Here is a 144179-nt window from a genome sequence, read left to right as displayed (position 1 = left end):
CGCGGAGAAGGATCTGGGGGTTCCGGTCAACGGCAAGCTTAACATGAGCCAACCATGTGCCCTGGCAGCCAAGAGGGCCAACCGTGTCCTGGGATGCATCAAGCACAGTATTGCCAGATGCTCAAAGGATGTGATAGTTCTGCTCTCTCTGCATTGGTGTGGCCTCACCTGGAGCACTGTGTGCAGTTCTGGGTGCCTCAGTCAAAGAAAAGATATTAAGCTACTGGAGAGTGTCCAGAAGAGGGCTACAAAGTTGGTGAAGGGTTTGGAGGGGAAACCATATGAGGAGCAGCTGAAGTCACTTAGTTTCTTCAGCCTGGAGAAGAGGAGACTAGGGGGAGACCTCATCATGGTCTACAGCTTCCTCACAAGGGGAGGAGGAGGGGTAAGTGCCGAACTCTTCTCATTAGAGACCAATGACAGAACTTGAGGGAATTGCAAGATGTGCTATGGGAGGTTTAGATTGGACATTAGGAAAAGGTTCTTCACACAGAGGGTGGTGGAGCACAGGAACAGGCTCCCCAGGAAGGTAGTCATGGCCCCAAGCCTGACAGTATTCAAGGAGAGACTGGACAATGTCCTCAGACACATGGTGTGAACTGTGGAGATGTAATATGCAGGGACAGGAGTTGGACTTGATGATCGTTGTGGGTCCCTTCCAACTCAGGACATTCTATGTTTCTATGATTGAAGATAGCCAACTGCACTCATCATTTGGGGTCAAGGAGCCAGAGGAAAGTGTGAGTGATTACATAGGATTTGCTGCAGGAGAGTAGGAGGCGGGGAAACAAGATGCTAGAATCCTCTTAGCAGTCGTGTATAAAACTGAGCCTAAATATCAACTGGGTCTTCACACTACCTTCAGCTTTAAACCATGGTGAGCTTCACTGTAGTAGTACAGTACTGAGAATGTAGTATGTGCAGTTATGTCAGTGTAATTATTCTGTTGCATAAAGCCGTCATGTAGATACAGCATATAATACTAAAAGCTTTGAGGTAGGCAGGTCTTCCATAAGCCCAACAAAGAAACCACGCAAGAAGCGTTTGTGAAAAACAGTGAAGTAGAGGGAATACTGGAGATAAACAATAACCACTACATTTTTACTTGCCAACTTGTGGATGGGTTTCTATTAGATGTAGATTTGTTACTGAACTAGCCAGGCCCAAAGGAATTTCAAGGCCACCTTGGAAAGCTGAAAGCAGGATCTGCTGTGGAAGTAAAAGAGTTGAGCAGCTGCAAGGCAGCAACACGACGTAAATCAACAGACCTATCAGCAGTGAGACTGAGGTGTGTGGACAGATCGTGAACATAGATGATATCCAATCAGTTAATGCATACTTGGAGCGTGGACGCGTGATCAGGAAATAACTGCATATATAAAGAGGTTTGTTTCTGTAGTAAATCGGCTTTGTGTAATTCACATTGAATCGGAATGCTGAGTCCTTTATTTGCTCCAACAGATGATGACCCTGATGTGATACTCTGAATGGCGTCTCAGTAGGATTGGGGAAAAGCCTGGAATGGCCCGGCATGAGGCGGTTGAGCTGGACTGAAGACTGGATGGAGGTGTACAGATGCCCCAGGGATAGTTTCGTTGACAGATCACCAGAAAAGGTGAGTGGCTGGGGGCAGGAGGAGGGAAGAGTGAAGTTATGGGGCAAAACGTATCCTCTAAAGAACAAGCCGTAGTTAAGCTCCTCCTGCATGTTCTCTCAGAGAGGACTTAAATATAAAGAAAGTAATATACGTAGATTGTCAGTTTGGTGTAGAACTAACGGCTACCTGGGAGAAACCAATAAGGCTTTTAAACGTGAACTTTGGGACGATATAGGGCAGAAATTATGGGATAAGGTCAGCAATGGAGATAAAGAAGCTAAATCATTAGTTACTACATGAAAGCTTATAATTACTACCTTAAAAGATTTTAAGGCTGAACGATCTGCTGCTGCTGAAATTTTTGCAGCGTTGCAGCCTGATAAGAAACTTGAAAATGTCTGTGAAGCTTACCCAGTTAGTGTCTTTGATACCCCCCCTACTCCATCCCCTGCAGTGCCTTGGGTGCCCCCGATGGCTCAGCAGTCCAGGGCAGAGGGAGGAAAAATGCTGACTAATGATTCTCCAGCACTGTTCCAGTCCGCGTTATCTGATGACTCGGATGAAGATGAGGTTTTGCAGCATTTTCTTGAAAAGTTAAAAGGAAAAAAGAGTATGTGTATGTGTTGCCCCGGGATCAGATAAAACCATGAAAGACTCAACCAAAATTAGACCTATGCATTGTAACAGCTATGGATCATTTAGGACGGAACAATGGGGATTCGTTGAAAGAGGCAGGTATCCTCTAGCTCTTGGAAGAGATACTAATTGGCACACCACAATTACAGGAGTGATTAGTTTCTGAAATCCTGAGGTAGTCAATAGACCTTGCATGTCAAACTATGATAAAGGTGCCTGAAACCAACAAAGCAGCTACATTATTTACAACTATTAATCAGGGTCCCAATGAGAATTACATATAATTTATTGACCATTTTCAAGAGGCCATCAATAAGCAGGTTGAAAACTTAGAAGCTAAGGAAGCGCTGGTGTTGAAATTAGCAGCAGAGAATGCTAATGTTTGCTATCAACATGTTATCTGCGAGATTTACAGTACATATTACGTGCTTCTGTGTATTGCCTCTCTGAAAGTCAAGCAGCTTGTCAGGAATGTGAGTTAATTGTTTTACTGGTTGTTGTTGTAGTTGTTTCTTTATGATATTGTTCATGTGGGTGCACTGTGGGCCTTCTCCCCACTTTTCCCACTCATGCTGCAAGCAGCCCTGTGCTTCCCCCCGCTCCCTCCCTCTTCTCAAGGTTTTTACTTACAAGATGGGGTCAGAAATGACTGTTTTCAGTGTTGTTCCTAAGAAATCGATATTGGGAGGTGTTTTAGAACATAGGAAAGCACTCAGAAGTATGAGGAAGGAAGATGTTGTTAAATATTGAAATCAGTGTTGGCTGCTGTGTCAGATGAATGGGAATAGTGGCTGACGGATAGAACCTTGAAGTATAATACTTTGTTGCAATTAATGTTTTTAAGGCAAGAAGAGCAGGACAAAATAAATCACTACAAGAGATCATTAGATCATTACAGACAGTTTTGAGGCGCAGAAATGACCTTACAACCCTTGAGGTTATAAGGAAGGTATGTATTTATTTATGACGCCAGACACACGGGGAATCATTTCACCTAATACGTGTGTAAAATTACAGTAGCTGTGAGCTTGGTTAAATGCAGTAAAGTGTTACATATTCATGAAAGTTTTAGGAATGCCTATACATATTCATAACCTGTCCCCAAGAAGGCGGTTCTTATTACAATGAGTTCTGGGAGACCATTTCCATAGTCTACACTTCCGGCTCCTCCTGGTTGCAGCTGCGCGGTGATCATGAACCCAGATCCTCTTTGTCTGTACACGTTCACCTTTGGTCCAGTGTGATGAGTTGGTTAGGTCTCAGACTGCTGATTTGGTTAAAACTGACGTATCTCCTGTCCTGTGCCCAAGTTTCTGTTATCTAGTTCACCCAAGGATGCACCCAAGGATTATTATCTTTGCAAGGCGTTAGTGAACTCCTGTTTCTTGTACAATAAGTTACACAGAGTTAAGCAAAGCTAAGCAATAATGATGTGGGTTAAAGGGTTAGCTTTAGTGATGTGGGGTAGGGTTAGTTCTTTAAGTGTTAATTAGTTAATTGTTAATTCCCTGTATCAATCCCCCCTTTTCTAAGAGGTTAGTAAATTATTTTAGTAATGTGATGATTCTTTATCTATGTTTTCTTTGGCCACAGGTAAGAAGACTACTTCCACCTGAGAAAACCCATCTCTATCCTTAAACAGTTTTTTTAATGTTAATGCAAGAGTCAGGCTCCCGGTGTTTGTCTGCTGCGCTGTTGAGCTCTTTTGGGGCAGCTGACAACCATATGGTTGGTGCTCCGGCAGAAACGGCATCTTCTGGACTGCGATGGGAGCTGGCATTCTTGGGCGTGGTGACCCCACTCACTGCAGCTGTAGCATTTGTCTTCTCTTTTGGGTTTCTTCTTGCTGAGGTACTAAGTGCCACCCAGGCCAACCACCCAGAAGGACCAAAGGGACCAAAAGGTTACCCAGAAGGTCCAGAAGGACCAAAACATCTCAAGGTGGACATAACCTAATTTCTTTGATAGAAATTAGGTTAATTACTATAAATTTAAAGCTCTCTCCTGCAGAAGTGGGCAATGTAATATATATATACTCTGATTGTTTTGATTTCAAAGCACCAATTTAAAGCGTCCCCCCATGGTTTTATTCAGATCTTGCTCATGCCAATTTTAGTCCCACCCATGTGCTAAGGTTATGACTGTAAGAAACACCATTTTCCAGGTTGTGCCTGGGTTACCCTTCATGGTGCTTTACAGGCTTTCTTCACTCTAGAATGATGGATCCAGGCATTCCATTCTTTAATCTTGATAGCAGTGAAGGATGTCAGGAGGACTTGAAATGGACCTTCCTATTGTGGTTCCAAAGTCTTTTTTTGCAAGAGACTTCACATATACATAATCTCCCAACTGGATGTTATGTATTGGCCCATCCAGACCCCTACTCTGAGTTCCAAACACGGTTCCCAGTTTTGTTAAGTTGTTTACCCAATACTACCATGTAAGAAGTCATAATTTCATGCCCTTCTTGTGCAGACATCCCCTTCTGCACACTACAGGGTATCCCATAAAGGATTTCAAAATGATTTAACCCTTCCTTTGCCCTTGGCCTTGTTCATATGCAAGAGGGCCAAAGGCCAAGACTGAGCCCCAATTTTACAATTTGTTGTTTAATTAGATGATTCATTTCATTTTTTTTTTTTTTATCCTGGCCACTGGATTAAGAATGATAAGGGGTATGTAGTTGCCAGTCTATTCCCAAGTGCTGACTGATTTGCTGTACAACTTTTGAAATAAAATGTGGCCCTTTATCAGAGGATATATCAGCTGGAACACCAAACCTTGGTATTATTTCTTGTACTAATGTTTTAGTTACCTCCCAAGCTTTTCCTGTTCTGGTAGGGAGTGCTTCTGGCCAACCTGAAAAGGTATCAGTTAGTACCAACAAATATCAGCACCCCCCTTTTCTTGGGAGTTCCAAAAAATCAATTTGCCATTATTACCCAGGTCCATTTCCTTTCCCATTTTGACCCATTTCTGGCTTAGGTGTATTCTTAGGATTAGTCTGGAGGCAAAGATCGCACTGCTGTGTCACCTGTCTTACAGTAGTATACAAATTTCTAGCTACTGTTTTTGATCAAATGTTTATATAATGCTTCTGCTACTAAAGGCCAAACTAAATAGGGGGTAAGAATAAGTTTTCCCTTGTGGGGTGTGAGCCCACCCTTCCTCATTATATGATTCCTCTAAATCTGTAATAAGTTTCCAGTCTTCCTTAGTATATTCTGGTTTACCTTCTAAAATAACCTGCCCGTGGGGGACTAGAGCAGTTTTACTTACTTTTACCTTTTGCTTAGGCACCAGTTTTGCCTCTCTGTCCACCAGCTCATTTCCTTTTTCCAATTCTGAGCTCACTTTCTGGTGCGCCTTGATATGCATGATTTCCACCTTCTTAGGAAGTTGAGCTGCCAATATTTCTTCTGCATGTTTGATATGTTTTCCTTGAGAGTTCAAGAGTCCTTTCTCTTTCCAAATTGTTCCGTGCGCATGCACGACCCTGAAAGCATACTTAGAGTCCATATGAAAGTTCATAGTTTTACTTTCAGCTAGTTCCAGAGCACAAGTAAGGGGATTATTTCTGCCTTTTGTGCTGAAGTACTTCTAGGCAGAGGTCCAGATTCCATCACTTCATGACTAGTAGTTATAGCATAATCAGCATGCCTTTCACTGTTCAGGATATTGCTGCTTTCGTCCATAAAGCATTTCTCAGTGTTCTCCATAGGATTGTCCTTTAGATCTGGTTGGCTGGAGTATGTTGTTTCGATGGTTTCCAGGCAATTATGATGAACTGGTTTTCCAATATTACCACTGAGGAAAGAAGCTGGATTGATAATGTTAGTGATGATGATTTAGCCTGATATTTGAGAAATCTTTGTGGGGAAAGCCAATGTCCCCCTTTTTCTTTTAGAACTGTAGACACTGTGTGGGATACTAGCACAGTCATTTTCTGACCCATGATAAATTTCCTGGCCTCCTGTATGTTCAGTACCACTGTTGCAACTGCCTGCAGGCATCCAGGCCACCCTTTTGCAGTTGCATCTAATTGTTTTGAGAAACAGGCCACTGCTCGTTGGTATGGGCCAAGATCCTGTGCCAGTATACCCAAGGCTATTCCCTGCTTCTTGTGAGAGAACAGAAAAAATGGTTTACTCACATCTGGGAGTCCTAAAGCAGGTGCTGTCATCAAAGCCTTACCAAGTTCTTCTAAGGCTCATGTAGCTCCTTTATTCCATTGCAGGTGTTTCTGATCTGTGGCTGCTAGTACATACAATGGCTTGACAAACAATCCATAATTATAAATCCACAACCGACACCAAACTGTCATGCCCAAAAAGGGTCCGTAATTCTTTTACAGTTTGAGGCTTTGGAGTTTGGCATATAGCTTCCTTTCGAGCCTGTCCCAGGGTCCTCTGCCCTGCACTAATTTCATAGCCCAAATAAGTTACTTGTTGCTGTATCATCTGGGCTTTCTTCTGTGATACCCGGTATCCTTGGAGCCCCAAAAAGTTCAATAAACTTACAGTTCAGGTTATGCATGTCTTCTGTGTTCTGGTAGCAATCAAAATGTCATCCACATATTGTTGCATCTGTCCTTCATCAGATGGGGCTTCCCAAGATTCAAGATCTTTAGTGAGCTGATTTCTAAATATTGTCGGGCTGTTTTTAAATCCTTGTGGCAACACCGTCCATGTGAGCTGGGTTTTACATAAATATTGTCTGGCTGGCTTCACGGAGAGAGAGGCAAAAAGGCATCTTTTAAATCTAAAACAGTAAATCAAATCAAATTAGAGTTAATACAGTCAGAAGTGTGTATGGGTTTGTTACCACTGGGTAGAGGACCTTTTTTATTCTGTTTATAACCCGATTTGTATTAATTTCTCTATTACTGGCCAAATTCGTTCCCTGTCCTCCCTTTTCAAAGGGTATTGTTTTATCCTTACCAGCTTTTCTCCTTTGATTTTTACCTCGACAGGTACAGCATTTTTGCCCTTCCAGGTACATCAGTAGTCTATATCCTGGGATACACTTGGTTCAAGACGACTTAATTAATCTTGCCTTCTGTGGAAACAGCTGCTAAAAGCAAGCCCATTATTTTCATGTACTGCTGATCATTTACCTCCAGAGTAATTTTTTTCTTTTTCAAATCTGATTACTGCATCCATTTGTTCCAACAAATTTCTCCCAAAAAGGTTTTGAGGAATTGGACATATATAGAAATTTATCCATACCTACTTGTTTACACAATTTGTATTTCAAAGGTTCATGAAAATATGCCCTTTCACTTTGGCCAGTGGCTCCCTTTACCTACTATGTGATTGTTACTTATTGTCAATCCACCAAAAATTCCACTTGTTTCTGTTCATTCCAGGTTCCCATCAGTCTTTTTCAAAACTTGCTACTGTCTGTTTCTCTCTCTGCCTACTTCTTCTGTACCTTCCCCAACATTCATTTTCCCAATATACATTGATCTCTCTCTAAAGGCTTTCAAAGCTTTCCAACCTCTTCAGCTCGATAATTTATCCTTTCAACAATCTTCCTTTTCCCTGTTACTGAATACTCTCCAAGCTTCATCTAACAACATTTCCAAATTTCTTCTTTCTGTTGCCCTCAGTTTCTATAACTTTTCTAGGGGAACTCGCACCATTTCGGGTGTCAGGCTACCCTAAGAGGCATACGGCTTGTCCGCCCCCTCCTCCTTCCCCCTCTGCCGCTTCTAGCAGCATTTTTTTTTTTTTTCTATGTTCTTCCTCTCCTTGCTGCAGTTTAGGCACAGGCAAGGCCACGCAGACAGGGGAGGTCAAGTTTATCTTACAGCTTGGCACAGGCTTGTAATTTATGTTACAACACAGGCCTGGGATATTTCGCTTTCTTGCTTTTCCATTTAATTCCAGTCATAATACACTTCATATGTAATTCCAGTTAGCTCAGTGATAGTTATGTTCCTCAGTCCCATTTACCTTTTGCAGATGTCAGAAAAACAACATATTAAACATAAGCCCATTATTTCTATTTTCCTAAATCGAATTCAGTTTATATTCTAGCCACTTTCAAACCACTCTTAAATACAACCTCCCAAGCTCACATCCATCATAACGTTTAGTTTGTTCTTTTTCCATATCTCCAACTAGCACATCAATTCAATACGGATCAGAGTTTAACAACTGAAATCCTTTCCTGGTCTCAAAATTATTAGATAACAATAAAAGCAAATTATCTTAAAGTACCATATCTCATCCTATTTTCCAAGTTCTGCAGAAAAACATTTAATTACCACTAACTGATATAAACCCACATTCAAACCACAAGTGAATACAATATTGTTTCAAACTTTCTTTTATCAGGTTTCCCCACTAAGTTACTCTAATGTGTAAGGATGCATCCTAAGAAGAGCAAGATGGTATTTTAGTATTTTAACAGAACAGGTTCCCATTTTGTTATTATGTCCCTTATTTCAAAGGGTGAAAAACATATCTGCATATACTTTCTTACATCATGCGCACTGTAATTTTAAATCATATGTCACGTGACTTAAATCAAGGTGTTTTAAGCTCATCTTCTGCTTTATATAAAGCATACTACCATAAACAGCAATTACTGTTATTAACACACACACAGCTCACTCAGACACGGCTGGTTGGTTTTATGATTTATGAGTTACTTTGCGATGTAGAATGGAATGCCTGGGCACTTACAAAAGAAAACACGCAGTTATAGACCAATTATTCCTTTTTCACTATTATCTTTTTCAGCAGCTGCAAAAAGAGAGATTTCTGCATTACCCTTCACTCTTTCTAAGATTAGTCATTAGCAAAAGTCCATCCTGGCTCTTGGAATCGAGACACAGAAGTCTCAGAGTTACTTTATCTACCCCCAAGATCGCTAGCGGCTGCGGCTGACCCACAAAGAGACAGGAACTCCCCCTCGGGTACCTTTCCCGTTGCGGAAACTCTGGCCACGTGTGAGACGTTTCTCCACGCCTTACTGGCTCGCCACCAAATGCAATTAAATGGAATTAAATGCAATTTTATTACAACATACCTTATCTGCTATCATGGCTGGAGGTCTTTTGTCTGCTCCTGCAATGAACAGCGGGGACTGGAGATCTTTCCAGAAAAAATCTTCGGGCCGTGCCTAAGACAGCCCTTCGCAATTATTCAAAAAGGCAAGCAGAACGCCCTCCTGCCTGGCTCGCCAAAATGAGGCGTGGAAATGACCTTACAACCCTTGAGGTTATAAGGAAGATATGTATTTATTTATGACGCCAGACACACAGGGAATCATTTCACCTAATAGTTGTGTAAAAATACAGTAGCCGTGAGCTTAGTTAAATGCAGTGAAGTGTTACATATTCATGAAAGTTTTAGAAACACCTATACATATTCATAACCTGTCCCCAAAAAGGCTGTTTTTATTACAGTGAGTTCTGGGAGACCATTTTCATAGTCTCCACTTCCGGCTCCTCCTGGTTGCAGCTGCTCAGTGATCGTGAACCCGGGTCTTTGTCTGTACACGTTCACCTTTGGTTCAGTGTGATGAGTTGCTTAGGTCTCAGACTGCTGACTTGGTTAAAACTGGCATATTTCCTGTCCTGTGCCCGAATTTCTGTTATCTAGTTCACCCAAGGATGCACCCAAGGGTTATTATCTTTGCAAAGCATCAGTGAAGTCCTGTTTCTTGTACAATAAGTTACACAGAGTCAAGCAAGGCTAGGCAATAGCAATATGGATCAAAGGATTAGCTTTAGTGATGTGGGGTAGGGTTAGTTCTTTAAGTGTAAGTGTTAATTGTTAGTTCTTTAAGTGTTAATTAGTTAATTGTTAATTTCCTTTATCAGTTTTACAGGCGGAAAGGTTTGAACTTCAACAATCTGAGAGAGAATTAACTGATAACACACAGGTCAGAAAACTTGCTGAAGTCTGCAAGATGCTTTCCTCATTAACTTGTTTTCTTTGTGGGTGTCTGTTTAACCATGATGCAGTTTTGGTAGGTCTTTGTTATATGGTATGATAAGTTCACAGACTCTTAAGTAATGAGAATCCATGGTCTCAAAATGTGTGTTGTGTGATAATACAGAAGATCATGAGTAATTTAGTTCTTTATTGCATGCATGTGATGATAAGATTGTGTCTAATAGCTGTTAATTTTCTTTCTAGCATGCTAGCTTTATTCCAACATCCAGACTTGTGCAAGTCTGTCATAGGATGTGTCTCATCTTGGTGTACTAAATTATGCTCTTTTGTAATCACACCAAGTAAGGAATCCTGGTTTTGGGATAACAGTTGTATCACCCCAGATGAGACACTAATAAAAGCCTTGCACAGTCCAGCTTGCTAGGGCGGCGGGGGGGCAGGTCCCAATTGGGTTCCAGCGTGCACTGACCTGTTTTGTCAGGGAGACCCAGTGGTACCTCTGCCTGACTGAGCAGTAAGCAGCTCAAAGGTGCAATGCAAAAATGGAGATATTGTTTTGAACAAGTGTAACTGTGATCTATCCGCATATTTGAACTTGTTGTTTGGTTTGCATATCTGAGCTCAGTATTTTTATTAGCATATATTTATATATGGTACCAAAAGAATTTTGTTTGGGGAGATAATTACAAAATGAGAACCATTCCACTACTAAAATACCACCTTGCTCCCCTCTAGGATGCATCCTTACACATTAGAGTAATTGCTCATATTGTTATCTAAGAATTTTGAGACCAGAAAAGAATTTAAGTTGTTAAACTTTCATTCACATTGAATTTGTGTTTGTTGGAGGTATGGGAAAGAAAAGTAAATGCTATTGTGGATGTGAACATGGTATTGTATGAGGTTGTATTTAAAAGGTGCTAGAATATGAACTGATTTGGATCTAGGAAAATGGAATAATGGATTGATGTTTAATATGCTGGTTTTTGACATCTTTTAATTTTAAAAGGTAAATGGAACTAAAGAATGTAACTATTGCTGAGCTACTTGGGATTGCATATTAAGTGTATTATGGTTGGAATGAAATGGGAAAACAAAAAAGCAAAATATCCCAGGCCTGTGTTTGAACATAAATTTAAGGCCTGTGTCAAGCTGCAAGATAAACTCAGCTCATTGTAACTGAGGAGTTTGCCAGAGCCTCCTACTTCATACCAGCGATTATGCCACCTGCGTGGCCTTGGCTGTATCTAAACTGCAGCAAGAAGAGAAAGAAAAAAAAAAAAAAACAAACCACAATTGGAGAAACCTGGCTGCCCGGTTTTAAAGCGGTGAAAGGGGGCGTTTGTCTGTTTGCCTTCCCCCCCACTGCAATGATGTTGTAATACTGAATGGAGCAGTCTGAGGGTGAAATTTAAAGGCATTCCTAGCAGATCCATAGTTCTAATGAAACTGGGAAATTAAACCAGAAATAGACTTATTGTGGTAACTAGTTGTGAAAGACTTCTTAGTAAATTCACCGTGATAGTTTTTGAGATCATGGGAAAGAAAGAAAGACCATTTTTTGAGACCAATGGAATGCCAAATTTGGAACAAAGTTTTACCATATGAATTCTTCTAGTTGCCAGAAAGCCCTATACCTCTCTTGGGTCAAGATTTGTTAAGTAAATTGTAAGCTCAAATAACGTGTTCTGAGAATTCTGTTTAGTTGCATGGCCTACAAGAAGCTGCTTGGATGGTGCAGATCTGCTTGCTGCAAGTGAGAAATCTCCAAGGAAATTTCGGATGCTGTATTTCCACTAGTATGGACAACCAAAGCATCGGTAAAGCAAACACTACACTGATAGAACTGAAACAGGACTTCAATCCGGTAAGGGAAAACAATATCCAATAAATATGACAACCAAAATGGAATTAGAGACTTGGATGAATAAATTTATGAAAACCCTACAGGCTGACTGCATTCAATTGGATTTGCAGATTTGTCTGTTTATAGCTACAACACAGAAACAACCTGTGGCTAGTATGACACAGTATGATGAGATTGCTAACAGACTGATATACTGATAGTTACTCTGATCAAGAAAACGTAGGGAATGAATTTAAGTCTTAATAGGCCATGATCCTTTTGTCATATATGCACCATTTGTGAAATTTATTTTTGATTTTTTTTTTATTTTGCAGTTTATGTCCCTGTAAATTGCACTAGCCGATATTCTTAACAGCACAGCTTTTGGCATGCCTACATGTAAATTGCTGCAGAACCTGCAAGTCTTTAACATCATGTCACAGACCATATTTGTATTTGGTCTGATCCTACATACTTGCACAGGTTTTGTTGATGATTCTGGGAAGTCTCATAAAGCTGTAGTGGTTTGGCGTGAAGATAACAATTGGCATCATTCTGTAAAAATTATTGAAGGTTCAACCCAATTAGCAGAACTTGGCACAGCTTTAAATTACTTAGAGCTTTTTAAGGAGGAACCTTTAAATTTGATTTGTGTTTCTGAGTACGTAGTGAAGGTCTAATGCACGTATCTGATTATCTGATTCCGAACTGTTTTTCTTTTAATTAAAAAAAACCAATTTAAAAACAAGTGTTAAAAAAACAGTTTTTAAAATAAAACAAAGCAACATACTAAAAGGGGGAAGTGATTGCACTACTCCTTATGACAGACTGAGCAAAGCATTATATGTTTTGAACTTTTTACGCCTCCTCCAAGGGTTTGATATTCCACCTATGATTCGCCATGGAACAAGTTTAAAAGGCCATCTGACAGACCTTAGGGAAAATCGGTGTCAGGTCAAAGTGCGCAATGGTGTTACTGGTGAATGGGAAGTTCCTTTCCAATGAATAACTTGGGAAAAAGGTTATGCTGGTGTCATTACAGGCCAAGGATCGAAGTGGATTCCTGTGAAATGGGTCAAGCCATGGCTGAATAAAGACAACAAAGATTCAACAGATGCAGATGGACAGGAGGGAGATAAGTTGTGAGGACTGTTTCAGATGTAAACCATGGATCCTAATTCAGTGTTATAGATGCTCACAGATCTGGTGGTCTAGAAGTCTATTAGCAAGCAGGTGGTGTACCTTCTGTGGAGAATGGCAATTTGAGGAAACAGCAGGAGACCCAAAAGGGAGATATTACGCGTAGATAATCAATGCAAAGCTGAGGTAAAATTATGGGATGTTCCTACCATAGTATTTACTGCACTCTTTCTCCCTGATCTAGCAGCTGGTAAAGCTTTAGGAGACATATCAAAGTTAAGCTGTTGGTCTTTTACATAGGTTAACCTAACTTCTGAGATACTAATTCAACTAATAGTACATGTTGATGGTATTAGGCATGCTACTCTACAAAATTGCGCAGTTATAGATCTTTTACTTTTAACACTAGGTTATGGTTGTGGAGAATTCAAGAGAATGTATTTTATGAACTTGTCTGATCATTCTGAATCTATTCATAGTACTTTAGACAAACTAAAACAGCACATTAATAAGATTGTCATAGTAGAATTAGGGTTTGACAAATGGCTTAAAAGCTTGGGAATAGGTGGGTGGTGGTTTGATCTTATTAAATAAGGCTTAACTGCATTATATGTAATTGTAATTATGTTGTTAATCATGTGTTATATGTTGCAGTGTATTTCAAAGATGATTTAGCGTGCTGTAAACAAGGCCTGGCTGGTTCAAGAACAAAAACGGGGAATTGTGGATGGGTTTCTGTTAGATGGAGATTTGTTATTGAACTAGCCAGGCCCAAAGGAATTTCCAGGTCACCTTGGCAACCTGAAAACAGGATCTGCTGTGGAAGTAAAACAGTTCAGCAGCTACAAGGCAGCAACATGATGTAAATCAACAGACCTGTCAGCAGTGAGTTCAGGCATGTGGACAGCTCGTGAACATAGATGATATCCAATCAGTTAATGCATGCTTAGAGCGTGGATGTGTGATCAGGAAATAACTGCATATATGAAGAGGCTTATTTCTGTAATAAAGTGGCTTTGCGTGATTCACATTGAATTGGAATGCTGAGTCCTTTATTTGCTCCAACAGAAACTTTCAGGTTACATAAGGATATTCGGCTATCTTGATACTTCTGTACTTTCATCCTCTCACACACAATTCAGAAGATACACTTTACAGTTTTATCACATTAATTTCCTACCAATGCTATCTTTCCTAATCCAAGCTGGTCACATCTCAAAGTCTGCTAGGTATCCTAGGAACGTGGGTTTCTCTGGACAGCCATTTCTGATGCATACACTGCTTCAACATTTCATGTGAAGACATCAGGACCTATGACAAAAATAAGAGTAAAAGGAGCAAGAATAAGCAGAATTCAAAGGAGACTTAGGTTTTCTGGGATTACCCAGGCAACCACCATTGTTTCAGTAACTGAGGACAGGTTCATCTCACCTAACTTTTTCTAAAGTGGGACAATCACCTCCCTTGATTGGCTAATTATGCTGTACTTGATGCACTCCAGGAGATGGTTGGCCCTTTTGGCTACTGGGGCCCACTGTTAACTCATATTCAACTTCCCAGATCTCTTTCCACGGAGCTGCTCTCCAGCCTCTCATCCCCCGGTTTGTATGTATAACCAGGATTACTCCATCCCAGGTGGAGAATTTGGTGCTTGCTCTTTTTAAATTTCATACAGTTGGTGATCGCCCAGCTCTCTAGTCTACTCAGATCTCTCTGTAAGGCCTCTCTACCCTCAAGGGAGTTCATAGCTCCTCCTAATTTAGTATCATGGGCAAACTGACTTAATGTGCATTCAATTTCTGTGTATCCAGATAATTTATAAAAACATTAAAGAGAATTGGCCCTGAAATTGAGTGCTACAGAATACCAGGCTGCCAGCCTAATGTAACCCCATCTACTATAAACCCATCAGTCAATTGTTCACCCATCATATTATGGACTTGTCTAGCTGTGTGCTAGACATTTTGTCCAGAAGGATACTGTGAAAGGCAATATCAAAATCTTTGCTAAAATAAAAAAAAAATCCACATCTACTAGCTTCCCTTGGTCAACTATTGATAGATGGGTGACCTTGTCATAAAATGAAATTAAGCTAGTTAAACAGGACTTTCTCCTCATGAACCCATGCTATAACCAATGACTGTGTTGTCTCTCAAGTGCTTTTCAGTAACTCCCAGGATAATCTTCTCCATAATTTTACCAGGCACTGAAGTGAGAATGACAGGCCTGAAATTACCAGTCTTCCTTCTTACCCTTCTTGAAAAGAGAGACAAGATTTGTCAGCTTCCAGTACACTGGGAGCTCTCCAGACTTCCAAGACCATTGAAAGATAATGGAGAGGGGGTCCCACAATAACATCGACCAGCTCTTTCAGTACCCTGGGATGAATTCTATCAGGCTCCATAGATTTATGCACATCCAGCTGGAGCAGCAGGTCTCAGACAAGTTCATCCCTCCAGTCATGGTCTTTCAACACAAGGCTCTGGGGATCCCAGGGCTCATCATCGGTGTTAGAGGCAAAGGCGGCAATAAGTGTCTCTGCTTTGTCTACGTTCCTATTTGTGAGGTAACCAAACTCATCAAGTAATGGACTAATGTTATCTATGATTCTTCTTTTGCTGTTAACATATTTTGAAAAGCTCCTTTTGTTGTCCTTCACAGTGCTGGCCAGCTTGAACTCTAATTGAGCTTTGGCTGCATGAATTTTCTCCCTGCAGTGGCAAACAGTACCTCTGTAGTTCTCCTGTGTCACCTGTCCTTGCTTCTAATGTCCATACACTTTCCTTTTCCATCTAAGATCTAGAAGAAGATCCCTGCTCAGCCAAGCCAGCCTTCTGCCCTGCTTGCTTGACTTCCAACACTTCAGAATTGCCTGCTCCTGCACTCTTAAGAGATGGCTCTTAAAAAGTGACCAGCATTCATGGACCCCAATACCTTCAAAAGCAAATTCTCAGGGTGTTGGAGCGATAAAGGACTCAGCATTCTGATTCAATGTGAATCACACAAAGCCATTTATTACAGAAACAAGCCTCCTTATATACGCAACTATTCTCTAATCACGCGTCCACGCTCCAAGCATGGATTCGCTAAATGAGTTTCATGGGCAGTCCACACGCTGGAGCCGCACCAATGATACGTCCGACGACTCATGCCATGCTGAGGCCCTGTTAATGAAGAAACGCCCCTCTTTCTCACAGCAGATTCTGTTCTCAGCTTCTCGAAGTGGCCTTGAAATTCCTTTGGGCCTGACTAATTCAACAACATATCTCCATCTAACGAAACCCCTCCACAATTCCCCCTTTTGTTCTTGAATTAGTCAGGCCCCTTAAACAGCATGCTGAATCGTCTTTGAAATACACTGCAACATAGAACACGTGATTAACAACATAATTACAATTACATATAATGTAGCTAAACCTTACTTAATAGGATCAAACAACTACCCACTCATTCCAAAACTTATAAGCTATATGTCAAACCTTAACTTTACTATGGCAATCTTATTAATGTACTGTTCTAGTTTGCCTAAAGCACTTATTAATAGATTCAGAATAATCAAACAAGTTAATACAGCACAACCATAATCCTAATGTTAAAAGTAGAACATTTATAACTGCGTGATTTTGTAGGAATGTCTCATAATTTTACCTCATTTTTGCATTGACTATCTAAGAGTAATATCACCCTTTTGGCTCTCCTGCTGATTGTTCAAATTGCCATTCTCCAAAGAAGGTGCACCACCTGCTTGCTAATAGACTTCTAGACCACCAGGTCTCTGAGCATCTATAACACTGAATTAGGATCCATGGTTTACATCTGAAACAGTCCTCACAACTTATCTCCCTCCTGTCCATCTGCATCCATTGAATCTTTGTTGTCTTTATTCAGCCATGGCTTGATCCATTTCGCAGGAATCCACTTCAATCCTTGGCCTGTAATGATACAAACATAACCTTTTCCCCAGGTTATCAACTGATGTGTTTTTTTCCATTGACTAGTGATTTGACCATAACTAATGCAGGTTCTTTCTGATTTAGCATGGTTTTGGGTCATACTTGCAAAGTATTTCATCACATACAATGCTTTTGACAATTGGTTTTGTGGTGTTTCCCCTACTTCCCCCCTTTTTTTAAAAACAAACAAACAAAGTTCGGAATCAGATATGTGCGTTGGATCTTGAATATGTACTCAAAATCACAAATCAAATTTAGAGGTTCCTCCTTAAAAAGCTCTAAGTAATTTAAAGCTGTGCCAAGTTCTGCTAATTGGGTTGAACCTTCAATAATTTTTACAGAATGATGCCAATCGTTATCTTCACACCAAACCACTACAGCTTTATGAGACTTCCCAGAACCATCAACAAAAACTGTGCAAGTATGTAGGATCAGACCAAATACAAGTATGGCCTATGACCTGATGTTAAAGACTTGCAGGTTCTGCAGCAATTTACATTTAGGCATGCCAAAAGCTGTGGTGTTAAGAAAACCAGCTAGTGCAATTTACAAAGACATAGATTGCAAACAAAAAAAAAAAAATCAGAATTAAATTTCACAACTGGTACATATATGACAAAAGGATCATGGCCTATTAAGACTTAAATTCATTCCCTGCATTTTCTGGATCACAGTGACAATTGGTATATAACAGTTGGTATATCAATGTGCTAGCAATCTCATCATACTGTCCCACAATAGCCACAGGTTGTTTCATAGACAAATCTGCAAGTCCAATCGAATTCAGTCGGCCTGTAAGGTTTTCATAAATTTATTCCTCAAAGTTTCTAACTCCATTTTGGCTGTCATATTGTCGAGGGTTAGGATTGCGGGGTGACAATCAAACCCTGGCAGATGTATTGTTAACCTCCTCTCCCCCCCACTTCCCCCTCTTTCCCCTCCCTCTCCCCCCTTCCCACTCAGGACAGGTGATCGGGAGGGAAAGAAGGACAGAGAGAAGAGAGTTGGAAAAGTTAAAGATGTTTTACTAACGCTACTAATAAGAATAGAGAAAATAATACAAAATATACAAAACCAATCTTGTAAGTCTCAGCAACTGCAGAGCCGGCACCAAAGTCCTGGATGTCCATCCGTGCTTATCAATAAGCTTGCATTCCATTGCTAGGTTTAACCAAAACGTGTTGGGTTCTCCAGGAAAATGCAGCTAATATGAAGGCTTTAGCTGACAGGCAAAAATTCACTAAAAGAGAAACTTGTTTTTTAACAAAACCAGGACACATATTTATTGGATATTGTTTTCCCTTACCGGATAGAAGTCCTGTTTCAGATCTATCAGTGTAGTATTTGCTTTATCAAAATATTGGCTGTTAATACTAGTGGAAATACAGCATTTGAAATTTCCTTGGAGATTTCTTGCTTGCAGCAAGCAGATCTGCACCATCCAAGTAGTTTCTTGTAGGACATGCAACTAAATAGAGTTCTCAGAAAACGTTATTTGAGCTTACAATTTACTTAACAAATCTTGACCCAAGAGAGGTATAGGACGTTCTGGCAACTACAAGAATTCATGTATTATAACTTTGTTCCAAATTTGGCATTCTATTGGTCTCAAAAAACAACCTTTCTTTAATTCTCTCCCATGAGCTCTGTCAAGGGTTAAGATTGTGGGGTGACAATCAAACCCTGGCAGATGTATTGTTAACCTCCTCTCCCCCCCACTTCCCCCTTTTTCCCCTCCCTCTCCCCCCTTCCCACTCAGGACAGGCGATTGGGAGGGAAAGAAGGACAGAGAGAAGAGAGTTGGAAAAGTTAAAGATGTTTTACTAACGCTACTAATAAGAATAGAGAAAATAATACAAAATATACAAAACCAATCTTGTAAGTCTCAGCAACTGCAGAGCCGGCACCAAAGTCCTGGATTAGACTCTGTAGCCAACTTGGAGCTGAATTCAGTCTCTCACTAGGCCTCAGTTCGCAGCGACGACCAGCAAGGTCCTCTTCTAATGTCGGCCATGAGGAAAAAGGGAAAAGGAAAAAAAGAAAAGGGACGAGATCCTTGTGATCTCCCACTTTTATATGAAGTATTCACGTGAATGGAATGTTATACACAGTTGGTCAGTTCCTTGGTCACCAGTTTCTCGTTGCCCCTCTCGCGAGATGTCCATCCATGCTTATCAATAAGTTTGCATTCCATTGCTAGGTTTAACCAAAACATGTGTTGGGTTCTCCAGGAAAATGCAGCTAACATGAAGGCTTTAGCTGACAGGCAAAATTCACTAAAAGAGAAACTTGTTTTTTAACAAAACCAGGACAACCTCAAAAACTAGCATGGTGAATTTACTAAGAAGTCTCTTACAACCAGTTACCACAGAATAAGTCTATTAAAAAACAAAAATTTTTTTGTTTAATTTCCCAGCTTCATTAGAACTATGGACCCACTGGAAATGTCTTTAAATTTCAACCCTCAGACTCCTTGATGCAGTATTACCGTTCTCTAGCAGTAACATTGCTGGGGGGGGGATAAAACCTCCCTCTCGCCCCCATCTGAGATGGCAGGATCTCCAGCCCAGCATGAAAACAAATCAGTTCGAACTCCATATCAAACCAGCCTGGGTCCACTCCACACCCAAATCAGTACCAGTCTTACCCAGAGAAGCACTGAGCACTCTGACCTCCCCAAAGCTGACCAGTGTGAAAAGACTGACTTCAGCAAGGAGGTAAAATTATGAGCTCTTTCCCCAGATGTGTCAAAACCTAGGAAACAAGACAGAAGCAAAAAGAAACACCACCAACAGCCCCTGATTCAAAGCTGAGAAGCAACACAGTGCCACAACAAGGATGGATGACAATAGTCCAGGAAAAAAAAAAGAGCGGGGGGAGTAAAGCCCCCCTTTCTCCGCTTAGCAGCGGGAAAACAGGTTTTTCCTTCTTTTTTTTTTCTTCTTTCTCTTCTTGCTGCAGTTCAGATATAGCCAAGGCCACGCAGCTGGCGTAATCGCTGTTACGAAGTGGGAGGCTCTGGCAAACTCCTCGGTTACAATGAGCTGAGTTTTATACACCATTCCAATTAGCTCAACAGTTGTTACATTCCTCAGCCCCATTTACCTTTCACAATTTACAGATGTCAAAAGACAGTATATTAAACATCAATCCATTATTCCATTTTCCTAGATCCAAATCAGTTCACATTCCAGCAACTTTTAAATACAACTTCATACAATACCAAGTTGTCGAGGGTTAAGATTGCGGGGTGACAATCAAACCCTGGCAGATGTATTGTTAACCTCCTCTCCCCCCCCACTTCCCCCTTTTGCCCCTCCCTCTCCCCCCTTCCCACTCAGGACAGGCGATTGGGAGGGAAAGAAGGACAGAGAGAAGAGAGTTGGAAAAGTTAAAGATGTTTTACTAATGCTACTGATAAGAATAGAGAAAATAACACAAAATATACAAAACCAATCCTGAAAGTCTCAGCAACTGCAGAGCCAGCACCCAAAGTCCTGGATTAGACTCTGTAGCCAACCGGAGCTGGATTCAGTCTGTCACTAGGCCTCAGTTCGCAGGGATGACCAGCAAGGTCCTCTCCTAATGTCAGCCATGAGGAAAAAAGGGAAAAGAGACGAGATCCTCATGATCTCCCACTTTTATATGAAGTATTCATGTGAATGGAATGTTATACACCGTTGGTCAGTCTCTCGATCACCAGTTTCTCGTTGCCCCTCTCGCGAGATGTCCATCCGTGCTTATCAATAAGCTTGCATTCCATTGCTAGGTTTAACCAAAACATGTGTTGGGTTCTCCAGGAAAATGCAGCTAATATGAAGGCTTTAGCTGACAGGCAAATTCACTAAAAGAGAAACTTGTTTTTAACAAAACCAGGACACAAGTTCACATACATCATAGCATTTAGGTGTTTGTTTGTTTCTTTTTTTTTTTTTTTCAATGCAAAGTAGAGTTTAACAATTTAAATTCTTTTCTGGTCTCAAAATTACTAGATGACAATATAAGCAATTACTCTAATGTGCAAGGATGCATCCTAAGTGGGAGCAAGGTGGAATTTTAGCAGTGAAATTTTAGCAGTGGAACTGGTTCCCATTTTAATTATCTCCCCAAACAAAATTCTTTTGGTACCAAATACAAATATGCAAATTAAAATACTGAGCTCAGATATGAAAACCAAATGCCAAGTTCAAATATGCAGATGGATCACAGCTACACTAATTTAAGCAAGTTGTACCGGGCAAGGTTTCTATTAGTTTCTCATCTGGTGCGCTACAACTGTTATCCCAAAACCAGGGTTCTTTAATTGGTGTGCATATAAAAGAGCCAAATCCAGCACATCGAGATGAGACACAGCCTATCACAGAGTTGTGCAAGTCTGGATACCAAAATAAAGCTAGTGTGCTAGAAAGAAAAATAACAGCTACTACACACAAAATTTTACCATCACATTTACGCAGTAAAGAACTAAATTACTCATGATCTTCTGTATTATCACAAAATGCACATTTTGAGTCAACGGATTCTCATGATTTAACAGACTGTGAACTTATCGTACCATATAACAAAGACCTACTAAAATTGCAACATGCTTAAACAGATACACACAAAGAAAACATGTTAATAAGGAAAGTATCTTGCAGACTTTAACAAGTTTTCTGATCTGTGTGTTATCAGTTAATTCTCTCTCAGCTTGTTGAAGTTCAAATCGCCCCGCCTGTAAAACTGTCTGAAAAGATTTAATGATTTCTTGTCAGAGTGCTTTCCTATGTTTTAAAACACTTCCCAATGCTGATTTTTTAGGAACACAACTGAAAACAATCATTCCTGACCCCATCTTGCAAGTAAAAACTTTGAGAAGAGGGAGGGAGGGGGGGAAGCACAGGGCTGCTTGCAGCATGAGTGGGAAGAGCGGGAAGAAGGTTTTATGGCGCACTTAAAAACAACTAGTAAAACAATTAACTCACATTCCTGACAAGCTGCTTGATTTTCAGAGATACAGTACAGAGGAGCACATAATATGTACTGTAAAACTCGCAAATAACATGCTGATAGCAAACTTTAGCATTCTCTACTGCTAATTTCAACACCAGTGCTTCCTTAACTTCTAAGTTTTCAACCTGCTTATTGATGGCCTCTTGAAGGTGGTCAATAAATTGCATGTAATTCTCATTGGGACCCTGATTAATAGTTGCAAATGATTTGGCTGCTTTGTCAGTTTCAGGCACCTCTCTCATAGCTTGATATTGCTGACTGTTGGATTCACTCGCTAATAGCTGATCTGATCTTTCACACAGTTCTTTTGCCCAGTTCTTATCCGGCGACTCCTTCTGCTCTCTCATGGAAGTTGGAGGATGAAAAGGCAGTAAAAGCAGATATAAATTGGTAAAAGGACTTGTCTACGACTTCAGCATTCTCAGCTTTCACAGGTTCTTTGGGCAAGTTGTCTGATTCCAGTCCTTTGGACTTGCTGTTCTCATCAGGGTTGGGTAATAGTGTAGGAGGACTCCCGCTCGGCATTTTTCCTCCCCTCGCCTCGGACTGCTGAGCTATTGGGGGTGCCAAAAGCACAGCAGGGCATGGAGTAGAGAAGGTATCTAAGACATAAACCGGGTAAGCTTCGCAATTATTTTTAGAGTTCTTATCAGGCTGCAATGCTGCAAAAATTCCGGTAATCACAGCTTGTTCGGCCTTAAATTCTTTTAAGGTGGAAATTATAAGCTTCCATGTAGTCGCTAATGATTTAGCTTCTTTATCTCCATTGCTAACCTTATCCCATAATTTCTGCCCTATATTGTCCCAAAGTTCAATTTTAAAAACTTTCTCAGCTTCTGTCGGGTAGCCGTTAGTTCTACACCGAACCAACATTCTACGTATGTTACTTTCTTCATATTTAAGTCCTCTCATAGAAAGAATATGCAGGAGGAGCTTAACTATGACTTCTTCCTCTGAGGATATATTCTGCCCCATAACTTCACTCTTCCCTCCTCCTGCTCCCAGCCGCTCACCTTTTCCGGGGAGTTCTTCAACAAATTTATCTGCGGAACGTCCGTATGCCTCCGCCTGGTTCTCAGTCCAGCTGATCCACCTCCAGCTGGGCCGCTCCAGGCTTTTCCCCGATCGCAGTGAGACGCCGTTCAGAGTATCACGTCAGGGTCACCATTTGTTGGAGCGATAAAGGACTCAGCATTCCGATTCAAAGTGAATCACGCAAAGCCATTTATTACAGAAACAAGCCTCCTTATATACGCAACTATTCTCTAATCACACGTCCATGCTCCAAGCATGGATTCGCTAAATGAGTATCACGGGCAGTCCACATGCTGGAGCCCCACCGATGATAGGTCTGACGACTCACGCCATGCTGAGGCCCTGTTAATGAAGAAACGCCCCTCTTTCTCACAGCAGATTCTGTTCTCAGCTTCTCAAAGTGGCCTTGAGATTCCTTTGGGCCTGACTAATTCAACAACATATCTCCATCTAACGAAACCCCTCCACACCAGGGGACCTTACTAACTACCTCCTTCAGCAGTCCAAAGTCTGCTTTCCCCATATCCAGGATTGAAGTTTTGCTGGCAGTTTTTCCCTATCGCAAACGATTTGAAACTCAGTTAATTTGTGGTCACTGTGACCAAGACAGCCGCCAATCACCATTTCGCCCACAAGTCCCTCTTTGTTTGCAAATGAGAAATTTAGTAGGGGACAAGTCCTAGTCGGCTCCCTTAGTACCTGCACCAAGAAATTATCTTCAACATGCTTCAGGAATTTCCTGGACCTGTTTCTGTCTACTGTATGATATTCCCAGTTGATATCTGGCAAGTTAAAATCACCCAAGGGCAGTTGATCTAGAGATATCCCTCAATTCCGTGTGGAATAATTATTTGGTGGTCTGGCTGCCCTGGCTGGGCAGTCAATTTCATATTCCCAAAACATCTACTTTATTTGCCTTCCCCTTCATCCTTACCCAGAGGGTCTCAGCCATGTTATCACCAACTGCAAATGTCATACAATCCAACCCCTCTTTTATGTACAGCACCACCTCCTCCCCACCTTGCCTGCTCTGACTATCCCTTTTAAAGAGCCTATAACTGTCCATCATGGCACCCCAGTCACAGAATCACAGGACTTACCCCACCAGGTTTTGCTTATGCCAATGATGTTATAGCTCTGGGACTAGGCCAAAACTTCTAGCTCATCTTGTTTATTTCTCATGCTGCATGCATTAGTATAGACACATTTCAAATGCACTCCAGTGTACTCAGAACATCATAGAGCAGACTGAAGTACCTCGATAGCACACCATCTCTCAAACATTGGTGTGCTGTCCCATGGCTTATCACTAGTGAGTCTGATTTTATCCCTTTTCCCCTTCAAATCTACTTTAAAGCTCTTTCAATGAGCCCTGATAACACTTGTGCAAAGATACTTTTCCCCCTTTGAGACAGGTGTACCCCATCTGTTGCTAGCAGGCCTAGTGTTGTGTAGATTGACCCATGATCAAAAAAACCCAAAAGTCTGTTGGTGACACAATCTCTGTAGTTATCCTTAACAATGACTGTTGTATCTAGAGAGTAAGCATTCTGCAGTAGCAAAGCCTTACTTAGATGTGAAGTCCCCTACAAAAAAAAAAAAAAAAGTGATTTCTGAATGTGGAAACCTTTTACACAGCAGTACATATTACTGTGAGCCTGTTACCATACTGTTGTCATTAGCACTTTAAAGAATGAATCCTGTCTGCAATTGCTAACCTAAAGACAAGTAAATCCTTTCAGTTTTAGGTCATTCTGACCAAGATGAGTGATAGAGGGAAACTAACATTTTAAGGGTTAACTAACCACATAATGAGTGCCTACTAACGAACTAACACTTTAAGGCTTAGCCACACAGTAAGTGCTTAGTTTAGAGCTTTACGTAAACAATTATGTTAAGAAAAACAGAACCCCATTGAATGCCAAGATAAGAAGTTTTACTGCACCTAGCTGTAAACTTGAGGAGACAAGATAACGAAGATTTACAGCAAAAGGGGGCGCCAGTCTGGTTTCAATCGACTTGGCAGCTTGGGTTCCAGTCAATTCAACATAATGAGCGAAAGGTAAAAAGTTCACTGTGACGAAGCTGAAGGAGCCTTCATCCAAAGACCCCCAAAGACCCCTCCTCAAGACCACCAGATGGCACTGCGCAGGCATAACAGGGAGGGGTCAAGGAGGAGACTATGGAAATGATTACCTGGGACTCATTTTAATAAGAAGCGGGAAAGGTTATGAATATGTATAGGCGTTCCTGGGGTCATTATGAATATGTAACACCTTACTGTATTTAAACACACCTCATATTGTTAGAAGTTGCGCATGAATGGTGGAACGATCCCCCTTGCGCCCGACGTCAAAATAAACATACCTGCTTTATAACCTTGTGAGTTGTAAAGTTTTATGACTTTATAGGTTGTAAAGTTGTTTCCGCGTGTCAGTGAGTGACTTGCAAAACACCTAAACACCAACTACAGACACTACTGACCTTGCAGTTTTAGACCTTTTGAGGCCTGCACAATTAGCTGAGTCTTGCTTCAACACATATCTCAAGGCTGTTGGATACAGGGTCCTTTAGCTGAACACTGGTCATTATATGCTAAAAGGATTATGTAATGCAATATGCAAATGTGTAACCAATTGGCTCTTTAGGGTGTGAACGTAGTGATAAGATTTTGTATATAAAGCCTTTTACTTTTTCTTGCTGGTATGCTGGCTTTATTCCAGCATCCAGTCTTGCGCAACTCTTTAATAAACACAGTATCTCTGTGTGCTAAATTTGACTCATTTGTATGCACAGTGGGTGAAGAACCATGGTTTTGGGACAACAATAGTATTCTATTCTTTGCATTGAATCTCCATAACTAAGTCTATAAATCATAGTTAATGACACATAACATGGCTCAAAGCTTGCCTTATCTTTCCAAGACCACCATGAGATTGGCACATTACCTGAAGACCTGCATCACTCCAAGATCATGATTTCAGACATCTAAATGCTATGGTGATAGATACCAGTATAAGAAACAAATGACAACTGCATTCCTACAGTATGATATGAATGTTACCACACAAGTAAGACTCATGTGGACAACCACTTTCATCCCAACTGACCTGCCAGCACGATGAATAATATTAACAGACATTAGGATTATTGCTGAAGTGCAAAAACCATTTACTTAACCTTACTGTCCTATGATATATTAAATAGACAAATACAAGTGTGGAGTAGAAGAGTATTGAAATGCAATAGTCTTGAATATTTACTTCAATTAACAAAGTACTTGCAAAGCACAGGAGTAAAAATACAGTAAAATACAGAGAAAAGAAGGGTATTCCACAATATACAACATCCAAAGCAAAATACAAGGAGGGTGAAGGTGTTAGAAACAAAGACGTTAACAAAACACTCTTAATTTGTGTATTCTGTGTTTTAAGCTATTAATATTAATGTAATCAACTTATGCAGCTACTGCATTAAAGATATTGATGGCAGCATGCTTAAAACTGATTTAGCTTAATTTGGTTTTAAATTAAATCACCTTTAAAACACTTCAAAATTTATTCAGGAATTACAGAATTCAGGAATACAAAAGGATGTACAAAAGTTAATCACTGCCCCCCTGAACAGTGTCACCATCAGACTGAACAGTAAAAAGAGGAAACTATTTAAATATTTGAACAGAAAACCTTTTCTCAAATAAAGTGTTTATTATTATTTTTTTTAAATCAGACCACACACACAGTGTATTTATTATTATAAATAAACTTGCCTGCTTTAAACTTCTAAGTTGTTATCTCTTCCAGACTGCCCAGGGCACCCTTTTTAGGCTGAAATTTCTTAACACAAATAGTTTAACAAAACAGGAGCATATACTGACTTATGGAATTATTTTGTCAGGAAAATAATGTCATCACTGGTCTGGGACAATGAATAAAGCAGAGATGCTCACACAAGTAAAGTCAGGATACAGATTTAGATGTAAAGCATTCTAAAGATTTTAAGTAGACTATTCTTGGAACTGTCCCCCATGTCCATCGTCCTGCCCCCCACCCCTCCCACCTCCCAGAAGATGTAGTCAAATTATGCAATTAATATGTAATTTACAGTCTCTTTCCCTCCTCTACTCCTCCCTCACTCCAGTGACTTTCTGCTTGAAGCATAATAGGAGAATGGAACCATCTGTGCAATATCCTTCCAAAATTGCTGAAGTCTCAATACTCAGTACTGCTACCAGATAGAGTAGCTACTTGAACCTGACTTTCCAAAAGAATTAGACATAATTACATTGCATTAGCTATTTGCAAAATTTGCCTAGACACTATATACATGCAAATAAGTTTACTCTTAATAACAGAAAAATAAGATTACCAGACATTTACAGGAGAGGAAAAAGTTACCAGAGTAGCTAAAGCTTTACTTACACTATGGCTTATCTCATCATAACTTATTTACCCTTTCAACTTTAAGATCCAGTCAGTTTTTTGTCTCCCTCCTATTATTTTTTTGTTACATGAACACACAAAAGTGAGATTGAATACAGGCTTCATTCACAGCTACCAACACCACCAAAGAAAACAACTTATTTAGCACCAGACAGTAAAGGTAGAATGAAAGGAATGAGAGATTTTTCAAATATGAAAAATGTGAATGCAGCTGCTAGTAAATTCCCTAGTATTTAGAGAAGTGATTAAAATACTATTTAACACATTCACTTGATGAATAAAAGAGTAAAATAGTATTAGTACTGTCCTGGTTTTGTTAAAAACAAGACCTGTTCTCTTTTAGTGATTTTTCTTTCAGCTAAGTTCTTCTAGGTGGCTGTACCTCCTATTTTCTGCTAAACTTGCATCTTCATCCTCCAGCTGCTTACTTTTCTTTACACAATCTTCTAAGAGAATTTCCTTTCTTCTCTTAGTTGCTTGCACCCAATTAACATCGTCATCAAACAGATCCTTGTCATCTCCGGCTTCTGCTTCCATTTGCTGGGAAGTAGCTTTTGAAACTTTCTCACCAATCTTTCTCTTCCACTCAAAAGAAGCCATTTGGAGAACCAGAGAAAGACATATTTTCAATAGTTCGGTAGTTTAGGTTTTAAGTATGTAGAAGAAAAAAAAAGCAACTCGCTTATCTTGATTCTAAAACAAAAGTATGTAACAGACTGTCACCCACCCACCCAATTTCTGCCCATCAACTTCACTTAGGCAATTATAATTGAGTGTAGCTAGAAGATATTATCAAGCAGAAACATCCCCCCAAAAAAACAAAATCCCACACCACAAAAACAAAAAAAACCAAAAACCACACCACACACACACAAAAACCACACACACAAACCAATAAACAAAACCAAAACAAACACACACCCCAAAAAGAAACAAACAAAAAACCCACAAACAAACAAAAAACCCCAAATAAACAAAAAAACACAACACAAAAAAACCCCACAAACAATTAAACAAACAAACCCACACCACAGAGCTCTGACACACCAGAAAGCCTTGTAACATTGAAGCCAACACACCAGAAACCAGACAAAAGGAAAAAGGAAACAACTCAGTCCAAGGTGAGCAACCCATCACAGGCATGGCCACTATCCCAAACCACTATGAGGTGCAACAGCCATGCAAACCTCCTACTGCACAGACCTAAATGCCTTCAGCCTGGCTGCCTGTGGGGAAACTTCTCCGCACAGGTGCTCCTCAGCCAGCATCCCCTGGACGGGTGTCTCTGGCGGGGCACAGCCTGCCGTTCACCCCGGCTGGGAACAAGGCCCAGCAGAACCAACAGGGAGGTGGCAGAAAACAAGCAGCCAGGCAGGCTGAGGGAGACTGCATCCTGCATTTCCTTTGGCCCCAACCTACCCCAAGCTCCCTGCAACCCCCTCACAGACTGAGCCTTGAAAAGGGGCCTACAATGAGAAACTGTTACCTACTGCTCTCTGCCAGGCTGGAAGGCCCATGTGACCTTTGCCTTCCAACAGGAAGGAAATGAAAAGGAAGAGTGGTAGCAACAGAAAAGGCAAGGGAGCAAAGAAGAGCAGGAAGAAGGAGACCTCCCCATCCACCTAGCGGAAGTGGCAGGGCCCACCATCTCTCAGGGCACTAGAGACAATTCACTGCCATCTGCCCCAGGGGACATGGCGGGAGGTGTAGGCGCAGTGTAGTCATTACCACTTAAAAGAATGAATCCTGTCAGCAATTTCTAACCTAAAGATATGTAAATCCTATCAGTTTTAGGTCAGTATGCTGTCCTGGTTTAACCAGAGCTAGCAATACAACCACCATAGCCCGCTAACTCATCCCCCCTGCCCCCCCGCCAACCCCCAATAGGGGAGAGAATCAAAAGGGAAGGGAGAAATTTGGATTGAGATAAACACAGTTTAATAAAATAACAAAATACTAATACGCTACTAGCAAATATATATATATAAAACAGAAATAAAAGATACTCAGAGAGAGAGAGAGATGCCTCACACCTGTGGGCAGAGCACTCAGAATGTCCTTGGCTCTCAGACCAGAGCAATGAAAAACATTAACTCTGTGCTGGGGTGCTATCTCTTGTTCTCAAACTAAGTCCAAATAATGATCGCGCTAGCTATGGAAAAGAAAGGTTTCTAACTGCATGAAGAAAATTAACCCATTTTCAGTCAAACCAGCACATATGCTCATCTAAGAAAGAGTGACTTGCAAAACACCTAATCAGAGACTACTGACCCTGCAGCTTTAGAAACTCTGAGGTCCGCACAATTAGTTGAGTCTTGTTTAACACATATCGTGAGACTGTTGGATAGTGCCCTTTTGCTGAACGTTGCTCATTATACGAACCATCCATGGTTCATATAATGCACTTGCAAAAGTGCAAGATACTATTATAGATAAGGCGAGTCACCATAAGGCAGTGCAAGAGGGGGCTTTCCCAGTGTTCCTTCCAGCTCAAATTCCATTTTGCTGTAAGAGGGTTTATAGAATCTAAGGGAAAACAGCCAGTCAGTTACTAGGCTAGCAGTTGGTGGCACCCAGCCTGCCTAGCTGGGAATTCTGCAATAATTTTAGTTGTCATATTGCTGCTTATTCTAAAATTATAATTAGTTGGTTTTAAATATATTAGGTTGGTGCAAAAGTAATTGCAGTTTTTGCATTGTTGAAATTTGCTGTTTGATATTGGAATACATTCTTAAATAAATGTGGTTATGTTATATATAATTTTAATGTGCTTTTCTCACTTTATGTTTTTTTTTTGCTACTGACTTATTGCTTCCTATTTATTTTATATTTATATTTATTTTAGACTATGGAAATGATGTTGGACAAAAAGCACATTTGAGCAATTTTCTTATGCGTGTTCAAAATGGGTCATAAAGCAGCGGAGACAACTCGCAACATCAACAATGCATTCAGCCCAGGAACTGCTAAAGAACATACAGTGTAGTGGTGGTTCAACAAGTTTTGCAAAGGAGACGAGCCTTGAAGATGAGGAGCATAGTGGTTGGTCATCATAAGTTGGCAACAACGAATTGAGAGCAATCATCGAAGCTGATCCTCTTACAGCTACACAAGAAGTTGCCAAAGAATTCAACATTGACTGTTCTACAGTCGTTTGGCATTTGAAGTAAATTGGAAAGGTGAAAAAGTTCAAGAAGTGGGTGCCTAATGAGCTGACCGAAAATAAAAAAATAATTGTCATTTTGAAGTGTCATCTTCTCTTATTCTATGCAACAACAGCAAACCATTTCTCAATCGGATTGTGACATGTGACAAAAAGTAGATTTTATACAATAACTGGTGACAACCAGCTCAGTGGTTGGATTGAGAAGAACCTCCAAAGCACTTACCAAAGCCAAACTTGCACCCACAAAAGGTCATGGTTGCTGTTTGGTGGTCTGCTGCCAGTCTGATCCAGTACAGCTTTCTGAATCCCAAGTAGCAAGTGATAGGACAAGAGGAAATGGCCTCAAGTTGTGCCAGGGGAGGTTTAGATATTAGGAAAAAATTCTTCACGGAAAGGGTTGCCAGGCATTGGAACAGGCTGCCCAGGGAAGTGGTTGACTAACCATCCCTGGAGGTGTTTAAAAGGCATTTAGATGAGTTTCTTAGGGACACAGTCTAGTGCTAGATTTAGCTTAGGTTATGGTTGGACTTGATGATCCTGAGGGTCTCTTCCAACTGAAATGATTCTATGATTCTATGAAACCATTATATCTGAGAAGGATGCTCAGCAAATCAATGAGATACATCGAAATCTACGACACCTGCAGTTGGAATTAGTCAACAGAAAGGGTCATTTCTTCTCCATGACAATGGCCGACTGCATGTCACACAACCAATGCTTCAGAAGTGGAACAAATTTGGCTACAAAGTTTTTCCTCATCCGCCATATTCACCTGACCTCTCTCCAACCTACTACCACTTCTTCAAGCATCTTGACAACTTTTTGCAGGGAAAACACTTCCACAACCAGCAGGATGCAGAAAATGCTTTCCAAGAGTTTGTCAAATCCCAAAGCACGTATTTTTGCACTACAGGAATGAAGAAACTTATTTCTCATTGGCAAAAATGTCTTGATTGTAATGATTCCTATTTTGATTAATAAAGATGTCTGAGCCTAGTTATAATGATTTAAAATTCACAGTCCAAAACCACAATTACTTTTGCATCAACCCAATAAGTTTGTCTATTAATTTATAACATATATAACACTAGAAGACAGCATGCAAAGTTTTAAACAAGATGGCTTAGTTTTATGTTTACTTAGTTTTAAGTTTTGAGAGTTTAAAAAGTTGTAGTTATAAACAAACATTTGGGCCATTCAGCTTTGTCAAAAAACAAAATGACCCACAACACAGGAAGTAGGCACATCTTTGAGAAAGAACAGAACTTTATATCTTACAATAGTAATCAACTGGTAAAATTTTTTTTTCCAACTTAGAACAACCATGAAAGTAGTTTTTAAATATTGCACCACCAAAATAAAATTTTTATTGATTACCTAGTCGGTTATACTGCACATGGACCATGAGGTTTATACATGAAAAAATTACAATGTAAAGGCAAGATAATTCAACATACTCCAACTAGAGTAAGCTTGGGAGCATAGAGTAACATACTTGATCAATTTGTATATTTGCATAAGCTGCCTCCTTACAACCCTTGGAGATTTCTCTAAGTTTAGTTTTGTTTCACAGCCTATTGGCAGATACTAGTGTGATGCTAAAAAAAGTCTGTAAGATCAGTAGGAATATCTGCAGAAAGCAGTTTCAACAGCAAGATCTACAAAGCACAAAAGTTACACAACACAACAGCTTGTCAGTCCCCCTTCAAATAGCTTGTCAGTCCCCCTTTCTCCCTCCCCCACACTATATCAAAAAACCAAACAAACAAACCCAAAAAACCCCACAAAGAAACAAACAAAAAACAAACCCCGACTCTTTTCCATCAGGAAACTTTTGGCCATCAAAACTGATTTATCATACCAATAAAATTTACTTTATTTAAAACTATGCATACAGTACACTCTGGCCAGAAATTTACTTTAACTTCCAGACATCAAGACAAAGTAAAAGCCATGGTTGCCTTAATGCACAAGAGGGCCAAAAAAGTATATAAAAATTAAAAGCTATTTGCACCTTGACACCTTGCATTTGTGGTCAGCATTAAAAATTTGCAAACCAGAAGCAGATATCATTTGCAAATATTTAGTTTGACATATGCGAGAGACCATTTCAGTGATCCCAAACCACTTCCAGATGAGGAACTACTGCAATAAAAAAAAAAAAAACACAAAACAAAACACAAAAACTATGCATTTGTTATATTGTACAAGTGCAATATTTAACAATTTCAAAATAAAAGGGTAACGAAAATGAGTATACCAATTTATTCAGTACATCAGAACCAATTCTTACAAGGCTAAAAAATAACCAACTTAAGTAGGATTTGCAGTTGGTCCCTCATGTTGACATCTCAGTCTCAGGAGTTTAAACCCAAAGCTTTATTTAAGAAAAATCTTCCACTTTGAGATACAGTAATACAACTTTGCGTTACAGGGACTGTGTGTGACACTCGAGGATAAAAACTTGAAGCTCTAACTTGTACCTACATACTAGGCAGACCACACCAGTGCCCAGTTCAGAACGCAGCTACAGTAGCTTCAGGAGTTAAGCAGCTTTATGTTTCTTCAAATTCTGTGCTGTGCATATTCATGAACTTCTGAACTGAAACCAGCTGGCCTGGATTAGACTGTTCTTAAAGCTGTAGCTAGCAGTTTTCAACTAGTCATTGACTAGAACCCCCATTAATTTTACAAGTCTAGGTTTCACTACTCATATTAATACCTTGATTTCCAGTCCCTAACTGGGAGAACAATCTTTGAAACTGAGGTCATGAAGGTTTTTTTTAAGAGAATGCTCATGCTTGAATGCAAAACTAAATGTTTTATGACATACAGTTTATTCTTTAATGTTTACATCTATTACTGCTAGATGGAAATGGAACTGTGAATAATTACATCAAATTTATGAGAGATTATATGTTTTTGTGCAAGTATTAGTTGTGATTTTAACATTTAAGGTTCAATTTTCTTCCTAAAACACTGCAAAAACCATAAACGCAGAAGGATTTATGTCATTTGTAATGGCAATCTACTGCTGAAAATTTTTTTAATATTAATAGTCAAGTTGTCATGATCAGTTTTAAATGTTCAACTGAAAAGTTGAACTACTAATGTCACAATTTAAATGGCAGAGTTCACTATAAAGGTGACTTGGGAAAACCTAAACCTATATATGTAGTTTCAACTGCAAAGTGAATCCTATATATTATAATATATTATAAGCTAGCATACAATATAAACAGCTGTATCAAAGTTTTAACATATATTTTAAAAACGGTAAATTTTAGATTCTGGGATAGCATGCAAGAGCCCTTAGGGCTGTGCTCTTAACCACATGCACATGTTTATAAGGAACAGGATTCTCAGCCTGCAGTAGTGATAGGGAGCTGCTATGCTGCTACCGCACTAAGGTATGAGCTAGCGAATCTGCACAGATCAGGGACCTGCTGACAGTTCTTCACAGAGTAACATTTTGTTTCAGCCCACAGGGTGCCAAGTCTTCTTGGCATTAAGTCTCTTACCACTGTTGTGGCCTCAATTGTTCTACTTACAGCCCACAGAATTTCACCCTTAGTGCATTACAGAGCACCTACATGCATTTTTCACCTGGTTGGATTTGCATGCATTTCATCAAATTTAGCCATTATTACATTATAATTCATTAAACTATTTATCATTTACTATCAAATAAGGGGGAGGAATCACAGCAGTTTTAACACATTATTGTTAGATGTTGAGAATTCTGATCAACTGAGGCACAATTGTAGATGGTGACCAACAAGTCATACTTCAGTCATTTGAACTAGTAAGTGTACATTTACTTACAGTGAATCAGATGTATTACTAGCGAAAAAAATCAAGAAGGTCCATGTAACTTGAAGTCTAATATGCAATCACTGTAAAGTGTGAATACTGCCCCAAGGGCATATGACTTCCTGTACCTGTACAATGGTATTGTACAGCAAACAATCAGAATTCACTCCAGGTTCAAAATAATATACATAGCTGCTCATAATCATTCCAATCCCTCTGCAAATTGCATTCTGTGGCTAGTTTTTTCAGCGCCTTTGTTAATTTAACTGGATTATAACTGGAAGCATCTGACTATGATTTAGGCATGCTTATTACTGTAAAAGAAATAAGTCCATCTTCAAAATTATTGTGCAAGTATTTTAATAAGATTTGCACACATCTCAAAGAATTCTATCGTATGACTCCCTGGTCTTGGAGTTAAGTCAGCTTTAGAAGAGTCAAGCGAAGAGGTCACTGATGGGGTAAGGGATATATCTGCAGATTTTCCTTGTGCATCAGCATCTGAATCTTTCTGAAAGGATCTACAGTTGCTCACAGAACCTGATCTCCGTGGAGTTGCAGTCCCAGATTTTGCTTCAGTAATTTCATCTGGGGGGCAAGTGGAGAGAGGAGGAAAATTAGTTATAAGTATCAAATCAGTCATAGGAACAGCAAACATCTCACACTTCTAATTTTATTTTTTAAAACTGGATTAATACATAAACAGCTTTTGCAAACTATATATAGTTGATACAAAATAAAAATTTATATATATAGAAACACAAAATCAAATGTCCTTATGCAAATTATTCTTGTGCTCTGAACTGTGCTCCAGGACTATCTGATCTAGTTTAGACCAGCACTCACCATATTTTTCATGAACTAGTTTCAGCACCTAATAGTTCAATTGATTTAGTTTAAACTTAAACCGGAAACAGGATAGCATCATAAGGTTAAGTCAAATAACAGTTCAAACATTTTGTAGATGCTTTTGGTAGCATAGAGTTTATTTTATTATATTTGTTTTCTTTCTTGTTGGTTATTTATACTTTGCTATTTGTATTTTTATTATAATTCATTGATGCATTAATTGCTAGCATCTACATTAATTTATCCTTCATTTTTGGTAGTTTTTCCCCTTAATATGCATTTGGGCTGCAGCAGTTTACTTCTAAGATGGAAGTATTTTCTCCTCATACTGAAGGTACTGTTCTGCTGAAATCTCTTTATTCTTACTTTAAATACTCAACATTAGTTTTGATACCTGCCATCAGAAAAAGTTATTTCCAGGATAAATTAGTGAACATAGGAGAGGTTGCCTTTTCACATCAAAGCTACTTTAAACTATAGTTCAGTAAGAGGAAAAAAGAACAGTTAGCTGTGGCAGAGGAAAAGTCAAATCAGCTTCACTATTGGAAGAGAGATGCCAAGTCCATGCCCTTGGGTTGTATTTCCTCAAGAGTTGAGGCCAGAACTGCAGCAGGCTGCCCTCTCCCAGCTGCATGGCTTTAAGCAGTCATCTCCCCTCCAAAAGGGATGGCGTTTGTCCTGTACTGCAGTAGGTCAGTACAGGAAAGTGATTCATCCCCTGTATCAAATACTACTAGATCTAAACAAGCACTTGTCAGAAGGAACAAGGCAAGAACTGCAGTGGCAAGTCAGATCAGGTTAAACTGTCACAAGACACAGCCTTATCCATCCTATACTGTAATATCTATCCTATAGTGTAATCCAGCCATATTCCAGTAAATCCTTTTTCCATGCCACATGTTTTCCTAGGGATTTCATGTACTCCATTGGCTGTAGGTAATTCTGCTTTAGTCTACTATGCCCTTAAAAAAGCATTATGGCCAATCTATATTAGCTCCCCCATTTTCAGGAAGGTATCCAACTTGGAGTTTGTGTTGGTTTTGGTTGGGATAGACTTAATTTTCTTCATAGAAGCTTGTATGGGGCTATGTTTTGGATTTGTGCTGAAAACAATTTTGGTAATATAGGGATGTTTTAGTTATTGCCAAGCACTGCTTGCACAGAGTCAAGGCCTTTTCTGCTTCTCACGCCACCTAACCAGTAAGTAGACTGGAGGTACACAAGAATTTGGGAGGGGACACAGACAGGACAGCTGACCCCAACTGACCAAAGGGATATTTCATACCATGTAATGTCATGTTCAGCAATATAAAGCTGTGAGAAGAAAAAGGAAGGGAGAAACATTCACAGTTATGGCATTTTGTCTTCCCAAGTAACCATTATGCATGACTGAGACCTGCTTTCCTGGAGATGGCTGAACATCTGCCTGCCGATGGGAAGTAGTGAATGAATTCCTTGTTTTGCTTTGCTTCGTGCGCAGTTTCTGCTTTACCTATTAAACTACCTTCATCTCAACCTACAAATTTTCTCACTTTTACCCTTCTGATTCTCTCCCTCATCCCACCGGAGGGGAGTGAACAAGCAGTTGTGTGGTGCACAGTTGCCAACTGGGGTTAAACCACAACAGTCCTTTTTGGCATCCAACATGGGGCATAAAGGGTTCAAGATAATGACAGATTTTATTGGAATGTGTTAGATCAAATTGACAGTTGTTATTGTTGTTTAGCTATTAATGGACAGGCTCCTGTGGTTGCCATGGGGCTTGCTTGGCTTACTATAAATTAGAGTCTTGTGCTCGTTAGTGGCCTCTTCTTGCTTTTGCTGCTTATTATCATACTCTGCTGTGCTTGGAAACATTTCTATAACAGCAATAGCCATGCACCTGGGCTGGCAGATGGCCAAGGCATTGCTGCTGTTCTGTCTGGAATGCCAGGGTGAACTCAAGTCAAAGGGACTGTGACTTGTGGATGAGTAGATGTGGGAGCGGGACACCCCAAAGCATCTGTGGCCATAGATAAGTCCACACCAGAGCAGGTACATCTTGAAGCATCTGTGGCCATGGTTATGTCTGTTCCACAGTAGGTATACCTCTGAAGGGATTGTGGCCAAAGGATAAGTCCACGCTGGAGAAGATACACCTCGAAGCATCTGTGGCTGTGCATGAGGTCATGTTGAAGCATGTGGCCATGGATAAGCCCACAGCAGAGCAGGTACTCACATTGGAGCAGGTTTACTTCTGAAGGGACTGTGGTTGTGGGTAAGGCCACACTGGAGCAAGTATACCACTGAAGGCATTGGGGTCCATGGATTAGGCCATGCTGGAACAGGTGCACCTCAAAGCGACTGTGGCTGTGGATAAGTCTACACTGCAGCAGATATACCCCTAAATAGACTGTGGCTCATAGATAAGGCTCCACTTGGAGTAGGTACACCCTTAAGGGACTGCAATCTCTGGATAAATCCAAGCCAGAGCAGGGGCAAGGGGTAGAGTTCATTGCAATGTTAAAACCTATGGTTTGGCCCAAAGGGACCAGGGGTGGAGACTGTAATGAAAATACCTTTAAGTTATTGTAACCTATGATTTGAGTTGCATGTTATAGGAATTACTATAGTAGGAACCACCTGAACCAATGGAGGACGAGCCTTAAAAGAAGCAGTGCAAGTACAGTAGTGTGCCGATCTGAGCTGGCTTTGGTGCCCAATAACTCCATGCATCACATCACCTCTCCCATCCTGAGTGATCACCATAACAAATGGAGTCCAAAGTCATGGACTCAGTGGACGTTTGTGGATATTTGACAGACATTTCACAGGGATGGTTCATAGACCAAGGGAATTATATTTGGGTATTATATCAAAGGATGGGAATGGGGATCGTGAGTAATAACAATGCATTGGATAGTGTGGGAACCAAGCATGACATAAATGGTATGGAACAAGGGGTGGAGAATGTGCTGGTTTTGTCTGGGATAGAGTTAATATCCTTCAGAGTAGCTAGTATGGGGCTTATGTTTTGGATTTGTGCTGAAAACAGTGTTGATAATGCAGGAATGTTTTCATTATTGCTGAGCAGTGCTTACACAGAGTCAAGGCCTTTTCTGCTTCTCACACCACCCCACAAGCGAGTAGGATGGGGGTGCACAAGAACTTGGGAGGGGATATTAAATTATTTGGTATACTGGTCCTTACAGAACTTATTTAGAAGTTGCTTGTATAGAAAAATAAATTAGATGAAGAAACACAGAATATCGCTTTGTATGAGATATACGGGAAATTAACCAGCACATAGTGGTTCTTTACCCAGTAGTGCCTGATTCCTCCCCATAAGAATTCTGTGAGGTTATGGAGGGAGAAAAATAGAGGGGCCAAAGCCCAATTAGAGATGGGCCTGGCTACCGTTGTAAAAGGCAACAAGAAATGTTTCTATAAAAATATTAGCAACTTAGCCCAAATTAGCCCCTCACCTTGAAAAAGCCTCCGAGAGGGCAGTGACGCATCGCTGCCCATCAAGCACTGGGAGGGGCAACCAGCTTCTGACGCAGGTGAGTACCAGCCACACTGTGCTGCAGCAGCGGGTGTGATAGCTTGTGCAGTAGGGTACAGAGGTTGTCACTCCTTGCTTGTTAGACACTCTCACCTATTGTCAGTGTCCCAGACCGCTGCCGATCATGGTCTCCTCCAAAAAGAGAGCTTGTCACAAAAAGACTGCGGCAACTCAGAGGCCCTGCCCCGAACCGTGGCTGTTCAGGTGTCTGACTGCAGGGAGTGCCAGAGCCTGCTGCCAGGGAAGGGAGGGTAGCATTCTACCTACGTGAAGTGTCAGCAGGTGCAAGATCTGCTCAGTATGGTTGTGAAACTTAAGGAGGAGGTTGAGACACTGAGGTCCATCAGGGAGTGTGAAAAGGAGATCAACTGGTGTGCCACTCAGAAAGGCCCCAGTGGGATACCCCCCAAAAGGTGATGGACTCCCTGCCCTGTCAGGTAGAGGGGGAAGAACCAAGACAGCCCCTGCCCTGTCGCTGTTAGGCAGAGGTAGGGTGTGGGAGATTTGAGGGATTTTCTTGAGGTTGTTGTGTGGATGGGTTTCTATTAGATGCAGATTTATTTCTGAACTCGCCAAAGGAATCTCAAAGCCAGCTCAAAGGCTGAAAAACAGCACCTGCTGTGGGAGTGAGGCCTCAGGGCCTCAACAAGATGCAAATCAACAGACCTATTAGCAGTGAGACTCGGGCACGTGGGCAGCTTGTGAACATGGACAATATCCAATCAGCTAATGCATGCTTGGAGCGTGGACGTGTGATCAGGAAATAACTGCATATATAAGGAGGCTTGTTTTGGAATAAATGGCCTCGCTTGAATTCATATTGAATTGTGTGGAGTCCATGAGTTTTCATCCTCGCAAGTGGTGACCCCGACGTGATCCGTAAGGAGAATTTACGGAAGGCGGACGACTGCTGCGGGGAGCGAGCCCCAGCTGGAAGGGCTCGGCTGGACCATGACCGGGACGTAGTCTGCGGGCTGCGTGACTCCTGATTGATCGCTAGAGAAGAAACAAAGGAGGGATAAAGGATCCGATATCGTTGCAACGGACACCCAAAGAGGTAAGAAGCTGGGGGCGAGAGGAGATATGGCAGAATATTTTTAAAGAAGAAGAAGAAATACTGCGGCTCCTCTTGCATATTCTCTCTAAGAGAGGGGTGAAGTATGAGGAGAGTAACCTCAAAAGACTATTAATTTGGTGCAGAGGCAATGGGTTTCCTGCTGATCTGTTAGGAGCTTTTCAAATAGAGACTTGGGAAAAAGTGGGAACGGTGTTGTGTAAGGCAATTAGTCGCTGTGAAAAATATATTCTCGGCCTTGTAAACGCCTGGAAACTGATAATTACTACAGTGAAGTAATTAAAATCTGAAAAGACTGTTATGAGCATTAGTGACTCAAAACTTAAACTTGAACTTTGGGACAATATAGGGCAGAAATTATGGGATAAAGTCAGCAATGGAGATAAAGAACCTAAATCATTAGTGACTACATGGAAGCTTATAATCACTACCTTAAAAGACCTTAAGGCTGAACGGTCTGCTGCTACTGGAGTTTTTGTAGCCTGATAAGAATCCTGAAAGTCGTTGTGAAGTTTACTCGGTTCGTGTCTTTGATACCTTCTCTACTCCATCCTCTGCTGTGCTTTCAGCACCCGATTGTTCAGCAGTCTGGGGCGGGGGGAGGAAAAATGCCGAGCGGGTGTCCTCCTACTCAATTACCCAACCCTGATGAGAACAGCAAGTCCAAAGGATTGGAATCAGACAACTTGCCCAAAGAACCTGTGAAAGCTGAGAATGCTAAAGTCATAGATAAGTCCTTTTACCAATTTGTATCTGCTTTTACTGCCTTTTAATCCTCCAACTTCCATGAGAGAGCAGAAGGAGTCGCCGGATAAGAACTGGGCAAAAGAACTGTGTGAAAGATCAGATCAGCTATTAGCGAGTGAATCCAACAGTCAGCAATGTGGTCACGCTGATCGTGTCAGGAAAGGGGTCTGCGCTTGGGAACTCAGGTTATATGAATAATTATGATGCTAGAAAGTATTGGCGAGAATGTGCACTGTTCCGAACCCCCCTGTTACTAATGATTCTCCAGCACCGTTCAAGTCTGTGTTATCTGATGACTCGGAAGAGGATGACGGTTTGCAGAATTTTCTTGAAAAGTTAAAGGAGTATGTGTACGAGTAGCCCCGAGATCAGATAAGAACCATGAAAAACTCAAGCAAAATTAGACCTATGCAATGTAACAGCTATAGATAATTTAGGACAGAACGATGGGGATTCGTTGAAAGGGGCAGGTATTCCCCAACTCTTGGAACAGACACTAATTGACACACCACAATTAGAGGCGCGATTAGTTTCTGAAATCCTGAGGTAGCCAGCAGACCTTGCATATCAAGTTATGAGAGAGGTGCGTGAAACCAACAAAGCAGCCAAATCATTTGCAACTATTAATCAGGGTCCCAATGAGAATTACATGCAATTTATTGACCACCTTCAAGAGGTCATCAATAAACAGGTTGAAAACTTAGAAGTTAAGGAAGCACTGGCGTTGAAATTAGCAGTAGAGAATGCTAATGTTTGCTATCAGCATGTTATCTGCGAGTTTTACAGTACATATTATGTGCTCCTGTGTACTGCCACTCTGAAAATCAAGCAGCTTGTCAGGAATGTGAGTTAATTGTTTTACTAGTTGTTTTTAAGTGCACTGTAAACCCTTCTCCCCGCTTTTCCCACTCACGCTGCAAGCAGCCCTGTGCTTCCCCCCCTCCCTCCCTCTTCTCAAGGTTTATACTTGCAAGATGGGGTCAGGAATGATTGTTTTCAGTTGCGTTCCTAAAAAAAAAATCGGTATTGGGAGGTGTTTTAAAACATAGGAAAGCACTCTGACAAGAAATAATTTCAGACAGTTTTACAGGCGGGGCGATTTGAACTTCAACAAGCTGAGAGAGAATTAACTGATAACACACAGGTCAGAAAACTTGTTAAAGTCTGCAAGATGCTTTCCTTATTAACCTGTTTTCTTTGTGGGTATCTGTTTAAGCATGTTGCAATTTTGGTAGGTCTTTGTTATATGGTATGATAAGTTCACAGTCTGTTAAATCATGAGAATCCGTTGACTCAAAATGTGCATTTTGTGATAATACAGAAGATTATGAGTAATTTAGTTCTTTACTAAGTGAATGTGATGGCAAAATTTTGTGTGTAGTAGCTGTTATTTTTCTTTCTAACACGCTAGTTTTATTCCAGTATCCAGACTTGCACAACTCTGTGATAGGCTGTGTCTCATCTCGATGTGCTGGATTTGTCTCTTTTGTATGCACACCAAGTAAAAAATCCTGGTTTTGGGATAACAGTTGTAGTGCACGAGATGAGACGCTAATAAAAACCTTGCCCGGTCCAGCTTGCTGCGGTCGCAGGGGGGGCGGGTGCCGGTTGGGCTCCAGCACGCACTGACCTGTTTTGTCAGGGAGACCCAGTGGCAATGCTACCTGGCTGAGCAGTAAGCAGTTCAAAGGTGCAATGCAAAAATTGAGAGATTGTCTTAAATTAGTGTAACTGTGATCCATCTGCATATTTGAACTTGGTATTTGGTTTTCATATCTGAGCTCAGTATTATAATTTGCATATTTCTATTTGGTACCAAAATAATTTTGTTTGGGGAGATAATTACAAAATGGGAACCGGTTCCACTGCTAAAATTCCACCTTGCTCCCCCTTAGGATGCATCCTTGTGCATTAGAGTAATTGCTTATGTTGTCATCTAGTAATTTTGAGACCAGAAAAGAATTTAAATTGTTAAACTCTGCTTTGCATTGAAAAAAAAAAAACACACAACCAAAAAACAACAAAAAAGAAAACACCAAGAAAACCCGCAACCAACCACCTAAATGCTATGATGGATGTGAACTTGCTATTGTATGAGGTTGTATTTAAAAGTTGCTAGAATATGAACTGATTTGGAATCTAGGAAAATGGAATAATGCATTGATGCTTAATATACTGTTTTTTGACAACTGTAAATTGTAAAAGGTAAATGGGGCTGAGGAGTGTGGCAACTCTTGAGCTGGCTGGAATTGTGTATGAAGTGTGTTATGGTTGGGGTGAAATGGCAGAACAAAAAAGCAAAATATCCCAGGCCTGTGCCTGAACATGGATTTCGGGCCTGTGTGAAGCTGCCAGATAAACTCAGGTCATTGCAATCGAGGAGTTTGCCAGAGCCTCCCACTTTGTACCAGCGATTACACCAGCTGCGTGGCCTTGGCTATATCTGAACTGCAGCAAGAAGAGAAAGAAGAAAAAAAAAAAAGGAAAAACCTGTTTTCCCGCTGCTAAGCGGAGAAAGGGGGGCTTTACTCCCCCCCTCTGTCTTTTTTTTTTTCCTGGACTGTTGTCATCCATTCTTGTTGTGGCACTGTGTTGCTTCTCAGCTTTGAATCAGGGGCTGTTGGTGGTGTTTCTTTTTGCTTCTGTCTTGTTTCCTAGGTTTTGACACATCTGGGGAAAGAGCTCATAATTTTACCTCCTTGCTGAAGTCAGTCTTTTCACACTGGTCAGCTTTGGGGAGGTCAGAGTGCTCAGTGCTTCTCTGGGTCAGACTGGTACTGATTTGGGTGTGGAGTGGACCCAGGCTGGTTTGATATGGAGTTCGAACTGATTTGTTTTCATGCTGGGCTGGAGATCCTGCCATCTCAGATGGGGGTGAGAGGAAGCTTTTATTCCCCCCTCAGCAATGTTACTGCTAGAGAACTGTAATACTACATCAAGGAGTGTGAGGGTTGAAATTTAAAGGCATTGCCAGGGGATCCATAGTTCTAATGAAGCTGGGAAATGAAACAAAAATGTTTTGTTTTTTTTTTTTTTTTTATACTTATTCTGTGGTAACTGGTTGTAAGAGACTTCTTAGTAAATTCACCATGTTAGTTTTTGAGGTCATGGGAGAGAAATAAAGAAAGGGTGTTTTTTGCGACCAATGGAATGCCAAATTTGGAACAAAGTTTTAATACATGACTTCTTGTAGTTGCCAGAAGGTCCTATACCTCTCTTGGGTCAGGATTTGTTAAGTAAATTGTAAGCTCAAATAACGTTTTCTGATAATTCTGTTTAGTTGCATGTCCCACAAGAAGCTGCTTGGATGGCGCAGATCTGCTTGCTGCAAGTGAGAAATCTCCAAGGAAATTTCAAATGCTGTATTTTCACTAGTATGGGCAACCAAAGCATCGGTAAAGCAAACACTACACTGATAGAACTGAAACAGGACTTCGATCCGGTAAGGGAAAACAATATCCAATAAATATGACAGCCAAAATGGAGTTAGAAACTTTGATGAATAAATTTATGACCACCTTACAGGCTGACTGCATTTGATTTGACATGCAGATTTGTCTATTTATAGCTACAACATAGAAACAACCTGTGGTTTTTGTGGGACAGTATGATGAGATTGCTAACAGACTGATATACTGATTGTTACTCTGATCAAGAAATGCAGGCAATTCATTAAAGTCTTAATAGGCTATGATTCTTTTGTCATACATGTACCATTTGTGAAATTTAATTTTGATTTTTATTTGCAATCTACATCCTTGTAAATTGCACTAGCTGATTTTCTTAATAGCACAGCTTTTGGCATGCCTAAATGCAAATTGATGCAGAACCTGCAAGTCTTTGACATCAGGTCACAGACCATACTTGAATTTGATCCTACATACTTGCACAGTTTTTGTTGATGGTTCTGGGAAGTCTCATAAAGCTGTAGTGGTCTGGAATGAAGATAACAATTGGCATCATTCTGTAAAAATTATTGAAGGTTCAACCCAATTAGCGGAACTTGGCGCAGCTTTACATTACTTAGAGCTTTTTAAGGAGGAACCTCTAAATTTGGTTTGTGCTTCTGAGTACGTAGTCAAGATCCAACACACGTATCTGATTCTGAACTGGTTTGGTTTTGTTTTTGTGTTGTTTTTTTTTTTTTTTAACAGAAAGGGGGGAGAAGTAGGGAAAACACCACAAAACCAATTGTCAAAAGCATTGTATGTGATGAATCACTTATATCTAAGTGGTGCAGCTGAAATTTGCCCTGTGATGGAACACTTTGCAAGTACGACCCAAAACCATGCTAAATCAGAAAGAACCTACATTAGTTATGATCAGATCACTAGGTAATGGTAAATGGAAAAGGCCACATCAATTGATAACCTGGGGAAAAGGTTATGTTTGTCTCATTACAGGCCAAGGATTGAAGTGGATTCCCAGGAAATGGGTTAAGCCACGGCTGAATAAAGACAACAAAGACTTAACAGATGCAGACGGACAGGAGGGAGATAAGTTGTGAGGACTGCTTCAGATGTAAACCATGGATCCTAATTCAGTGTTATAGATGCTCACAGACCTGGTGGTCTAGAAGCCCATTAGCAAGCAGGTGGTGTACCTTCTGTGGAGAATGGCAATTTGAGGAAACAGCAGGAGAGCCAAAAGTGCGATAGTACACTTAGATAGTCAATGCAAAAATGAGGTAAAATTATGAGACATTCCTACCATAGTATCTACTGCACTCTTTCTCCCTAGTCTAGTAGCTGGTAAAGCTTTAGGAGACATATCAAAGTTAAGCTATTAGTCTTTTTAACAGGCTAATCTAACTTCTGAGATACTAACTCAGTTAATAGTAGATGTTGATGGTATTAGGCATGTTACACTTCAAAATCATGTTGCTATGGATTTTTGTTGTTTTTGTAAGGACATGGTTGTGATGAATTTAAGAGAAAGATATTGTATTAACTTGTTTAATCATTCTTTTCATAGTATTTTAGACAAACTAAACCAGCACGTTAATAAGATTGTTATAGTAGAATTAGGGTTTGACAAATGGTGGGTAGTTTTTTGATCTTATTATGTAAGGCTTAGCTACATTATATGTAACTGTAATCATTGTTGTTAATCATATGTTGTATGCTGCAGTGTATTTCAAAGATGATTCCACGCGTTATAAACAACGCCTGGTTGGTTCAAAAACATAAAGGGGTAATTGTGGGAGATTTGAGGGATTTTCTTGAGGTTGTTGTGTGGATGGGTTTCTATTAGATGGAGATTTATTTCTGAACTAGTCAAAGGAATCTCAAGGCCAGCTCAAAGGCTGAAAAACAGCACCTGCTGTGGGAGTGAGGCCTCAGGGCCTCAACAAGATGTAAATTAACCAGACCTATTAGCAGTGAGACTCGGGCACGTGGACAGCTCCTGATCATGGACAATATCCAATCAGCTAATGCATGCTTTGAGCGTGGACGCGTGATCGATCAGGAAATAACTGCATATATAAGGACGCTTGTTTTGGAATAAATAAATGGCATCGCTGAAATTCATATTGAATTGTGTGGAGTCCATGAGCTTTCACCCTCGCAGTAGGGGACCGAAAAGATGACGAGGGTTGGAAGCAAGTTCCAGTTCAGAGTCACAGGCAACCCCCCTCCCTACCTGCTTTGTTTTCCCAGGTGCCCCTCTATAATAAGTATGAGGCCCTGGATCTTGAAGAAGAGGTGGGTGAGGAGGTGGTGCGAGGTCTGCCTACAAAGTCACATAGAAAGAGGCAGTTGACCCCACGCCTCAAGACCGCCTCAGATAAGAAAGAAAGAAGGGTAATTGTAGTAGGCAGTTCCCTTCTGAGAGGGACAGAGGGCCCAATATGCAGAGTTGACCCTCATCACAGGGAAGTTTGTAGTCTAGCCGGAGCCCGGATTAGGGATATCACCAGGACACTCCTCAACCTGTTGCACCCAACAGACTACTACCCACTGCTGATCTTCCAGACAGATGGAGAGGAAGCTGCATCCCGCAGTCTGACGGGAATGAAGAAAGATTTCAAGGTCTTGGGACGGATGGTGAAACAGTCTGGGGCTCAAGTGATTTTCTCTTCCTTCCTTTCATTTTTGGGTGATGACATAGGATGGAATAGAAAAATCCAATCAATAAATGATTGGTGACAAGACTGGTGTTACAGGCAGGGCTTTGGATTCTTTGATAACGGCTGGTTTTACAAGACACCAGTTCAGTGATACACGAGAAAGGTTATTCTCGCAATTCTCGCAGGGGCAAAAGGATGCTGGGACAGGAATTAGCAGGGTTCATTTGGAGAGCTTTAAACTAGACTCGAAGGGGGATGGGGTTGTAGCTGGGCTTGCATCAATGGGGCATCACTCTAGAGTTGATGAAGACTGGGAGGCCTCCCATCCCCCTAGGGTGAAATCTGGGTGCTCAGCTCACTCCCTGAAATGCCTGTACACCAATGCAGGCAGCATGGGGAATAAGCAGGAGGAGTTAGAAATCTGTGTTAGGGCAGGAGATTATGACCTGTGGCAATTACAGAGACATGGTGGGACAGCTCACATGACTGGAATGTGGTCATGGATAGCTATGTCCTTTTCAGGAAAGACAGGCCAGCCAGGTGTGGTGGTGGAGTTGCTCTTTACGTGAGAGAGCAACTACAGTGTATTGAGTACTGTCCAGGCATGGATGAAGAGCAAGTTGAGAGTCTGTGGGTGAGAATAAACGGGCAGGCTGGCAGGGGTGATACTGTTCTGGGTGTCTATTACAGGCCACCAGATCAGGATGGAGAAGTTGATGAGGTCTTCTAGAGGCAGCTGAGAGTGGCCTCACAGTCACAGGCTCTGGTTGTCGTGGGGGATTTTAAATACCCTGATGTTTGCTGGAAGGACTACTCAGCCAGCCAGCCACAGTCTAGAAGGTTCCTCCAGAGCACTGACAATAACTTTCTGACGCAAATGGTGGAGGAGCCAACTAGGAGAGGTGCACTACTTGTCGGAAAACAAAATGTGGCAAAGCAAGATGTGCAGTTCCAGCCATCTGGATGATAAAGGAAGATCAATACTAACATGACCATCTGAACGGTCGAAGACATGATACTAACATAATAATATATAACAGGCAGACAGATATATAAATAAATATATAAATATATATAAAAATATATAAAATATATATATGAATATATAAAATATATAAAAGGCTTGGACAGATTACTTTGAAGTACGTTTCTCATAATTGTAAAAAGTTATAGCCCAGACTCACGACAATTGTATCTTGGGCCGGATAACCGCCCCCAAGTGCATGGGATGTGTGAATGTCCTTGGACCTGGTCTGTGAATGAGTGGAAATACAAGTGAGACAAACATCACATGAGTTTAGTGTGTTCTTAATAACAATTAGTGGAAAAACACCTTTTGTAAACATCTTAGTCCATGTCCGTACCTGTAAATCCTAGAAATTCTCAATGGTGAATAAAGAAGGTGGCCTAGGTCTAGGTCAGCTCTCTGCTTGGCCAGGCTCTGCGCTCCTTCCTGAACAAGATCTCTGCCTCTGTGTGAATTTCTGTCTGCATCCTGGTATGCGTTGATCCTAATCGCCGAAAATGGTGCCCCATGTGAGTGTGTGACCCCTGGAGGCTCTTCATCGAGCAGTTTGTTTGCGGTGACCACGCAATCCGACAGGTGAGTAAATTTTATTTGTGGCCACATTAATCCCTATGGTATAGATAGGGACAAGCAGTCCTTGTTGAACGAGAGAGCTGCGGGATTGCGTTAGTATGGGGCAGGTCGCTTCTCAGGAACATAAATTGTATTTGCAGGTTTTATTGCAGCTAGTACGTTCTTCTGAGTATCATATTTCTGAGAAGCAGATAGCTTCGCTCCTGGTATGGGTGAAAGAAAATTGTGTTTTGGTTTCTGAGTGAGGGGATGTTTGACAGTAAAATTTCGAGACAAGTCGAGGAACAGCTACAAAAGAATTCAGTTCCCAATAGTTTACATATTACTTGGAGATTTGTGTACTCTGCACTATCGCAGTTGCAGTCGGCAGAGCACATTCTGCAAGGGCAAACAGGGGAGGATGGACAGAAAAACACAAATGAGCAGGTTGCTAATTATTTGAGTCTTGACAGCACTCATCCTTTTGAGTCAGACTCTGTAGATCTCAAAAAAGAGTCAGTTTTATATCCATCATTAATGCCATCACAGATAAGGCTGGAATTTGTGTGGAGCTGGGTCAGGAGTCTAAAACTCTGCCCTCAGTACCTCTTTTGCCTGATTTTAATGATGCTTATACAGCACACAGTAACCCCTTCATGACTAAGACAGCAGAACACAAAGGGGTGATGCAAAATGCCGTGAAAAGACTATGGAGCATGGTGATTTTTCTTTCGCCTTTCCAGTTACTTACAAACCATAACAACCACCAGAACATGACGGAATACCTGCTTCTGTGTATTGCCTTTCTGAAAATCAAGTAGCTTGTCAGGAATGTGAGTTAATTGTTTTATTGGTTGTTGTTACAATTGTTTCTTTGTGATATTGTTTGTATAAGTGCACTGTAAGCCTTCTCCCCACTTTTCCCACTCGCGCCACAAGCCGCCCCGTGCTTCCCCCTCCTCCCTCCCTCTTCTCATGGTTTTTACTTAAGAGATGGGGTCAGGAATGACTGTTTTCAGTCATGTTCCTAAGAAATTGGTATTGGGAGGTGTTTTAGAACATAGGAAAGCACTTGGACATATGAAGAAATATGAAGAAATATGAAGAAATATTGTAATTAATGGTGGCTGCTGTATAAGTTCGATGATTGGGAAAAGTGTTCAGAGAATAGAACCTTGAAGTATAACACTTTGTTGTTTCTAAAGCGAGAAGAGCAGGACAAAAATAAAACTCTACAAGAGATCATTGAATCATTTCAGACAATTTTACAGGCAGAACGGTTTGAACTTCAACAAGCTGGGAGAGAATTAACTGATAACACACAAGTCATAGAAAACTTGCTGAACTCTGCGAGATACTTTTCCTTATTAACCTGTTTTCTTTGTAGGTATCTGCTTAAGCGTATTACAATTTAATAGGTCTTTGTTATATGGTACAGTAAGTTCATAGACTGTTAAATCATGAGAATCTATGGACTCAAAATGTGCGTTTTGTGATAATACAGAAGATCGTGAGTAATTCAGTTCTTTACTGCGTGAATGTGATAAGATTTTGTGTGTGACAGCTGTTACTTTTCTTTCTAGCATGCTAGCTTTATTCCAATATCCAGACTTGCGCAACTCTGTGATAGGCTGTGTCTCATCTCGATGTGCTGGATTTGGCTCTTTTGTATGCACACCAAGTAAAGAATCCTGGTTTTGGGATAACAGTTATAGCGCACCAGATGAGACACTAATAAAAACCTTGCCCAGGCCAGCTTGCTGCGGTCGCAGGGGGGGCGGGTGCCGATTGGGCTCCACCGCGCACTGACCTGTTTTGTCAGGAAGACCCAGCGGCACCTCTACCTGGCTGAGCAGTAAGCAGTTCAAAGGTGCAATGCTAAAATCAAGATATTGTCTTGAATTAATGTAACTGTGATCCATCTGCATATTCGAACTTGTTGTTTGGTTTGCATATCTGAGTTCAGCATTTTAATTTGCATATTTATATTTGGTACCAAAAGAACTTTGTTTGGGGAGATAATTACAAAATGGGAACCGGTTCCGCTACTAAAATATCACCCTGCTCCCCCTTAGGATACATCCTTCTAGATCAGAGTAATTGCTCTTATTGTTATTTAATAATTTGGAGACCAGAAAAGAATTTAAGTAGTTAAACTCTGATTCGCAGAGAATTTATGTGTTTGTTGGAGGTATGGGAAAGAAAACTACATGCTATGATGGATGTGAACTCAGAGGAGGTTGTATTTAAAAGTTGCTAAAATATGACCTGATTTGGATCTAGGAAAATTGAAGTAATCGATTGAGAGTTAATATGCTGTTTATTGACATCTGCAAGACATTACAAACGGTAAATGGGGCTGAGGAATGTAACTATTGCTCAGCTAATTAGAATTGCATATAGAGTGTATTATGGCTGGAATGAAATGGGAAAATAAAAAAGCAAAATATCCCAGGCCTGTGCTGTACTGTTTCAACATAAATTTCAGGCCTGTGTCAAGCTGCAAGATAAACTCAGCTCCCTGGGCGCTCCCACTTAGCACCAGCAATTAACGCCACCTGCGTGGCCTTGCCTGTATCTAAACTGCAACAAGAACAAAAAAAAAAAAAAAAGAAAAACCTGGCTACCCGATTTTAAAGCAGTGAAAGGGGGTTTTCTCTCCCCCCCACCGCAGCAATGTTGTAATACTGAATAGAACAATCTGAGAGTGAAATTTAAAGGCATCACTAGCAGATCTGTAGTTCTAATGAAACTGGGAAATTAAACCAAAAATTTGTTAATAGACTTATTCTGTGGTAACTAGTTGTAAAAGACTTCTTAGTAAATTCACCGTGATAGTTTTTGCGATTGTGGGAAAGAAAGATCATTTTTTGAAACCAATGGAATGCTAAATTTGAACAAAGTTTTAACAGCTGAATTCTTGTATTTGCCAGAAAGCCCTATACCTCTTTTGGGTCAAGATTTGTTAAGTAAATTGTAATCTCAAATAATGTTTTCTGATAATTCTGTTTAGTTGCATGTCCCACAAGAAGCTGCTTGGATGGTGCAGATCTGCTTGCTGCAAGTGAGAAATCTCCAAGGAAATTTCGGATGCTGTATTTCCACTAGTATGGGCAACCAAAGCATCGGTAAAGCAAACACTACACTGATAGAACTGAAACAGGACTTTGATCCGGTAAGGGAAAACAATATCCAATAAATATGACAGCCAAAATGGAGTTAGAAACTTTGAGGAATAAATTTATGACAACCTTACAAGCTAACTGCAGTCGATTGGACTTGCAGATTTGTCTATTTATAGCTACAACATAGAAACAACCTGTGGCTATTGCAGGACAGTATGATGAGAATACAGACTGATATAATCGGAATGGATTTTTTTTGCCCAATTCTTTTCGTAAAACTATTACTGAGCCCCCGGAATTGATTGTTACTCTGATCAAAAAAGGCAGAGAATGGATTCAGACTTTAGTAGGCCGTGATCCATCTGTCATATATGTACCTTTTGTGAAAGCAGATTTTGATTTCTTTTTATTCACAATCTCTGTCCTTGCAAATTGCGCTAGCTGATTTTCTTAACAGTGTTAGTAACAGAATCAACTTTACAAGATGTTTCCTTCCATGTTCCCTTCTGGAACAGGTCAGGATGGGCCTTCGCTGGCTATACCCTGGATATCGCCGGATCTGTTACAGTTGGATTAATATTAAGATAGCAACCAGCCCTGTAACCATAGAATTCTTGTATTCAGTAACCAAACTCTATTCTTAAAGCTGACATAGATTTATGGTATATTCTTATGAGGCAGGTAACTGTAACCGAGCCTTATTCTTAAGGAGGATATAGATTTACGATATCTTCTTTTGAAGTTGGTACCTTAGAAAATAACTGATAAACATAGCATCTTTTAGATAGGAAGTTTGTGTTAGAATAGGTGTGGAATATGCTAATGGTTGTCAGGGGTTGTAATGAATACGTATGTAACTAACTTGTATAATAAGGTGTAGTCTGAATCAGCTGTTCGAAGCCAGCTTTGGGTGCGAACCCCTGGTTTCCCAGCGCTGAAATAAAGCACCGCATATAAATACGCCCGTGGTTATGTGTCCTGATTGCTAACAACAGCATAGCTTTTAGCATGCCTAAATGTAAATTGCTTCAAAATCTGCATGTCTTTGATATCAGACCACAGACCGTACTTGTTTTCGGTCCTATCCCAAATGCTCGCACAGTTTTTGTTGATGGTTCACGGAAGTCTCATAAAGCTGTAGTGGTCTGGCATGAAGATAACGATTGGCATCATTCTGATAAAATTTTGAAGGCTCAACCCAATTAGTGGAACTTGGTGCAGTTTTGCATGCCTTAGAGCTTTTTAGGGAGGAACCTCTAAATTTGGTTTGTGATTCTGAGTATGTATTCAAGGTCCTACAGCGCATCCCCTCCACTTTTCTTAAAGAAATCTCACAACAGCAACTTTTTGATATGTTTGCATCACAGCTTCACAAACACCCACTGTTTGTTACTCATATACAGCCTCATACAACTTTATCAGGTCCCATAACTGAAGGTAATGCAGTTGCGGATTCTTATACTGTAACTATAGTCCGCTTCCAGTCTGCCAGGGGTTCACATGCTTTCTTCCATCAGAATGCTGCTGCCTTAAAAAAGGTGTTTGGTCTCACTCTTGAGCAAGCGGAGAGACATAGTGCAGTGCGCTCTTGCCCGGAATGTCAAGGTCTGATTACAAGCTCGCCCTCCCTTGGAGTTAACCCTCGCGGACTCTCAGCTAATGACATTTGGCAGTCTGATGTTACACGTTTCATCTTTTGGCCATTTGAAATATGTACATGTTTCTATAGATACTTTTTCAGGTATGCTTTGTGCATCTGCACATAAAAGTGAGAAAAGCAGAGATGTTCAGTGTCACTGGAGCCGCTGTTTTGCTATGCTGGGAGTACCACAACAGATTAAAACTGACAACAGTCCTGGATACACTGCTAGATCCACGCAATTTTTTTTACAGCAATGGGGTGTTTCACATGTCACAGGTATTCCACATTCTCCCACTGGACAGGTTATTATTGACAGGTGCGTTCCACACTGAAACGGATGTTATTAAAACAAAAAAGGGGGAATATGATGCCTCAAGAACAATTAGACAATGCAACATATACTTTAAATTTTCTGAATCGTACTATGCCTCCCTCCTCTATCGCAGCAGTGGAAAAACACTTCCATGTTTCAGATTCACTATCTCAGAGACCAAAGGTTTTATACCGGGATCCCCTGCACAACAGTCAGTGGCAAGGGCCTGTAGAGTTAATCACCTGGGGAAGGGGGTATGCTTGTGTTCTGCTTCCAACAGGACCAAAGTGGCTTCCTGCGAAATATGTTAAACGTTTCTACGAGTTGGACAAACATGATGCACGACCTAATGCCAGAGATAAAGCATCTGTCCCTGCAGCAGAGGGCAACAAAGAAACAGAAGAGACCAAAGGAAGAGGCACTAGCATATCAGAATGATACAGATTTACATTATTTGGACTGGGGACTAACTGGCGAAAAAACTTTCAATGCGTTTGTTTTCCTTATTAGTATGGCTAACCAGCTTTCTCCAATATTTGTTAATAATGGTAATTGTTGTAATTTGTATTATTCTGTTCTATTGTAGGCTGATTTGCAACAAGAAAATGACACATAAGGTATGATGAGCCACAGTGGGCATTCAAACTCACCAACAGAATGCCCCCTTTTGACTTTGGAGGCAAGAGGTGACTGCACCACCACTCCAAAGGAGTTTGTCAGATGACTGTGGTCACAGGCTGGATTGTGAGGCAGTTACACATTCCCCTGAAATCTGGAGCTTTCAATGAGGAGGTTGACAGCTCTTTAGCACCTTCTGTGCCCCACTGTGCCTGTCCCCACATATATACGCCTAGAATGGTATCAAGGTGTTGTCAATCAGATTCACCTCTACCAACTGATGGGTCAGGAGGGGTGGAACCCTCGGACAATTGACAGGGTCCTTAACAAAGGAGGTGCTCAGACTAGCTGAGAAGCTTCTGGACTATGTTGTAATGCCCACAGCCACATCTGGCCAAACGATGAAACGGGGTTCCCACCAAAGACACCCTTTGAGTGGTCTTCTCGGAGCTACAGGTCTGTGAAGTGGAGACCTTTCCTTAGACAGGAACACCGTCTAAGGAAACTTCCTGGGATTAATGACACCTCACTTCTTTATTTGAGTGAGTGAGTATTTATTGTGAGTACCCTGAAGTAAAAGGCCTCTAGTTTTGTTTCTTTTCTTCTTGCAAGACTGCTTGAAGGAAAAGGGGCCCAAGAGAGCTGGATTGCATTCAGAGATTGCTTCTTCCATGCTCAGGATCAGAGCATCCCCACACGTAGGAAGTCGAGGAAGGGAGCCAGAAGGCCTGCGTGGTTGAATAGGGATCTGTTGGGTATGCTCAAGCAGAAGAGGCGAGTTTACAGGTCATGGAAGCAGGGACTGGCCACTTGGGAGGAATATAAGGCTGCTGTTAGAGGATGCAGGAAGGCAGCTAGGGTAGCCAAGGCCTCCTTAGAATTACAGCTGGCGAGAGGGGTCAAGGACAGCAAGAAGAACTTTTTCAAATACATAGCAGATAAAACTAATACCAGAGGCAATGTAGGCCCACTGATGAATGAGGTGGGTGCCCTGGTGGCAGAAGACACAGAGAAGGCAGAATTGCTGAATGCCGCCTTTGTCTCTGTCTACTCCGCTGGAGGATGTCCTGGGGAACCCTGTACCCCTGAGACCCCGGATGAAGCCAGGTCAATGGAGGAGTTTGCTTTAGTCGATGAGGACTGGGTTAGGGAACAATTAAGTAGTCTGGACGTCCATAAATCCATGGGTCCAGATGGGATGCATCCGCGGGTGCTGAGGGAGCTGGCTGAAGTCATTGCTAGACCGCTATCCATCATTTTTGCCAAGTCTTGGGAAACGGGAGAGGTGCCCGAGGATTGGAGGAAAGCAAATGTCACTCCAGTCTTTAAAAAGGGCAAGAAGGAGGACCCGGGTAATTATAGACCGGTCAGCCTCACCTCTGTCCCTGGGAAAGTAATGGAACAGCTTATCCTTGGTGCCATCTCAAGGCACATCAGGGATAAGAGGGTCATTAGGGGCAGTCAGCATGGCTTTACCAAGGGTAAGTCATGCTTGACCAACCTCATAGCCTTTTATGAGAATGTAACAAGGTGGATGGATGATGGCAGAGCGGTGGATGTGGTCTACCTTGACTTCACTAAAGCCTTTGACACAGTCCCTCACAGCATCCTCACAGCTAAATTGAGGAGGTGTGGTCTCGACAATAGAGTAGTGAGGTGGGTTGCAAACTGGCTTAAAGAGAGAAGCCAGAGAGTGGTGGTCAATGGTGCGGAGTCCAGTTGGAGGCCAGTATCTAGTGGAGTGCCTCAGGGGTCAGTACTGGGGCCAATATTATTCAATATATTCATTAATGATTTAGACGAGGGAATTGAGTGTACTATCAGCAAGTTTGCTGATGACACTAAGCTGGGAGGAGTGGCTGACACGCCAGAAGGCTGTGCTGCCATCCAGCGGGACCTGGACAGGCTGGAGAGTTGGGCGGGGGATAATCTGATGGAATTTAACAAGGGAAAGTGTAGAGTCCTGCATCTGGGCAGGAACAATCCCAAGTTCCAGTATAGGTTGGGGCATGACCTATTAGAGAGCAGTGTAGGGGAAAGGGACCTGGGGGTCCTGGTGGACAACAGGATGACCATGAGCCAGCACTGTGCCCTTGTGGCCAGGAAGGCTAATGGCATCCTTGGGTGTATTACAAGGGGGGTGGTCAGTAGATCGAGAGAGGTCCTCCTTCCCCTCTACTCCGCCCTGGTGAGACCCCATCTGGAATATTGTGTTCAGTTCTGGGCCCCTCAGTTCAAGAAGGACAGGGAACTGCTGGAGAGGGTCCAGCGTAGGGCAACAAAGATGATTAAGGGAGTGGAGCATCTCCCTTATGAAGAAAGGCTGAGGGAGCTGGGGCTCTTTAGTTTGGAGAAGAGGAGACTGAGGGGTGACCTTATTAATGTTTATAAATATATAAAGGGTGAGTGCCATGAGGATGGAGTCAGGCTCTTCTCAGTGGCAAACAATGATAGGACAAGGGGCAATGGGATCAAGCTGGAACACAAGAGGTTCCACTTAAATTTGAGAAAGAACTTCTTCTCAGTGAGGGTAACAGAGCACTGGAACAGGCTGCCCAGGGAGGTTGTGGAGTCTCCTTCCCTGGAGACATTCAAAGCCCGCCTGGACACATTCCTGTGCGACCTCACCTAGGCGTTCCTGCTCCAGCAGGGGGATTGGACTAGATGATCTTTTGAGGTCCCTTCCAATCCCAAACATACTGTGATACTGTGATACTGTGAAGTCTGCCTCGGTTGATGAGGACTGAGTTAGGGAGCAATTAAGTAATCTGGACATCCATAAATCCATGGGTCCGGATGGGATGCACCCGCGGGTGCTGAGGGAGCTGGCTGAAGTCATTGCCAGACCACTCTCCATCATCTTTGCCAAGTCTTGGGTAATGGGAGAGGTACCTGAGGACTGGAGGAAAGCAAATGTTACTCCAGTCTTCAAAAAGGGCAAGAAGGAGGACCCAGGTAACTATAGAGGAGTCAGCCTCACCTCCATCCCTGGGAAACTGATTAAACGACTTATCCTTGGTGCCTTCTCAAGGCATATCATGGATAAGAGGGTCATGAAGGGCAGTCAACATGGCTTCACCAAGAGGAAGTCAAGCTTGACCAACCTCATAGCCTTTTATGAGGACGTAACGAGGTGGACAGATGATGGCAGAGCAGTGGATGTGGTCTACCTTGACTTGAGTAAAGCATTTGACACAGTCTCCCACAGCATCCTCACAGCCAAACTGAGGAAGTGAGGTCTGGACGATTGGGTACTGAGATGGACTGGGAACCGGCTGAAGGAAAGAGGCCAGAGAGTCATGGTCAATGGGGCGGAGTCTAGTTGGAGGCCTGTATCTAGTGGAGTGCCTCAAGGGTCAGTATTGGGACCAGTACTATTCAATATATTCATCGGTGACTTGGATGACAGAACAGAGGGCACTGTCAGCAAGTTTGCTGATGACACAAAGCTGGGAGGAGTGGCTGACATCCCAGAAGGCTGTGCTGCCATCCAGTGAGACCTGGACAGGCTTGAGAGTTGGGTGGGAAAAAATTTAATGAAATATAACAAGGGAAAGTCTTGCATCTGGGTAGGAACAACCCCAGGTTCCAGTATAAATTGGGGAATGACCTATTAGAGAGCAGTGTAGAGGAAAGGGACCTGGGAGTCCTGGTGGACAACAGGATGACCATGAGCCAGCACTGTGCCCTTGTGGCCAAGAAGGTCAATGGCATCCTGGGGTTGTATTAGAAGGGGGGTGGTTAGTAGGTCGAGAGAGGTTCTCCTTCCCCTCTGCTCTGTCCTGGTGAGACCGCATGTGGAATATTGTGTCCAGTTCTGGGCCCCTCAGTTCAAGAAGGACAGGGAACTGCTGGAGAGAGTCCAGCGCAGGGCAACAAAGATGATTAAGGGAGTGGAGCATCTCCCTTACGAGGAAAGGCTAAGAAAGCTGGGTCTCTTTAGTTTGGAGGAGACTGAGGGGTTACCTCATTAATGTTTATAAATATATAAAGGGTGAGTGTCATCGTTAGTAACAGAAATCAATTTTACAAGATGTTCCCTTCTGGAACAGGTGCAAAAACTGATTCATCCTTTGCATATCGTGTTTTACCTAATAAGGGATTTGAGTATACTCTTATCTTATCAACCTAGTATTTATCTTAGTCCAAATATGCCTAGAATGAGAAGAAGTATATACAGTATCTCTGGAAATTGAACAAGTCAGCAGTTATGCAATTATAGAGTAGTGTGCATGTGCAGTACCCAAAGGTGAAAAGGACAGAAGCGATGAAGACTACTTACTTCATCCTGAAGACCTTCTGAAAGACCACCAGAGGACACTGCGCATGATCAAAGTAGTTCCAAGGTGTTGCAATTGATGTTGCAATAAATGTTGAGTAACTATTACATATCCTAATGATCCTAATGAATATATGAATATGTATGTGAATGGACTGTATAAATACTGTGCAACTTAAACTGACCGCTGAAGCCAGCTTTGGGTGCGAACCCCTGGTTTCCCAGCGCTGAAATAAAGCACCGCATATAACTACGTCCGTGGTTATCTGTCCTGATTGCTAACATCATAAGGATGGAGCCAGGCTCTTCTCAGTGACAACCAATGATAAGACAATGGGTAATGGGTTCAAACTGGAATACAAGGGGTTCCACTTAAATTTAAGAAGAAACTTCTTCTCAGTGAGAGTAACAGAACACTGGAACAGGCTGCCCAGGGGCATTGTGGAGTCTCCTTCTCTGGAGACATTCAAAACCCACCTGGACACATTCCTGTGTAGCCTCATCTAGGTGTTCCTGCTCCAGCGGGGGGACTGGACTAGATGATCTCTTGAGGTCCCTTCCAATCCCTAACATTCTGTGATTCTGTGAAGAGGAGGGCTAAGGGATGCAGGGGGAAACATAGTGACAGAAGATGAGGGAAAGGCTGAGGTACTAAATGCCTTTTTCGCCTCAGTCTTTAATAGAACAGTTGTGCTCCAGGTACCCAGTCCCCTGAGCCAGAAGACAGGGATGGGGAGCAGAACAAAGCCCAAATAATTCAAGGGGAAATGGTTGGTGACCTGCTATACCACTTGGACACCCACAAGTCTATGGAGCCAGACAGAATACACCCAAGGGTGGTGAGGGAGCTGACAGAGGTGATCACTAAACCACTTTCCATTATCTATCAGCAATCTTGGTTAACTGGGGAGGTTCCGGTTGACTGGATGCTGGCTAACATGATGCCCATCTACAAGAAGGGCCGTGTAAGAGTCGGTCTAAAGATGAAGCAGTATTTGCCTGAACATCGCCATCAGGAACTGAGAGAACTGAGGTCCTGACAGAAAGAACGCATGGACAATGTCTTGGAGAGAAGCCCGAGGAGAAGCATTGTGTTGCACTGGTTTCTCCGATATGGGGGGGCTGCTGCTTACAATGGCTGCTGTGTGCACTTCGCCTGCTGCTTCAGCTAAACCAGCCGCCGTCTCCTGAAGATTATTGTTATGAGGGTCTCTTTGACCCAGGGACAATAGCTGCCGTCCAGAAGATGTGTTCTCACCTGCAGCCTCAGTCACACATGTCCCCCACCTGCTCCCCCAAACAATGGCCAATGAAAAGGAGCATGCCCAGAAGCTTGCCAAGGGTCCTGAGGTCACCCAATGGACCAGAGAAAGACCCTTGAATGCTGGCCACGTAAGCGTTGGCAAAAGCAAGCATGAATCTTTCGAGCCTGCGCAGTACAAGCCTGGGTTGTAAAATCAAGGCGGAGACTGGCCTCAAGCAATGGGAGCGAGGAGGGATGAAGAAGCATAAGAGATGACTCCTGAATGGACACTGTGGAGATCTTCCCACCAGAGGATCCCGAACCACGACGGAGGACCGGCAGGACTCTACGGGACCGGAGACCAGAGGGATGCCTCTGAAGCTCTACTGGTGGTAAATGCAACCTCACTTCCCATCTTTACTTTTACTCTCCCCATTTCTTTTCCCTTTTCTTTTTCTTACTCTCTCTCTCTCTATCGCGTGCTGCTTTACGGGCAAATTAATAAAGTAACACTGTTTGATTGAATCATAACCCCTTGGCTTTTTGGTTGCCTTAATTTTGCACTCTGAGATCAAGGTAAACGAACCATCATGAATCCATCACCGAGTGGACCGTGACAGGCCAGAAGGAAGATCCAGGAAACTACAGACCTGTCAAGTCTAACCTCAGTGACAGGGAAGGTCATGGAGCAGATGATCTTGAGTAACATCACATGGCACATACAAGAAAACCATGTGATCAGGCCCAGTCAACATGGATTTATGAAAGGCAGGTCCTGTTTGAGCAACCTTATCTTCTACTATGACAAGGTGATCCACCTAGTAGATGAGGGAAAGGCTGTGGATGTTGAGTACTTAGACTTCAGTAAAGCCTTTGACACCGTATCCCACAGCATTCTCCTGGAGAAGCTGGCAGCTCATGGCCTGGATGGGTGTACTCTTTGACGGATAAAGAACTGGCTAGAGGGCCGGGCCCAAAATGTTGTGGTGAACAGAGCCAAATCCAGTTGGCGGCTGGTCACGAGTGGTGTTCCCCAGGGCTCAGTATTGGGGTCAGTTCTGTTTAATCTTTTTATCAATGATCTGGATGAGGGGATTGAGTGCACCCTTAGTAAATTTAAATTTATACCAAACTGGGTGGGAGTGTTGACCTGCTGGAAGGTAAGAAGGCCATACAGAGGGATCTGGACAGGCTGGATGGTTGGGCTGAGGCCAATTGTATGAGGTTTAACAAGGCCAAGTGTTGGGTCCTGCACTTCAGTCATAACAACCCCAGTCAGTGCTACAGGCTCAGGGAAGAGTGGTTGGAAAGCTGCCGGGCAGAAAGGGATCTGGGGGTGCTGATTGACAGCTGGCTGAATATGAGCCAGCAGAATGCCCAGGCGGCCAAAAAGGCCAACAGCATCCTGGCTTGTATCAGAAATAGCGTGGCCAGCAGGACTAGAGAAGTGATTGTGCCACTGTACTTGGCACTGGTGAGGCCTCACATTAAATACTGTGTTCAGTTTTGGGCCCCTCATCATAAGAAGGACATTGAGGTACTACAGAGAGTGCAGCCATAGATGGCTTGTCCTTCTACCTACACTGACAACAACAGACCAGGTATGCCGTGGTCAGGCATGGACAAGTAACAGAAGCTGAGCCAATCCTGACAGGACTGAGCACACATGGAGCAGAGCTGGTAGCCTTAATACATGCAGCACATCTGGGGAAGGGAAACAAGTCAACATCTACATGGACTCACAGCATGCCATGCAACAAGTACATTATGGAAAAAGCGGGGCTTTTTCACATCATCAGAGAAAAAAAAGGTAGCAAATGGGGAAGAGATATGCAATTTCCTGGAATCAGTCCAACTGCCAAAAGAAATTGCTGTAGTACACTGCACTGCTCATACTAAAGACACTACAGAAATCAGTAAAGGAAACGCCTTAGCCAATGCAGCTGTGAAGGCTGCAGCCAGACAATCACTGAGACAGCATCTGATCGCCATTTTATTGGCAAACCAGAGCAAATGGCCAAGCTTAACAGACCCCATATCATGTATGAGAAAGACTGTTCAGTGGAAGAAAAGAGACAATGGGAAAAGTGGGAAGCAAAACAAGATAGTAACAGAATATGGACAACTGGGTGAAAACTGATATGACCAAAGAACTATTTAATATCTGTGACTAGGTGGTTTCATGACAAAGCTCATGGAGGAGTGGAGGCAGTAGCTGACCAGGTACAGAGAGTATGGACAGTACCAGGGGTTTGCACTGCTAGAAAAAAAAAAAAAGTCACCAGTAGGTGCCCAACCTGCCAAAAGTTCTCAAATCCCAAACCAAACTCAGAGTTTGGAGGACGACCATGGGTCTTTTTTCCTTTCCAGTGATTGCAAAAAGATTATGCAGATATGCCAACTATTAATGGGTACAAACATTTGTTAGTAATAGTAGATGAGCTATCAGGGTGGGTAGAAGCCTTCCCAACAAGAAAAGCAGATAAAGGAGGAGTAATAAAAGCCTTAATGAAAGAAATTATACCCAGGTATGGGGTTCCAGAGTCAACTGAGTCAGACAGGGGTACCCATTCTGCAGTAAGTATAATCAAACAGCTGTATCTATCACTGTATCTATCTATCTATAGAGAGGGAATAGAGAAAAACCTACATACTCCCAGTCACCCACAGTCTTCAGGACAGGTAGAAAGAATGAACAGTACATTAAAGGAAAAAGTAGCTAGGATATGCACACACACTGGACTGAAGTGGCCAGAAGCACTGAACTTAGGTCTATGGGATGTTCAAAATGGACCATGGCAACCCATAGCATTAACCCCAGTAGAAATTCTCTGGGAGACATTTAGCTATACCAGGGACTTATATCCCAGCTAAGACCAGTCTGTTAGGTGGAGATGAATGGTTAACCCAGTACATACTGTATATGCAAGAAGGGTTCAAAAATAACAGAAAATATGCTCAATGGTATCAGTCAGCACCACCAGAAACACAGATGGATGATATACAGCATGGAGATGAAGTTTTTATTATGGTATTTTCAGAGAAATCCAAATTAGAACCTAAATGGGAAGCGCCATACACTGTTTTATTGTGTTCTCATTTTGCTGTTAAAGTTCTAGGAAAAGAAAATCAGATACATCATTCTCATGCCAAGCGAGTAATCAGCAGCCTACCAGCTGGTGAATGACCAGTGATTGACAAAAACCAAAGTGGGATATCTTACCACCCTTGTTTCTGCTGATTCTGATGACTACTACAGCATGGCTAAGTATTATAAGGACAGATCCTGCATGCACCCTGCATACATCTCAAAGGGAATTCTGGATTATTAACAAAACCAAAGGGAGGATAGTTTCCATGAACAGGAGAACCCCAGAGTGGCCATGGTCTCAAGGTCATGTTAAGTATATGAGGAGTATGGGAACACATTCTAATAGGGAAAATTTAAATCTTTCCACCATGGTCATGCATGGAACTAAAAAATACTTAGAGAATGAGTGGAGTTGGTACAAAGATTAAGCTTATGGCAAAGTTCCCCTGCTTCAGGGAACAGCAAGGGAAGAAATTAAAATAGGATGGCAGATGATCAATGGGTCTACCCATGAGAAGGCATCTCAGATTTCTGTGTACAACACTACACCAAACCCAACAGCAAAGGATAGAAAGCTTTGCACCTCTGAAAAATTGGACTGTTGGTACAATTTTACTTTAGTACAACTGTCTTTGTAGTCTGCCTTTGGGCTCGCAGAGACATGGGACTGTCATTTAAATTCAAAATTGATGTTGCTGAGCCTAGCACAACAATATCCACCACTTAACATCCACTCCAACTGTAAAAGATAAGAAATACTATTCCCACAGATTTCTGTAATTGGACCATATGTGGTTAAAAATACAGGTCAGCAACAATTGTTATTTAATCCATCATGGTCCCTCAAACAATTGGAACTATCAATGCAGATCAATATCTTTACAATTAAACCAGTCTGTTCACCATTCCCAAGTGCATCCTATGCAGGGTAGTTAGCATGGTCCTAAACAACATAGATGCTGAAGTGCTTGCAAACAAACAGTGCAGCCACACATGATCTCAACAAATTAGAACATCCCTTACAGTCCTCCCTATCAGCACTAGGATCTAATAAATGGCTCTTATCTGATGTATTGCCACAAGGGCAGAGAATTAATGAAAAGGACCACCAATTAGTCATGGATGCACTTGGTGTAACTCAAAATAATGTTTCTCTAGCTCTCAGTTGTATCCAAGTTCAGCTGTGGATGCAATCAATGGTAGCAGCAATTATAAGAGAAGGTGAAGATGGCACCTTATCCACGGAAGTTTGAGAAGTAATCTGGGACATTGCAACTGAGTTTGAAAGAGAGTTCCAATCCTGGTGGAATTTATTAGTTTTACTTATGACCCTATCCACAACAAGGCCACAACTTTTGTTTTAACAATATGCAATGCTTCAGTATATACCTTACACCAAATCATTGCCTTAGGAATAAATCGCAATGGAACTGTACCCTTTAGAGCATAGAACATGGGCCCAATGGAACAAAAATAAATGGCAAACTGTTGACACTAATGCATACATTATGCGGAAACACCAAGGATTTATCTGAGAGAGTAGTAGCATTAAGGACTGAGACATTTGTCTTGATACTGAACAAACTGTCTGTCATTTTGAAGTGTGTCCTGATGAAACCCCTGAAACTATACTTGAGTACACTGTAAAGGGGTGTGTTTTTATAAGAACCCTTTGTAATTCTATGTTCGTAGACAATGTGCCTGTAGACACAAGCAACCACTCAAATAATTGTATTTGTAACTTTACCAAAATTATGGGGTGTGACTTCAACCCCTGTAATCTCCCACCAACTGTTACAATCTAACTATACACTATACCAAGATTTACTGCCTTCATCCATTGGAATGAATCTCACATTAGTGAGGAAATTATTGCAGCATCATGAGCTACACCAAGTGCTGAAGCAAGTAAAAGTGGATAGAATGCTTTGATCACTGTCCACCATGATATAAAAGATGGGCTACAAAGATGATTAGGGGCCTAGAGCACCTTTCTTATGAAGACAGACTGAGAGAGTTGTGTCTGTTCAGACTGGAGAAGAGAAGGCTGAGAGGCGATCTCATCAATGTTTGAAAATATCTCAAGGGTGGATGTCAAGAGGATGGGACCAGACTCCTTTCAGTGCTGCCCAACGATAGAATGAGGGGCAACGGGCACAGGCTGAAGCATAGAAGGTTCCATCTGAATATGAGGAAAAACTTCTCTACTTTGAGGGTGACAGAGCACTGGAACAGGCTGCCCAGAGAGGTTGTGAAGTCTCCTTCTCTGGAGACATTCAAAACCCACCTGGATTCATTCCTGTGTAATCTGCTCTAGGTATACCTGCTTTAGCAGGTGGGTTGGACTAGATGATCTCCAGAGGTATCTTCCAACCCTAACCATTCTGTGATTCTGTGAAAAGAAATACACAGTATACTCAAAAGACTTAAAAAAGATGGAGCACGCCTCTGGTGGGAAACCCTTTTAGGGTGGTCACCCACAGCAACCGGAATATACAACCACATGATGCACCCTGTAGTAGTTTTACTAGGTTTAGCCTTACTGTACCTCTTGTTAATAATAATTTTGTATATAAAACTTAGGAAGATGATTATACATTTAGAAAAACTTCATGAATGCCACTTCACATATTAGCAGGGATGCTTAACAAAAACAAAGGGAGGACTGTTAGGGAATAGACTGCCTTTGCTTATTGAATTATTTGGTATAGCGCTTCTTACAGAACTTCTTTAGAAACTGCTTATATAGAATTCACTTGGCATAAGTAAGTTTGCTTAGCATAACTTCTGCAAGCTGTGAACTCTAACTTTCTGCTTAAGTAAAAAAGGCCTCAGAGTGGTTCGAGCTACTAGATAAGGGGAGCTGCATCCCCGGAGATAAGTAAAACAGCAGAACAGTGTCTAAAAGAAGATGGAATAGAAGAATGTTTTGGTTTATCAAGAAGTTATTTTTCTCCAGTTGCAGGTGCAAAATAGCAACTGAAGGTCAGGACTTTGATTAACAGCCCACCTGACAAAAATGAAGAGATTCAATGACGAATGGGGAGACCCCAGACTCTAATTTTGCAATTGACCTGAAGTGACATGGGGGGGGGGGGGGGTAGAGGCTTGGATTGTGGGGATATAATTGTCCAAGTTTTTTTTTGCTGCAGGTTCCTCTTCCAGGAGGCAGCCAGCTCTAGCTGCTCTATGCTGTACCTTGCAAATAAATTGAGAAGAATTTCTGGAATCCATGCCTGAGTCTCTGCTATGGGAAACCTAAGGAAAAGAAACTTCCCTAACACCATACCATATGACATCATGCTCAGCAATAAAAAGCTGGGGGAAGAAGGAACGGGGAAGTTTGGAGTTATAGCACTTTGTCTTCCCAAGTAACCATTATGTGTGATGGAGCCCTGCTTTCCTAGAGATGGCTGAACACCTGCCTGTCAATAGCAAGTAGTGAATGAATTCTTTGGTTTGCTTTGCTTGTGTGTGCAGCTTTTGCTTTATCTGTTAAACTGTCTTTATCCTAACCCACAAATTTTCTCGCTTTTACTCTTCTGATTCTCTCCCCCATCCCACTGAGGGGAGGGAGAGTGAGCGGCTGAGTGGTGCTCAGTTGCCAGCTGGGGTTAAACCACAACAGTTGTATGCTTGAAGAACAAAAGCAAGAAAACTCATAGATCAAAATAAACACAGTTTAATATGGGGAAGGAGGGGAAAAAAAAAAAAAGAGAAAAAAAAAAAGTGATGCAAAGGCAACCACTCACCACCTCCTACAAGCAGACTGATGCCCTGCCAGTCTCTGAGCAACGGCTTACCTTCCCCAACCCCCCATCTCCTCAGTTTTTTTTGCTAAGCATGACATCATATGGCATGGAATATTTATTTGGTCACTCTGGGTCAGCTGTTCAGGTTTTGTCCCCTCCCAGCTTCTTGTTCACCTTTGGCCTACTCATTGGGTGCAGCACAGTGATGAAAGACTAGATATTATGCAGGTAGCACTCAGTAATACCCAGAATGCTGCTATGTTATCAATACTCTTTTAGTCACAGATCGAAACCACAGCACCATAGAGCCCGCTATGAAGAAAATTAAATCCATTTCAGCCAGACCCAGTACAGCCATGTACAGCCCAAGTCAAATTTGCATGCATAGATGCCAAGCTTTATCTTGACTAGGAAAATATGTTTGCATACTTGCTTCAGATCTAAATTTATATTTAAATTTGGGGGTGAGGTTGAACTAACATTTTAAGGTTTAACTAAACATATAATGAGTGCCTACTAACAAACTAACACTTTAAGGCTTAGCCACACAATAAGTGCTTAGTTTAGAGCTTTATGTAAACTTATGTTAAGAAAAACAGAACTCCATCAAATGCCAAGATAAGAAGTTTTACTGCACCTAGCTGTAAACTTGAGGAGACAAGATAATGAAGATTTACAGCAAAAGGGGGCGCCAGTCTGGTTTCAATTGACTTGGCAGCTTGGGTTCCAGTCAATTCAACATAATGAGCCAAAGGTAAAAAGTTCACTGTGACGAAGCTGAAGGAGCCTTCATCCAAAGACCCCTCCTCAAGACCACCAGATGGCACTGTGCAGGCACAACAGGGCGGGGTCAAGGCAGAGACTATGGAAATGATTAGCGGGGAAAGGTTATGAATATGTATAGGCGTTCCTGGGGTCATTATGAATATGTAACACCTTACTGTATTTAAACACACCTCATATTGTTAGAAGTTGCGCATGAATGGTGGAACGATCCCCCTTGTGCCCGACATCGAAATAAACATACCTGCTTTATAACTTTGTGAGTTGTAAAGTTTTATGACTTTATAGGTTGTAAAGTTGTTTCTGCACGTCAATTTTAGTGACCACGAAGGGACAAGCTCTGCCCGGCTGTGCGGACCGCCTGAGAGAAACGGACCTCCTAGACGCATCCTGAACCTTTTTTTATGGAGGGGCTTCACTCCGCTCCAGCTGGTCACCACGGGGGCAGACAATGACCTTTTGCATTAAGCGGATAAGGTATGTTTATGTTTTACTGTAACACGGGCCTGTAACATGGGGGGGCAGTAACTCGCGAGGCACACCTGCGCATGGCCAAATTCTCCGTATTGGTGTAAACGGGTACCTAAGGGGGTTACTGACTTGACTCAACCAGAAGGGGGTCAGCCTCTAGCGATCTTGGGGGTAGATCGAGTAACCCTGAGACTTCTGTTGCGTCTCGATTACGGGAGCCAGGATGGACCTGCTAATGACTGTTATGGAAGCAGGAGAAGGGTAAACAGAGTCTCCAGTCGTGGGTTCGAGTCCCACTAACAATTGTCGGGGGTTCGAGTCCCCATGGCAATTGACGCCTTATAACATCTTAACCCATGGGAATTGAAATTTATATTGCTGTAGCTGTAATTGGAATACTTATGGTGACAGTTACATGTTGTTTGATCAAGAAGTTTCTGTGCCCGGTACCGTGCTTTGTGTGAATGAGTGCTTTGTGTGAATGAGTGCCTGAGATGCAGTCTGACTGCGAAGCGAGTGTGGAGTCCCGATCCGTGGTTCCGTGTTCTCCGCGAGGAGACCAGCCGGAGACGGACGAAGCGAATGATAAGTGTTTGTTGAACTAATAGCTAGCTTGGTAATCATGTGTGTTATCTTTATAAGTGCCCGGGCATTCCATGTCTATTGTAATAATCTTTAGAGTACAACCATCTGTACAATGAGCAATTTAGCTTTTAACTGTGTGCATGTGGTGAGGTTTTGTGTGTGATAAGCTGTGTCTCATCTCAGTGTACCAAATTTAGCTTTTTGTATGTACACCAGGTAAGAAATCCTGTTTTGGGATAACAGTAGTAATACCCCAGATGAGACACTAATAAAAGCCTTGCCCAGTCCAGCTTGCTGAAGGAAGCGGGGGGGCAGGTGCCGATGGGGCTCCAGCACGCACTGACCTGTTTTGTCAGGGAGACCCAGCGGTACCTCTACCCAGCTGAGCAGTAAGTGGCTTAAAGGTGCGATGCTAAAATCAAGATATTGTCTTGAATGAATGTAATTGTGATTTGTTTGCATATTTTAGCCTGGTATTTGGTTTGCGTATCTGAGCTCAGTATCTTAGTTTGTATATTTATATTTGGTACCAAAAGAATTTTGTTTGGGGAGATAATTACCAAATGAGAACCGGTTCCATTACTAAAGTACCACCTTGCTCCCCCTTAAGATGCATCTGTACACGAGAGTAAATTAGTGGGGGAAGTGATTTGAACGTGAAATTCTGAGTTAGCTGTATTGCAGTTAGTGTTGTTCTGTGGATAGACTGATTTGGATCTAAAATTAATGCAAGGGACTGATGCTTAATATGCTGTTTATTGACATCTGTAAGAAATTACAAAAGGTAGGAGCTGAGGGATGTAACTATTGCTCAGCTAATTGAAATTGCATATAAAGTTTATAGTTGCAGGAATTAAATGAAGAGAGAAAAAGGGCAAGAGGAAGCAAGCTTATGCTGTGAAGTTTGAACATAAATGTCTCGCCCCCTCCATAAGCTGCGCAAGAAGAAAAGAAGTAAAAAGCTGACTGCCTGCTAAAGCGGCGGAAAAAGGTGGGGGGGGGAGAGTGGCGGCTGCTGGAGCTGGAGCTGCAGCTCCTCTCCTCCGGGCTCGCCGCCCGCGGGGGATGAAGCAGGGGGGCAGTCGTCGCTGCCTGGCCCGTTCCTGCTGGGCTGCTTTGTTGTGTGTAACGTGCACAGAGCACCCGGATTTCCCCTTAGATATACACCTTTGGAGCCGGGTTCAGAAGGAGGGATACAGCAGTTAGTGTTGTTATTTACAAGTCAGTCAGCAAATGATATTCGGAGGAAGTTACAGAAACTGAAAGCAAGATTCTCCTTCTCAATGCCAATAAGTAATGACTACATAGTAGTAAAGGGAGCCACTGGCCAAAGTGAAAAAGCATATTTTTGTGAACCTTGGAATACAGATTGGGTAAACAAGTAGGCATTCACAAATTTCTGTATATGCCTAACTCCATGAATCCTCTTTTGGAGAGAGACCTATTGGAACAAATGGGCACAGTGATAAGATTTGAAAAAGGAGAAATTACTCTGGAGGCAAATGATCAGCAATATGTGCAAATAATGAGTTTCCTTTTAGTAACTGTTCCCACAGTGGGCACAATTAATGAAGAGGTTGTGAACCAAGTGTATCCCAGATTATGGGCCAGTGATGTACCTGGAAGAGCCAAAAATGCCCCACCAGTCGAGGTAAAAATCAAAGAAGGACAGCAGTTGGTAAGGATTAAACGATACCCTTTGAAAAAAGAGGACAGGGAAGGAATTCTGCCAGTAATAGAGAAATTCCTGCAAATAGGGTTATTAAAGGAATGTGAGTCCAGTTATAACACCCCTATGTTGCCTGTCCGCAAGCCAGACGGGTCATATTGGGCGGTTCAGGACTTATGAGCTATAAACAAAATAGCTGAGGACCTCTACCCAGTGGTAGCAGACCCATGCACCCTTCTGACAGTATTAACACCTAATTTGACTTGTTTTATCATTTTAAATTTAAAAGATGCTTTCTTTTACCTCCCTCTCCATGAAGCTAGCCAGACAATATTTGCATTTGAATGAGAGAACCCTAAAAATAAATGTAAAACCCAGCTCACATGGACGGTGTTGCCGCAAGGATTTAAGAATAGCCCGACAATATTTGGAAATCAGTTTGCTAAAGATTTTGAATCCTTGGAAGCCCCGTCTGATGAGGGACAGATGCTACAATATGTGGATGACGTTTTAATCGCTACTAGAACCAAGGAGGCTGCATGACCTGGACCCTATGGACCAGAAACACCTGCAGCGGAATAAGGAAGCCACACGAGCCTTTAAAGAACTTAAAAAGGCTTTGATGTCAGCCCCTGCTCTAGGACTCCCAGATGTGAGTAAACCATTTTTCCTATTCTCTCACGAGAAACAGGGAATAGCCTTGGGTATACTGGCACAGGATCTTGGCCCATACCAACGAGCAGTGGCCTATTTCTCCAAACAGTTAGACACAACTGTAAAGGGGTGGCCTGGATGCCTGCGGGCAGTTGCTGCAGGGGTACTGAACATACAGGAGGCCTGGAGATTTGCCGTGGGTCAGAAAATGACTGTGCTAGTATCCCACACAGTGTCTAACAAGATGGTGTAGAAATTATCGTCACTAACGTTGTCAACCCAGCTTCTTTCCTCAGTGGTAACTTTGGAGAACCAGTTCATCATGGCTGCCTGGAGACCATCAAAGCAACATAATCCAATCGACCAGATCTAAAAGATCCAGGTCCCAAAGGCAGTTTAGGTTAATCCAAATCCCACCTCCCACAATCCTTTCCCTTTTGCACCAGTGGTATTAATGCTGGTGCAGACAGAAAATGGGAGTAGTTCAGGAGCTGATATAGCTAAAAAATGATTATTTAAGGGATGAAGCAGCTAACCACCTGGTCACAGGAACACTAGACGAGGAAGCAATAAAGAAACACTAATTCAGATCTAGCTTGGCTTAAACTAATAAAGGGCAACACTTACTTCACTTCTTAACAAGTAAATTAAGACGTTAGCATTTAGAATTATTTCCCTTACAGCTCCATGAACTTATGTAAGTCTTCACGTACCATCGATGCTACGGAAGTCTAGTAAGTATGTCTTGCTGTCCACCTGATACAACTGTAGACTCATTTTGGAATATGCACTTGTCACTGGATTCTTCCTTCGAACACGCAGATAGTATGGATTTACCACCTAGTACGAAAGAGATTTGAGTTAGTAACTGGAACTGCTTGAGAAGTACTGTATATTGTTTTTTTTATTTCTACTCACTGGTATTATCAAGTGATTTCAAGCTTATCTGTCAGAGCATTTTTTTTGTGGCCAACAAAGAAAAAAAATCACACAACCAACCGAAAAACGCCAACCTCACTCAACACATTCCTACAGCCCCAACAGAAAGGTTAAACACAGTAGCAAGATTTTTCCTGTCAACATCAATAGCCTCCCTCAAAACCCTTCCTGCACAGCAAGCACAAGCTGTCAGCACAGGCACATGAGATTATTTTCCAGCACAGGAGAACATACTTTCAGACTTCTAAGCTATGTAATTACACAGCTCAAACAAAAATTTAGTGTTGTCTGCTGTAAAGATCCTTTATTCTTTTACCTTCCATTCATAATCCAGTTGTTTAATTGCTCGACAAACTTCAGCCATTATGTCATTAGGTCGACTCTGACTCCGTATTCCTAAGTGCCACTTCGCTCTTCTTACACCTTGGTGTTTTGACTTCTGTGGATTCAGTTCATCAAGAGTATGCCGGGGAAGTGGTGCTTCAGCTACTAAGAATGGCACTCTTTCAGGATGAGGGCGAGAGAGATTGTGATCATCAAGAAAAGAATCCGGTGGGCTTGTAGCCAAGTAGAAGTCTTTGGCCTCATTCATTATTCTTCTATTATCTATAATGAGGTGATAAGCAACCACTAAAGGGTCCTGATGATTTTGGCTGTATAGACAACTTAGCACTTCCTCTTCAGTGCATTCAAACTTCTCACACACTTCTTTTAAGGCTTCATCATCAATCATGGTAGAACTATATGTTGGGTCTTCAGGAAACAAGTATTTGGGAAGGTCCTGCTTAAACCATTCATGTTCCCTAGATTTAAAAACAAAGTCTGAGTATATGTATGTAAAGCAAGCCTTTTTAGTTTTAAAATATTTAAAAAATAAAATTCTTAGTCTGTACAAAAAACCCCACAGTTGTCAGTTCAAGTCCCCTTCTGTGCAGCACAAAAATGCATAATGGAAAGTTATCACCTCCTTCACAAGATTTTTGCTAGACACTTTGCAGGAGACTGAAAAAAACCCTTTCCTGTAAGGATTTTAACTACCTGATCTCCAAAAAAATCTTTGTATAATTCATCAACCAGCTTTTTATATAAATGATTGTTTTTTTGTTTTTTTTTTTTTTTCCCAGCCACTGTCTTAGTTTTGAGATATTTTAAAACTGAAATTTGTAATGTTACCCACTCGAGTTGTCCCTCCCCAAGTACATATATAACAATACATAGCAAATTGAAGAAATCTTGATACTGAATAGTTTCTTTGGCAGATATTTGGACAAGGATTTTTGAAGTCACACCCTCCCGACCCTCAATAAGCTGCCTATAATTTTTTCATTCAGAAAAACCCCTTCTGTCTCTTTAAGACTTAAAGAGCTGAGGGAAGACTATGGAAGAATCAATCTGTACCTCTTTACTACTGTATCCATGGGCTAGTATTCATAAGAGGGAAAAGGAAATATACAGAAAGAACCAAATACTTAAGTTGCCCAATCACACAGAAAAAAAAATTGTTTTATGTACCTAGAGGAAGCTGCTTAACTAGCCAAAGGATACAGCATGACAGTTTAAAAAAGTATCCTAGTCTACAGCATAAAGACCTATTACATATTTAAGAGCAGTTATATGGATCAAACTCTAGTCTGTATGAGTTTGAGAACATGCCTCAGCACAAATGTTCTGAGCAAAATGCACTTTCAATCATAAGCAAGCAGTTAATTTCGAAGCAGAAAAAGCTTTTCCTATATGACTACAAAGCACAGCTCTAGCTGAATAACTGGGTCAAGAGTATTTTGTTACTATTCATTGCAGTGGGCCTCTTTCCTTGCCCTTCCTCCCCCTAGAAAAATTAAGGTATTTAATTAAACTCAAGAGTTTGTCCTTTAAACTGAGATGACATGTCTCATGGCTAAGAGGACAAAATTGATTAGGATTCAAAATCCATCCATGCTCTGTAGTCAACATTTTGCAACATCTTTTTCACATCATTTATCTTCTGGATTTGTTTAACATGACTTAGATGAGTGGATAGGAACTTAGCTTAAGTTTTACAATGTTTAGTTCTCACAATGCTTTGATTTCTGCAAGAAAGTACTTCCCATTGTAATAAAGTAGCAAGGGATACATGTACCACAGTTTTTATTCTACGGAAAGAACATGAACATTGCCAGCTTCCTAACTTCCAACCCTAAAAGAGGAAGCATTTTCACAAAGGTAGTATTTTAGAGCTCTGTCCTTGGATCTTCTTACAAAGGAAACAGAAAAAACTAACTAAGCTAGTGCATGAAGGACAGCTTTATCAGCTACCATTATTTATTTATTCTACCCACTGTGCATGGTCACCCTCTTGGAATGCGGAGCCCATTATGGCTATCTGTAGCTACAAGCTTTAACTTTTCAGTATTCTATTTAGTAATTGTCACTCATACACAGGTTCATGCTAGAATAGAAAGTGCCATCTCACACATGAAATATTCAGCCTTAACAGATGATTTTTCAGAGTCGGCAGAAATATGAATAAAAGTGGTAGTTATCAGGTTAAATATTCATATCTTCCCCTCAGACATTTACAGTACAGAATAGCGGTTCTTAACAGCATATAATTTTCTTGCCCAGAGAGGTCAATACAGCACAGTTTTTGCAAACCATTCTGCAAGTAAACAGGTTTGCTTTAGCAGTCTTAAATCTAGAGTTTCTCAGAATTTCTATGTAACATATATATTTGTTTTATTGTGACCTATAATAGATACTTCATTGGTCACTGGAGATCAGAGTCAGAGCTAAAGCCAAAACAACCACAAGTTGAACTTTTCCATCTCAGACTATAAAGCAGGGACAAGCTATCAGAATGATTTCTTTGTTCTGCATATTTTCACTGAGATTACCATTCCAGCGTCCTGTGATCAGACATCAGTTAATGTTTTACCTAATGTTTCTGATTGTTGCTCTCTTCATTGGATCTACTTGCAGCATGTGTTTTAGAAGACTGATTACAGATGGATTCAGGTACTGAGGGGTATAAAAGATACCATCACATATCTTCTTAAAAAGGGTTGGCACGTGATCATCATCAAATGGAAGTGTTCCACATAACAAAGCATAGAGAATAACCCCACTGCTCCAAATATCTACTTCTGGACCTGCATATAATCTGTGAAAGAGTTAACTATTAGCAATTTGTGCTTAATACAGTAAACTTTTTTTTTTCTACTTTCTTACATTGTATTACATTAATTAAGAGTGTGTGAACTTGGGACAATTAATCTGCAGTTACTACACCATTTCAGTGCTACATCTCCCTTGAACTCTAGCATCCTTCCCCTTCAAATATGTATCAAAAGCTAAGGCACAAGTACTTACTTTTCCTCTCTGTTATATAAAAATAATCAACAGATACAATTTATGACAATGGTAAACTGAAAGAAACTTTCACCTACAGCCAAGAAAGCTTATGTTATACATAGTTATCCCTGTTTGAATGAAATCTATGCAGTTACCTAGCCTCCAAATTTTGGAGGCTGAGAAGTTTAAGACAAGTCCATATAGCAGAATTTGTTACATCTTCTATGCTACTGCCTGAATAAAACATACATTTGGCCTCCAATCAACAAGAGATATAAAGGTGGGTAACTGAAAGCAGCAGATTTGACAATCACAGAGTCAAAATGAAAAAAAAAGTTACCTTCGGACTGAATACCTATTCTGCAATCTGCAACACTACTCACTGCTTCTCAGCTTTACAGTAGATTGCCTGTATTTCTATCTATACCTCTACTTCCAAGATCTGCGCTGTGAGATTTTAAAATCTATTCAAGCATAATGCACACACTGGTTTTGGGACATTAAAAATCACCTCCACCTTACAGGAACTATTCAAAGCTAGTTCATCAAACCCTTAAATACTTATGAGAAATTATCAAGGCAATTAAGAGTTCAGCCCACAGTTCCTCAGCATCAAGTTTGTCAATTACACTAGTTTTGTAGCCTTTAGAATTAAGCAGCAAAATGACCGAAGTACATGTACGCATGCATCCAATAGAAAAGAAACTACCTTCCCGAAATTACTTCTGGTGCAGCATAGTTAGGGGAACCACAGCTTGTTCTTAAAAATTCTCCATCTGACATCATATTTGATAGACCTGAAAGTATATAAGAGTAACTACTAAAGATTCAGAAAGCAAAAGAATTTCACACTGCATATACCACCTAGAACAAAACACGAGTAATTCAAATTAGAAATTAAATAATTTGTCTCAGTAAGGAAGCAACATGGTCTGGAATTACTGGAATTTTTATATGAAAATGCAACATGATCCTGCATTTATTAGGTTGGTGCACAAGCAATAGCAGTTTTGTGTGGAGGGGTTTTGTTAGATGGAGATATGTTGTTGAATTAGTCAGGCCCAAAGGAATTTCAAGGCCACTTCGAGAAGCTGAGAACAGAATCTGCTGTGAGAAAGAGGGGCGTTTCTTCATTAACAGGGTCTCAGCATGGCGTGAGTCGTCGGACCTATCATCGGTGGGGCTCCAGCGTGTGGGCTGCCCGTGATACTCATTTAGCGAATCCATGCTTGGAGCGTGGACGCGTGATTAGAGAACAGTTGCGTATATAAGGAGACTTGTTTCTGTAATAAATGGCTTTGCGTGATTCACATTGAATCGGAATGCTGAGTCCTTTATCGCTCCAACAGTTTTGGACTGTGAATTTTAAATCATTATAACTAGGTTCAAACACATCTTTATTAATCAAAATAGGAACCATTACAATCAACACAGTTTTGTCAATGAGAAATAAGTTTGGTTATTCCTGTAGAGTAAAAATACATACTTCGGGATTTACGAACTCTTGGAAAGCATCTTCTGCAACCTGCTGGTTGTGGAAGCATTTTCCCTGCAAAAAGTTGTTGAGATGCTTGAAGAAGTGGTAGTCAGTTGGCAAAAGGTCAGGTGAATATGGCAGATGAGGCAAAACTTCGTAGCCCAACTTGTTCAACTTTTGAAGTGTTGGTTGTGCGATGTGCGGTCGGGTGTTGTTGTGGAGAAGAATTGGGGCCTTTTTGTTGACTAATGCACACTGCAGGCATTGCAGTTTGCAGTGGATCTCATCGATTTGCTGAGCATCCTTCTCAAATGGAATGGTTCTGCTGGGATTCAGAAAGCTGTAGTGGATCAGACCGGCAGCAGACCACCAAACAGTGACCATGACCACTTTTGGGTGCAAGTTTGGCTTTGGGAAGTGCTTTGGAGGTTCTTCTCAGTCCAACATCTGAGCTGGTCATTGCCGGTTATCCTATAAAATCCACTTTTCATCACACATCACAATCTGATCAAGAAATGGTTTGCTGTTGTGTAGAATAAGATGACACTACAAAACAACGATTTTTTGGATTTTCGGTCAGCTCATGAGGCATCCACTTATCAAGTTTTTTCACCTTTCCAATTTGCCTCAAATGCCGAACGTCTGTAGAGTGTTTCATGTTGAGTTCTTCGGCATCTTCTCATGTAGCTGTAAGAGGATCAGCTCCGATGATTGCTCTCAATTGGTTGTTGTCAACTTCCAATGGCCGGTCACTATCCTCCTCATCTTCAAGGCTCTCGTCTCCTTTGTGAAACTTCTTCAACCACCGCTGCACTGTACGATCATTAGCAGTTCCTGGGCCGAATGTGTTGTTGATATTGCAAGTTGTCTCAGTTGCATTAAGACCCATTTTGAACTTTAATAAGAAAATTTCTCAAAATTGCTTTTTGTCTAACATCATTTCCATAGTCTAAAATAAATATAAAATAAACAGCAAGTAATAAGTCAGTAGCTGTGGCAGACGCACTCGATACCCCCCCAGCCAAACCAGCGGCAGTTTGGTCCAGGCTCCAGAGGAGGGAAGGGTCTGAGCCATAGCAAGGCCAAGTCGTCCTTCCAGGAGACCCACAAGGAAGCAGAATGGCACACTGAACGTCGGTAACTTGTGAGTGCAGGGAGTCTCGTGCATACTTTTCCTACTGTATGCACTTTGACTATGAATCAACCACTTCATTCTATAAATACAACAGCCTGGATGAGCCCACTTTGAGCTCTCCCTGCTAAAAAAGTGAGCTGTATGGCGATGGTTTTACTACTCACGGGTCAGTGGATGAGCCCAACTCAAGTTCAATATTAATCATTTAGCTTAAGTAGATGCACACCAAATGTAATGGATTATTTAGAGATATAAGGTTGCATGATTTTTAACATACTCTTTGATTCATGTTATTTGGTAAGCTGGATTTGCTAAAATTTTAAGCTGTAAAGTTCTGCTCATATTTACCAAAAGCAACTACAAACTACACCAAACACAAGATAAGGCCTATTTTGCACTTTGCTGAGAAGAAAGGATTTATTCAGACAAAACAGTACCCGCAAGGCTACGGACAATAAACGATGTCTACAACTGAACAAAACAAAGGCCCATGTGGAATCAGGGAAAAAGATCCAATGAGAAGCAAGAAGACCTCAAAGTGAAATATTGCTATTGGACTGAATCATGGTGTGAATGGTTTGTAAAGATATAAAAGTCTATGGTTTTCTATGCTCGGCTTGGGCCTCTGCACAGGTACCCAGCTTGAGCCAGCCCTTCTGATATTCTATTCCGTTAAATTTTTTTTTCTGAGAATTTTGTCTCCTGAAATTCTGCTCCTGGAGTTCTAAAACACAGACTCCAGAGCTAACGGTTATCAGGGAGAGAAGAATCCTGAAAGTTTGCACTGTGACATATAGGCCTCGCCTGAAAGTTTGCCTCCAGAGATCCAGGACACAGACTCCAGAGTGAACGGTTATTGGAGAGAGAAGACGTCTGAAAGTTTGCTTCGTGAACGGGTATCAGGCTCCTGGAAAGAAGGTAAGCAGCATTCGGCTTGGCATATTCCACCCAGAGTGGAACCCACCACTGAACTCTTTTAAGTCGCGCTTCGCTTTAACAAATCTAAACATTGTTCTGCAGCAAGCAGAACCCTAAATTACTCCCGCGCGACAGTAGTAAAAAAACATAAAACAAGAAAAGTGCATTAAAATTATGTATAACAGAACCACATTTATTTAAGACTGTATTCCAATATCAAACAGCAAATTTCAAAAATGCAAAAAGCACGATTACTTTTGCACCAACCTAATAGTTTACCAGAAATGTGAGTAACATCAATCCATTATTGCACACAACCTAGGAATGTTTGAAAATATATTCAAGAAAAAAAAAAACAGTCCATTTTGGATTACACAGGCATGATAGAGAACAAAATTGCTCTAAGGGAGAGAACACCATAGCATTATAGGATTTGGGTCATTAACAAGAAAGTATCTTAAAAACCACATTTGCTTCTAAATGCTGAAGTGGAAGATGCTACCACAGAACTGCCTAAAATTCTCTAAGAGGTTACACAGAATAAGGGAACTGAGGAGTGTACACAGCTTTGCCACAATTTAGACACCTACACTGCTTCAACTGGTTCCTGAATCACTGCAGGTTAGTATAGCTTGACTTTTAGATACTGTTAGTGATTGAAGTGTACTTTAGAACTAGGCCATCTTCATTCACCAGCCCTCAGCATACCCTATGATTAGTGAAGAATTACCACTTCTAGAATAGCTGTGGAAATGATCTTCTAGTTTCCTCAGTGGAGGCTGCATAATCAAGATTACTACAGAGAACTCAGTCTCAGAAGGAATTATGCCCTTTGGAGGGGGAGAATATAAAAGAACACAGCTTGGCTAGCTTTCATACTCTAATATACAAAAGCTTTTATTAAGTTATTGTTTAATAAGCTTGCCACGATTAACTGAGTGCTACAGCTTTTCTGATACTTGAGTTACAGGATGATATTGTATAAGTTACTGTACTCCATTTCTTTACCAGGTAAGCCACTTCACCCAAAGCATTTTCTATTTCTACACTTGAGAAATCACTATGAATCCTAGCGCCCACATACTTGAACACAAAATTTTAAGATATACTTAAAATACTCAGCATTACCTAGCATCTTTTGGAGATCTCCAAGTGCTTTACAAGGGCAGGTGTTATCTATTATGCCTACAAGAGATAGATAGGGATGATGTAGCAGTATGGATGTAGCATACCTTACTATGCTTATATGGTCAGGTTTCCAGATTCAGATAGTTCAAAGAACTAGCTACCAGTCTTCTCAGCAGCTGTGTTAAACAGCTAATATAAACAATTAAGCTTTCTGATAAGTTAGACAGCTATATAGCAAAAAGCACAGGAGTATGCAAGATTAACTGTTCTTATTTTAACTTTTATGCTTTAGTTAAATTTTTTCAATCACATCTTTACAGTTTTTAAAGTGAATTTAGAGTAGTTTCATAGGAGGAGTAGTGCATTACAAGAGCAATGTGGTTCTTAAATATGATGAACCGCCCTTCCACTGTACTTCCAAGAGAGCTAAGCATCTGCATTTTACAGATGGAGAAACAGGCAATAAGAGAGTCAATTTTGAAGTGGCAAGGTGGGGAACTAAGTCTAGCATTTCAGAGAAAATATTAAGTAAGACCAAACAATGCAGTTAACAATTTCACCCAGTCACAGAAAATACCCAACTTGAAGAGGAAGCTTTAGAGGAAAACAAATTCTACACATGTGCAAGAACACTATTTTCCTTTATACTCATACTCTTTAAGTTTTCTTGTATTATGTCTCACCACTACAATATTCAAGTATATGCATTTTATTAAATATTTCCCATAGCAATTAGCAGGATCTAAATAATACCAGAAATGTGATCAGATATAAAATAGCAATGCTTACCAAAGTCAGCTATCTTGGCATTCATGTGTGCATCAAGCAGCACATTTTCAGGCTTCAGATCTCTGTGTACTACCATATGCCTGTGACAGTAATCCACACCAGAAAGTATTTGCTGGAACAAACGTCTACTTTCCTTCTCATCAAGCTAAGACAAACAAAGGTTTTAAACAATTTTGAGACAGTGGAAGATAACTTGTTTTTCCTCTGTATGAATTAAGGAAATTTTCCCATGATCTAAAGTTAGCATTCATAGTTTTGATACTTTATACAGCAGCTGATCAGAACTTGTAGCAGAAAGCTTCATAGTTCTAAAATGGCTAAACCAAAACAATATCCACCAATTTATGAGTCACTGAAATTTCTCAGTCACTTTTGAAATGGGTTAGGCAGATGTTATATACTCAGTAATTAGAAATATTAGCACCCAAACATTAATTTTGTCTAATTAGAATATCAATGAACTTTGATATTTAAGCACAGTGTAAGATTTAAGTTGACAAAAGCTGATGACATTCAGTACAGAAGTGATACATTTTAGATGCTACTTATGCTCCTATTCGCGGTTAGCCCCAAACAGCAGACTTAGCTGGGCATTTCCTATAAACACACCTTAATCCATGTCAAAGTTTGCTCAGTCTAACAACTAACTAAAAGTATCCTGACTATCTAGATGATTTGTCAAAATTGACTTTTGGACTTTCACATAAATAATTCTATTAGTAGAAAAGGGTAATAAGGGCACAAGAGTAACTTTCCAATAATAGGTTATACTGAAGAAATAGTTTTCAGCTACTCCAACTCGATACATACCCGTCCAGTTTGTACACAGTAATTGTAAATTGACATATAAGTATAATTTGTTCTTCAGTAGAGTGGAAAAAATGCTACAAAGAAATACATAAAGATCTAAAATGTGTTAGCATATAACAATTTTTTGTTTCAAAACAAAATGTCATAAAGTATATCTTAACTGCTAACTGCAAAATTCATGCTGAATACATAAAACCAAACCTTCATTTCACAGGAATGATGCAAAAGCAATAACAGAATGCAAGTCATTGATTTACAGAGTTCTTACCCTTCCATTTTTACAGATATAATCAAACAGTTCTCCTCCTGAAACATATTCCATCACCATGAAAATGTCACTTGGTGTACTGATGACCTGGTACCTGATAAGAGAAGGTATCTGTTTGTCTATGCACACAGTAAAAGAAGCTAGTTATATTTAGTTAAAACCAAAGTTGTGCAAAGAGTCAAATAAAAGTATATGTTAAAAAAATTATCAGCCAATTTACAGCTACTAGAATGATAATATTTTTCAGAAACTATTTCCTCTACTTTCACAATGTGATGCCATCATTGCCAAGACTAGCAGGGAATTTATATTTCCCAATAGGAAGATCAGTTTTTGTACTTTCAGATGACTATTCCAATTCCAAATTATTTCTATTAAGCCATTTAACTTGGTGGGACAGATCCCATGACTGGACTGTGGCTATCGATGGTTACAGGCTGTTCAGAAGGCACAGGTGAGAAAGGAAGGGTGGAGGAGTTGCCCTCTACATCCAGAGGAACAGAGTGTGAAGAGCTGTCTCTGAAGAACAGCCAGGAGCAGCTTGAAAGATTATGGATAAGAATCAGAAATAGAGGCAACAAAGGAAACCTTGTGATCAGTGCCTACTACAGGCTACCCAATCAGAGGGAAACTATTGATGAAGCCTCCTTACTCCAGCTACAGGAGGTACTGCGCTCACAAGCTCTTGTCCTGCTGAGAGACTTCAACCACCCCAACATCTGCTGGAAAAGTAGCATGGTGAGTTGTAGGCAGTCCAGGAGATTCCTGGAGTGCACTGTGGATAACTTCCTCAGCCAGGTGACAGACAGCCTTACCAGGGGGTATGCGATACTGGACCTGATGGTCACCAATGCAAGTGAGCTAATTGGTGAAGGGAACATTGGAGGCAGCCTGAGCTGCAGTGATCATGCACTGGTGGAGTTCACAGTCCTGGGTCATGTGGGACAGGCAAAGAGTAAAGTCAGGATCCTGGATTTCAGGAAAGCCAACTTCCAGATCTTCAAGGAGTTAGACAACAGGAACCCCTGGGAAGCTGCACTCAGCAACAAGGGAACGGAACACAGCCGGCAGATTTTTAAGGACACTTTCCATAGAGCACAAGAACTCTTGATCACCAGGTGTAAGAAACTGGGTAAGGAAGGCAAGAGGACAGCATGGCTGAGTCAAGATCTGCTGATCAAACTAAAGGGCAAGAAAGAAATGCACAGGCAGTGCAAGCAGGCACAGGTAACCTGGGAAGAATATAGGGATGCTGCCCAGTTGTGTAGGGATGGGGTCAGGAAGGCCAAGGCACAGCTGGAGCTGAACTTGGCAAGGGACGCAAAGAATAACAAGGGTTTCTACAGGTATGTCAACCAGAAAAGGAAGGTCAAAGAAAGTGTACCCCCACTAATGAACACAACTGGTAAACTGATAACAACGGACGAGGAGAAGGCTGAGGTACTCAACAACTTTTTTGCCTCAGTCTTCTCTAGCAAGTTCTCTTCTCACATCTCTTGAGTGGATGAACTACAAGACAGTGACTGGGGGAACAAATTCCCTCCCACTGCAAGAGAAGATCAGGTTTGTGACCACCTGAGGAACCTGAACATACATAAATCTATGGGACCTGATGAGATGCATCCCAGAGTCCTGAGGGAATTGGCTGATGCAGTTGCCAAGGTGGTCTCCATGATATTTGAGAAGTCATGGCAGTCAGGTGAAGTCCATGGTGACTGGAAAAAGGGAAACATCTCACCCATTTTTAAAAAGGGTAGAAAGGAGGACCCTGGGAACTATTCACCTGTCAGCCTCACATCCATCCATGGGAAGATGATGGAACAGATCCTCCAACAAGATATGCTAAAGCACATGGAGGACAGGGAGGTGATTTGAGACAATCAGCATGGCTTCACCAAGGGCAAGTCCTGTCTGACCAACCTAGTGACTTTCTACAATGGATTTGACTACATCAGTGGACAAAGGAAGAGCTATGGATGTCATCACAACTTCTGTAAGGCCTCTGACATGATTCCCCACAATATCCTTCTCTTTAAATTTGAGAGATACGGATTTGATGGGTGGACTGTTCAGTGGATTAGGAACTGGTTGGATTGTCACATCCAGAGGGTAGTGGTCAACGGCTCAAAGTCCAGATGGAGATCAGTGACGAGTGGTGTCTCTCAGGCATCCATATTGGGACCAGTACTGTTTAATATGTTCATCAATAACATAGACAGTGGGACTGAGCACACCCTCAGCAAATTTGCAGATGACACCAAGCTGAGTGGTACAGTTGACACACTCAAGGGATGGGATACCATATAGAGGGACCTGGACAAGCTCGAGAAGTGGGCCCATACAAAACTCATGAGATTCAACAAGGCCAAGTGCAAGGTCCTGCACCTGGGTTGGGTCAACCCCTAGCATCAATACAGGTTGGGGGATGAAGGGATTAAGAGCAGCCCTGCTGAGAAGGACTTGGGGGTACCGGTAAATGAAATGCTGGACATGAGCCACCAATGTGTGCTCACAGCCCAGAAGGCCAACCACATCCTGGACTTCATAACAAGAAGCGTGGTCAGCAGGTCAAGGGAGGTGCTTCAGCTCCTCTACTCTGCTCTGTTGAGACCCCACCTGGAGTCCTGAGTACAGGAAACACATGGACCTGCTGGAGAGGGCCCAGAGAAAGGCCACAAAAATGATCAGACATGGAACACCTCTGCTATGAGCAAAGGCTGAGATGGTGTTGTTCAGCCTGGAGAAGGCTCTGAGAAGACCTTATTGCAGGCTTTCATTATTTAAAAGGGGCCTATAAGAAAGATGGGGACAGACTTTTTAGTAAGGACTGTTATGACAGAACAAGGTATAGCAATTTTTAACTAAAAGAGAGGAGATTGAGACTAGACACGAGGAAATTTTTTTACAGTGATGGTGGTAAAATACTAGAACAGGTTGCCCAGAGATGTGGTAGATGCCCCATCCCTGGAAACATTCAAGCTCAGGTTGGACAGGGCTCTGAGCAACCTGATCGATTTGAAGACATCCCTGCTCATTGCAGGGGGGTTGGACTACATGAGCTTTGAAGGTCCCTTCCAACCACACTACTCTATAATACTGTGATGTGACACAATCTGATCTAGCTCCAGTATAAGTGCTCTTGCCAAGTGAAAGGAGGGTACAGGGACAGCACCTATCAGTTGCAGCATGGTCTTAAGAAAAGACTCTGCCAAGAAAAAAACTAAAATTCAACACCATGATTAATAGTGAAAGTCACCCCCATTCTAGATGGGCCCTGCTAGATGTGCAGGTTCACTTTATAGGAAACAGAAGTTAAAAAGTCAACAGTAGTAGTAATTTATTTCCTCAGATCAGAAATAAAGGGTCTACTCTGGAACATATTTAACTATACTCTGCACTCTGTTGATGAACTATTGATCAAACAGATGTAAACAGGCACACTGTAAATATCGCATTTATTTTGACAAGTGGTAGAAGCTATTAGGTTGGTGCACAAGCAATAGCAGTTTTGGACTGAATTTTAAATCATTATAACTAGGCTCAAACACATCTTTATTAATCAAAGTAGGAACCATTACAATCAACATAGTTTTGCCAATGAGAAATAAGTTTGTTTATTTCTGTAGAGTAAAAATACGTGCTCTGGGATTTTACGAACTCCTGGAAAGCATCTTCTGCATCCTGCTGGTTGTGGAAGCATTTTCCCTGCAGAAAGTTGTCGAGATGCTTGAAGAAGTGGTAATCAATTGGCGAGAGATCAGGTGAATATGGCGGATGAGGCAAAACTTCGTAGCCCAATTCATTCAACTTGCATTGGTTGTGTGACACGCAGTTGGGCGTTGTTGTAGAGTAGAACTGGGCCTTTTCTGTCGACCAATGCCTGCTGCAGGCGTTGCAGTTTGCAGTGCATCTCATCGATTTGCTGAGCATCCTTCTCACATGGAATGGTTTCGCAGGGATTCTGAAAACTGCAGTGGATCAGACCGGCAGCAGACTACCAGTGACAGTGATCTTCTTTGGGTGCAAGTTTGGCTTTAGGAAGTGCTTTGGAGGTTCTTCTTGTCCAACCACTGAGTTGGTTGTTGCTGGTTGTCCTATAAAATCCACTTTTCATTGCACATCACAATCTGATGGAGAAATGGTTTGCTGTTGTTGCGTAGAATAAGACGACTCTTCAAAATGACGATTTTTCAGATTTTCAGTCAGCTCATGAGGCATCCACTTATCAAGCTTTTTCACCTTTCCAATTTGCCTCAAATGCCGAATGTCTGTAGAGTTGTTGATGCTGAGTTCTTTGGCATCTTCTCATGTAATTTTAAGAGGATCAGCTTCGATGATTGCTCTCAATTGGTTGTTGTCAACTTCCGATGGCTGGCCACTATGCTCCTTATCTTCAAGGCTCTCGTCTCCTTTGTGAAGCATCCTGAACCATCATTGCACTGTACGTTCATTATCAGTTCTTGGGCCAAATATGTTGCTGATATTGCGAGTTTGCTGCTTTACAACCCATTATGAACTCGAATAAGAGAATCACTCAGATTTGTTTTTTGTCTAACATCATTTCCATAGTCTAAAATAAATATATACAGCAAGTAATAAGTCAGTAGCAAAAAGAAATAAAGAGAGAAAAGCGCATTAAAATGATGTATAGCAGAACCACATTTAAGAATGCATTCCAATATCAAACGGCAAATTTCAACAATGCAAAAACTGTAATTACTTTTGCACCAACCTAATATACGGAAGAACTCTGAAATATCAGATGACACTTAACAGACCTGCAGAGCAATATCTACACTGGGAAAACATAGTTTTGAGGGATGTGTTGATTAGTGACCTGTTTTGAGTAAAGAAAACACAATATTCTTACTATGGAAATGCTCTTTACGGTCTTGTTCTTAACTTAGTTTCTAAGCAGAAACAAAGATCAAATATAACCAGAAAAAAAAAAAAACAAAATGGATGTTACTGTAAGTATCCATCATGCCACTACCTTTCATATAACTGCCTGTTAGTAACAGAATCAGTTTTACAAAATGTTCCCGAAAGGATGAATCAGTTTTGTAAACTGTCCCTGAAAGGATGTTCAAGCATATCGTGTTTTACCTAATAAGGGATTCGAGTATACTCTTATCTTATCAACCTAGCTTTTATCTTAGCCCAAATATGCTTAGAATGAGAAGAAGTATATACAGTATCTCTGGAGATTGAGCAAGTCAGCAGTTATCTAACTATAGAAGTAGTACACATGTGCAGTACCCAAAGGTGAAAAGGACAGAAGCGATGAAGACTACTTACTTCATCCCGAAGACCACCTAAAAGACCACTAGAGGACACTGCGCATGATCAAAGTAGTTCCAAGATGTTGCAATTGATGTTGAGTAACTGTTACGTATCCTAATGAATATATGAATATGTATGTGAACAGACTGTATAAATACTGTGTAACTTAAACTGATCGTTGGAGTCAGATTTGGGTGCGAACCCCTGGTTTCCCAGTGCTGGAATAAAGCACCGCATATAACTACGCCTGTGGTTATGTGTCTTGATTGCTAACATTTTGGCGACCCAGATGGGACTTCATGGGCACTGCTGAGGCGGATCGCGTCTTGATCCTGCTCCGGCTAGCACCGAGGTATTCTTGGGGAGCGCATCGGACGCGACCGACCCTCCGCTGCTCACAACGGACCTCTGACTGGTAAGAAGGTGCTTTATCTGGATTACTGGGTACTCATCTGGTCTGGTAGCCTGCCGGTCAGACGTGGCGAAAGCCACGCTCAGTTGGGCAGGGAGCTCCCGGGGTAACGCCTAGGCGGCCGTCCGTCAGACAGAGGGAAACCTCTGCAGGTTCGGTATCTGGTCTGGTTCTTTGTGCTGCAGGCTCAGCACCTGGTCTGTAGTTCTGGTGATTTTATCTGTATTTACTGTTGTTCTGGTAAAGTTATCTGTGTGTTATCTTTCTGTGTTGGTATGTGCGATACAAAGATGTCACCATTAGATTGCTTATTGAAACATTGGAAGGAGGCTGGATTTGGACAATCAATGCATAAAAAGAAGTTAATCGAATATCGTACCCACTGGTGGCCCCAGCAATTAATGATATTTTGTCAGAGGGAAAGTAAATGGGATGAAGTTTTGTGTGTGACAGACGTTACTTTTCTTTCTAGCATGCTAGCTTTATTCCAGCATCCAGACTTGTGCAACTCTGTGATAGGCTGTGTCTCATCTTGGTGTACTATATTTGGCCCTTTTGTATGTGCATCGGATAAAGAATCCTGGTTTTGGGATACAGTTGTAGCACACCAGATGAGACACTAATAAAAGCCTTACCCAGTCCAGCTTGCTGCAGCAGCGGGGGGGAGCCGGGTGCTGATGGGGCTCCAGCGCGCACTGACCTGTTTTGTCAGGGAGACCCAGCGGTGCCTCCACCTGGCTGAGCAGAGAGCGGTTCAAAGGTGCAATGCTAAAACTGAGATATTGGCTTGAAGAAGTATAATTGTGATCTGTTCACATATTTGAACTTGGTATTTGGTTTGCGTGTCTGAGCTCAGTATTTTAGTTTGTATGTTTATATTTGGTACCAAAAGAATTTGTTTGGGGAGATAATGACAAAATGAGAACCGGTTCCATTACTAAAGTACCACCTTGCTCCCCCTTAAGATGCATCTCTACACATGAGGGTAAATTAGTGGGGGAAGCGATTTGAATGTGAAATTCTGAGTTAGCTGTAATGCAGTTAGTGTTGTTCTGTGGTTAGACTGATTTGGATCTAAAATTAATGTAAGGGATTGATGTTTAATATGCTGTTTATTGACATCTGTAAGAAATTACAAAAGGTAGGAGCTGAGGGATGTAACTATTGCTCAGCTAATTGAAATTGCATATAAAGTTTATAGTTGCAGGAATTAAACGAAGAGAGAAAAAGGGGAAGAGGAGCCCAAGCCTATGCCCAGCAGCTCCCCCTCGATAAGCTGCGGTGAGAGAAAAAAAAAAAAAAAAGGTGAAAAGCTGACTGCCTCTTAGCCTGTTAAAGCAAAGAGGAGAGTGGTGGCTGCTGCAGCTCCTCTCCTCCGGGCTCGCCGCCCGCGGGGAATGAAGCGGGGCGGGGGGCAGTCGCCGCCTGGCCCGTTCCTGCTGGGCTGGTCGTGTGTAACACGCACAGAGTAGGCAGATTTCCCCTCAGATAGACACCTTCTGACCCAGGTTCAGATGTAGGAATTTGGCCAGTAATAGAGAAATTCCTGCAAACAGGGTTATTAAAGGAATGTGAGTCCAGTTATAACACCCCATGTTGCCTGTCCGCAAGCCAGATGGGTCATATTGGGTGGTTCAGGACTTATGAGCTATAAACAAAATAGTTGAGGACCTCTACCCAGTGGTAGCAGACCCATACACCCTTCTGACAATATTAACACCTAATTTGACTTGGTTTATCGTTTTAGATTTAAAAGATGCTTTCTTTTGCCTCCCTCTCCATGAAGCTAGTCAGACAATATGTGCATTTGAATGAGAAAACCCTAAAAATAAATGTAAAACCCAGCTCACATGGACAGTGTTGCCACAAAGATTCACGAATAGCCCGACAATATTTGGAAATCAGCTTGCTAAAGATTTTGAATCCTGGGAAGCCTTGTCTGATGAGGGACAGATGCTACAATATGTGGATGACGTTTTAATCGCTACTAGAATCAAGGAGACGTGCATGACTTGGACCCTATGGACCAGAAACAGCTGCAATGGAATAAAGAAGCCACACGAGCCTTTAAAGAACTTAAAAAGGCTTTGATGTCAGCCCCTGCTCTAGGACTCCCAGATCTTCTTTCCTCAGTGGTAACTTTGGAGAACCAGTTCATCATGACTGCCTGGAGACCAATCGAAGCAACATAATACAATCGACTAAATCTAAAAGACATTCCTATTGAAAACTCTGAAAACGGAAGCAGCTAACCATGAGGGTTGTGCATGTGCACAGAGCAATTTGGAAAGGGACTTTTGAACTCTCAAGGCAAATATATATTAAACGTGTGGAGGATATACTGAAACTACCGGAAGCAGTTCAACTTCCTAAGAAAATGGCAATCATGCATATTAAGGCACACCAGAAAGTGAGCTCGGAATCAGAAAAGGCTGGCGGACAGAGAGGTAAAACAAACGGCTAAGCAAAAGGTAAAAAAAGAAAGTGCTCTGGTCCTTGGTGGGCAGGTCTCTTTAAAAGGTAAGCCAGAGTATACTAAAGAGAATCAAAACTCATCATAGATTTAGAGGAATCATATAATAAGGAAGGGTGGGTTCACACCCCTCCAGGGAAAACTTATTGTCCCCTTTCATCTCGTTTGGCCTTTAGTAAGGGAAGAACATAGGAAAGGATTTTGGGGAGTAGAACCACTATGCAAACATTTGATTAGGAAAACAGGAGCTAGAAATTTGTATATCACTGTAAAACAGGTGACAGCAGTGTGATCTTTGCCTCCAGACTAATCCCAAAAATATGCCCAAGCTACAAATGGGTCAAATGGGGAAGGGGAAGGGGCCTGGACCACAATGGCAAATTGAGTTTTCAGAACTCCCAGGAAAAGGGGGGTACTGATATTTGTTGGTATTAACTGATGTTTTTTCAGGTTGGCCAGAAGCATTCCCTACCAGGACAGCAAAAGTTTAGGAGATGACTAGAACATTGATACATGAAATAACACCAAGGTTTGGAGTTCCAACTGTTATATCCTCTGACAGAGGGCCACATTTTAGTTATGTGTATGTCAAGTCTCTTGCAGAGAACTTTGGAACCATAATAGGAAGGTCTGTTTCAAGACCTCCTGATATCCTTCACTGCCACCAATATTAGAGAACAGAATGCCTGGATTCATCATTCTAGAGTGAAGAAAGCCTGTGAAACACCATGGAGGGTAACCCAGGTGCAACCTGGAAAACTATATTTTTCACAATCACCTTTTAGTCTTTCTAGGTGACCAGCCTGGGTGGTGCTCACCGCATTAGTAAGAAGAAACCCAAAAGAACAAAACAAGTAGAATTTTTGGTAGATATGGGGGTAACACTAATTAAAACCTGGAAAGAAGAAACTCCAACCCCATGATGGGAGGGGCCTTTTTCTTGTTTTGTTAACTACAGAAACAGCTGTTTGGACTGCAGAGAAAGGATGGACACACGTCTCTTGAGTTAAAGGATCACTGATGGACAAAAGAACCTGGAAAGTAACTCAAGAACCGGGGGAATTGAAATTGAAATTGACACAGGATCGGTGATGTAACTACTATCAGTATTGTTAATATGAATGCCCAGTATAAATGAAAATTAGTATGTTTTAATAGTTAAATGTGTTGAACCAAGTTGTATATGTAATTCTCTTTTTATATTCGATGTTTAGGTTGTAAATGGACTGTGATATAAGCATATCCACAAAGGGAACTTACCAACAGGATTGTGTGGTAAATGTCTAAGAATAGAAGATAAGGAAACCAGAGCTAGGTTGAGGATTCTAGTTGTTCTTCCAGTGACAGAAAAAGAATAGCGAAGAACAGTGAGAGGTATTTACTGAAGGGGTGAATGGGAATTTAGAGAGTCCACCAGTGATGAGAAGAACAGAGTGTAGAAAGAGAAATCAAATTCCGTGTTGCTCCTGTTGTTCCTGGGAAGTGAAGGTCAAGAGTTGGGAAACGATAAGAAGTCGCCACGCTAACGGCAAAAATAGGAAAGGTGGGGACACTACCCTTGCTGCCAAGAAGCAAATTTGCTGATGACACCAAGTTGGGAGGGAGTGTTGACCTGCTAGAAGGCAGGAGGGCTCTGCAGAAGGATCTGGATAGACTGGAAAAATGGGTTGATTCCAATGGGATGAAGTTCAACAAGGCCAAGTGCCGGGTGCTGCACTTTGGCCACAACAACCCCCTGCAGCGCTACAGGCTGGGCACAGAGTGGCTGGAGAGCAGCCAGGCAGAAAGGGACCTGGGGGTACTAATTGACAGGAAGCTCAATATGAGCCAACAGTGTGCCCAGGTGGCCAAGAAGGCCAATGGTATCCTGTCCTGTATCAAAAATAGCGTGGTCAGCAGGACAAGGGAAGTGATCCTTCCCCTGTACTCTGCATTGGTGAGGCCACACCTGGAGTATTGTGTTCAGTTCTGGGCCCCTCAGTTCAGGAAAGATATTGAAGTGCTGGAGCGGGTCCAGAGAAGAGCAACATGACTGGTGAAGGGACTTGAACATAAGACCTATGGGGAGAGGCTGAGGGAGCTGGGGTTGTTTAGTCTGGAGAAGAGGAGGCTTAGAGGTGACCTCATCACTCTCTATAACTACCTGAAGGGAAGTTATAGCCAGGTGGGGATTGGTCTCTTCTCCCAAGCAGTTAGCAATAGGACAAGGGGGCATGGGCTTAAACTCTGCCAGGGGAAATTTAGGCTGGATATTAGAAAGAAATTCTTTACAGAGAGAGTGGTCAGGCATTGGAATGGCCTGCCCAGGGAGGTGGTGGACTTGCCATCCCTGGAGGTTTTTAAACTGAGATTGGACGTGGCACTTAGTGCCATGATCTAGTAAACGGACTAGAGTTGGACCAAGGGTTGGACTCGATGATCTCTGAGGTCTTTTCCAACCCAGTCGATTCTGTGATTCTGTGAAATGAATCAATAATTGAAGAAATTTATTGAGGTGAAAATGCATTGTCTAAGAATAGAAAACCATTTTCAAAGGGGGGAAATGTTAGTAACAGAATCAGTTTTACAAAACATGCCCAAAGAATTTGTAAGTAAAGATCTAATGGAAGCTCTCCGCCCTGCAGAGATGATCAGTTTTGTGAAAATGCATTATGGAGTACACTGAAAATGGTTGCATACTTGGAAACTGGTTACTTTCCTAACAATATACTGCTAATAGTATTGCACTTTAAACAGGTTTCAGATCAGTGAGACCAACAGATTACTGCTTAAATAGATGTGATTATAGCAAGTAAAACTTACAGCTTAATTATATGAGGATGTCTGAAGAGTTTGAGGTTCTGTATCTCCCTGCGGATTTTTCCTACAACATCGAGGCTGCGAATCTTCTGTCGATTCAGGATCTTCACTGCAACTTTATGCCCAGTTAACTCATGTTTGCCAACTGCAAGGAACAAGGAAGTATTTAGTCAGAGTTCCCAATTGCTCCATAAATACATTAATCAGACCATTTCAACTATAGCCAAGAAATACAACAGCTAAGATGTAAGCATTCCACATGTGCCCATTATCATTGGGGAGGTTGAAAACCAGATGACACATTATTTCTTCTGCCCTACTCCAATTCCTCCCACAATCCTATCATTAGAAGATGAACTGGATATGTAGGAACAAACCTTAAACCTAACACTTATAAGTCTTGCCACATGACTACATTTTTGCACTATTGCAAACAAAACATTTTGCATCCCAAAACACTGCCATCCTTTCTAATTAGGGAGACCATTTTCTTTCCCTGTACATGTCACTCCAAGCTTTTGGCTCACTTGGTAACCCAACTCAGACATGCTCTCCCACAGCTCTTACTACAACAATGCTCTTACTGAAGACATCACTGGTAGCCTTCTCCCAAGAAGCTCATTTCAGCAATTACTCTGAATTAGTGCTAAGAGTATCTGATCAGTTCACTTGAAAAGTAACTATTTATCTGTCCTTGGAGCAGTCTGACCCTATATAAGCTCCACAATCTGTGCAGTAAACATCAGGACTTTATTACACAAAGGGGCAAAAATTATATGAAATGTACAAAATAAAATCCAGTAGTGACTATGAAAAGCAATGTAAACATGCAATCTCATACATTCCTCAGTTTCTTTACTAGAATCATAGAATGTCCTGAGTTGGAAGGGACCCACCAGGATCATCAAGCCAAACTCCTGTCCCTGCATATGACATCCCCACAGTTCACACCATGTGTCTGAGGGCGTTGTCCAGTCTCTTCTTGAATACTGTCAGGCTTGGAGCCGTGACTACCTCCCTGGGGAGCCTGTTTCAGTGCTCCACCACCGTCTGGGTGAAGAACCTTTTCCTAATGTCCAATCTAAACCTCCCCTGGCACATCTTCCTGCCATTCCCTCAGGTTCTATTATTGGTCACCAGAGATCAGCACCTATCCTTCCTCCTCCCCTTGCGAGGAAACTGTAGGTTACAATGAGGTCTCCCATCAGTCCCCTCCAAGCTTAACAGACCGAGTGATTTTAGCCACTCCTCATCCCTTCACCAACTTTGTGGCCCTCTTCTGGACACTCTCTAGTAGCTTTATAACCTTCTTATACTGTGGTGCCCAGAACTGTACACAGTACTCCAGGTGAGGCCACACCAGTGCAGAGCAGGACAATCACCTCCCTCGACTGGCTAGCAATGTTGTGCTTGATGCACGCCAGGACACAGTTGGCCCATGTTCAACTTGCCGTTGACCAGAACCCCAAGATCCCTCTCCGCAGAGCTGCTTTCCAGCATCTCATTCCCCAGGCTGTATGTACAGTCAAGGTTGCCGTATCCCAGGTGCAAAATCTGGCACTCGCCCTTGTTGAACTTCATTCAGTTGGTGATTGCCCACTTCTCCAATTTGCCTAGATCCCTCTGCAGGGTCTCTCTACCTTTGAGAGTGGGCAAGTTTCATTTTTTCTATGAACAGGAGAACCTGAAAATATAAAACATTTCCTAGACATTTAACCCTCTTAAATTTGCAAGTGTTATTGTAAGTAGCTGCAACAGATTTGCTAAGAATATTTTTCTTAAACCCAACATTGGATCACAGATAAGCCACAAAAGGTATCTCTTCTACTAGAAGGCTTTGCTATCTGCATTGATTTCTGCAAGCGGTGATTTAAAACTATTAATATCATAACTACATCACTTTCATCCACCACCCAGAATCCTACCTTCTGAAGACAAAGCAGGTTCCAGGGATACGTACATGGTTCATCCTTGTCCACTTGAATGGACATTGGTAACAGACATCTGCTGAACACAGTACTCATTCATCTGGGTACCTCTCCTCACTTGAAAATTAACTAAGCCTCAGGTTTCAAGCTTTATTTAAATATATCCATGGGAAGCTATGATAAACAGAAACGATCCACAATTTTTTTTTCTGCATTCAACAGATAATTTTGACAGGATTAGCAAACACCTATCAATCTGTAAATATCTTTCCCAACACAAGACTTTTCTGCTGCCTCTTGCCTCTATATTAAGCTAAAAAAACCAACTCAAGTGAAAAGAAATTCTTAGTAGAGAAACAATGAAAAGTATCTCTGAGTGATTACTCTTACAACAAAAAGATGGTCACTGTGTAAAATAAAGCAGTTTGTCTAAACTCCTGTAGGGAAATAATAAAGTGGATCATCCAAGACCCTGAACCATCATGATGCAGTGGTGAGATGTCTTGTACCTCAGAATACAGAAATGCTCCACCTACAAGGTGAAAGAACTCATCCCCTCATTCAGCAATGACAACACTCATCGCAAGTTCTAGACCAGGGGTGTCAAACTCATTTTTACCAGGTGCCACATCAACCTTGCGGTTGCCTTCAAAGAGCCAAATGTAATTTTAGGACTGTATAAATGTAGGAGTATGCTTTTTAATCAGACCATTATTCCATTCCACGATTCCCATTGGCACTGTGCCAAGAAAATTGAAAGGTACATCAGAGTAGTAGCAAAGCAAAAAATCTCCAAATTTACCCCTTTCTCTCGCCCCACGTTGGGCGCCAATTATCTGTCCAGGTTTTGATTGCGGGATGACAATAAAACCCTGGCAGATGTACTGCTAACCTCCTCTCCTCCCCACTTCCCCCTTCGCCCCCCCGCCCAGGACAGGCGATTGGGAGGAAAAGCAGAAATTAAACTTTCCCTTGATGCCATTCATTGCAAGTGAAAAAACTCTGCATTATCTTAAACTGTTCCTGCTGTGTTGTTTGTGAGAACTGTTGAAATACTGGGGTATACAAATCGAAAATGTTTTTTCAAAAAACGAGTTATACTAGACTGAGGTTATATTATTAAAATAAGTGTATTTTTTTATGGTTAATCTAATGGATAACTCATTGTCAAGCGTTTATGATTGCGGGGTGACAATAAAACCCTGGCAGATGTATGGTGAACCCTCTCTCCTCTCCCCCCCCCTTCCCCCTTTTGCCCCTCCCTCTCCCCCCTTCCCACTAAGGACAGGTGATCGGGAGGGAAAGAAGGACAGAGAGAGGAGAGTTGGAAAAAATTAAAAATGTTTTACTAATGCTACTTATAAGAATTGAGAAAATAATACAAAATATACAAAACCAATCTTGAAAGTCTCAGCAACTGCAGAGCCGGCACCCGATGTCCTGGATTGGACTCTGCAGGCAACTGGAGCTGGAATTCAGTCTCTCTCTAGGCCTCAGTTTGCAGGGACAACTAGCAAGGTCCTCTTCTAATGTCAGCCGTAAGGAAAAGGGAAAAAAGGGACAAGGTCCTCGTGATCTCCCACTTTTATACGGAGTATTCAGGTGAACAGAATGTTATATTCTGTTGGTCAGTTTTTTGGTCGCCTGTTTCTCCTTGCCCCTCTCCCGAGATGTCCATCCGTGCTTATCAATAACTTCGCATTCCATTGCTATGTTTACCAAAACATGTGTCTGGTTCTCCAGGAAAATGCAGCTAATATGAAGGCTTTAACTGACAGGCAAATTCACTAAAAGAGAAATTTGTTTTTTAACAAAACCAGGACAAGTTAATATGGTGTATGGAACGCCCACTTAATACCTTCCCCTCAAACTCCATCCTGAACCACTGTGGCCGTAAAGCATGTTCCATTATCACTTTGAATATTCTCAGAGGTGGATAAAACACTGAACCACTCACACTGTTTGGTATAACAAAGGGTCTGGCTGGCCCTTGTGGTCCCTTTTGAAATTTGCCACAATAGGAAGCACACGCAGTGAACCCTCATTCCACCTTTAACAGATCTTGTGGGTGCAGCAGTCCCAGCTTCTGACAGATTTTAAGTTAATATTTAAGAACATTAAGGGCCTCCACATGCTGCAAGGTTCAGTCCCATTTCCTGTCATGCTGCTTGTGTCACAGTAACCACTGAAGTTATGTTTGGGATGGCGGCCGTTAGGGGTGGGGTGTTACTATTCGGTTTTCAACAACTGATAGGTTAAGCGCCACCACCCATTGGGCTTGCAAACTGGTCAAATCAGAGAATTATAGGGAGAATGAGTGCAGCTGATTATGTCTTTTTCAAGATCATTAACAACCTCCATAATGCCCTGTTTTGGTGCACTCAGCAGGGGGTATTGTGGAGTACAAGTTGTTTTGGATAGAAGCAATGCAGGAGCAAGCTGCAAGGTCCTAATGCAAACACCCTCTTTAGGCTGCAGCCACGAAGGAGCAAACTGCAAGGTCCTAATGTGAGCACCTTCCTTGAGCTGCAGTGGCACGGGAGCGAGCTATGAAGTCCTAAAACTAGAAGCTTCTTCATGCTGTAGCAGCATGGGAGCGGACTGCCAGATCCTAATGCAAGTTGCTACCTCAGGCTGCAACGGCACAGGACGGAGTTGCAGTCTTAATGCGGGTAGCTTCCACCCTGTGACTCCTGTATTAATAAAAGAAAAAAAGCCTTTGTCAGTGGACCATTGACAAGAACTTACCACACAGAGTGGGTGGTCCATGTCCCAACCTGTGACTTAGCTTTTTAACTTGTTTCATTCTCCCTGCAGAGGCTCAAAAGGGTCAAGTTTACCCTCCTAAAGGCGGAGGGGGCACGGTTGCCGAACCAGTTTTCTCCTCTAGTAATTCATTCCCTCCTGGATGGTAAATTTGACTTGGGAATGGGGTTCAGGTTCTGGGAGGAGGGGGGTCCAGTCTGACCAGCCATGGAATGGTTTAGGTTTCCAGGATGGGGGAGGCCATCCAGTGCAGGTCCCCTGCACCCTCCTGTCTCACACTTAACAGTGTGTCAGTCTCCATTGCAATTCACTAGGCTCAGGACTATCCCTGGGGTTGCACAGACAACAGCTTAGGGTTTCCTACCTTGTAGACCTGTGTGCCTCTCTGTTTTAATAAGAGATCATGTATTTTCCCTCCAATTCCTCAATTTCATTAGAACTGCTTTCATCAGGGTCTCCCCAAACTTCTCCATCCCAATCCTCCTTGGAATCCATACCTGCCATCAACTTTTGATTTCGGGTCATGGTGGAGGGGGGCTCCCCAACTTGTGCCAGCCCACTTGTGCCAGTGTGATCTCAATCTTTTGTTCCAATACATGTGTCTGCTCTCTTTTTCTTTTCATTTCTATCTTTAAACCATTTATCTTCAACTGTCTCTTAGAATTATCCTGTTCCAGTTGCTTATAGTATTTATACAGGTCCCATGCTCGTTTTAAACAGACACACAGGGTGGCACACGTGGTTACAACCATGCTAGGATCAAACCATTTTTCTTCCACCCACTGTGTGCAAGGGGGGGGAAGGTTTACAGCTGTGCCTCTAATTTCTCAAATACTGATATTCTGCTCAACTACACCAATTTAAATATCACAGAGGCACTCTGAAATTCAATTTACACAGGCAATAAACTCCAAACAGACTTTATTCTAACCAGAACTGTTTAGTGGAGAACCAACTAGAAATGGGGTTTATCCAAAATTATTCAGCACTCTGACAACATTATAAAACACAGATCTCAGATAGCAATTAGGAATTCAATTACTACACAGCTGATTCAAACTCAAGGGATCAGATCCCAAAACTCTGGAGTGATGGATTCAATATGCGCATCTTTCTGTTGTCCCAAAATCAGGGTTCTTTACCTGGTGTGCAATCTGCCAATCATACACACAGAGCTGAAATATCATTTTATTACAAGATTGCACAATGTCAGATGCTAGGTGGTAAAACCACAAAGCTAGCACACCACCTTCACAGTACTTACATAATGTATACTTTTGATTTTGATAAGTACCTCTCCATGTTTCCACCCCCTTTCCAGGATTGGTTAGTAATTTACATATGGTTACACATTCATTTTCTTGTACTACACATGCTCATGGGTTAGGGTCTTCACCTAGGCAAGGGTCTTTTGACCTCTGGACCTTATTTTTAGTATTATAATGAGCAAAGTTCATCCAAGGGACATTCTATCTGACAGTCTCAAGATATATGGTAAACAAACGTCACTAATTACATGTGTTCCAGGATGTTCAAACTGCAAGGACAGCAGCTCCTGATAAGGAGTTCCTTAAATATATCTTGGTTTAAAGAGCAGACTGACCTGGTACTGGTCCACTGGCTGCATATCCTTAAGTTAGTCATTGCTGACAGGATGCATATTGCCTACACATCCTTAGGTTCGTAATTGCTGACAGGATAAATTCCTTTAATTTGTAATGACTACATTCCCACTCATACAAAGTGAAGACATTCAAGGGTACCCAGAAGATCACTTGCCAATTAGGCAAGGCACCTCAATCCTCAAGGAACCTTCCTTAGACAGCCAGTCTAAAGAGGACTCCATATCCACTGCTCCAAGGAAGACCAACTCAAAGGGGGTCTCCAGCAGACTCCATTTATAACCTAGTTAAATCTGAGCTGTGGTCATTTATGGTAGTGGTCCAGTAACTTCTCTCAACCAAGGTGTTTCATTGGTCAGTGGCCCTGTTGATCAAGAGGTGTGTACATGACCATAGTGGTCCATCAGCCTAGAAGCTTCTGTTGTTTGGGAAGGGAGGGGGGGGAGAGAGAATGGGAAGTACATCTGCCACAACACCTCAACACCTTCAATGTAAGTAGCATACATTTGAGCAATTCTACAGCTTAGCATATAAATATTAAGATATTCAGTTCTTACATGCATTGCATTATAAAGTTTAATTTATCAGCAAGTTTGTTTCATTTCTGATTTCTCAGTCTACCTTAGATGAAAACTGGAATCAGAACTCAGAAAAACATTAGAAAGTCATTTATTAGCTACAACATTCTATGTTCAATATGCAAGGAACATAAGAAAACAGTTTATTCAAACACAGTTTTCATTCAAAGTACTTAAACAGTAATATTTGCAGTTGACTGAAACCAATTTTAGCCATCACAGCCTTCAAGACTGTGTGTCTCAAGCCTTGATTTTATTCATTGACTGGAAGAAAAGTTTTTCTGCTTCTTCAGCCATTCGCTAACTTCAAATAAATAATTGAAATGATAACACACTGTGGTTTTGTGCAAGTACAAAAAGATCCCAAAAAGCCTCTTCACTTGCTTAAGACTTTTAAAATTGAATGGCTATTTTCTTCAGTAATTTCCCCTCCCCATTCAATTTAAGATTATATAAAATTTCGCTTTTTAAGATATGAGTTTCCATTAACCATCTACTTAATGAAATAAAACTGTCTTGGATGTGATCCACCAATTATCCATTAGCACTGTTTGGTTACTGCAACAACTCATATTCAAAGTCTTAAACTATGTATTTTTTTCAGAAATCTTTCAGTCTTCCCAGACAAAAGTAATCTTCACTTTGCTGCATAATGTAATAGCAAATACAAGTTTTTCCGTATGCATTTAGTAAAGATAAATAAGAGCTGTCATTTTTTTTCCTACTGTAAAGTGACTTTGCAGCTTTGTTATTGTTTGTGTACTATCACATTAGAACTAAACTGTTAATTCCAAGAAGAAACCATACTGAACTGTTACTAAGGTTTTAAGTCTTTATCCACATCCCATAAGAACTTATATGATGAAGCAGTTCCAAGGTATCTGGTATCAGCAAAGCAGCAGACACTAAAACTGGTAAGAAACCACTGATTACTTTTGAATTTGGCATAAAGACAACAACTAAAAGTAAGACCTCAGATAACATCATGTAGAAAAGAAGCCAGTGTTATCTTTACAAAAGCTACTTTGTATTACCTCTTGACAAAAGTTTTAACTATGAAGGGGAAGGCTCACAAATAAGAAGTAATCAAAATATATTTATGTTAGTCACCCTAAGCCTTTATGAGCTATCAGTCCTTCAAAAGAATCGCTGTGAAAAGAAGTTCCCTTTACAGAGTCAACGTTTCCCTATATTTCTTTTTTCTTTGATAATGCAAATTGCCTTCAAGCTTCATTATGGCTATGCATAACATCAGAATTTCCAAGACAGACTCAAAGCAGCGATGACATGTTTTAACTGTTCAAGTGCAGGAACAACAGTCTCTAAACTTAGTTCACCATATCTCTGACTGGAAAACAGATCCCAAGGCCATTCACATATTCTTATGAAATACAGGTACCAGTCATGAAGGCTGTAGTAAAAAGCTGAACAACCATATTTTGTATTTAATGAAGCCTTTCTGTCACATGCCAAAAAGCCAACCCAAGGCTCAGAGGAAGGCAGTCATTAAAAATATGAGCTAAACAAATTTTTATGCTAATTTAACAAAAAAAAAAAAAGTTAATGCTGTGCAAAGGCATATTGTTGCACAACAACATTAGATAGCAAAGTGATCTTCACTGTCCATTCCCAGGTCTCTTATCACTGCCTTAATCAAGACAGTCTATTTACATCAGTTTGGCAGGCTGCACAGACCAGGATTTTTAACCTAGTTCTATAGACTGAAACAAATATATTTACAATCTTAACTAGTACCCTTATTTTCTCAGTACAAATCACTGGAAGCTTGACTACTCTTCCCTTTATGAAAGCTATTAAAAAAAAATATCTGGAAATAAATTTTACATTTGGTTTCAGCAGGAAACATCAGCTTAAAAAACAAAAACAACCACAAAACAAACAACCCTCCCCCAAAAAACCCAACACACACAAAAAAACAACCCCCCCCAAAAAAAAAAACACAAAAAAAACCTACCACCACCAAAAAAAACCCACCCCCCAAAAAAAACCCCACAAAAACCCCACAAACAAACAACCCCCCCCCCAAAAAACACCAAAAAACAAACAAACAAGCCCAAAACAAAACACCACCAAAAAAACTCCACATAACTGATTTAGGTTTAGGTTCAGTACTCTCTTTTACCCCACAGTTTTTTACTTCTGTGGTGTTTTAGCTTTGCCTTCTCCATGACTGCCCATCTGAAGCACAGTCAAATGATTAAAGTCAGTCAGTAGTTATTTCAGGCTAGTACAGCCAGATGAACAGTTAAACTGAAAAAAATAACACATCAGTAACAGTTATCTGTCTGGGAGGGTAAAAGGGTAAGTAGCAGGGTGAAGTCATCTGACAGCTACCTTGACAGCAGACCCACTTTCAAAAAGCCACATACCCAACCCCCTACATCACATGAACTATCAAGGAAAACCCTAACTGAATAAAAAAAAGCTACAGTTTTTCCTTTTATTGTCAGTTGATGAAACCATATCAGTCACCAAAGAAGGAAAATGCTGAGGATTACAGGAAAACAATCACATATCTGGTATTAAATGATGAAAATGTGTGCTCAGGAAGAAAACTAGTACAGCACAGAAAATATGCCCTTTATGAAGTACAGCTAGAGCAAGATAAAAACAACATCCAAGGACAAGATAATAAAACTTAATTTATGTAAACAGATCATTAATCCATGAACACTTGCTTCCAGTTCCTAAATAAATTCCCAGAACACTTAAGGAAGGCAATAGAGCTATATAGTAATCTAAGAATTTATATATATTTGGTACCAATACTTATTTCTTGCAACTAATGTGTATTTTTTACAACTAAAGTGTATTTTGCAACTAAAGTGTTTTTGTAGGCATTGTATTTATCAACAGCATCTAAAAGAACCTGTACCTGTTGCTTTAATAAACCTCATTATCTGTGGATCTAATAGTGAGAATTTCTCATTGAATGCACTCAGACTTGTAGTGTATATTATACTATTTGTGAATCTGTGCCAGGGCATACGCTGTTGAGCCAGGACCAGCTGTTGAGCACAACTGGACTAATAGTGCTGACTTAGGGTTATTTGACATAATTGGGCATCAGTCAGGGGTTCAGCCCAGCTGCACTAAAACAAAAGGGCTTAACTTCTAAATCAACCCTCTTAACACAACAATAGGTATGCCCACCTTAGTTTTGTGCAGTGCACTGGATAAAAAATATATATATATATATCTTTGACTCCTCCCCTCAACTATGTAGCCCCTCCATGAAGAAGGACTGGTGCACCCGACAGACTACTACCCGCTGCTGGTCTTCCAGACAGATGGGGAGGAAGCTGCTTCCCGCAGTCTGAGGGGAATGAAGAACGATTTCAAGGTCTTGGGAAGGATGGTGAAAGACTCAGGGGCTCAAGTGATCTTCTCTTCACTCCTTCCCTCTTCAAGTGACGATGTGGGGTGGAATGGGAAAATTCAATCTCTAAATGGTTGGCTCCAAGACTGGTGCTACAGGCAGGGCTTTGGTTTTTTTGATAATGGCTGGCTTTATAAGACTCCAGTCCGGACAGCGTTACGCGGGAAAGGCTTATCTCACAGGGGCAAAAGGATGCTGGGGCAGGAATTAGCTGGGCTCATTTGGAGAGCTTTAAACTAGGCTCGAAGGGGGATGGGGTTGTAGTTGGGCTTGCCCCAGTGGGGCAGCATTCTAAAATGGATGAGGACCGGGTGGCCTCCTGTGCCCCTAGGGAGAAATTGGTGTGCTCTGCTCACACCCTGAAATGCCTGTAGACCAATGCACGCAGCATGGGGAATAAGGAGGAGGAGTTAGAATCCTATGTTCGGTCGGGAGATTATGATCTGGTGGCAATTACAGAAACATCGTGGGACAGTTCACATGACTGGAATGTGGTCATGGATGGCTATGCCCTTTTCAGGAAAGACAGGCCAACCAGGCGTGGTGGTGGAGTTGCTCTCTATGTGAGAGAGCAACTGCAATGTACTAAATTCTGCCCAGGAGCGGATGAGGAACGAGTTGAGAGTGTATGGGTCAGGATCAAGGGACAGGCTGGCAGGGGTGATACTGTTGTAGGTGTCTATTACAGGCCACCAGATCAGGCTGAGGAAGTTGATGAGGCCTTCTATGCGCAGCTGAGAGTGGCCTCACAGTCACAGGCCCTGGTTGTTGTGGGTGATTTTAAATTCCCTGATGTTTGCTGGAAGGACCATTCAGCCAGCCAGCCACAGTCCAGGAGGTTCCTCCAGTGCACTGATGATAACTTCCTCATGCAGATGGTGGAGGAGCCGACTAGGAGAGGTGCACTGCTGGATCTCATCCTCACTAACAAGGAGGGTCTGGTCGAAACAGTAAAGGTTGAGGGCTGCCTGGGGTTGCAGTGACCACGACATGGTGGAGTTCAGCATCTTGTGTGGCAGGAACAGAACAGCAAGTAGAATTGCAACCCTGGACTATAGCAGGGCTAACTTCGGCCTTTTCAAGCAATTGCTAGGGGAAATCCCGTGGGCAAGACTGCTTGAAGGAAAAGGGGCCCAAGAGAACTGGATTGCATTCAGAGATTGCTTCTTCCATGCTCAGGATCAGAGCATCCCCACACGTAGGAGGTCGAGGAAGGGAGCCAGGAGGCCTGTGTGGTTGAATAGGGATCTGTCGGATATGCTCAAGCAGAAGAGTTTACAGGTCATGGAAGCAGGGGCTGGCCACCTGGGAGGAATATAAGGCTGCTGTTAGAGGATGTAGGAAGGCAGCAAGGATAGCCAAGGCCTCCTTAGAATTACAGCTGGCGAGAGGGGTCAAGGACAGCAAAAAGAACTTTTCAAATACATAGCAGATAAAACTAATACCAGAGGCAATGTAGGCCCACTGATGAATGAGGTGGGTGCCCTGGTGGTGGAAGACACAGAGAAGACAGAATTACTGAATGCCTTCTTTGTCTCTGTCTGCTCTGCTGGAGGCTGTCCTGGGGAACCCTGTACCCCTGAGACCCCGGAGGAAGCCAGGTCAATGGAGGAGTTTGCTTTAGTCGATGAGGACTGGGTTAGGGAGCAATTAAATAGTCTGGACATCCATAAATCCATGGGTCCAGATGGGATGCATCCGCGGGTGCTGAGGGAGCTGGCTGAAGTCATTGCTGGACCGCTCTCCATCATTTTTGCCAAGTCTTGGGAAACGGGAGAGGTGCCCAAGGATTGGAGGAAAGCAAAGGTCACTCCAGTCTTCAAAAAGGGCAAGAAGGGGGACCTGGGTAATTATAGACCGGTCAGCCTCACCTCCGTCCCTGGGAAAGTAATGGAACAGCTTGCCCTTGGTGTCATCTCAAGGCATATCAAGGATAAGAGGGTCATTAGGGGCAGTCAGCATGGCTTTACCAAGGGTAAGTCATGCTTGACCAACCTCATAGCCTTTTATGAGAATGTAACAAGGTGGATGGATGATGGCAGAGCGGTGGATGTGGTCTACCTTGACTTCACTAAAGCCTTTGACACAGTCTCTCACAGCATCCTCACAGCTAAATTGAGGAGGTGTGGTCTAGACAACAGAGTAGTGAGGTGGGTTTCAAACTGGCTTAAAGGGAGAAGCCAGAGAGTGGTGGTCAATGGTGCGGAGTCTAGTTGGAGGCCAGTATCTAGTGGAGTGCCTCAGGGGTCAGTACTGGGGCCAATATTATTCAGTATATTCATTAACAATTCAGACAAAGGAATTGAGTGTACTATGAGCAAGTTCGCTGATGACACTAAGCTAGGAGGAGTGGCTGACACGCCAGAAGGCTGTGCTGCCATCCAGCGAGACCTGGACAGGCTGGAGAGTTGGGTGGGGAATAACCTGATGAAATTTAACAAGGGAAAGTGTAGAGTCCTGCATCTGGGCAGGAACAACCCCAGGTTCCAGTATAGGTTGGGAAATTACATATTAGAGAGCAGTGTAGGGGAAAGGGACCTGGGGGTCCTGGTGGACAACAGGATGACCATGAGCCAGCACTGTGCCCTTGTGGCCAGGAAGACTAATGGCATCCTCGGGTGTATTAGAAAGGGGGTGGTCAGTAGATCGAGAGAGGTCCTCCTTCCCCTCTGCTCCGCCCTGGTGAGACCCCATCTGGAATATTGTGTCCAGTTCTGGGCCCCTCAGTTCAAGAAGGACAGGGAACTGCTGGAGAGGGTCCAGCGTAGGGCAACAAAGATGATTAAGGGAGTGGAGCACCTCCCTTATGAAGAAAGGCTGAGGGAGCTGGGTCTCTTTAGTTTGGAGAAGAGGAGACTGAGGGGTGACCTTATTAATGTTTATAAATATAGAAAGGGTGAGTGCCACGAGGACGGAGCCAGGCTCTTCTCAGTGGCAAACAATGATAGGACAAGGGGCAATGGGATCAAGCTGGAACACAAGAGGTTCCACTTAAATTTGAGAAAGAACTTCTTCTCAGTGAGGGTGACAGAGCACTGGAACAGGCTGCCCAGGGAGGTTGTGGAGTCTCCTTCCCTGGAGACATTCAAAGCCCGCCTGGACACATTCCTGTGCAACCTCTCCTAGGTGTTCCTGCTCCAGCAGGGGGATTGGACTAGATGATCTTTTGAGGTCCCTTCCAATCCCAAACATACTGTGATACTGTGGTAATCTGATGCCTGTCTTCTCCCTTATCTCTTTTCCTCTGTATTTAAGTAGGCACCAAGTTCTCAAGGAAAGAAATGGTACTTCAGTTGCCAGTTGGGGGTCACTGCTTGTGGTAAAATAATGGAAGACTGGCAAGGTTCATATAACAACCCCTGAGAATGCTATATGGTCCTGTACCTTGACTTGTCCTCTTATTTTACATCCTTCATTGATATCAGATTCTAGAGTTGTTATATTTCAGTTATCTTCAACAAATACCTGTGCTTTATGTAGAGGAGACAGCATTGGAATGGTGTTATTGGTGTCACAGACCCAACATCAAATTGAAGTTCAATCTGAAAAAGCACAAGTTATAGCTCTCCAAACTGTGTGAGTAATTACCTGATATCAGGTTATCTGGACTAATATTAGCGGCAAGAGCTAGAGTAACACATATGTATTACTAGAAGGAAATTACACTCCTGTTTTCCTCCCTTATCACAACTTGGCTCTTTGTGCTTTGTAGTCTTGTACTACAAGCACATGACCTGGATACATTTCTGCAAGATCAACATGTAAATACTTAGATTTGGTCAGCCTCTACTGTAACTAACTTATTTGCCTTTTGTATTGAGAGAGGATTAACAGCTGCAGATTTTTTTGACAATGTTTCATTGGCATGCCAACCCCAGTAGCTGCATTACAGAATTATGCTACACTAAGTGGTTTTGATATTAATGTTCCTCATTGCTGCTTTTTCCAAGTAGGAATGCCAAGGAACATTACAAAAATCAACCGGCAGTAAACTCCCAATCTTCAACACCATAAACACTGCTTTGATTTTGAAGGCATGTTCAACATAACTGATGAATCAGCTAGTGTAGACGATGATATTCAATATCTTCGGGACTTAATGCATCAAATGAAACAATCTACCGGTGGTGCCTGGCTGGATGAATGGTTTAATCCCCAGACAAGATGAGTGAAACGTGATTCAAAGCATTATTGTAGGGATATGTTTATTCCTTTTTCTATATGTGTTTATTGCATGCCTCTAAACTACCCTGCAAGCCCAGCTTTGCCTTCTCCACAACTGCCCTCCAGCTTTGCCAGTCTCAGCAGGAGCGGTCTCTTGAGTGAGGGGGTTGAATACAGGAAAACAATGGAAGATTGGCAAGGAGGACTGTAAACACACTCAAATAACTTGCAGTTAGGGTATAGAAAAACACATGAATCATTGTGCTGGTTTGACTGAAAACTAGTTAGTTTTCCTTCATGCAGTTAGAAACCTTTCTTTTTCATAGCTAGCATGGTCATTGTTTGGACTTAGTTTGAGAACAAGAAGATAACGCCCTGGGACAGAGCTAATATTTTTCATTGCTCTGGTCTGAGAGCCAAGGACAATTCTGAGCACTCTGCCCACAGGCATGAGGCAGCTAGTAAGGGGGGCAGAGATGGGGCAGACCTTGTCTGACATCCAGACTGATCAATAAGAATATTCCATGCCGTTAGCATCAGGCTTCATATTTAAGGAGAGTCGGGATCTTCCAGCTAAGTTCTTTCCTCATTCGGTTAGAACCAGGACAGAGACCTGTTGGGTGGAGTTCTGTTTGGGAGTTTCTTTAGTTCAGCCTTTTGCCATCCTGCCATTTTGCAGAGGCTTCTGGGCCTTTCTGCCTTTTTCTCCTCTTTCCAGGATTGGCTGTTCAGGACCAGGGTGCTACTTCCTAGTACTGGCTGCTCAGTGCAGAGTTCATGAGGAATTGCATTAAGTATCTTTTATATTCTATTTCTATTATATATATATTTATTAGTAGTATATTAGTTTTTTTATTATTTTATTAAACTGTGTGTATCTCAATCCAAGTTCCTCCCTTCCCTTTTGATTCTCTCTCCTATTTGGGGGTGGGAATGGGGAAAGTGAGCGAGCAGCTATCATGATTATATTGCTAGCTCAGTTTAAACCAGGACAATCATACTAATTGTTGTTTAGTCTTGTGTGCTTGGCAAGTAGAACAGCTGTGTTTAGATAACATAGGCCTGTGACAGATTTAGAAGCACCCTACTGAACATGCTTGAGATTCCTGCTTTGTTGTGGAGAAGATCAAAACACAATGGAAAACTAGACCTGCACAAATCCCTGAAATACAGGCAAAACCAGCAGGTTCACTGATCCTTTAACATGAACCAAACTCTGCAGTGCCTGCATCCCCACTTGTGTGCCTCTGCCTGGGTGCTGCTTTGGCTATTCCCAGGTTGGTGAGGTAACGAAAATAAATTTACACTTTGCATTTATTTCATCCATGGTTTTGTGGTTGTTCCTGCATCCTGCCTGTGCCAGCTCACACACTGCTCCGCAGTGGATGACAGGTGACGGTGTCACTTTATAAACCAGCCTTGGAAAAAAGGAGACTCAATGGGCTTTACTCTTCAAAATATTCTTCTGCTACTTTCCTAGATATTCTTAGAGTCAAATATATTCCCAGTTTCTACAGGATGCCAGAAGTTCCTTATTAACAAGTGACCTCCAGGTAGGATTTCGTTCTACTATTATGCAGAGCACTGTTCATGACATCACACTCAATTTCTAGAAAGGAAAATCTATGTTCTTCATTCACTTTCTTCAATCATACAAAGATATGACCACAATTCAATGCTACTTCTGGGCAGAACTAAAGGGAGGTAAATTTGAAACAAAACATGGTAACAGACTGCTGAAACATAAGTAATTCCTTCAGAACACGCCAATAGTTGAAAAAGCTTGTGTAGAGAACATACAATAGGAACATCTACACTGAAAAAAGATATAATGTTAAAAGCCAGTTAGCACATTAGATACAACAGAATAAGCTGGAGGTTTTTCTACTAATTATACTGGTACATGAGTGTCCTGGTTTTGTTAAAAAACAAGTTTCTCTTTTAATGAATTTGCCTGTCAGCTAAAACCTTCATATTAGCTGCATTTTCCTGGAGAACCAGATACATGTTTTGGTAAACATAGCAATGGAATGTGAAGTTATTGATAAGCACGGATGGACATCTCGGGAGAGGGGCAAGGAGAAACAGGCAACCAAAAAACTGACCAACTGTGTATAACATTCTATTCACCTGAATACTTCATATAAAAGTGGGAGATCATGAGGATCTCGTCCCTTTTTCCCTATGGCCGACATTAGGAGAGGACCTTGCTAGTTTGTGAAACAACACTTTCGATTTGTATACCCCAGTATTTCAACAGTTCTCACAAACAACACAGCAGGAACAGTTTAAGATAATGCAGAGTTTTTTTCACTTGCAGTGAATGGCATCAAGGGAAAGTTTAATTTCTGCTTTATTTCTACTAGGTTTCAAGTTTACTGCATGGCATCTGCACCCTGACTATAAAAAGTTGTTTAAGTCTGAGGTGAAAAAAAACTTTGATAACCACTGGTCAAATGTTTTTAGCACAAAGTCTTTCCATGTCTGTGTGTCCATTGTGTTGCCAGTTAATCCAATAATCTCATGCCCATCTTTTTATGTTTATTTCTCCCCTTGTAGAGGAACAAAGCTTGCCTTCCTTATAAGACATCAAGTATTAGTATTTGTGCAGAAAAACATACAGACAGCTCAAGAATTAAGACTGCCTGCTTTAATTACTCATCCAGTGATGTTTTAAATAAACACAGCATTATTAATTATTATTATCAATAGCTTCCAGTAATTATTTCCATAAATATAGAAAAGAAAGTTTTTGCTCCTCCAGCGATTACTTCCTGCTGTAGAACTACAAGTCCCACTCAGTCCCCAAGAAATCAGCTAACACAACTCTTTCCTGAAAAACATTCACAACATACCAGGCGCTATTTCCACACTAGCACACTCAGCAGCATTCAAACCGTAGCCCCAGGCCCCCTCCCTACAGCCATCGCGGCTAGAGCCGGGGCTCTATCTAACAGTATGTGAAACGCCCTCTCGCGGCTGCCCCAACAGGTCAGCCCCCATCGGCCCGTGGAACTAGCATCGCCACAGCTCAATGACTCACCCGGCCCAGCGTGTACGGCCGGGCAGTGCCCAGCAACCCAGCTTCCCTGGCACCACCCCCGGTAAAGCTCATACTGATAGAGGCAACTAACATTTTAAAGGTTAACTAAACATATAATGGGTGCCTACTAACAAACTAACACTTTAAGGTTTAGCCACACAACAAGTGCTTAGTTTAGAGCTTTATGTAAACAATTATGTTAAGAAAAACAGAACCCCATCAAATGCCAAGAAGTTTTACTGCACCTAACTGTAAACTTGAGGAGACAAGATAACGAAGATTTACAGAAAAAGGGGGCACCAGTCTGGTTTCAATTGACTTGGCAGCTTGGGTACCAGTCAATTCAACATAATGAGCCAAAGGTAAAAAGTTCACTGTGATGAAGCTGAAGGAGCCTTCATCCAAAGACCCCTCCTCAAGACCACCAGATGGCACTGCGCAGGCGCAACAGGGAGGGGTCAAGGCAGAAACTATGGAAATGATTACCTGGGACTCATTTTAATAAGAAGCGGGGAAAGGTTATGAATATGTATAGGCGTTCCTGGGGGTCATTACGAATATGTAACACCTTACTGTATTTAAACACACCTCATATTGTTAGAAGTTGCGCATGAATGGTGGAATGATCCCCCTTGCGCCCGACATCGAAATAAACATACCTACTTTATAACTTTGTGAGTTGTAAAGTTTTATGACTTTATAGGTTGTAAAGTTGTTTCCGCACGTCAATACCCCCCTAACACTCTGAACTGGAGATGGAGCGGGTCCAAGCCTGGACTAGGGCGGCGGCCCAGCCCCCATGCACCTCCCAGCCCCAGTCAGGCCTCGGCGGTCACCTGGCCCCAGCTTCAGGGGTCCATCTGCCGTGAGGGGATCACAGGCGACTGCATCCCTCATCCAGCAACAGAAACTCCACTGCTCTGCCCGACACACCCTCCCGGCACGCTACCCCCTGCAGCCCGACCGGGCCGTGCCGCTCCGCGAGGCAGGCTGCGGCCCCACCGCTCACCCTTGACTTTGCCGAAGGTACCGACGCCAAGTGTATCACCCAGAATGTAGTGCCCAATCTTCACCCGCCCGTGCTCATGCTTCTGTTTATCTGTCGCCATCTTGAGCCAAGGCCCGAGTCTGCGCATAGTGCACTACACCGAAACGCTGGTGAGGGAGGAGCAACTACGCAGCGCCCGTCCGCACCGAAACCCGGAAGTGAACTCCGCGCTTCCCCGCCTTCCTCCCCGGGGACAAACTATTGCTCTTCAGGGGGAAGGGCTAAATCGGTTTAGCGGCGCCCAGAGGGGTGTGGCTCCTGTAGGCGGGTCCTCCCGGCGAAGCGACAGAATGTGAGAAACAAGCCCCAAAGGCTTCGAGACGGAGTGAGAGGACCGAGGCGTTTTTACACCATCACCTCCCCCGAAGAGCACTGGGGATTCACCCGGATTTCGGGACCAGGGGGGAAGGCGGGCGCAGGGCGCTTCTCAGAGGTAGTGACGGTTACTCTCAGCGCCGGCGCAGTGCGAGGGGCTGGCCGGGGCCTGCTGGTGTCATAGTTGAACTGGGGGGTTTTTTGTGGTGGTTTTTTTTTTTTTTTTGTAAGCTGTATTCGGTTTTGTAAACTATGTCCAAGATTCTTACCTCATCTTGAAGCTTTGCAGGTTGTATTCAAGTTCTTAGTTTGAGAATAGAGAGCTGAAAGCTAGCCTTTATCTCATCTTGAAAGTGTAGGATGTGCATCCAAGAGTCTCATAGGATTCTATAATGAGCATATGGATAGTGCGCATGTGCTGTGACAAGAGGTGAAAAGGACACAAGTGAAGAAGACTACTTATTTCATCCTGAAGACCACCTAAACGACCACCAGAGGACACTGCGCATGCTTAAAGTAGTTCCAAAGATGTCGTGATTGAAATTGTAAAATAGTTGTGTAATCTAATGAATATGCAACACATACGTTGTAAACCTAATGAATATGTATGTGACCAAATTGTATAAATGTAATGGAGTTTGAATCAGTTGTTGAAACCAGCTTTGGGTGCGAACCCCTGGTTTCCCAGCACTGAAATAAAAGCACCGCATATAACTACGTCCGTGGTTATGTGTTTCGTTTGCTAACACTGGCATCGGAAGTGGCATCATCTCGAAGCGGAAGCTCTCCTGTGTGCCCGCAGATAGCGGAAAACTAGGGCTAAGCGCTCCCCACAGCACTGGTTGTCCTTCCTAATGCCAAAGCAAGGAGATGTGTTGAACACATGCATACTTTTAATTGAGAAATCATGCTATCTGTGTGCACAAGCACAGGCACGTCGCGAGAAGAGCCAGAGGCCACCAATGTAATTGCAAAGAGCAAGTTTATTTTGGTTACCTCTCTACTGGGGGATCTCCGTAGCTACACCTGAGCTCCCAGGCAGAGGCGGCGTAAGCGGGGACGCAGGCGCTGGTAAGTTTAGCCCTGCTGGAAGATCGCTGGGCCTGCTGAGCTCGCCTGTATTTCACGGCTTCAGGCAGGCGCAGCCTCCCCCTCTTTCTCACAACAAAGCAGGAATCTCAGACACAGTGATAAGGTGTCCAGAGTTTCTCCCAGGCCTGTGTTATCTAACACAGGGGTTCTACTTGTCAAGCACACAAGGTCAGTAAAACAATTAGTGTGATGTATGTGTTTTCTTTATACCCCAGCTGCGGGTCACTTGAGCGTGTTTAGCTTTCTCCTCCTCGCCTATCTTCCGCAATTCCCATACACTATCACAATGAAATTGCTAGGCTGTCTGCATTGCCACAGCCACGGGGTGCCATGCAATAAGCAGCTGCAAGGCCTGCTTGTGGGGAGTGCACAGCAGCTCTTGAACACCCACATGCAGGCAGGGTTTCAGGCGCTAATAATGCGGTGTGTTGCATATCATGATTTAATGGTCCATTCAAGGTGCAGTTGCTGCTGATACGCTTGGCTCTGCCAGTGATGCTGAGAAGGCTAATGGCCAGCAAACCCATTTTGCCACGTGACATGAGGAGTGGCATCCAGGCACAGGGAGCATACTGTTTCCAAACCACCTGTGCTCAGCAGTGAAGAAAGGTCTGTGACATTTTAAGATGAAGCAAGCTGGCAAAGCCATGTTTCTACCTCCCTGCCTTCCTCTGACATAAGCAAACACCAGTCTGATCCTTCAGTAAGGTAATTCAGGAGCATAAGCTGCCAGAAGACTAGTCCTACTAAAAATTTAGTATTAGTATGACAGAAAACATAGCCACTCACAAAAACCAGACACATCAAGTCTCTGTGTTTCCAATCGACCTTGTAAATCCAGACCCTATTGTGGGAAATACAAAGAGAAGTAGGACCAGCTTAACTCCTACTACCTTGACCAGATAACCTGTCCTCCAGTTTGTCTTGCCAACTCATTCATTCACATTGCATTTAGGGCAGTATCCTTCCATTCACACATTGTGTGCTTTCTACATACCAAAGACCATATTCCTTTATTATTGACTATAACTGGATTATTTTCTAATCACTTCCAACCCTGCCTTCAAAAAAAAACAGATGAAACTGTAGAAAGAGTGACAATTCGATGGATATTTTTGCATGGAGAGATCATCGACTCAAGAGGAAGGTTACTGTCAACTCCCATCCCTTCACCTCCTTTCCCAAGTTCTCCAGACTAAGTGAATGATATAAACTAAAATGCTTTCTCTTGCCTACCCTAAGCACAGCCCCCGAATACATTTGCAAACAGATCTAAACGCTTACATTCTGTATAGGATCCTATCTATGGCTTTGTGGAAAGGCTAATCTGTAACATTGTAGGAAAAGCAGTGTATTTTTTAAAATACACACTTAGGATCTACAGTTTAGTGGTACACACTGATTTGATTTAGATGCTTTAGCAAATTGAAAAATAAATTATATATTAGTCCATGCACGTTAGCTAGCTATTTATTCACCATTTTCTCCTTGGAGCATCACCTAGTAGGCAACATGCTTTCTGTTTAAACAGGTCCATTCCCTTTTGTGGCCCCTTTTGTTTCATCAAGATATTCCTCTTCATACTTTCTAGAAGGTGCTTATGGACTTTCACAACTTTTGATTCATTGTTCTATTGCAAAGTGTATGAGCTTTCATGTGTTGTATTCTTGTTGTATTCCTTTTATGGTCTTTCTTCATTATATGTGGAAGAGGGAGAGTGTTATAGTCAGGGTAGTAATCAGTGATTTCAGATGTGCTTTCAAATACCTGTTCTGTTCTTGAAGATGTGGCATCCCAAAAATCTTAGTCTCGATTCCTCTTTTGTAGCTCCGATCTAGTAATATTTTGCTGCTTCAGTGCAGTATTGCAACAGCTGCAACAGCAATCACTTGAAACAGTTCCAGTGGTATTTACTGATACAGTAGGCAACATACTGTACCTTGTGCCATTACTACAGTACACCAGACCCTTTACATACCACAGTTTAACAGTAGCAAATAGGCAAAGATCTGTACTAAGTTCAGCTAATTATTATTTTGCATATACACAATTAGAGGATCATTAGGTAAGTTTACCATAAAGACAAAAACAAACAAACAAAAAACAACCCACCATGAACAGGATTTTATTTATCTCAGCTTTACTGCAATTAGAAAATTCTGTCCTTTGTCCTCTAGCATCTTTCCCTATACATAAATATCTCTATTATGTACATATAAAATACCTTATAAGAAAGCATAGTCCCCAGTTTGCTGGCACCCAAGAGATAACACTACTAAGCTCTCTGGAAAGCCCTAGAACTTTGATCTCTCCATTAGTCAAGAAATACAAGTTTGTTTCCATGAACAAATTGCATTTTTGCCAGCTTGCCCACAACCCGTATTGAGGATTGCTGCCTTAACACGTTCACCTCATGAAACACCGAAAAAAATACTTATGTTGGAATTTACCTTGCTTTATCTACATGTTTTTATGGACATAGCCTATGCCAACTGCCCCATGAGGTGAGGGAGTTTATACACATTTGGAGTAAAACAAACAGCATCACTTAATCAAGTTATTTGATGTTTTGAGTATGAAAACCTCCACATTTATAGTGTAAGGTCAAGACCTCAAAGGTTTTCATTTAGGGCTCTGAATCAAATTTTAATAGACCAGAGAAGCTTAAGAATCTAGTGCAGTAGTTACAGCTGTGTATAGGAAGGTAACTTACTCTTAGGAGAGGCCTTCAAATCATTGGGCTACCTGAGCTCTTCTGAATGGGTTTAATATAACCCAAATTAACTGATTTCCTGCCTCTCATCAAGAATTTTAAAAGAGTTGAAAATGCAGTGGCTGTCAAACTGCTTGTACATAAAATTCCTTCTGAAATTAAGTTTGTAAGTTTTCAAAGTTACTGCAAGCCATCGCAAGTTTCAATCCCTATTACCTTGATATGTTGTATATTATACAAAGGCTAGTTTCTCAGAAGCATAGTACAGGATAATTCATGCTGAGGAGCTAACGGGTAACAGCAGCAAGTAGCTAAGCACTTGCCTTTGCAGTATTATATGATGTTTGTGGGTCAGTGTAACAGGCCGCTCAAAACAAAAATGCTGCGTTACACAAAGAACATAATATAAGACTTTGCAAAGCAAAGGCTTTAAATTCCCACCCATAGCCAGAATACCTGCCATACCACTGTCCAAATGCACCATTATTCAACAAGCCCTTAGTGCCTTGCTGACCCATTTTAAGATGCTGAGGGGTTATTCTCACTCTGAGAGTAACAAAAAACATGATTACTTCCTCCTACATTTGTTTCCCAGTATATCATCAAACCCCACATTTTAGATGCACTCCTGAGCCCTGTGAATACATGCAAAACGTATTTTTAATTTAACAGCTTCGACACCACTTTCAGACTCTCAGAAGGACCAACTGAAAGCAGAGCAGGTACAGTATATTTGTTACATGTTGAGAACTGCAGGGCAAGATTTCTCTTTTTATTTAGAAACAGCTTAAGTAGATACACTCAATTTTCCAAAAGCATTAACTATACTTCATTTAAAATATAAGAAAGTGCAGTCAGGTGCACTCCAATTTCAAACCTGACTGAAAATTTCTTCAGTGATTTGCACAAGCTGATACATTTGTTGACTGCTGATCCTTCAGTGCTGACAAAGCAGTATGGTACTTCTGGAAATTCATGATTAAACCAAAGGAATCATAGAACAGCCTCAGCAGCTTAAAGTATGAGAAGCTTTTGGTATGGTGTTATTTATGTGTTCTCTTCAAGGCATCTGAAAATCCTCTAAACCCTTGCAGTGATTACTATCTTCTGAATTCCCAAAGCTTTCATAACAGCATCTTATGATCACTTTTTTTAAAGCTGAGTTTGAGTACCAGCTGAGTGACTCAGTAACACACTATGTAGTGTGCAAGTTTATCAGGTATCAATCCATAATTCAAACCTACCCCCAAGTCACTGACTTCTGTATCATACTACCTACCATTTGTTGTTTACACCCAGCATAATTAACTCTGATCTCCTTGTGTGACAAATTTCTACACTGACCTTCCCGGATAATTTGGATAACCTCTGATTTAACTACAACAGATCTCCAGTCCCTTCATATCTGGCAGTATGTGTGCTCCAGACTTGGGAGTTTCTTTTTACTAAAGCAGCAATGACCCACTGAATAGGCAACACTTTTGCAGGCCTTTCAGAGCCACAGAACAGTGAGTAAACAGTGGCTAAGACTGGGAACCCCTCTTAAACTAGTCCCTCCCAGAACAGCACGTAGAGCCATCATTAAAAGTTACTATCTTTGAGATAAATTCTGACCCTCTGTGCTAGGGCACAATGAAACTCACTCTATAGTGCTGATATGCCTTTTCTCTTACAGGCAAGTTCTTTTGAGTAACACATACAAACCTCTTTTTAAGTTCAGCAAAGAGATAATGGTCCTTTTCAAGGTGGAGGTGCTATCAAATGAAAAGTCAATTAAAGGATTTTTTAATTAATTGCTTCAGTGCATACCATCAAGAATTTGTGTGTGTAAATAAATGTATTTTCAAAAATCACATATTTCACTGAAGTAAAACATATAAAAGGTGACATTTTCTGGATAAGACCATTTATTTTAACAAACAGATGAGTCTTTACGATGAACTGGAGGCTGCAACTCTCTTGGGCTTCGGTGTGGTTCCCTCAAGGAATCCATTCCTACAAGTAGAAATATGGTTACCACTTTCTGAAAGGGTGATTTCTGCTCCAGGTTATTTTCTAACAAGCAATGTTTTAGATCAAGTTTATCAACTTTTTTTCAGCTTCTCTCAGTAATGCACTGAAATCACTATGGAGTTCATATGTTCAGACATTTTTTAAGAATATACATCATTGGCAAGCTGTTTGGATTAAGCAATATGGTTTTCTCTCTCTTCTGCTGAAGTAAATTTGACTTCTTCAAAAAGAAAGATTTCAGTAACTGAGTAAACACTGCAAGACAGAATCAGATACAGCACACTCACTGAAGGCACTCCTTACTTTATGTTCCTGCTAAGTACCTCAGCAAAAGATTTCACATTTGTTAGTACTGAAGCACAAGTCAATTTCTTACAGAAATCATCTATGTCTCCAACCAGAGATTAAGACAGGCATGACAAAAGAAGAGTCAACCCCAAGCTTGCTTTTGGATATGACATTTCTACTTCAGCAATGCTTGCTAGAAATCAGGCTGCAGTTGCACATCATAAGGCATTTTCTGGCTGCTGCTGGGAAAGACTGCACCCACCAAAAATACCAGATGAACAGATCCCTCAACGACACCTAATTCCAGGTCTTAAAAGACTCCTACTTTTCACTGTTAAATCCAATTTACATTTTTAGGAAAAGACTCTTGAATTGCTTGGTATTTTTCATCCAGCTTTCAGGTGTATTAAGCCAGAAGTTACAGAGCTCTGTTTAGAACATGGAGGTCATACAAAATAAATTCTTAACAAGTTTAACAGTATAGTACCTTGTAAGTGCAACTCAACGCTTTATAACACGTTTTAGAAACCTGTAACTCAGAATCTCATGTTATATTTACTTATTGCTAACCAAACTCCAAATTAGAGAGTGACTACTGAAGTATTTCAATCCTGAACTTTTTCTTTGTGGGCAAGAGGGGACTGGAACACATCTCAAGAACTCTCTTACAAAACCCCACACTTCAGTGCAACCAGCAATTTCAGTAACTCACAAATAGAGGTGATGCTACACAAAGCATACCTTTTTAAATATGGGCATTTTATTACAACACCCTCTGTGTTCTGTACTATCTACACTTAACAGAAACACCAGAGCTTGCTATACATCCTATGTACACTACATACTAAGTAAGTGTGTTAACTTTGAATGACACATTTTATAATTCAGTGAAATCCATGCAAGATTTCACATTACACTAGTTTGTAATGTCATACCTGAATCGACGGTAGACTCTTTTCAGGTGCCTCATGCGACCAGTACCAGTGGTGTTGCGTCTTTTAGCCTTTGCACTCCAGTTATCTAGAACACATAAGTTACTGTTACTGATCTGCAACAAATAATTAGATGCGCAGTAGGTTTAAATAGCACAACTATTCAATCTGACACAGAAACAAAAGAAAAAAAAACTTATAAGCATATGCTAGCTGAAATAAAATTAAATCAGTGTAATTTCAAAAAAAGCTCCAACCACTACAAAATGACACAGTATTCTTCCTTGGTTAGAAAAAACCCAGACTACTGAAAATTACAAAAAAACCACAAGTTTTTAATCTCAGGTCTGTTACTTACACTTTCTCTTACGCTTTGCAGGGTAACCACATTTCCCACAGGTGGATTTCTGCAGATGGTATGCCTTGGACCCACATCGACGACACAAGGTGTGTGTCTTATTTCGTCGCTTACCAAATGATGATGTACCTTTTGTCTGTAAAACATTTCAAGACATTGCACATTGTAAATATCACTATTGCTCACAAGTCATGTAACTCAAACCATAAGCTCCTCTAAAAAACACACACTAATTCACAAAGTCCAATAAACCTGTCAGAGGCACACTGAACTCTGAAACAACTCAGTTTCACCTATAGGTATTCTCCATTTTCAGAAATCAGTTCCCTACACCTCTCTTCATCATCCCTATGCCCTGCCCAGCACTGAAATAAAACGAAGCCACCAAGAGATGATCTTTAACTCCCTTCTCATCTCCCCCAAATTCATCAGTGATAAACAGTAAACAGCTTTTTCCCAATGAAAGATATTTATTGCACACAAATAAGCCGTATGCTCACCACAAGAGACTTTGGCAACCAAACCCCCTCTGGATGTGTTATCTGAAAGGCTGCCTCATCTCCATCCCCTGGGAGAGCGCCGTCCCGACCAGGCTCACAGCAAGCGCAAAAGAGACCTCGAAGGAGATCCCAGAAGCACTCCGGTCGTAGCAAGCCGCCCCCACCTCGAGCCAGGCGCGGTGCTCACCGCCAGGTCCCCAGCCCCGCAGCGGCCTCCCCGAAGCACCGTCCCGCCGCCAAGCTTGCCCACAGCAAGACGCAGGGCCACCCCACAAAAGGTCCGCGACCCTACAGAGCCCGGCGCGGAGGCGGATGGTGGTGGATACCCCACGCCCAGGCCCCAGCGCTCACCATCTTCTCCAGGCGTTACCACCAAAGAGGTCAGACCCCGCCCCGCTTCCCCTGGAGCCGGGCAAGAGCTTCCGGGTGCACGCTGAGAGCGTCCGGTGTATTGCGGCGGAGGAGTTTGGTCCGGTGGCCTGGCTGGGGAGGCCCAGTGTGGCAGAGAGCGAGTGCTCTCCTTGGCTTAGCCTCACCCCAGGTTGTGCTCAGGGGTCCCTTATGTGAGATTGCCCCTTCCCACCAGGCCCGGCTTGCTGGGACAGACCGGGGTCCCTGAAAGCTCTGGTGTCCTGGGTGAGACCTCCGGAGGCTTGGGTCCCAAAAGCTCAGTTGTCCCCGGTGATACCACCCCAAAACTGGTGCTTGTTAGGACATAGCAATGTGTCCTAGAACATGGTGCAACTGGTCCTGGAAATAATGACTGTTATCTATATGTAAATATGTCTCTATCTGATCGAGAAAATATTTAACACGCTTAAGTTGCCTTACTGGTACACAATGTTTAACTATAATGCGTCTTTGTGATACCACATATGCTGCTATTCACAGGTACCTACAGCTCCACTTCAGGCTGCAGAATCAAGTCCTGGCCCTATTTCCATGTTCAGTGAAAACTATTTTCATGACTGAAATTAAGGGACAGGGTATCCTTGGCTGTAATATATACTTTCAAAGTGAACTGCCTTAAAAAATAGGTAGCCCCTACTGCACGCTCTTCTTGTTCTTGTCCCCCCCAGACCCCACCTGCCATGTGACATTCTGCCTGCAGTCTAAAGCAACCCAATGGACATCATTAATGCAAAACTGATTTTTGTTCAGATGAACCATTTAAATTCTCACATGCCAGCCTATCACACATATTCAGTTGTCTCACAATCTATAGGCAATTTTATCTTAAAAGAGTTAATTTTGGGGAAATAACATGCACAGAGAGAACTTGAAGAAATTTGTATTTATCTTATCACCATTTCAACACCTACTTGTCTCAAACAAAGTCAGAAATTGATGATAAAACCAATATATTTAACCTTGATTGTAGAATTTTATAACCTTGTCTAACAGCTCTTGATAAAAATATGTATTTATCTGGCAGGCTAGATCTCATTGCTTCTGGTTTACTGAAGCTGAGTAAAGATGCAGTTATTCCAAAATGCTGTCTGGGCCTGCCACAAGCCAGTAAACTGTGAGGAACTCTTCCACAATGAACGTGTGGACAGTTGAACCCCTGTGACATGGAGCTCGTTGTCCAGAAAAAGGCATGGCACAATCCCCAAAGCAATTAAGGCATGTCCGACTGCTGCATTTTCACTCCTGGACAAACCAGCCTTGTATGGTTGTCTCAATTTATCAATTTATCCTCACTCGTTTCCTGAACATGGCCTCTCACTGAATTCCTTTGGTGCTGATTTTTGTGCTGGGAGGCTTTTGATTTCTGCTAAGGTTGAGGGATGGGGCAAAAAGCCATTTTGAGGTTAGCTGCGTTGTCTCCAGATGCGCAAATGTGTGGCCCAGGCTGTTCACTCAATTCTTTAATTTTGATTGGCAATTTCTGTCTCTGTAATAACACCCAAAGGCAGAGGTCTTTTACCTCACCTGAAAATCCAGGCATTTAGTCCATCCATGGTCCCACTGTGGTTAAAGGAGAGAGATAAATGATTCCAAAGGGTAAATCATCCCATCTTAAATTAGGTGTCTAAAATAAGCTGGAAAAATCATCCTTGTGTTGCTTGCCATGCAAGAGACGAAACCTGACACACCAATATGATGTTCACAGAGTTCAACTTTATTGTCCGACCAAGCTAGCTTTATACCATAAGCTGCCCTGTCCACGCGCCTTGCAACAATATGATTGGTTACAGCATGCGCTATACAGTAACATGATTGGCTGCATGCAATGTCCACACGCTCTGCACGCGCGTGTCGGCGATTGTTCGTTGGCTGGTACCTTCTTATAGGATTCCTTTTGTCTCTTTTGTCTCCGGCTTCACCTCCTAGCCAGGCTGGCGACGACCCCATCCCCCCAGAAGGAGCCCTGCCGCTACATCTCCCCCTCTTTCATTTCATATAATGTTAACAACACGCCATATCATGCTTTGAAGACAGTGCAAAATACAGGGTAAGAATAGTAAAGCTAATACAATTACAGTTAACAAGAACAGACCTGTTTTCAATGTTCCTTTTAACCAAACAAAGCATCCAACCCAAAAACCCCAACATCTTCTGTTATTTTCATGTTCTGCAAATCTTTTATCTTTTTATTTATAGATTCTGAATGGTCTTTTACGTTCAAACAACACATACCATCAAACTCTTCACAGTCGTGGCCATGGGCCAATAACAAAAAATTAATCGCTGCTCTGTTTTGCAAAGTGGTATGCTCAACACTGGCTACATCCGTTGCTAAAAGCGAAAACACGTCTGAGGTTAAGGGTCGTCATCATTGCAATCGGTCTCTTCTTTGTTAGCTAGCCAAGGCCTCACCCACTTTGCGGGAATCCACAAAGTTTTATGGTTACCTGTAGAAACACAAGCATATCCCCTTCCCCAGGTTATTAATGACATAGGACCTTCCCATTGTTGTGTTATCGGATTAAACACACTAACCTTAGGTACATTTTCAGAAAAATCTTTGACGTTTTTGATATGGTGCATAACAACAGGTTCCATTTCAGTCTCACTTTTAGGATTAAGCCAGTTCAGCACATACAATGCCTTCATCAAAACCTCTTCTGGACTCACACCAATTCCCCCTTGTTTTTTCAAAATGGACAAAAGGTTTTTCAAGGTGCGCTGTGCACGCTCAATAATTGCCTGGCCAGTAGAATTATAAGGGACTCCGAACAGGTGTTGTACCTTCCACTGGACAAGGAGGGTTGCAAGTGTGTCAGAATGGCATGCGGGGCCATTATCTGTTTTGATCTGTGTAGGAACTCCCATGACAGCAAAAGCTCGTAATAAATGACGCTTTACCGCTTTTGCATTTGCTGAGGTCAAAGCTGTAGCCCACAACAGCCCTGAACAGGTATCCACAGACACATGAATGTACTTTTGTCGGCCAAACGGTGCAAATTCAGTAATATCAGTCTGCCATAATTGGCCTGGCTGCAAGCCCCGAGGATTCACTCCCTTTTGTTGCAGAGGCACTATGCGAGCACAATCAGGGCAAGCTGCGATAATGGATCGAGCTTGTTCCTTGGTAAGGGCAAACTGTTTTCGGAGCGATGCTGAGGATTGATGGAAGAACTTGTGAGCTTGTCTGGCTTGTTCAAAAGGAGATACATCTGTCACTGCCACAAGTTTGTCTATAATGCTGTTTCCCTCAACTAGCCCACCTGGTAGGTTAGAGTGGCTTTTTATATGCATTATAAATACTGACACTGTCCTACAATCAAACACATTCCACAAATCTAATAATGCCTCAAACAACAAGGGGTTGGAACTCGCTGCAAAAGCGCTCTATGTATTCTTCGTACAACTCCCACAACATAAAGGGAATCTACTACCAGATTAATTGGGCAGTTATGCCATTTTTGTAATGCCGCTATCACCGCTTGCAACTCTAAAATTTGAACTGATCCTTCAGCTACAACAATCTGTGAATGCCACTGACCGTTCTCAAACCATACAAAACCTCCTTTGCGTGAGCGACTACTCGCATCCGTGAAAATGGTTATCGCATCTAATGGGCGCTCACTAACAATCGACATAGGCTCCAAGGGGAGGTTGGTTTTAAATATGGGATGCGGTGGATAATGATTGTCCACCTGCACTGGAATCCAGGTAAGAGCTAAGGCAAGATCGTCGTGTTTGAGAAGAATCTGTTCAAACAGATCGAGAGAAATGGGGATCACAATTTTGGCAACATACGACCCAGACGAGGTCAGATATTGGCTTAGTCCTTTCACTACCACTTGGGCAATGGCTTCCCACCTCTGAATGATGTTTTTTTGTTTTTGATTGTTTAGAAACATCCATTCTAATATGTGAAGGGGTTTCGTTAGAAGGAGATATGTTGTTGAATTAGTCAGGCCCAAAGGAATCTCAAGGCCACTTCGAGAAGCGGAGAACAGAATCTGCTGTGAGAAAGAGGGGCGTTTCTTCACTAACAGGGCCTCAGCATGGCGTGAGTCGTCGGACCTATCATCGGTGGGGCTCCAGCGTGTGGACTGCCCATGATACTCATTTAGCGAATCCATGCTTGGAGCGTGGATTCGTGATTAGAGAATAGTTGCGTATATAAGGAGACATGTTTCTGTAATAAATGGCTTTGGCGTGATTCACATTGAATCGGAGTGCTGAGTCCTTTATCGTTCCAACAAATGGTGACCCCGACGTGATACTCTGAACGGCGTCTCACTAAGGTCGGGGAAAAGCCTGGAGCGGCCCAGCCGGAGGCGGCTCAGCTGGACTGAGAGCCGGGCGGAGACGTACGGACGTTCCGCGGATAAATTTTGTTGAAGAAGGCCCCGGGAAAGGTGAGCGGCTGGGAGCAGGAGGAGGGAAGAGTGAAGTTATGGGGCAGAATATATCCTCTGAGGAAGAAGCTATAGTTAAAATCCTCCTGCATATTCTCTCTATGAGAGGACTTAAATATGAAGAAAGTAGCATACGTAGACTGTTGGTTTGTTGTAGAACTAACGGCTACCCGACAGAAGCTGAGAAAGCTTTTAAAATTGAATTTTGGGACGATATAGGGCAGAAATTATGGGATAAGGTTAGCGACGGAGATAAAGAAGCTAAATCATTAGCGACTACATGGAAGCTTATAATTTCCACCTTAAAAGAATTTAAGGCTGAGCGGCCTGCGGTTACTGGAATTTTTGCAGCGTTACAGCCTGATAAGAACTCTAAAAATAACTGTGAAGCTTACCCAGTTCGTGTTTTCGATACCCTCCTTACTCCATCCCCTGTTGTGCCTTCGGCACCCCCGATGATACAACAGTCTGGGGCGGAGGGAGGAAAATTACCGAGTGGATGGCCTCCTGTACCATCACACGACCCTGGAGAGACCAAGAAGTCCAAAGAACTGGAGTCAGATAATTTGTCAAAAGGACTGGTGAAAGTTGAGAATGCTAAAGTCGTAGATAAGTGTAATATCAATTCTTTTACTGATTTGTGTCCGCCTTCACCGCTTTCTATCCTTCTAACTCCTACAAGAGAACAGAAGGAGCCGCCGGATAAGAACTGGGCAAAAGAACTGTGTGAAAGATCAGATCAGCTATTAGCGAGTGAATCCAACAGTCAGCAATATCAAGCTATGAGAGAGGTGCCTGAAACCAACAAAGCAGCCAAATCATTTGCAACTGTTAATCAGGGTCCCAATGAGAATTACATGCAATTTATTGACCACCTTCAAGAGACCATCAATAAGCAGATTGAAAACTTAGAAGTTAAGGAAGCACTGGTGTTGAAATTAGCAGTAGAAAATGCTAATGTTTGCTATCAGCATGTTATTTGCGAGTTTTACAGTACATATTATGTGTTCCTGTGTACCGTCTCTCTGAAAATCAAGCAGCTTGTCAGGAATGTGAGTTAATTGTTTTACTAGTTGTTTTTAAGTGCGCCATAAAACCTTCTGCCTGCTCTTCCCACTCAGGCTGCAAGCAGCCCTGTGCTTCCCCCCCGCTTCCCCCCCCCCCCCCCCCCCCCCCCCCCGCCAAGGTTTTTACTTGCAAGATGGGGTCAGGAATGATTGTTTTCAGTTGTGTTCCTAAAAAATCGGTATTGGGAGGTGTTTTAAAACATAGAAAAGCACTCGGACAAGAAATCATTAAATCTTTTCAGACAGTTTTACAGGCAGGGCGATTTGAACTTCAACAAGCTGAGAGAGACTTAACTGATAACACACAGGTCAGAAAACTTGTTAAAGTCTGCAAGATGCTTTCCTTATTAACCTGTTTTCTTTGTGGGTATCTGTTTAAGCATGTTGCAATTTTGGTAGGTCTTTGTTGTATGGTACGATATGTTCACAGTCTGTTAAATCATGAGATTCCGTTGATTCAAAATGTGCATTTTGTGATAATATAGAAGAACATGAGTAATTTAGTTCTTTACTGCATGAATGTGATGTCTATCCCTGTTTCTCTATTAGGACGGGATGTGTTAGGACAACTAGGAGCAACTCTGGTGACAAAACAAAAGCATTTCTAGAAGCGGCCATTGATGATGGGCAACCAATACTTCAATTACAGTGGAAAAATGATGATCCAGTATGGGTAAATCAATGGCCGCTCAGTAAAGAAAAACTCGCCCATGTCGAAGAGCTAGTACAGGAACAGCTTGAAAAAGGGCATTTAGAGCCGTCTACAAGTCCCTGGAATACTCCTGTGTTTACTATTCAGAAAAAATCAAAGAAATGGAGGTTGTTACATGATCTTCGAAAAATTAATGATACCATGAAAGACATGGGAGCATTACAGCCGGGATTACCATCCCCTGTCATGATTCCAGAAAACTGGCAGATCTTAATAATTGACTTGAAAGATTGTTTTTTCACCATTGCTTTGCATCCTGATGACTGTAAAAGTTTTGCATTTTCCATAAATTCTGTAAATAAGGCTGAACCTGTGAAAAGGTATCAATGGGTAGTTTTGCCACAGGGAATGAAAAATTCCCCAACTATGTGTCAAATTTATGTAGCTTGGGCCTTGCAATCAGTCAGAAAATCTCATCCTGAGTTAGTGATTTACCACTACATGGATGACATATTAATAGCTGTGGAAACTTTTTCGACTGATTTGTTGATAAATGAAGTATCTGATACATTGCAGCATAGAGGATTGCTAATTGCTCCAGAAAAGGTACAAATTCAACCAGCGTGGAAATATCTTGGTTGGGAAATTTCTCAGTCCACAGTGAAACCTCAGAAAATAGTATGTCAGCCTGTCATTCAATCCTTAAATGATGTGCAGAAACTAGTGGGTGATCTGAATTGGGTCCGGAGCATTTGTGGGATCACTAATGAGGATTTAGCTCCAATTGTAAAACTGCTAAAAGGGGATAGTGACATTAGCTCTCCTAGAACGCTTACTGCTGAGACGGATGCTGCTCTGAAAAAGATTATGTCCAAACTTGTAAAAGCTTTCAGCCATAGGTGGAACCCAGATTATGTAATCGGACTACTAATTGTAAACAATACTAACTATCCTTTTGCTCTCATAATGCAATGGACAACTGGTAAGGAGCCGTTAAAGATCTTAGAGTGGGTGTTTTTGCATTTTCGACTCAAACGAACCATTACAACCAGGGTTGAGGTCTTTGCTCAGCTTATAATGAAAGGTAGGCAGAGAATAGTCGAAATTTCAGGGGCTGAGCCTGCATATATCATTGTTCCCCTCGTTTCAGAATATTTACAGTGGGCTTTGCAGAACTCCTTACCTTTTCAGAGTGCGTTATTAAATTCTCAAGCTTTAATTAAGACATTTTCCCCTCCACACAAGTTAATGTCAGTTTTGAATATAGGATCAATGGAGGAGGGTCCCCCTCTTCTCTCAGAATTTCCTGTTAAAGGACCCACAGTGTTCACTGACGCAGGGGGTAAAATGCAGAAAGCAGCAATTACATGGAAAACAGATGGAAAATGGCACAATGTGATACTAACTGACCTGAAAGGATCAACTCAGCATTTGGAACTCAGGGCTGTAATAGAAGTGTTTATCAGATTTGCTCATAGCCCAGCGAATATTGTTTGTGATTCTTTGTATGTGGTAGGTGTGGTAGCCCGCATTGAAAGATCATTGCTCAAAGAGGTTCAGGATGCACAACTGATGTCTTTGTTCAAGCAACTATGGTTGTTGGTTGAAGAGAGACAACACCGATACTTCATAACACATATCCGTAGTCATCTGACAATTCAAGGCGATTTACCTGAAGGAAACCGCCGAGCTGATTTTCTTGTATCTCCTGCCTCGGTTCCACCTCCAATAGATAGGTTTGGGCAAGCAGTACGCTCTCATAGTTTCCTCCATCAGTCTGCTCAGGTCTTACAGCGGCAATTTTCATTGTCCGAAAGTGAAGCCCGAGGTATTGTTAAAAGTTGTGCAGATTGTCAGCGCATCTCAGTAGGGCTGGGTGCAGGAGTCAATCCAAGAGGATTAGGAGCCTTGGAATTGTGGCAAATGGACGTCACACATGTCCCTGAATTTGGCAGGCTGAAGTATGTGCATATGTCTATTGATACATATTCTTTCGCCATATGGGCCACTGCTCAGACTGGTGAAACTAGTTCACATGTGCAACGACATTTACGTTCTGCTTTTGCAGCTTTGGGAGTTCCTGCACAGGTCAAGACAGACAACGCACCTGGTTATATCGCCAAAGCTACTGCCACCTTTTTTCAATTGTGGGGTGTTAAGCACATTACAGGGATACCAAATTCTCCTACTGGTCAGGCCTTGATAGAAAGGATGAATCGAACTCTCAAGCATCAGCTTGACAAACAAAAAGGGGGAACTGACTGTACTACTCCACATGACAGACTAAGCAAAGCATTATATGTCTTGAACTTTTTACGCCTTCCGCAAGGGTTCGACATTCCACCTATGATTCGTCATGGAACAAGCTTAAAAGGACACTTGACAGACCTTAGAGAAAATCAGTGTCAGGTCAAAATACGCAATGGAGTTACTGGTGAATGGGAGGGTCCTTTCCAATTAATAACTTGGGGAAAGGGTTATGCTTGTGTCATTACAGACCAAGGATCAAAATGGATTCCTGCGAAATGGATCAAGCCATGGCTGAATAAAGACAACAAAGATTCGACAGATGCAGAAGGACAGGAGGGAGATAAGTTGTGAGAATTGTCTCAAATGTAAACCATGAATTCTTATTCAGTGTTATAGATGCTCTTAGACCCAGTGGTCTAAAAGCTTATTAGTAAACAGATAAGGTACCTTCCATAGAGAATGCTAATTTGAACAGATAGTAAGAGTTCCAAAAGGGTGATATTACAATTAGATAATCTATGCATAGATAAGGTAAAAGTATAAGATATTTCTACCATGGTAACCTAATTTAGCAACTGGTAAGGTTTTAAAAGAGATATTAAGATTAAGCTATAGATCTTTTAAATAGGTTAATATAAGTTTTAAGATATTAATTCAATAATTAGCATATGAATAGGTTAATATAAGTTTTAAGATATTAAGTCAATAATTAGCAAATGCTGATGGTATTAAGTACGTTACTCTATAAACTGCGCAGTTATAGATCTTTTAAGAATTTAAGAGAATATATTGTATTAAGTTGTCTGACTATTCTAAAATAGTGCGTTGGTAAGGTTGTCATAAGTAGAATTAAGGTTTTATATATGATATGAAGGTTTGAGTATAAGCAGATAGTTGTTTAATCTTATTAAGTAAGCTTTAGCTACATTATATGTAATTGTAATTATGCTGTTAATCACGTGTCCTATGTTGCAGTGTATTTCAAAGACGATTCAGCATGCTGTTTAAGGGGCCTGACTAGTTCAAGAACAAAAAGGGGGAATTGTGAAGGGGTTTCGTTAGAAGGAGATATGTTGTTGAATTAGTCAGGCCCAAAGGAATCTCAAGGCCACTTCGAGAAGCGGAGAACAGAATCTGCTGTGAGAAAGAGGGGCGTTTCTTCACTAACAGGGCCTCAGCATGGCGTGAGTCGTCGGACCTATCATCGGTGGGGCTCCAGCGTGTGGACTGCCCATGATACTCATTTAGCGAATCCATGCTTGGAGCGTGGACGTGTGATTAGAGAATGGTTGCGTATATAAGGAGGCTTGTTTCTGTAATAAATGGCTTTGGCGTGATTCACATTGAATCGGAGTGCTGAGTCCTTTATCGTTCCAACACTAATATTTTTGCCTTTTCTGCCTCCTGTTGCAAAATCGGTACCCGTGTACAAGCTTCCACCATCTCTGCCAGAGCAGCAGTTTTTCCCAAGCCGGCTAATATCTGTTGGCATTGGGTGTTTGCATTCATCATGGCCAAATCTTTCCCCACAGCAGCTTTTGCCTCTGGAGTCAGGTTAGGAGAAGCATCTATAGCTTCTTTTAAACGGTCCACAAACTTCATATAGGGATCCCCAGGACCCTGCTTTATCGTAGAATAGGGTGGCACAGGGGTACCTATATTTGGCAATTCTTTCACTGCCGCCAGGGCAAGCCCTTGCGTTTGATGTAAAATCTTTGGATGAAGCGCTGCCTGAGTGGCACCATCCGCATATTGCCCACGACCCAGTAATTGATCCATGCTAGCTAATCGTAATGGATCATCAGCTGGTAAATGAACATTTTCTAATACGGCCAATTCCACCTTCCCCTGCCACTTGTCCAAGAACATCAGATAACCCGTTGGGGGAAGTAATAACTCCATTAATGACTGAATATCCGTCGGAGTTAGTACCTGTCCCTTGAAAAAGGAATTGATTAGCTGCATCACATGCTTATTATCCATATCATACTGCGTAACCGCACTCTGCAGCTGCTTAACTGTTTTCCAGTCAAAAGGAGACCACTGCCTTTGTCCTCTGTTATCTACATACACCGGCACTGCTGTAATACTGCCAGGTAACATAATCCCTTCAATGGCTGCGTCCCTGATTACCCCTTGCCAGCGTTGTCCTGCATTATAAGAGTGATCTCGAGGAATATCTCTACCCTGACGCACAGGAGCATCACCCAAATTGTCATCACTGTCACTACTATACAATTCCCGTCTGTCTCCTTGCGGATCAGTGAGTCGACGCATATGCACAAACCAATCTGCTGACCCGGTCTCTAGCCCTTATCCATATCGCGCTCGCAAATATTCATCTGCTTCCCTTATTGACCACATCCCATCTTCTACACATTCACAGAATCACAGAATCACAGAATGTTAGGGATTGGAAGGGACCTCGAAAGATCATCTAGTCCAATCCCCCTGCCAGAGCAGGAACACCTAGATGACGTTACACAGGAAGGCGTCCAGGCAGGTCTTGAATGCCTCCAGAGTAGGAGACTCCACAACCTCCCCGGGCAGCCTGTTCCAGTGTTCTGTCAACCTCACTGAGAAGAAGTTTCTTCTCAAATTTAAGTGGAACCTTTTGTGTTCCAGGTTGAACCCATTAACCCTTGTCCTATCATTGGTTGTCACCGAGAAGAGCCTGGCTCGTGACACTCACCCTTTATATATCTGTAAACATGAATGAGGTCACCTCTCAGTCTCCTCTTCTCGAAGCTAAAGAGACCCAGCTCCCTCAGCCTTTCCTCATAAGGGAGATGCTCCACTCCCTTAACCACTCCCTTAATCATCTTTGTTGCCCTGCACTGGACTCTCTCCAGCAGTTCCCTGTCCTTCTTGAACTGAGGGGCCCAGAACTGGGCACAATATTCCAGATGTGGTCTCACCAGGGCAGAGTAGAGGGGAAGGAGAACCTCTCTCGACCTACTAACTACCCCCCTTCTAATTATCTGTCGAGGGTTAGGATTGCGGGGTGACAATCAAACCCTGGCAGATGTATTGTTAACCTCCTCTCCCCCCACTTCCCCCTTCAGCCCCTCCCTCTCCCCCCTTCCCACTCAGGACAGGCGATCGGGAGGGAAAGAAGGACAGAGAGAAGAGAGTTGGAAAAGTTAAAGATGTTTTACTAATGCCACTAATAAGAATAGAGAAAATAATACAAAATATACAAAACCAATCTTGAAAGTCTCAGCAACTGCAAAGCCGGCACCAAAGTCCTGGATTAGACTCTGTAGCCAACCGGAACTGGATTCAGTCTGTCACTAGGCCTCAGTTCGCAGGGACAACCAGCAAGGTCCTCTCCTAATGTCAGCCATGAGGAAAAAAAAAAGGGAAAAAGGGGCCGAGATCCTCGTGATCTCCCACTTTTATATGAAGTATTCACGTGAATGGAATGTTATACACCGTTGGTCAGTCTCTCGGTTATCAGTTTCTCGTTGCCCCTCTCGCGAGATGTCCATCCGTGCTTATCAGTAAGTTTGCATTCCATTGCTAGGTTTAACCAAAACATGTGTTGGGTTCTCCAGGAAAATGCAGCTAACATGAAGGCTTTAGCTGACAGGCAAATTCACTAAAAGAGAAACTTGTTTTTAACAAAACCAGGACATTCCACCCTTTATAATATGACATTCACTGAATACTTAAACCTTATCAATACAATATATCAATACAATCTAATTAATCACTACTAATATATATATATATATATATATATATATACATACATATGTGCATATATACACAGGAGTAATTAATCAGTGGACCATCCTTTGAAAAGTTCATTAAGTTCATTTTGTCACAACAGTCTCCCAGGGCAGGAAAAATGGTACAAGTGCATCTCATGACCACTGTTTGTGGGTTAAGGACACCAACTTCGAAGAAGGTGTCAGGCGCCACTCGAAGAAGCTAGCTCTAGTTTCATCACCACTGTCTTGATCTGAAAGACACTTATTAAACATTGTTAGTGCGGCAATTCACATCATACAGTTCAGCATTGCATATTTTCGCCTAACACACACACACACACACACACACACACACACACACACACACACACACACACACACACACACACACACACACACACACACACACACACACACACACACACACACACACACACACACACACACACACACACACACACACACACACACACACACACACACACACACACACACACACACACACACACACACACACACACACACACACACACAAAAAAAAAAAAAAAAAAAAAAAAAAAAAAAAAAAAAAAAAAAAAAAAAAAAATTTTCTTTCTTTCTTTTTTTTTTTTTTTTTTTTTTTTTTTTTTCTCTTTTAGTGTAGTTTTTAACAAACCATTGTACCTTTCAATTTTCCCAGAGGCTGGTGCATGATATGGAATATGATATACCCACTCAATACCATGTTCTTTGGCCCAATTGTCTATAATACTGTTTTTGAAATGAGTACCATTGTCTGATTCAATTCTTTCTGGCGTACCATGCCGCCAAAGGACTTGCTTCTCAAGGCCCAAGATAGTATTTCGGGCTGTAGCATGAGGTACGGCATATGTTTCCAACCATCCGGTGGTTGCTTCCACCATTGTAAGTACATAACACTTACCTTGACGTGTTTGTGGAAGTGTAATATAATCAATCTGCCAAGCTTCTCCATACTTATACTTTAACCATCGCCCCCCATACCATACAGGTTTTAACCGTTTTGCTTGTTTGCTTTCGGCGCAAGTTTCACATTCATGAATAACCTGTGAAATAGTGTCCATAGTTAAATCCACCCCTCGATCACGAACCCATTTGTATGTTGCATCTCTACCTTGATGCCCTGAAGCATCATGGGCCCACCGAGCTAGGAAAAGTTCACCTTTATGTTGCCAGTCCAAGTCCACCTCAGCTACTTTAATCTTAGCAGCTTGATCTATCTGCTTGTTGGTTGTTTAGATGTTCCTCGGTGGCTCGACTTTTAGGCACATGAGCATCTACATGACGAACTTTCACAGGCAGGCTCTCTAGCCGAGCAGCAATGTCTTGCCACAGTGTGGCAGCCCAAATGGGTTTACCTCTGCGCTGCCAGTTGCTTTTCTTCCATTGCTGTAGCCACCCCCACAAGGCATTTGCTACCATCCATGAGTCAGTATAGAGATAAAGTATTGGCCACTTCTCTCGTTCAGCAATGTCCAAAGCCAGCTGGATGGCTTTCACTTCTGCAAACTGACTGGATTCACCTTGTCCTTCAGTGGCTTCTGTAACTTGTCGTATGGGACTCCACACAGCAGCTTTCCACCTTCGATGTTTTCCTACAAGACGACGGGATCCATCTGTGAACAGTGCATACTGCTTATCAGTCTCTGAAAGCGTATTATATGGTGGTGCTTCTTCAGCACGTTTTACTTCCTCCTCATCTGGAGACATCCCAAAGTCTTTGCTTTCTGGCCAGTCTGTAATAACTTCTAAGATCCCTGGACGGTTGGGACTTCCAATTCGAGCTCGTTGTGTGATCAATGCAATCCATTTACTCCATGTAACTTCGGTTGCGTGATGTGGAGAGGGAACCGTCCCTTTGAACATCCAGCTCAGCACAGGCAGTCGAGGTGCCAGGAGGAGCTGTGCTTCAGTGCCGATCACTTCTGAAGCAGCTCGAACTCCTTCATATGCTGCTAGTATCTCCTTTTCAGTTGCAGTATAGTTGGCCTCAGATCCTTTGTATCCTCGACTCCAAAAACCTAAGGGTCGACCTCGGGTTTCTCCTGGTGCTTTCAGCCAGAGGCTCCAGGTAAGTCCATTATCTCCGGCTGCGGTGTAGAGCACATTTTTAACATCTAGTCCAGTTCGGACTGGTCCAAGGGCCACCGCATGAGTTATCTCACGCTTAATTTGTTCAAAGGCTTGTCGTTGTTCCGGGCCCCACTCAAATTGGTTCTTTTTACGAGTCACTCGATAGAGAGGGCTCACAATGTGGCTGTAGTCAGGAATATGCATTCTCCAAAAACCTACAACGCCCAAGAAAGTCTGTGTCTCCTTTTTATTAGTAGGTGGAGGCATTGCTGCAATTTTGTTGATCACATCCATTGGGATCTGACGACGGCCATCTTGCCATTTTATTCCTAAAAACTGGATCTCTTGTGCAGGTCCCTTGACCTTGCTTCGTTTTATGGCAAAACCAGCATCCAAAAGAATCTGAATTATTCTCTCACCTTTCTCGAAGACTTCTTTTGCTGTGTCGCCCCATACGATGATGTCATCAATATATTGCAAGTGTTCTGGAGCTTTACCTTGCTCCAACGTGGTCTGGATCAGTCCATGGCAGATGGTAGGACTGTGTTTCCACCCTTGGGGCAAGCGATTCCATGTATACTGGATACCCCTCCAGGTGAAAGCAAACTGCGGCCTGCATTCTGCTGCTACAGGAATAGAGAAAAATGCATTAGCAATGTCAGTTGTAGCATACCACTTGGCTGCCTTTGACTCCAGTTCAAATTGCAGTTCTAGCATGTCAGGCACAGCAGCACTCAGTGGTGGTGTAACTTCATTCAGGCCACGATAGTCTACAGTTAGTCTCCACTCATCACTAGACTTACGCACTGGCCAGATTGGGCTGTTAAAAGGTGAGCGAGTCTTACTGATCACACCCTGGCTTTCCAATTGACGGATCAGCTTCTGGATAGGAATCAAAGAGTCTCGATTGGTGCGATATTGCCGGCGATGCACCGTCGTGGTAGCAATTGGCACCTGCTGATCGTCAACCATCAGCAGTCCTACAACAGAAGGGTCATCTGAAAGACCAGGCAAATCAGACAGCTGTTCAATTTTCTCAGTGTCCACAGCTGCTATACCAAATGCCCACCTATACGCTTTTGGGTCCTTAAAATACCCTCTCCTGAGGTAGTCTATGCCAAGGATGCACGGAGCATCTGGACCAGTCACAATGGGATGCTTTTGCCAGTTTTTTCCAGTTAGGCTCATTTCAGCCTCTACAACAGTCAGCTCCTGGGATCCCCCAGTCACTCCAACAATATTGATGGATTGCGTTCCTTTATAATTAGAAGGAATTATTGTGCACTGAGCACCAGTGTCCACTAAAGCTTTGTACTCCTGGGGGTGTGTTGTACCAGGCCATCGTATTTGTACAGTCCAATAAACTCTGTTATCCCTTTCCTCCACCTGGTTGGAGGCAGGGCACCTCTAATTCCTGCTTTGCACAGTCTCTGGGTGTGAATTAGAGGTTCCTTCAAGAGCATCAGAATCTCTTCTGCTCCTTTTGTAAACTGGAGCAGCCACCTTCCTAGGAGTTTTTCCTTTTATCTCACGTACTCGTTCTTGAAGTTCTGAGGTAGGCCTTCCATGCCACTTATTCATGTTTTCTCCCTGCTCATGTAGGAAGAACCACAGTGAACCTCTTTTTGTGGGCTGTCTCTGCCCTCTCTCTCGAGATTGGAAACACCTTCTCCTAACAGCTGAAACATAGGTTTGTGCAGGTCGTGAACGGTACGAGTCTTCTCTGAGCTCTTTGATTTCTTGCAACAGCTTTTCAAACCGGTCATCAGATTTTTCACACAGTTTCTCCACAGCAGAGACACAAGCCCGTAGAGAACCAGCAAGGCTGTCCTCAAAGTACCGGAGCTGCTCAATCACTTCATTAATTTCTTGTGCACCTCTAGCTGACCAGACCATTCCTGCCAATGACTTAGCATATGCAGGTGGTGCACTTTGTACAAATCTGCGCCACATAGATTTTGTACAATTGATTCTATCTGGGTCTGTCCCCTCTTGGCTGTTTGGTCCTAGATAGATGATCTCTCGCACAGCTAATTCTCTCAGGAACTGGATACCTCTCTCCATAGTATTCCATTTCCCTAACTTGGATATACAATCTTCCTTGTAGGGAAATCTGACTTTCATAGCTGCCAGGAGTCGGGTCCAGAGAGTAGCGGCATTAGACTCTCTTGAAATTGCCCTATCAATGGTGGAATCTTTTGACAGAGATCCCAGCTGCCTGGCTTCACCACCTTCTAATTCAATTGTTTCTGCCCCATTGTCCCAGCATCGGAGCAGCCAGGTTAAAATATTCTCGCCTTCACGACGACTAAAGTCTTTTCGCAGATCTCTCAGCTCACCTGGAGAAAAGGACCGAGTGGTGGTCGCTTCATCTCCACCCTGTCCTGATGATGCCTCTTGGGTTGATGTTGGCCCTGTGCCATCACCTGCTGCATGGATAGTCTTTCTAGTGACTTTCTTACAACCAGCAACTGATGCTGATATGGGTTCACCATCATTTGATTCATTTTTAGAGTCTGAATGACTGTCACAGTGATTGCTGTGGTTACAGCAGCAACAGTGCCCAGTGTGTGAAGACAGGGGGGCTGCCTTGTTAGCCTTTGAGGCTGGAGAGGTAATGTTATCTGCAGTGACCTTGGCAGAGGAGCTCTGCATAGGAGCTGTAGCTTCAGCCTGTGAAGCCGCGGTTGGGGGGGGAGTGGCTGCAGCAGCAGCTTTGGCTGTTTTGCCTTTTCTCGAGCGGCTACGAGTGCTTTTTGCTAAAGCTTCCGAAGACGCACTGCAAATCTCAGGACTAAAAAGAGACGCAAACCTCCTATTGAACCTCATTTCTCTTAACAGTAACACAAACTGACACACATTCAGCAAACCAGATAACACCATCACAGTTCTATCAAAGCTCCAAGGATATTCAAAGTTCTCTAAAACATTTGCAAACTGTCCTAGCGAAAACACAAAAGTATTGTTAGTCAGCCTTTCTAAAGATTCACTTGACCAATTAGCAAATATAGAGCCATTCTGCTCTTTAATCTCTCCTGGAGGTTTTTCAAGGTAAAGCAGAAGCGAGTAGAAATTCATTAGCGGCTGCAGTATAATGAAATAAACCAATGCCAAACCACACAGAATCATCATGACCGCTGTCCAGTTTCTTGTTGTTATATAATGAATACTTCGATTTAGAAAGAAACACCAACACAGATATGGGATCAGCGAGCACAATGTAGAAAATAACTGATACAACTTTTGCCATAACATCTTTAAATCAATGTAATTCACTTTGCCTTAATACCACTAAATAATATTCAAAGCAAACAGACGCACGAGTATCACAACTCTATGAGTTGGCACCGTGCCAAGAAAATTGAAAGGTACGTCAGAGCAGTAGAAAAGCCAAAAAATCTCCAAATTTACCCCGATCTCTTTTGCGCCATTCTCTTTTGCCCCACGTTGGGCGCCAATTATCTGTCGAGGGTTAAGATTGCGGGGTGACAATCAAACCCTGGCAGATGTATTGTTAACCTCCTCTCCCCCCACTTCCCCCTTCAGCCCTTCCCTCTCCCCCCTTCCCACTAAGGACAGGCGATCGGGAGGGAAAGAAGGACAGAGAGAAGAGAGTTGGAAAAGTTAAAGATGTTTTACTAATGCCACTAATAAGAATAGAGAAAATAATACAAAATATACAAAACCAATCTTGAAAGTCTCAGCAACTGCAAAGCCGGCACCAAAGTCCTGGATTAGACTCTGTAGCCAACCGGAACTGGATTCAGTCTGTCACTAGGCCTCAGTTCGCAGGGACGACCAGCAAGGTCCTCTCCTAATGTCAGCCATGAGGAAAAAAAAAAGGGAAAAAGGGGCCGAGATCCTCGTGATCTCCCACTTTTATATGAAGTATTCACGTGAATGGAATGTTATACACCGTTGGTCAGTCTCTCGGTTATCAGTTTCTCGTTGCCCCTCTCGCGAGATGTCCATCCGTGCTTATCAATAAGTTTGCATTCCATTGCTAGGTTTAACCAAAACATGTGTTGGGTTCTCCAGGAAAATGCAGCTAACATGAAGGCTTTAGCTGACAGGCAAATTCACTGAAAGAGAAACTTGTTTTTAACAAAACCAGGACATTCCACCCCAGGATGCCGTTGGCCTTCCTGGCCACAAGGACACAGTGCTGGGTCTTGGCCATCCTGCTGTCCACCAGGACCCCCAGGTCCCTTTCCCCTACACTGCTCTCTAATAGGTCATTCCCCAACTTATACTGGAACCTGGGGTTGTTCCTACCCAGATGTGAGACTCTACACTTCCCCTTGTTATATTTCATTAAATTTTTCCCTGCCCAACTCTCCAGCCTGTCCAGGTCTCGCTGGATGGCGGCACAGCCTTCTGGCGTATCAGCCACTCCTCCCAGCTTCGTGTCACCAGCAAACTTGCTGATAGTACACTCTATTCCCTCGTCCAAATCATTGATGAATATATTGAATAATACAGGCCCCAGTACTGATCCCTGAGGCACTCCACTAGATACAGGCCTCCAACTAGACTCCGCCCCATTGAAGACGACTCTCTGGCTTCTTCCCTTCAGCCAGTTCACAGTCCACCTCAATACCCGATCATCCAGACCGCACTCCCTCAGTTTAGCTGTGAGGATGCTGTGGGAGACTGTGTCAAATGCCTTACTCAAGTCAAGCTAGACCACGTCCACTGCTCTGCCATCATCCATCCATCTTGTTATGTCCTCATAAAAGTCAATGAGGTTGGTCAAGCATGACTTCCCTTTGGTGAAGCCATGTTGACTGCCCCTAATGACCCTCTTATCCCTAATATGCCTTGTGATGGCACCAAGGATAAGTCGTTCCATCAGTTTCCCAGGGATGGACGTGAGGCTGACCGGTCTATAGTTACCCGGGTCCTCCTTCTTGCCCTTTTTGAAGACTGGAGTAACATTTGCTTTCCTCCAATCCTCAGGCACCTCTCCCGTTTCCCAAGACCTGGCAAAGATGATGAAGAGCAGTCCAGCAACGACCTCAGCCAGCTCCCTCAGCACCCGCGGGTGCATCCCGTCCGGACCCATGGATTTATGGATGTCCAGATTGCCTAACTGCTCCCTAACCCAGTCTTCATCAATCGAGGCAAACTCCTCCATTGTCCTGCCTTCCTCTGGGGCCTCAGCGGTACGGGGCTCCTCAGGACAGCTTCTGGCAGAGCAGAAAGAGACAAAGAAGGCGTTCAGTAACTCTGCCTTCTCTGTGTCTTCTGTCACCAGGGCACCCACCTCATTCATCAGTGGGCCTACATTGCCTCTGGTGTTAGTTTTATCTGCCACGTATTTGAAAAAGCTCTTCCTGTTGTCCTTGACCCCTCTCGCCAGGTGTAATTCTAAGGAGGCCTTAGCTTTCCTAGTTGTCTCCCTACACCCTCTGACAACAGCCTTATATTCTTCCCAAGTGGCCAGCCCCTCCTTCCATGATCTATAAACTCTTCTCTTCCTCTTGAGCTTACCCAGCAGCTCCCTGTTTAACCACGCAGGCCTCCTGGCTCCCTTCCTTGACTTCCTACGTGTCGGGATGCTCTGATCTTGTGCCCGGTAGAAACAGTCCCTGAACACTAACCAACTATCTTGGGCCCCTTTACCTTCAAGCAGCCTTGCCCTTGGGATTTCCCCTAGCAATTGCCTGAAAAGGCCAAAGTTTGCCTTGCTGAAGTCCAGGGTTGCAATTCTGCTTGCTATCCTGCTCCTACCACATGAGATCCTGAACTCCACCATCTCATGGCCGCTGCAACCAAGGCAGCCCTCAACCTTTACCGCTTCAACCAGACCCTCCTTGTTAGTGAGGATGAGGTCCAGCAATGCACCTCTCCTAGTCGGCTCCTCCACCCTTTGCATCAGAAAGTTATCATCAAGGCACTGGAGGAACCTCCTAGACTGTGGCTGGCCAGCCGAGTAGTCCTTCCAGCAAACATCAGGGAAGTTAAAATCCCCCACCACAACCAGGGCCTGTGATTGCGAGGCTGCTCCCAGCTGTCTGTAGAAGGCCTCATCAACTTCCTCACCCTGATCTGGTGGCCTGTAATAGACGCCCACAATAGTATCACTCTTGCCAGCCTGCCCCTTAACTTTCACCCACAGACTCTCAACTCGCTCCTCATCCGTGCCTGGACAATACTCAATACACTGTAGTTGCTTTCTCACATAAAGAGCAACTCCACCACCACGCCTGGTTGGCCTGTCTTTCCTGAAAAGGACGTAGCCATCCATGACCACATTCCAGTCATGTGTGCTGTCCCACCACGTCTCTGTAATTGCCACCAGATCATAATCTCCTGCCCTAACACAGGTTTCTAACTCCTCCTGCTTATTCCCCATGCTGCACGCATTGGTGTACAGGCATTTCAGAGAGCGAGCTGAGCACTCCAATTTCACCTCAGAGGTATGGGGGGACTCCCAGCCCTCATGAACTCTAGAGTGATGCCCTACTGATGCAAGCCCAGCTACCACCCCATCCCCCTTCAAATCTAGTTTAAAGCTCTCCAAATGAGCCCTGCTAATTCCTGTCCCAGCATCCTTTTGCCCCTGAGAGATAAACCTTTCCCACGTATCACTGTCTGGACTGGTGTCTTGTAAAACCAGCCGTTATCAAAGTACCCAAAGCCCTGCCTGTAGCACCAGTCCTGTAGCCAATTGTTTAGGGACTGGATTTTTCTATTCCCTCCCACATCATCACCCAAAACTGGAAGGAGGGAAGAGAAAATCACTTGAGCCCCAGACTCTTTTACCATCTGTCCCAAGGCCTTGAAATCTTTTTTCATTCCCCTTAGACTGCGGGATGCAGCTTCCTCCCCATCTGTCTGGAAGATCAGCACTGGGTAGTAGTCCGTCGGGTGCACCAGGTTGGGTGCACATTGTTTTGCCCATGTTTGTATTCGTTCCTTTTTTATTCGGAGCGAGGTCCAGTTCCGCTCCCTCCCGTTCCTGTTTTCCCCGTTTTTCACATTCCCTGCCAATTGCCTCCAACTCATCCTTAATTGCATCTGACGCCTTTTTATATGCTATTAACCACGAAGTTTTACTTGTACCCCCATCTAGCCGCTTCATTGCTTTTAACACTTTTTGCATCTGCGCCTCCTGCCATCTCAGCAAGTCCTTCAGGCTCTGCAAGTGTCCCTCATCCCAGAAGTCAGGGTGATTTTGTTGTCTGTCGTGGTGCTCCATGGGCTCTTCCGGTAAAGGCACATCAGCTGGATTAACTTCTACTGGGTTGTTGGAACTTGCTGGTTGCTGCCGTTCGTCATCAGAGGCAGGCAATGGCTCAAAGGGCGCAGAGGGTATAAGCAACTCGCCGCCTCCCCAAAACTCCAAGTCTGATACAGGGCACACCAGCGACATTGGCTTTTCAGAGTTCTCAGAGGGGGGGCAGCGCGCGGCGGGCAGCTCTCAGGGAACCGCACGCACTTCCGGCTCTCCCGAGACTTCCTCCATCAGCAGACTGATCTCCCGCCACGGTCCGGCGAGATCACAAGCCTCGCGGTTCCCCCTTGTGACAGCCTCCCATAGTTCAGTCCCTATCTCCTCCCATGTATCGGGAGAAAAAAGCTCGTCCGTAGCTCAAACACACCCCTTCCGTTGTGCAAATTGTAGGAGATGCTCAATGGCGTCTCGCTCCAAGTTTCTTTCTCTTCGTGCAGCCAGCTGCAGAATATTTTTCACTATTGTTTTTTCTTCCACGGATGCCGCGTTTCCCATGCCGCCTGATTCCCCGTAGGCCTACTTTCCGCTTTTCTTCGAGCGCCCGGCTTACCTTCGCCGGCACCGGCGGCCCTCTTGCTTCTTCACTTCCGGCGATCGTCTTCGATACAAAGTATCACGTCGGGGTCACCCAAATGTTGCTTGCCGTGTGAGAGACGGAACCTGACACACCAATATGATGTTCACAGAGTTCAACTTTATTGTCCGACCGAGCTAGCTTTATACCATAAGCTGCCCTGTCCACGCGCCTTGCAACAATATGATTGGTTACAGCACGCGCTATACAGTAACGTGATTGGCTGCATGCACTGTCCACGCGCTCTGCATGCGCATGTCGGCGATTGCTCATTGGTTGGTACCTTCTTATAGGATTCCTTTTGTCTCTTTTGTCTCTGGCTTCACCTCCTAGCCGGGCTGGCGACGACCCCATCTCCCCAGAAGGAGCCCTGCCACTACATCCTTGGGAGGAATCCTTCTCCTTCCATTAATTCTAACAGGAGCCTAGACAGCTCCCTTAGGCTAGGCACATGGATGGCTGAGTTAGATAAAACTAATTTTGCCCTGACTGACTTAATGAAAACATTTTTATAGCAATTCTGCCTTCTTTGCCAAAAATCAAAAGAGAAAACTCAGTGTTCTATGGATGAAATGCCATACGGATAAAAAAATCCCAATTAATTCAAAGTATGAATACATCGTACAGGCTGGACTGGGTCACATCCTACAGGCTGGACTGGGTAAAATTTTCCCAGCAACCTTGCTGTGTGTCTTTTAACTGGTGCTTCCTTTCCTCTTTCTTTCTTGTTAGATCTCAGAAATCTGGAAGATGCTGTGAAGACATTGGACAGATACCATGGCAACAGCCTCCAAAGGAAATGTGTTGGTTTGGCTGCCTGCAAGGATATGCTGCCAGAGGAATTATTCTTGTCCTTTGTGGGATAAAAATAATCTTGTTAATTTACATGTCATCAAACCTGTTAGGAAAGAAAGATTTTTTTTTTTTTTTTTTAATATCATCATGCAATCATCTTTAGTATTCAGGAGCACTGGATAATTCCAGGGTAGGGAATGGGTAGAGTCGTGTCTGATCCACTACAATCCCAGAAGCTCTTAGTCCCCATGCAGGTTCACTGCCAGTAGTGAACTCCAGCCTGCTCAAAACCCACAGACTCATGTACTAGCTGAATGGCACCAGCCTAAATTCAGCACCGGCTAATTCACCCTTCTGCTTCGATGCATAGGAAGTAGTATGAACAATTTAGAAGGTGACACATCTGGATTTCAGGACTGTCTTTTCAATGTAGGAAACAGCAGTCTGTCACTGCAGCCTGCGTCCCATCACAGCTTCCATTCAGCACTTTTGGTTCAGCCGGGTCCAGTGATGGGAGAAGCTCTGTCATGCCAGCAAACACTGTGACCCTGTTAAGCAGCTAGATCAGGGTTTATTGAATACTGTGGAGGTGGGTGCCTTTCTGTATCCCCTAACACCATGTTCTGCAGCCTGTCTGATCTGGTTGGGGTTGAAAAACTGAAGCAAAATGCAACACTGGAACACTGGACATGCCCATCTGTGGAGGGGTTTCTGTTAGATGGAGATTTATTGTTGAATTAGTCAGGCCCAAAGGAATCTCAAGGCCAGTTCGAAAAGCTGAAAACAGGACCTGCTGTGGGAGAGAGGCATTTCTACAATAACAAGGCCTCAACATGACGTAAATCAACGGACCTATCATCAGTGAGACTCCAGCGCGTGGACAGCTCGTGAACATAGATGATATCCAATCACTGAATGCATGATTGGAGCGTGGACGCGTGATCAGAGAATAGTTGCATATATAAGGAGGCTTGTTTCTGTAATAAATGGCTTTGCGTGATTCACATTGAATCGGAATGCTGAGTCCTTTATCGCTCCAACAAATGGTGACCCCGACGTGATACTCCGAACGGCGTCTCACTACGATCGGGGAAAAGCCTGGAGTGGCCCAGCCGGAGGCGGTTCAGCTGCACTGAAGACTGGACGGAGGCGTACGGACGCCCCGGGGATAAATTCGTCGACGGATCACTGGAAAAGGTGAGCGGCTGGGGGCAGGAGGAGGGAAGAGTGAAGTTATGGAGCAAAATGTATTTTCTGAAGAACAAGCCGTAGTTAAGCTCCTCCTGCATATTCTCTCTGTGAGAGGACTTAAATAGGAAGAAAGTAACATACGTAGACTGTTAATTTGGTGTAGAATTAACGGCTACCCGGGAGAAACCGAGAAGGCTTTTAAACGTCAACTTTGGGACGATAAAGGGCAGAAATTATGGGATAAGGTCAGCAATGGAGATGATAAAGAAGCTAAATCATTAATAACTACATGGAAGCTTATAAAAGATTTTAAGGCTGAACGGTCTGCTGCTGCTGGAGTTTTTGTAGCGTTGCAGCCTGATAAGAATCCTGAAAGTCGCTGTGAAGTTTACCCGGTTCGTGTCTTTGATACCCTCCCTACTCCATCCCCTGTTGTGCCTTCGGCGCCCCCGTTGGCTCAGCAGTCCGGGATGGGGGGAGGAAAAATGCCGAGCGGGTGTCCTCCTATTCAGTTACCCAACCCTGATGAGAACAGCAAGTCCAAAGGATTGGAATCAGACGACTTGTCCAAAGAACCTGTGAAAGCTGAGAATGCTAAAGTCGTAAACGAGTGTACTATCAGTCCTTTTACCAATTTCTATCTGCT

General features: G+C 42.4%; 2 protein-coding genes, 1 long non-coding RNA gene, 1 other non-coding gene and 1 pseudogene across 5 annotated transcripts in view; 2 read left to right on the top strand and 3 right to left on the bottom strand.

The window, feature by feature from the left end:
* Positions 1 to 4096, top strand: part of LOC136114619 (uncharacterized) — a 15696-nt gene extending 11600 nt beyond the window's left edge. Inside the window, exons 2-4 of the long non-coding RNA XR_010653108.1 lie at positions 1462 to 1615; positions 3078 to 3182; positions 3827 to 4096. This is a non-coding gene — a long non-coding RNA (uncharacterized lncRNA). The remainder of the gene's footprint in view (positions 1 to 1461; positions 1616 to 3077; positions 3183 to 3826) is intronic.
* Positions 4097 to 32934: 28838 nt separating this feature from the next.
* On the bottom strand, positions 32935 to 111017 carry LOC136114641 (5'-AMP-activated protein kinase catalytic subunit alpha-1-like). 2 transcript variants are annotated; one of them, XM_065860066.1, is made up of 9 exons: positions 110891 to 111017; positions 92384 to 92525; positions 81414 to 81507; positions 80336 to 80480; positions 75598 to 75685; positions 74473 to 74697; positions 71875 to 72361; positions 71333 to 71459; positions 32935 to 35118 (listed from the first exon to the last, which is right to left on the bottom strand). In XM_065860066.1, the coding sequence occupies exons 1-9, from the start codon at positions 111015 to 111017 to the stop codon at positions 34874 to 34876; spliced, it is 1680 nt and encodes a 559-aa protein (XP_065716138.1). In that variant the 3' UTR covers positions 32935 to 34873. The 2 variants fall into 2 exon arrangements, with proteins under 2 accessions (XP_065716138.1, XP_065716139.1); XM_065860067.1 differs by lacking the exons at positions 80336 to 80480; positions 81414 to 81507; positions 110891 to 111017 and having other exon boundaries at positions 92384 to 92507.
* On the top strand, positions 61176 to 64637 carry LOC139826299 (uncharacterized; annotated as a pseudogene).
* A 3515-nt stretch (positions 111018 to 114532) lies between the features above and the next one.
* On the bottom strand, positions 114533 to 119548 carry LOC136114660 (large ribosomal subunit protein eL37-like). Its single transcript, XM_065860093.1, has 4 exons — positions 119492 to 119548; positions 118641 to 118776; positions 118286 to 118370; positions 114533 to 117044 (listed from the first exon to the last, which is right to left on the bottom strand). Exons 1-4 carry the CDS (start codon positions 119492 to 119494, stop codon positions 116981 to 116983), a joined length of 288 nt encoding a protein of 95 aa, XP_065716165.1. The 5' UTR covers positions 119495 to 119548; the 3' UTR covers positions 114533 to 116980.
* Positions 117147 to 117228, bottom strand: LOC136114687 (small nucleolar RNA SNORD72). Its single transcript, XR_010653132.1, has one exon. It is a non-coding gene; the product is annotated as a small nucleolar RNA SNORD72 (small nucleolar RNA).
* Positions 119549 to 144179: the final 24631 nt, after the last annotated feature.

Source organism: Patagioenas fasciata, chromosome W (genome assembly GCF_037038585.1).
Source record: "Patagioenas fasciata isolate bPatFas1 chromosome W, bPatFas1.hap1, whole genome shotgun sequence".
NCBI lineage: Eukaryota > Metazoa > Chordata > Aves > Columbiformes > Columbidae > Patagioenas > Patagioenas fasciata.
The sequence above is the reverse complement of the archived record's forward strand: the minus strand, read 5'-3'. Positions and strand labels throughout refer to the sequence as shown.

Excerpts from the sequence above, each read along its gene's own strand:
- LOC136114641 (XM_065860066.1), bottom strand. The coding sequence starts at position 111,017 with ATGCGCAGACTCGGGCCTTGGCTCAAGATGGCGACAGATAAACAGAAG. Across the intron at positions 80,481-81,413 it reads ATATCTGTAAAAATGGAAGG|CTTGATGAGAAGGAAAGTAG; the intron begins GTAAGAACTCTG and ends TGTTTGTCTTAG. Across the intron at positions 74,698-75,597 it reads CCAGAAGTAATTTCGGGAAG|ATTATATGCAGGTCCAGAAG; the intron begins GTAGTTTCTTTT and ends ACTCTTTCACAG.
- LOC136114660 (XM_065860093.1), bottom strand. Across the intron at positions 118,371-118,640 it reads TGCAAAGCGTAAGAGAAAGT|ATAACTGGAGTGCAAAGGCT; the intron begins GTAAGTAACAGA and ends TATGTGTTCTAG. Across the intron at positions 117,045-118,285 it reads AGAGTCTACCGTCGATTCAG|GAATGGATTCCTTGAGGGAA; the intron begins GTATGACATTAC and ends TTCTACTTGTAG.